The sequence below is a fragment of the Harpia harpyja genome, chromosome 8 (genome assembly GCF_026419915.1).
Source record: "Harpia harpyja isolate bHarHar1 chromosome 8, bHarHar1 primary haplotype, whole genome shotgun sequence".
Taxonomy (NCBI): domain Eukaryota; kingdom Metazoa; phylum Chordata; class Aves; order Accipitriformes; family Accipitridae; genus Harpia; species Harpia harpyja.
Window position 1 is genome coordinate 2,419,162 of NC_068947.1, and position 144,179 is coordinate 2,563,340.

The window sequence follows — 144,179 nt, forward strand, 5'->3', positions numbered from 1 at the left end:
TCCTGTTGAGCAGGGGGAAGGAGTGAGCGGCTGGGTGGGCATCCGGCTGCTGGCCAAGGCATTATAACCCACCACACTCGGAGTGGAGGAACCAAAGAACACCTCTTGCTGCCACCTCCCAGCTTCCATCCTCTCCCACCACAGGTATGTTCTTACCCTGCTAATGCAGGTGAAGATAACAGCAAGAGCATAACCCACTCCTACGTCTGGACACCTCCGAGGAAAGAAAATTGCACTTTATTATCAAGAAACGGCTGCTTTTTAGTTCTGCACCATAAGTACTGTTGATGAGATGAACTTTCTGAAACCACACAAAGATCAGTACAGCAGGAGGTTAAGATTCAACGCTTGTTTTAACAAAGCTAGTGGGATACAGAAAAACTATTGTAATACAATAGAAGCAGCTTTTTCTACAAATTACTATAATTTGAAATTCTATAAAGCAGCAAATGGGGAAGATGAAGTCTACTACTTGCAGATATGTAAGCTAACCTTAGTAAACAGACAAAAGGGTACAATTTAATTTGGGTCTAAAATGTGTGTACGTGCTACTACTACGTAGTAGTAGTAAATTAAAAATAAAAATACTTCAAAAACCTTTATAACCCACAGTCCTTTTAAGTTACTTTACATACATTGGGGGACCCCTAAGCTTTAACAGCAGAAAGCACATCCAAATTGATTGAAACATGAACAGAAACTGTACAAGGTCAGCAAGGCAACGTGGAAGGGAGATCTCAATTATTGGGAAAGGAAATGTATTTTCTTAAAGAGAGGTTCTGTTTATATCTAGGTTATTTTATCCCAGTCCTTTCACCCTTCTTCACCTGAAAACATGTTTTTATTTCTCTTTTTCAGTTTGTTTAATCCAATTTCATCTTGAAACAGTTTCTATTTATTGCTGAGGCATACAGTTTGCTACATAGTCTCCCCTTATTTGGACACAAATGCTCCACTGCAAGGGCCTGTCTACTAGTTTCCACGTCTACTTGTCAACCTCATGGTATGTGACCTCACGTCTTTGAAGCAACTAGTCTTAAACCACGGAGAGGTATCAATCTATAGCATTCCTTCAGTATATTTCATCCCACTGTGAGATGCCCTCTTAGCCTCAATTTATCTATGCTGTCTAATATACTACAGCCTGTAGCTAGGTCTGTCTAATCTGTCTTCATAACTCATATCCTCACAGTCCTAAGCACTTATGCAGTTCTTTGCTGCAGCCTCTTCAATCTTGACAGCAGGTTTTGCAATATGGGAAAGGAATTGCTCGCAGCATTTAGAAGCTGGGTGAAGCTCAAATTACATGATTATAGGTTTTATCATAAACTAGAGACTCATTGGAAATAGTTTGAATGACTCCTCTTTTTACATATTCTTACAGAATTTAATAAAGATAAAACTATTAGAGTTCAGTTGATAGTATCTTTTGAACATTTTAAAGGAAAGTAAGGAACTTAACTTAAAATTATTGCGGATGACAATTTCTTCAGTAAGCACCATCAGCTTTTCAAGTGGATTTGAGTCTACGTGGCATAAATTTGGAAATTTGCACCAAAAAGTCTTGCAAAATATACATATATTCAATGTCAGTATGAAACTCTTAGAAAATGGGTTCATTTAGATTTCCAAGGACAGTAGTGTCAGTTTTCCCAACAATTATAACCATTGAAGTATTTCATACAAGCATATACTTGTAAGGACAGACCTGGACAAGTTCCCTTTTTGTTTGTGAGGATTAAACAGCACTGAAAGTTACACTTTGCATCTGAATAGGTAGCAAAGCAGTGAACTGGTACTGGTATGGCATTCACCATGTGGGGGGATCCAGTGAGGCAGAATCCCAGCCCCAGGAGCTGACTGCTCTACAGGAATCCAATACCACTTGCTCTGAAGTCATTAAAAGAAACACCTGCTCTACCAGATTCATCTTGGAAGATTTCTGGAGACTGAGAAGTCTGAGTTGTGGGTAAAGGGAAGTAATTTTATCTTGCATTCTTCAACTAGTATCTCATTTGCATTGACAGAGAATCACATTTCAGCCCTATTACCACACCAAAACCAGACCCTCCCATCCTTCCATTTGTCTCACCGAATAAGTGCTTCTACTCAGGTGGAAAAAAACTCTAGCACCATCCCCTTGTAATACCTATTTCCAGCATCACTTTCAGCCATTTTTGCACATACTATTACACACGCACACACACACACACACACACAAAGGCACAATCACCTTTCAAAGATTCATGTGCAAGAAAATAATGCAGAATGCCAAAGCAAATCAGAAGACCCCAAACTGCATTTTATAGGTCACAAAAATACTTTGGGGTAAAAAAATCTGTGGTCATCCTCCTTTGGTACTTTGGAGCCCATAACACTGAGATAGAAAAAAGACTAGGAATTTCTGCAAAAGGTAGTAACTGCAAAGCAAGTTTATAAAAACACATAATTAAAATAAAATATTTTTAATATTTAATCATATTTCATCACCAGTGAAGTTATTCTTTTATAGAAAGTTCCAGAAGAATGGGACCTGAACTGATTCCTTGACTGGATTCTCAGCAAGGATGAAAGCATAACCAGAAAGAGATTAGTTAATGGAGGAAAATCAAAAATGGAAAGAAATGGAGTGAGGAAGATTTTGAGCCTCGGTTGCACACGTAAAACTGATGTTACCTGAGGCACCACTGGACAGCCCAACGTATCACAGAAATCTTACATCTATTTCAGACAGTGGGCTATTATTCCTACAGAACAGAATGCTGTCTTGTCTGTGCTTCGCAGGCTTGCGGATGTTAGTTTCAGTGACAATGAAATTACATGTAATCTCTTCTGATTACACCAAAATTGCTAGGATTTGCAAAGAACATATTTGAATTCATACATCCAAAAAGTAAATCAAGCTTATAATTTAGGCACCATAACTTTTGCAGATCTGACATCAGACCATTCTGACTGAAAGGTTTAGGGAGGCTATTTTTGGATACATTAATAAAAGACAGTTTCCCAAGGAACTGTGATATTTATGTGGAGGAAGAAAATCAGTTCTGCCTGCATAGATAGGAATGTTCACTCTTTATCTGCAAATGTGACATTTTCTACTATACATTTTGAAATAAAGATTGTTCCCTTATGCTAATGTTATTCACCAGTGTCAGATTTCTATAGCCACGATGTGTTGTATGAAAGTAATTAAGCAAGGGACCCTATGCACTTCAGTCACAGCTTCATTAAACTACACCAGTACAGCACAGCGATAATTTCCCAATAGTTCAGAAAGAGACCTAAATAGCTATCATCTACCATAATCACTGAAAGGGAAGCAGATACTGAAGAGAGTACAGTGGCAAATTTACTACTTGTGTTTTTAACATAATGCTATTTTTCAATGCTGAATTGTCACCTGAGAAAATGGAGAACTGCCTTGCTTGCTTTCTGTGTAGGGTCTGCTTCTACAATGCTTCGGTTTGACTTCAAAGGTGATTCAATAGGATTTCCAGACCTGAATGGTTGAACAATCCAAACAATCCCTTGTTTTTTTTCATTCAATATTATTTAATAAAACATTAATTTAATTACATTTCTTGGGAGATATAAAATCAAATAGCAATTAGAATACCTTTAATTCCCTCTTTGCTGATCCACAGTGTTAAATGAAATGAGAGAACGGCTTTTGTTTCCAATACTACTACAGCACAACGGTTGTTTCTTTGCCTGGTTTTACATAGGTTTTGAACACCTGGTTAGGCAGCTTTCTTCAAACAAAAATTCAGATCTAGCCTTGCAGTGACGGGAGGAGAAGGGGCTTTTAGGATTCAGATAGAAATATAAATTCACATGGAAGACAATGAGATTTGTATTCCTAGTTCCCCGTGACAGCGTTTGAAGTTAAATTTATGCCTTCTCATCAGCAGGACATCCTTTTAAATTCCTACCCTTTAACCAAAAGGTGAGGTCAGTGGCAGTAAGTAAAAACAACTAATATCCAGCCAGAGAGAATCAAACAAACAAGGCCAGAAATCAATTTGCAGAATCTTGGCTGACAGCAAAATAACCGTACATCTCTCCTGAGGTTTCTGGTTTAAACTCTATATCAATGTATCACACGCAAAGTCCTGCAGCAGCTGACTTCAGTAGTCTCCCTGGCTTCCCCCGAGCACTAGGGACCAAAACCCACAAGCAATAACATGGTTGTCTTCACATTCAAAAGGCCTCACACGTTAGTCTGTACTCATTGGAGTCTACACCCAGGGGAGAGGAACAGACAGACCCCTTCCTTCCTTTCTGGACATGAACTGGATTTCGGCAGCAGGGCTGAACTGTGTGTAGGGCTATAGGAGTCAGGGAGATGAGGGGCTCGGGCTCTGTCCCGCTGTTTCCTTCTCCACAATACTCACCTAGAAGCAAGTGAGGACTAGAGTGGAAGCAAGGCATGAGAGACAGGTACTGTCATCGATTTGAGCCGCTCCTCCTCAGCTCGGTGAGACAGGAGCACAATGGTTTGGCAATGTATTTCCCTTGTGTTTGTCCTCCCCTACTTTCCCATTCATTTGCCTGTTGCTGGTTCAGTCACATCAACGACACAAACTTTTAAAAGAGAAATTCCACATTCTCTGTTATCTTCTGCACCATCCTTTTCAGTATCATGCTCAAACTTGAAGCCTGAGATTTTCTACATAATCAATCCACTTGTTAGCAAGATCTTAATCACTGCACACGATTAAGATCTGGGCTTAGGTTTCACCCCAAAACTAGCACAGCAGTAGGAGAAAGCCTCCTCATACCAATGCTCCGCTTACATTCCATCTCCTGGATCATCTTCTCATCCTAGAATAACACAGATCTTAGTGCTCTTCATCACAAAAGAAAGAAGCGAAGAAATGAATGAAACAATTATACTAGCTTCTTAACCTTTAATGCAGTTTAAGCATCACCTACTTTGTGAGTTACTGCATGGTCTCTTTGATCTTTAATGTATAAATCTTAAAAACTTACATATTGTTATTTTAAATTTTTTATTCTTTCAGGGGTTTTTGCTGTCTTTCTTTCTGCCATGCCTTTTTCCTTTCCAACAATATTTTCCTTTAAATAGTCTTGCAAGTTTTTTCTGATGCTTACTGTGTATTTATATTATCTAGGACAAAGACCCACAAACGTACCTCCCATTGAAATCAGTGGGCAACAGGCACTGAAATCCCCTTATGACTGTAGCCCCAAGGCTTAGAAGCTCCACCTACAAACTGAGTTCTGAACACATTTTTTTTTTTTAAGTGACAGTCTTGTTCCCAGAGCTTATCATCTGAATAGATAAGACAGCAGGGGGATAAGGTAAGGTTTATTCCCATCAGCAGATAGGAGTAGAGACATAGAGAGTTTCATTATCCAAGGTGATCCAAAAAGTCTGTGTTAGGAGCAAAAGTCAAGGTCATTTCTTCAGACCCAACATCTAAGCAATGTCCAGCCTTCACACAAGATGTTTTTCTCCTTAGCTGCAGTAACTCCTACTCTGTAGCTCAGGTTTTGTTTATCTAAATAGGCACACTGAAGCAAGTCATACTGATTACTTGAATCCAGTTAGAACCACTTCTAACCTGGACCAATGCATGCAAATAGGGAGCAAGGAGAGGGGCACCAGCCCTTCTCCTGGACATAGCCTCTCTCCTTGCAGTGGGCCACACAAGGTCAGCAGGACAAACATCCACTACGCATGAAAAGATGACTCTTAATGCCCATGGTTGGAGCTGTTCATTACAGTCCACATGTCCAGCAGATGTTTATGAGCTCCACGAAACTGTTTCACAAGTCCTGTGTGAAGGAGCTACAAGTTGGCATTTTCTGCCTTAATGGCTGCTAAGGTCCTAAAAGATCCTCCTAGCATGACAGTTTCATGCTGAAACAGGAGTTATTTCTGGAAGCTCTTACCACTTCTTGGCTCCTCTTTCCTGCCTCCCTTTGCACAGAAGATTTTGCAAGTGTCATTACCCCACATTTGGACAGAGATTCAATAGGAAGGAGCTGAGCTCCAGAAAGTTCTTTATTAGGGTTTTTTTTAATGAACTGTAATGAATACTGTGTCTGCTATGACCTGCAACTGCCATTTCTTTGTGAGCCAGGCTGTGAAAAGATGTGTCACCTGGCCAATACTGTGGCAGTAGAAGCACCTGGGATATAGTTACATATAGCAACTCTTTTACCAACGTAAATTATTTTTGTTTTGAGAGAAGGGTATTTTATACTAATTTACAGTATAGTTTTGCCACTGAATCTGAATTGGGAGCATTGCAGTTACAGTATATTAACATTCTTACACTAGCGTATGCATGACAAATAATTCTGGAAGCATTAATTACTTCTAAACAATCAGCTAGGAACCTTGCTTCTTCAGCACACCAGCAAGCTTCCAATGACAGAACAGTGCAACCAGCACATTTACGAAAGGATTGCTTCCTCCCAGAAGATGTAAAACATGGTTTTGACCAGACAAAAGTGTTATTGTTCTGCAATATGCACAGAATCTTATTAACCTGCCTGGAAAGATAAAAGGAAAGGTGATACCACCTTAATTTTAATAAAGTCTATACATACTTATTCTTTTAAAAATGAAGGAAAAGGGAAAGATTTTTTTTCCGTGATTAGCCAAAAGACAATTAGAGGAGTTGTTCCAAAACCAGATACATTTTTCTCACCTGAGTGTCACATTTTGGGCTGCTGATAGACCCTTACTTCACTATTTCTGCTTAGACACAGTGAATCAGCTTATGACTTCACTATTTCTGCCTAGACGCAATGAATCAGCTTATGACTGATTCAAGTGAAGCGACAACCATCAGAAACCTCACTACTACATAGTCATTTTGTCCTCTGTACTGAGACCACAACCTGCATTCCTATGTCAGCAGCTTCCCCAAATCCCATTTAAAATATCCTGTTAACACAGAGGTGTTTCTTCTTTCTCCTCTATGTTTTCTCTGCTCTTCCTTAAACAGTATTTGTCTGATCTTGGTTGAACAAGACTATTCTACTGAAGGTAAGAGAAGTCAAAGCCCACGTATGTTGACATGACTTTGTGTAAGAGTATATACTGAAAACAAAGAGGGAGAGTAATTGTTATCACCAAGAGATAGCATGTTAAAAAATCTGTCCTACGAGGAGCTCAGTATCAGCACATTACTATTTGGGAAGAGGGGACAAGAAACACCATCTTTCAGGTCATAATTGTAAGAAAAGAGGACCCTGTGCTTATTCCATCAATAAACATATGGTCCCAAAACACGTTGAATATTGCCTCATTTGCAGCCTTACTTCATATTTTGTCACTTTGAACTGATGTGAGCATTCACTTTAGTCCTTTTGCATTTACTTGTAGTTCAATTTGTAGTGCTGACATAAACCTCTCACTTTCTTTTGCCCCTTCAGATTGCACTCATCTCCTTTTGTTCTTCTCATGCCATACCCTTAAGAGCTTATGATTCATAGGATGTTTCTCCTACAACCTTCTAGGCAACTCTTTTCCTATGAAGTATTAATACAACCTGACTGAACATGGGAACAATCATGGTGGCACTTCCCCCAGTGTCTCCTCTTCATTACTGGGGGTAATGGCCTAATTTTCCTTCCAGTAAGAAACCGATATCACTTATAAGCAACCTATTTCAGAAGGCAAAAATTCTAACATATTTGGGTTCACTTACAGAAAAGTATGTACCTGTAGCACAGTAGTTAATCAAATGAGGATTTACAGTAATTTAAGCAACGTTTTAGAGCAGAAATTTCATTTGTGTTTGTTACAATACTTAATCAGTTCTCAGAAATACAAACTTCATCCCAGCTTTCTGAATCTTCAGGTTGATGAACTCCAACCTGAAATAAATAGTATCTGATGATTAGAAAAAGAAAGCCCAATAACAGAGAAGCCTGGCCTTGAAAACTATTCATGCCATGCCAGGAGGTGTTATATCCTCTGTATGAAAAACAAACGTAACACCAAGATGCTAGAACAGTGAGAGAGTAGAAATGTTTCAGTTGCAGTGAAATGTTAGGCAGGCCAAGGTAACCGATACTCAAAACAACACTCCCAAAAAGTGATTCAAGCACCCCTCAGGTTTAGTTTGTATTTAACACAAGTATTAAATAAAGTTTCCTGGAGAGTAAACAAAAAGTTTCAGAACTTGAGAACTAAATCAAGAGGCTGCCTGTTTCTTACCAGAGCTCTGGGACCTGAAGCAAGCACCCTTAGATCTGCAGTGGACTGGCTGTGCTACACGCTTCAGGGCAGGGCAGGCTTTGAACCTGCTAGCAGAAAGGAAGGCTGGAGAAGGGGGCTGGTGATCTATTTCTGAGAGACCATAAAAAAGGGAACCTGAAACAGTAATGTGCGGCCGTATTACTCCTACATTGCTGTCACACAGCAATCCTGACATAATTAAACGAACGGTATGTGCCAAATATTAAATCAGGACCTCCTCTTTTCTTATAATGAGGTAATCATTTCTTATTTCTCACCACAAACATAAAGAAAATGCAAAGAGGTAAAGCCACATCAGACACCTTCTCTCAAAATCTCCTAAGGAGACATACAGAGAGAAAAGTGTCATCTGAAGTAGGTAAGATCTAACCCAAGAGAGACCCTTGGAGAGGGGTATATAATCACCCACCAACGATGCCGAGCATTTCTTCAGAGATGAAAAATGAAAAGCAACCCTACTCCTGCCTTAGGCCCACAATTACCACAAGCATCATGATAATATAAAGCAGTGACAGAAAATACTAACTGGGAAAAGAATGAACAAGGACAACTAATGCTCTGCTGAGGCCTGAAATGAGACTGCAGAGTGATCGGAGAGATCGCTGTTGCAGCTCCTGTTGGGAAATGGCCTTCCACGGCCAGGCACTTTTCTGGGCAAGGTGCAAATAGCCTTCAGACAAAAACAGAACAGCTTTTGGGAAACCTGAGTTTTCATAAGAGAGGCAGGAGATGTAATATTAATGTCAGCGAGCAATAAAAAACAGATGGAACTGAGCACCTTCTCCTTGAGCAGGGGTGGAGAGATGGTGCAGGAAATCCCCTGAGGAGCACCCTGGGGCCATCGTCACACCGGCTTCCCAGAGAGAAGGGAATGTGCTGAGCAATTCACCCCAAATCCTCACATTGGGAGGTAGCAACTAGGTAATCCTCCCTACAGTTACAACACGCTCTAACATTGAAAGGGGCACAGTACCAGCGCTGGCTCTGGGTCGTGAGGAACGTCGATGCTGTTCTGTAGCTGTAAGCTGACGGCCCTGTCAAAGGATTCGTGAAGGCATTTTAGCATCTGCTGCATCCATTGATCTTAGCTGGACTTTTGGCTAAAGAACTGAGAAAACGAGGCCAAAGGACAATTTGTGAACAACATAGATACACCTCCAAATTAAGGAGATAGATGTCTTGCGCAGTCTGATGACTTCTACCTTGTAAAATTTCCTTTTACAGTGCACTCTGTCTTTACTGGTAGCAAAGGCTCTGAGACTTTTTCTGTTGATTTTTCTTATTTGTTTGTTTTGAGGGGGTGTTAAATTACAATTTCATAGATCAATAAGAAGTCATTTTGTTACGTGTCACTCCATGTGAAGGGTCGGTACAAAAAAGAAACAGATAAAAAAAAAATATGTGACTTAAAGATACCTTCTTAAAGTAATGAAGTTGAGAGGCTGCTGCAGTTACCAGTTGACAGATGTGTAGCTCTGAAGAAGAGCTAATTAATAGTCAAATAGCTGTACCTTCTGTTCCTTATTATATCCAGTTGTGGACAACACTTCTAGGAATATCTCATTTCCTTTGTCATCCTAGCTGAAGGGGGAAAATGAGCTCTGATTTAAGATCCTATTTCCAACAGCTACTTCACAAGCTAGCTACTATACTTAATCAACAATGAGGCTATAAATACGCACACCTTGTTATTTCAATGTTTCACTTGATGAAACGTAAGAGGCCACTAGTGGACAGCTAGAATAAGAATGAAGGATTACTGCAGTAGCTCCTGGATGACCTGATATAATGCAAACTTGATGACAGAGTCAAAACTGGGGGGAGGGCAATATTTCACTCTGCCAGGTTTCAGTGACATAGACCACATCAGGGCCATTATCCGTGATGGAAATGTAGATATGTTGCAATTTATTAGGTAAAGACAGGCTGTTTAATAAGGAAACAAAAGAAATGATAGATTGAAACAGCAGGGTCCACCACTTCTGACTAGGCGGACTACCCAGAAAAGAACGGCTGATAGACTTATGAAAGATGCGACACCACTTTTCCTCAGCCAAGTGTGACGTATTCCAATCTGAAGGGACCTTTTGCACCTGAAATATTAATAAGAAGCATCTGAAAAGAGAAGATGAGAGCTGGCTGCACATGAATGAAAATATTATGATAAATATGCCACCTATAGGTAAGATATACAGATAAAATACAACTTCAGGAGTAGGTTCCAAAAGTATCCACAGGTAACAATCCATTTTCCACAGGAAATGAAGATGGACTGAACCAAAGTTAATGTCCAGAACATCTCTTCAACATGCTATGGCATCAACACTCAGGACCGTTGCTACAGCAGAAGAGAGGGTGACAACAAAATAAAAAGAGACAAAAAGATCAGTGCAAATGATCCGCCTCCTCCCACATGTCTTTATTATGGGATTTCGCTTCAGAATGTGGCTGCCTTTCTGTATATATTCACATGAATTGAGGAGACAGGGTTTCAAGGGACAGAGCAAATAATCAGGCTCTATGAAAACAACTTGCACAGCCTTAAATTTGTTTTAGCTAGAACGGGCTGGAATTTCTTCTATGAAAAAAATGGCAACTGCTTAAAAAGCCCCACCTTTAACAGGGAAACATCAGGTTCAATGAGGTGGTTTTTTCCCAAATAATACATTCTTTTCTTGTAAACCTAAAGGAAGGGAGAAAAAGATTTCACAGTAGCCAGTGGCACAGCAACGTGATTCAGAGTAGGGACTGGAACACAGACCTCTCCAAACACTCCCGAGTGTACTAACCACTGAGTTTCAGGCAGCTCTCTTCTGATCCATGCTGTGAAGAAAATACATTCTGAACTATTTCAAAAATTCAGGCTATTTCAAAGAACAGCAGTGCTATCATCTAGCAAAACCCACTCACCAGTCCCAGAGATACAGCAAAAGGTCCAAAGCTATTCCAAAATCCATTGTTGGCTGTGTAGCAACACATCATATAGTTGCAACACTTGCATGGACATTTGCTAGAAAATCAGCAGTAACCCCTTTGGAAATCAATTATTTTCTCTTTGTACCACAAAAGAGCACAACACATTTTAATCCCTTTCTGGTGTATGAAAATCCTTCCCTGTTGGGATTTGAAAAAGAAATTAATCCCAAAACAGTGATTCCAGTACAATTCACATCCCTCCCATAAATTCCCCAGCACTGTTTCAGGAGTAATTGACAATGCAGTTACATTGTTGGTGATATAAAAAGGGCTCTACTGCAGTATTTCTTAAGTGTCTTATGACTTAAGTGCAGCAGGTATTTGCTGAAGGAAATAGAACTATCCAGTAAATCCTCTGTAACATTTTGGGGTGGGGAAAAGAGGTAATACTTTCAAATGGCTGCTAGTGTAGAGCTGTTTTCATGACCCACCTCGAAAAAAAAGGTCATAGCTAAACCGGATAAGACAACTTCACTTAGTTTCCCTGCAATAAAGATGAAATCATCACTGGGCAACAACACACTGAATTTTTAACTCAAGTGCATGGAAAGGATATTTTGAGAGTCAAGCACTCCATCATCAGAGTTCATGATCATAAATGTAAAGTGATTTAAACCCCAGAATTCACAAGAAGTCACAGGAAATTTTGCTTCCTTGCCATTACATTTTTAACAGGTTGGCAGTGTGGTGAAGCCTCAATGCTGAATTGCAAACACCACATTTAAAAATTCCTGCCTGTGCAGCACAGAAGCACGATGCAGAGAAGCTGGGCAGGGGCTGCTATGCAGTGATCTGGTGTCTGGGCCAATACCTAGTTCATCTGCAGACTTTTGCGTCTATTAAGAATAATAAATATTTAAAAGCCCCACCACCAGCTCCAATGGGAAAGAACACAGAGATCTGATGTTCTGATCTGGCTTCTTATATAGCCAATCTTGAGTAACACCATGGCAGTTGCTGCCAACTGCACTGATATTACCAGTCGTTGAATTAGCAGATAATGTTCTTTCTGATGATCATTACCAAAAGATGCATAACGCTGCATGGGTACTCCTATTGAGCATAAGGCTAAAATGCTGACTTTAATGGATGCAGTAGTATTGTCTTCAATGGGATCAGGATATCCTTAAATTTTTTTTTTTTTTAATTTAGCTATGAAGAGTCCTGCAAATGTGTGTCCTACTGAACCTGCCCTTAACACATTCAATATGAAAAGCCTTCTTATTTGTTGTGCTTCTTCTGGTGTTTAAAATAGAAGCAAAAAAAGAAACCCTTTATCCAAGCTTGGCCATACCTAATTTAATTTTGCTTGCATCCTGCTGAGACCATCCCACACCCTTGCAGACAGGATGCAGTTAACTATTAGCATCTGCCAGAGTGAATCAGCAGGATCTGTACAACTTCTCACTGCAGATTTCTAAGCACTGCAAATCAAGGAAGGCAAGTGAAAAATCCTTGGTTATATCCCTAATTTAGACAAAGTCTAAGTGCCTAACAAGAAGCTGGGTCAGTTTTTCTGAAAAAAAACAGGGTAATTAGCATATGCCAGAGATTGCAAAAGTATATTGCTTCCTTCTAATACGTCACAGGAACACTAGCAAAGCCCAGCAACAACGAACATTTCAAAACTGTTAGGTTATATAGTTGCTTTTTCCTCTCAAGTCCATAATTACGATTATTAATAATTTAATTCAGTAAGTGTGTTATACACAAAAGAATTGATTTTTAGTTAGGAATAAACATTTCTCCTATAAACCCTTTGGAAGGTGGGGGGGGGGGTGTTTAGTTGGTTTGTGTGTGTGTTTTTCTACTGGAATTTTTTATAAGCACAGAACTATAGATGACTCAGAATTTTTATGAAGAGAATTGGGATAAATATTTGTGATAAGACAGAAGGGACAAGTTTATTGCAGAGTCCCACAGTTTTATAAAAAACACTAATGCTCGAGCTTGTGGAACTCCGGACGTTGTATTAGCAGGCAGACGCTGGGAATACTAATCACAGAAAACTTGCAGTAAATCTGAGAGATAAACAACAGGGTCAGGGACTGAAAATTGCTGGCAGATAAGCTTTGTGCCAGAAATGTTCTAAAGATGGTAAAAAACTGTTGCAAAACTGCCATGAAATAATGGAAAAGGGCATCACTTTCTTCCCTGAGAAATCTGTTCTCATTTGGGCATGAATCACCGCATACTCGAATGCGAGACCCTCTTCTCCCAAGCTGTAAATTACACAAGTACAGTATCACTCACGCAAAGCACGTGGATCCAACAGCAGCAACAGCTGCCAACAAGTCCTTCATGGAATTGCTTCCTATCCTGTTCATACAGCAAAAGGTGGCAACACGCTGAACCTATATACGCCCTTAATCGGTAAAAAGGAGAAGCTGTCGCACAGCTTCCCTAAGATTTACTTTTAAAAGAGTATCCCCACCACGTTGTTGGAAAGCCATAGCAGAATACAAAGAGGCAAGGAAACAACATGAAGGTTATAGTGCATCTGAGCAGTTTGAAAATAGAAATGCCATGGCAATTACACTTACAAGGAAAACCATTGCAATTAAATCACTTTGGTGAACACAAATTAATTATTACAATTTTCTGCACAGAGTAGCTATGTTGAAAACAAATTAGAAAAGTTTAGATTTGTAATCAACAGAGAAAAAGAAAGGATATAACTGTATTAGCTTTAAATTACTTCTGGGTTTGGACAGACAATTTATGTACTAGTACAAGATACCTGAATAAATGATTTGCATAATTTCCAAAAAAGCATGTGAAATTATCACAAATCAAGAAAAGTGTATGACTTTTTTACATCATTTCAAGGTAATGGACAGGAAAATAGGAACTGCAGGCTTTACTCTTAGAGCCTTGGGGAAAACAAAAAACAACATCAGAATGAGAACTGTTGGATGATTTCATAATTAAAGCTGAAGTCCTGAAGTCTTTACTATGAAAATGAATAATTTTTTTAAAGGACCAATAAGTTGTTACTCCAGCTGACACCCCCACTGCTAGAAACTTGCACTTCAGTCTGCAATTCCCCAGCTTCAGCTTCCAGTCCTCCATTCCCAATGTATCTCCTAAATTCATCAGACTTTTAGTGTAAGACAGCTTCTTGCTACACAGGCACTATGTCTACTTTTAAATGTCCCCTGCAGTGAACTAGATTCCTTTTTTTCCCTCTCCTTGCAAGACAGACTATGATGAAGTGGCAGAAAAGAGCTTTGCAGTTTTCTTCTGAACTCTTCTCAGCTAGCCAACATACTTGCTAAAGTATGCGGACAATACAAATGCACAGAGTATTCTGTCAGTACTTTCATTAATGCCAAACAGGAACAGCATTGCTATATTTACATTCAATATGTAAGTTCAAGTGCTGCTCACTGGTGGGTGTCCCTGCTTTCTGGCTGTGGTTCACATGTCATTTTGGGGAGCCCAGCTTCTCCTGTGATGACCCTGGTACTTCTAAATAACTCTTCTGCCTTTGCTTAACTCTTCATTAACGTTCTCCAAAACTTCGCCAGCAATTATTTTGTTCAATGCTGGCAAAAACTAAAAAAAAAAAATAAATTTGCAGACAAGAATGTGGGCTTCCTCACCCTACCTTCTTCATCTCCCACCCTCGCTAAGGACAAGCATAGCCATTTCAAACTGAGCATCAGAACTTGCTCATTGAAACTTCTTAATTATTATATTTTAATTCATTTCATATAAGCTATATTGATTTCACTCAGCAGTAATTATTTTTCTAATCAGAATGTTGTTCTGCCAAAAGTCAGATGTTTTACTGGAGTCCATGACAACAGCATTGCCTTTATCAAACAGATCTGTAATTTAATTAAAACTGATATCAAAGAAATAAATGAACTGTTTATTATAAACCCATGTTGAATAGCATTCATTAGAATAAAGGGATTAGGGCTTACATTGATTGTTATCATTCATTTCATGATTTGTTGAGAACTGACAAAGGGCTAACCAATTTAAAGCTACCTAGCGCAGCCTATTAATTTATAAACTTACAGGCAGAACATTAGCTTTTATTGTGTCCCCCATATCTTCTGTAACACTCCCAGAGCTGCTGAACTCAAGTGGTTTGGAGAGCTCCTCAGCCAGCTCTTTCAGCACTCCTGGCTGCATTGCAAAATTGCGGTGTTCAATCTGAGCAGCGGCTGCTTACCAACAATGCTGCTCACATACACCGCCACGTTTCCAGGCACTTGCTCTTCCCTCTGGGTACTGACATTTGAATTTCTGCATTTGCTGACTAGGTGAAGGAATGAGAGAACGATGCAACACTTCTGCTCTTATGAGGGAAAGAAGACACAACATATTTCAAATTTTTCCAGCGGAACTCAACTACCAAAATTCAAATCAGTAAACATTTTCTTTCCTTTCTTGAAAGTACTTGAAGAGCAGTGAGTAGTTTTGAAAAGACAACAAAAAACAGAGCAGCAAAGAAACCCAAACCCCACAGCAAACACAAGAGGAGAGAGCAAGTAGCATAGGAGGAGGGAGGACGGTAACAAACAGCAGCTGAGCAGCCCCCCAGGAAAGCCCCCAGATTGAATTGGCACGGCTATTGACCTCCCCGTCAGGGCTGAGGCACGCGGCAAGGCAGCGCATCCTCTGGGAAACAGAAGCCTTTGCTGTGTTGCCAGCCTGAAACCTTTCTGATCACTCTCTTAGACCTCTGCAGCAGCTATATACAGCTCCATATTTCAGCCTCACGGAGGAGCGTGACACTTGTCTAAAAACTTTCCAAGAATGACGACATGCACATACACACCTCGGAGCACAAAAACCACACTGAAGAGGAAATGCAGTAAATATGCCTCCTCTGATCTTGGGATTATGGATCCCGGCCAAGAACTGGAGTTCCCGTCAGCACTGATGAAAGATGCACATTTTACAGCATGAGCAGGACAGGAGGTGAGGAGATGCCAAATAAATCACGATATTCACCCGCAAAGATCAAAGAAACCAAAAATCTAGTAAGAAACCAGCAAATAAATGACCTGAGTATCTTCACTGAATCAATAGAGACTTAGGCTTACAGCATGTTGTTATACCGTACCATTTTAAGGACCCTGACTGATTACCATCTCTCCAGATTGAGTGAGAACAGTAACACCTGAGAATGCTAACGCAACTTTCAGAAGAAGGCTCCAAGGTACTCTAAACAAAATATTTAGAGATAATGCTCCAAATCTAAAGCCTAAAACTGAATCATGGTAGACAGACACTACAAAATACACATCACTGTGATCTATATGCATATCTTTTCTAAAATTCATGTCAAAGTAATACATGTATAGACAGAGAGAGCTAACCATAGCTTTTGATGTGCAAACAGAAACACATAGCCTATTTTGCCAGCTAGTCTAAGATGTTCCAGAGCAGAAACTACCGGCATATGCAGTATGGATATCACGTACTTTCATCTGATTGCCACCCTGAAAGTGATAGTACCATGCAGCTTCAATATCCAGAATATTCTCAGACCTTTATCCAGATTAAAGCAGAGTTATTACATTTGCCAAACGTCAAGATAGCAAGAAAATAGCTATCTATGTCCAAAATGTCTGGATGCAGGCACAGACTCTCTCTCAGTCAGGTGAGAGTTATTACGGATCATCCCATTTCTTCCAAGGTCCAGGAACAGAAATGTGTTCCTCATGTCCCCAAGGTTTTGAGTCACTTTCACAATCACATGGCAAATAAATGTTCTCAGCTGAGGGGCCAGTCCCAGTTTCTACCGAGTAATGACTCGGACTGCTGTGGTGGCAGCACAAGAGAAAGACAGCTTTCTCCGTGTCCTCACAATCACAGTCTCATGTTTCAAACCTTCACATTGTAGTTGGTCGTGCACATAACAGGTCCTTTACCATTGGCACACCTGTGGCTTCACCTACGTACCACACACCGTCAAAACAGTGCAGTCAGGCTGAAGCTGTGAACAAGGACACTGGAGGATAAATCTATTGAGACATGAAGACAAAAATGTCTCCCTGTGTTACTGAGAGCTTAATTCTGCCATCTGATCAGTGTTCCCCTCAGCATTCCCTGAAAACAAACAAGCTTCACTTGCTTTCAAAAGGATCACCTAAATAGGCTTTCTGTCCCAAAACAAGAGTTATTTCCTCTGCTGGAAGTAGGAAAAGGGCTGACCAGCACACCACTCTTTGCCCAGCTCCAGCCTCCGAAGGAATCCCACATGGCCACCTGCGTGAGCACCCAGGGGAGTCCTGCGCTTGTCACACCAGCCATGAAACTCTGAGCTAAACAAAGCATGGTCAAACTTTTTCTGTACAGACACCGAAGTCACCTTTTCACAATAATCAGTCTTGTCACCATTTTTTCTGTGGTCCTCCCTTGCAATGATGCTATATTTCAACTATTAGAAGATAAAAAACCCCAACCTGCAGGCTGGACCAGAGTTACAGTTGAATTACAGTTACCTGTCTCACTGGAGATAGGTGTGCGCACACTAAACTAAGCCCTTCTCCTCCCGCTCAGCCAGCACTGAGGAGAGCACAGTCCCCAGGAATGATGTCCTGTTTTACATCACACACAACCTCTGCGACCAAAACCAAGGCAGGAGTGGTTCAAGAGCTCACGGGGGTGTTGTGGATCAGCGCCATGCCAAAGCAGGAGCAGCACTGCAAGGAGGTGAGAGAGAAGGTAGAAATGTAAACCTGCAGTCAAGACCAGCAAGGATAGGTGGGATTCCAGTTAGTTATTCCCACTCGTGGGGGACTGCATCTGCAAATGAAAGAGATGATGAAAAGCCTACCGAAGCTTAGTGAAGGTACCATTATAAGAGAGGAATAATAGAAAAACAGTCTGATTTGTGCCCTTCACATTCCCTGATACCGTCCTTCCAGCTTTCATGCTAGACAACAGCGTTTCTTTCTCTTTATTCCCAACACCTAGACACTGGACTGAACTCACCTGCAGCTTTGTACAAACTAGTGCCTATATTATTAATCCAGATTGGAACCTGCAATTATCAACATTACTGCTGCTTTTGAGTAGTGTGGATGTTTTGCTCACCAAATGTCTCCTTTGCATCTTCCAAGCTAGCTATGAATATTTAAAATACATTCCTTTCTCTCTCCTCTGCCCATATTACTTTTAAAAAACAAACAAGCAATCAAGTGCTATAAAAACAGCTTTGAAAAACTAGTTTTCACTTTATTCTTCCAAGAAATACTCCTGTCAATGTTGATTAATACTGAATAGTTAATACTACATCATTTTAAGAGCTATTGTAGAAATTACTGAGCATAGAGAAAAAAAGAAAACTTCAGCTTCTCACTATTTCTGATTGCAGAGGTTATTGGTTGCTGTTCTCTCTTGAGGAGGACTTCAAAAACAACCTGTAGTCACATGTATATTTACTGATGATTCAGATAAAACCTTGAGCAGATTATCCACTGTATTACACTAAAGTGGATATTGTCTCCAGAATATTCAGATGGGTTTTCCCTGTTGTACAGATATTATTGTGTTAAAACCTTTATGAAGTAATTCCATGATAAAACATGAAAATAGGGGGAAAAGGATATGACTTATTTATCTGTAAGGTAATTATCTGCAGAAAGACAGTTAGTTAGTAGCAGACTACATTTTTCTTTTTAATCCATAAATCAGATCTCAGGTCCGGTATTCTGCTCCCTTCTAAAAACACTACAGATTATCAAGGGTACAGTGCAGATCCAAGGGCTCTGCAGAAATGCATTCAGTGAAATATTGCTGGACCACGGAGAGAACGAGAAGGGAAGCATAAGCAAGCAAAACCCAGTCTTGCTCCCAAAGCCATATGCAATTCAACACAGCATCTTTGCCATGATTTTCTTCCAGTTTCATGTACAATGGAGCGAAAAGGAGTTACCCCCTTGTGTGGCAAAACCATGCAAGAGGAAGAAATCTTGTATCTGTTCAAACTCTATTTTCATATTTCCGTATTTATTATGGTAATTCATTGTGTTTCATAAGCTTACCACCATATGATGAATTTTATTGCATTTAAGCTTCATGATAAATATATCGCCTAGCAGACCTAATGATTACAGCCTGTATTCATTACCATAGGAAGCTACATTCCAAAATTGTTCAAGGTAGACAACTCCCCCAGTCCCAGGTCCTTCCTGATTAAGCCACAATTAGTATGATAAATGGGGATGGTTATTTGGTTCCGGGCAATAATGGCAACGCTTGCTCATCACTAAATGGGGAGAAATAATTAAATATTACAAGAAATGGTTTAATAATTAATAATAATACCTCAATCACCTGCAAATAAAGCAGAACTCCATCCAGGTGTTCATTAATGGCTGCAGTTCAAAGCCAATGTGGCCTTAACCTCAAAATAGCTATCTGCATTAATGTAGTAGGCAGAAGGATGAAATCATGCTTGTCCTTGACAGGAGTGCTGCAAGGTGCTTGGGACTGAGGATGTACAGTCAAGCTGAAGGTGGAGTTGGTAATCATTCTGACTAAAGCAGCTGCAGCCTGAGGAGCCTGCGAGTGCATCCTCAATGGCTCCCTAATTCTTAAGTACCATCCAGGCCAGGACCTCCCTGCCCACAGAGCAACCTAAACAGCACTTGAGGCTCCAATTTTCCAACATACATTGAATTAAGGAAGACTATTCTGAGATGCGTGGTCAGTGCTAGGTCAAATGAAAAAAGATTCCCTTTTCTGTCAACTTAATTACAAATACAGCATTATATAATCTCATTTAATTGCACCTTTCACCTCTTTAACATCCTCAGCCTTCCGTCTCAAGCCTCAGAAAACACCTCCCGCTGCCTGAAACTGCCTTCTGATAATTAAGCTTGGTATCCTCTTTGCTCCCAGGGGTACACAAGACCATGTCAGTGTCATAGAAATCAAAGGCAACAGGGCTCAGCAGCACCTCAAGAGGGTCATCTAATTCGCCGCTTCATCCCAAAGGCAGGATCAACTTCTTCTAAATTGTTCTTGACAGAAGTTCATTTAATCTGCTCTTAAATCCTCCAGCGGCTCCACAGCCTACCTCAGCAATCCAGTCCGTGATCAGCCTCCTTTACCATTAGAAAACTTCTCCAAATGCTCAGGCTCCATTTCCCTTACTGCAATTTAGCCCATCACTTCTTGTACCAGTCTGTCGAAGGTAAAGCAGCATCGAGTTGGGGAATTTTACTTGAGTTAATTTACTGCCAACCAACACAAACCTACAATCACTGATTCGGGTAGTCAGGAAAAAAAAAGACAGAAATCACTGTGCAAAAACCTACTTAAATACCTGTCCTTCCCCTTCCTGCTCTTGAGTACTCTTATTTTTGCCTTTTTTTAATCTCAGTGCACCAAAATTCCTCCAGTGAGGCAATGGGCGCATAGGAGGCTGAATTAGCGTGAATTACAGTTTCTTTCTAACACTCTACAATTAATGGCTTCCTGCCATGTTGCTCCATAGTTTCCCTTTCCCAACGTGGGTCGCCCATGAGCCACAGTCCCTCAGGGATGTCCCTGTCCCATCGTGGGTCAACCACGGCCACAGTCCCTCAGGTGTGTCCTTGCTCCAGCCTGGGTCACCCACCACCATGATCCCTCAGGCATGTTCAGGCATGCAGGTTTGTTGACTTCTCCAAGCAAACTGGTGCCAACGTGTAGACCTGACATTCCCCCTGTAGCCTCGGAGCGCTGAGCCGCTTGCAAGCAGGCAGCCACACGCTTCGAATGTGAGAGTCACAGGCGATTCGGGGAGGAGGGGTTGGCAAGAGTGCAATGCAACGTGGTCAGCTTCCCTCACCTCTAGGGCTCCTCAGGCAGCCGCCCTGCAGCTGGTGGTCAATACCTGCAGACAGGTCCCTGCCTCCTCCCGTAGTGTTTTTGGCCTCTTTGTCTTTCCCTCTGTTCCCAGTGCTGCTCCTTCAGAACAAGCGAAGTGTGGTACTGGTCTCGGGCTGCACAGGCGGGATGTGACTTTTGCACAGGTATTTCTGGAGATAGCTACATACAGCTCGTCTCCATCCCCACCGGAGCCTTGATCTGATCGGCTGCTCAGAACTGCTCTTCTTATCAGCTCTGTTACTTTTGAAGCCATGCTTTCTTCTTTCATATTTCAGTTTCATTGCTCCACCTCTGAAAGGTACTTACACATGCACTTAAGTACTTTCCTTTGCTTAATCAAAGCCTGTGTACTTGTATGCAAACACACTAATTGCAGGCAAAATTGCTCTTATGTAAGCCACTACCCGATGTTTTTCATGGAGTTGGAAATGCACAACAAAGACCTTTTTGCCCATTAAACATTTTAAGAAAAGGTTTTAACTTTAGGTGAGGAAATGTGTTGTGGGAAATTTGAGTACATTATCATCAGTATCATCAGAAGAGAAGAATAATTTATTCCTGACAGTTGTCTTTTACAGCATGTCATTAGAACGATCCCTTTATAGCACCCATTCATATATGTGACATCTTAAGTCATACCCATCCATCTTCCTCAACAGATAAAAGACTATCATCCTTCTAATATCTCATTTTTTCATTTCAAAGGCTGTGTCAAAAATCATTTCACAAGCATTAACAAGTCCAGCCTACCAATTTCCTGGAATCTTCAAGCACTTTCTAGGGCCACCTTTTCTTCACTCCTTTCTGCCCTCACCCCGCTCCCCACCTCCTGATCTTGTAAAAAAATAAATAACTGCAAGTATGCAAGACACTTCCTGAAGGAAGGACTAAGGGAAATAGACCATTTTTTACTAACCCAGATCACTGATAAGCACGATTTTGTCATCAAGAAGCTTGTCTGAGCAGATGGAATATACACCTCATCTGTTTGGTTTTCAAAACCCCCACACAAAAATAATCTCTGAGTTAGAGAAGACTAACAGCCCATATGAGGACAGCTGTCTCTCTGAGATGCTTGGAACAGGCCACAACAAACCAGTTGTGAGTTGGTGACCAGCCTAGCAGAGGCTGTTTGCTCTGGTGCTATATTAAATTCTCATCATAGGTAATATCTGATCTCACATTCTCCTCAGTCCAATCTGAGATCACTACAGTTCATTTTCTGCTCATATCATATTTATCTCTCACTAAAGATCATATTTATCTCTCACTAGAGAGATAAATCTCTCACTAGAGAGATAAATATGCACTCTCTCACTAGAGAGAAATCTCTCTCACTAGAGGGATAAATATGCGCATCCCACGTCTTGCTTTCCTCACTTAAAGCAGCCAGGGAAACCCAGGGCACTTCCACCCAGATTTACATCTTTATAACCTGGAACCACCTTCCTGCAGGTGACCAGCTTGTTCCAAATTCAACTCCTTGTACATTTCTGTGGGACTGCTGGCTTAACAGATGTGCTTCCCCTCCTTTGAAAGAAAGTATTTTTACATACATTGGCTCTTCACACAAGTCTCACTGATTCATCATCTTCGCATGTATAATACACCTGCCTTCTTCAAGGACCATAACAGTGAGACTTACAGTTCCACACATTGCATATAGGTAGTCAGGGTCCAATCTAACATCAACTGAAAATAATGGTGTGGTATTAAATCAGACTTGCAGGATGCGTTCCCTTCATATGAAGACTATTTCATACAGTAATTGTCTTCAGTCTATGAAAACCTCCAGGTACTGACTCACAAAGTGCTTCTTTACATATTGTAAGGCTCAGTATCCCAGCCTGATGTAAATTGTTTGCATTGCTGGCACTGGATGTCAGCATGCTGTCACTGAAGGAGCACATTATTATGATAGGGCTTTTTAGTACAAAGATTACTTACCAACGGAAGACAAAAAAAGTAAGAGAACCCATTCAAGATCTTGTAATACAATTAGCACAGTGTAATAGATAAGAGTTTTAATGCAGAAATCACCTCCTTGATGGTGGAGGAAAACATTAACATTTTTCTATTCTGCTGCAATATTAAAGAACTGAAGTTTATTCCTCATGCAGCTGAAGGGTTCTTTTCATAGCCGAGTAGGTATCACCCAGCCAAGAGAAAAAGAAGTAAGACCTGTATGCTTCAGTAAAAGCAAACCATCAGATTGGTAGCTTGTTAGACAATAATGAAATGCACGTTTATTTCTCGCTACCTCCTGCTCCAGTAGGAAAACTGCAGTGCAACCCACAATCTTCTCAGTCAGAACTTACAAACAATAAAACAAATATACGCAGAACTCACCTCAGTGTGTCTAGTACATGGCATTGAATGTAAATTTTCAGTCATCCCAAAAGCAATGGAAATCCTTTCCCTGAATACACGGGAAAATCCTCTCCCTGTATTTTCTGTATACAGAAGTCAGATTTTCTAGTAGGCCACCATATATATTTCTGAAGTCCATTCAGCGGTGAGTTGGACTTCAAATATTTAAAACTAGGTAGAACTCCTTGGAGTTATATGGTATGGAGGAGGTTTTCTCCGTTTTTAATGGCTCCATACAGTAGTGCCGCAGAGTTGGAAATGTCCATTTTTCATGCTGGATACATTTAAGGGAGTGAGGCTGGTAAATAAACAGAACCAAGAGGTACAGGACTCTGGGTATCTGAAAGTTATCCAACACATATAATAATTATGCATTTTTTATCAAAAAACACAATAAAAGATTGAGAGCTCATCCAAAGCAGAGACATTTTCTCTTGTTACTCACATCAGTAGTTGGAGCAAGTAAACCCATCTGTTTCAGCAAATCTATGTCCAAGTAACGCACGGAGTACAATTTGCTGCTGAAGTTTCAGTCTCTCTGAAAAGGTAAAAATACAGTCCTTTAACTAATCAAACACCCTGGGTCATTATACATTTTTTACAAGAAGACCCCTCTCGCCACCCTTCCTATTTCAGCCAAATTTCACTTTGAGTAGATACATTTTCCAGTCTGCATGCTCTCTAGTTTTAATGAGATGCTTTGAGCGGGACTCAGCTAGAGATTAAAACATAAGAATCTAGGTGTGGTGGCTATCTATGCTCCTGCTGTACTCGGTAAAGTCTACAGAGGGTCTCAGCTCACTGCCCCATAGACTTCTACTCTAGGGAGACCTGAATCACTCTTGAAGTGCTACCAGGTGACCCTGTTGACTATAAGTTGACCATGCTGACCAGAGTTTAGACTTCTTCCTCACATATACACGTAGGGTTCTTAATCTGAAACTAAATCTCACTATACATGGCTGAGCAAATTCTCTCCTTTCTAAAACCTGGCAAACAATGTTGCTGACATTGAACTTCCACACTACAAACACACGTTTCCAAATTTCAGTTTGAAGTGGGAAAAAAACAACAAAGCCTTTTTTTTTTTTTTTTAAGGTTACAGAACCACAGAATCACAGAATGGTTGAGATAATAGGAAGGGGCCTCTGGATGTTACTTTGCCCAACCCTCTCTGCTCAAGCAGGGCCACCCAGAGCCAGCTGCCAAGGAACTTGTCCAGACAGCTTTTGATTATGTTCAGGGATGGAGACTCAACAACCTCCCGGGGCAACCTGTGCCAGTGCTTGGTCACCCTCACAGTGAAAAAGTTTTTTCCTGTGGCTCCACATGAAAAAGACTGAAGCAGGCTACTTTCAATGGGAACTTTTAAAGGCAATAAAATTCCTTGACCGAGTATGTGTCAGTGAGCACAACACTGCCATTTGTGACTTAAGATTAAGAACTACAGACCGGTACTGCACCGCTACTCTTGTCCTTTGTGACTTCAAGAATAAGGCTGACCGCACTCATAAATACCCTCACATCTGTGAAGAGATGATCTTCACAGATCTTTATAAATCTATGAAGAGAATTGAGCAAACCACAAGAAAGGCTAGTGGCTGTAGGATAAAAGCAGTACTGGCTTATATAACCAGCTTCATGTGTATTTTAGTATTATTTCTTTTAAACCTAGCAGCCAATAGATTAAGTTTGAACTTGAAAAGTAATTTAGAAAAACTAGAAAAAAAATGCCATCTTCTGAGCTTCATATTTTTACATAGAAAAAAACTGAAAACAAGACTAAGCTTCTTCCTCCAGATTTACACCTGTGGTAGATGAGCATAGCTATATTCACTTCAGTAAGACTCAGCAGAAAATAATAGTTCAAAATCTAGCCTGTGTTTTTAAGCTGTGTAGCTTTCAAATAATATATATATATGTGTTTTAATTCTATTATATGGTGAGAAGATAGAAGACCAGTAATTTAAAAACCAAACAAAAAAACTCCAAACAAACAACAAACAATCATTCAGAGGGCTGACAGAGTGCCTTTAATGGCCTTATAACGTCTGCTAAAGCAATTTAGATATTCAAATGGCAATACCTGTTCCTGGTGCCTAACAGGTACTGCAACAACTATTCTGGGCAGCCCCAGATATTTACATTTTGATTGTTTAAGGCCTTTGATTCTTTCCAACCTACTTTAATTAGCTTGCAGAGACAGGGACAGCTCAAGTCACATGACTTCCATTTGATGTACCATTTCACAAAACCCTTAATCAGCGAAAATCAAGCCAGAAAAGGATATGCTGCGATAAATATTGTACTCTATTGCAAAGCAAATCTTGTAACTTTATACAGAAAAGATGCTGTACATGTTGCATATTTATCACTATAGTGAGAGAAGGATACACCTGAAAGCAGGTGCCATATTTCTCAGCCAAAACAACACTAGGGCACATCTTTGGCACTGTTTTCATGCTCTTATGTTATTACTAAGCAACTGACTATGGCCCTGTCACATACACCAAGAAAACAAGAAGTTTTGCCAGCACATTTCTAATTCAATGGATCGTAACTTTTATCTCCCAGCAAGGATTCGATCTTTGCATGTCCTTTTTCATGGCTACTATTTAAGGCACTGAGTCATGGCAGTATCTCACATGAACCTCAATGTATTTCCTAGATCACAAAAAATTGTTTAAAAATGCAAGAGAGGGTACCAGTGGCTTTTGCAGTAATTGAGGAGTGTGGTTGAGGGGTACACAACATGACCCATGACATCCATGAAGACTGGACCTTACAACATTTCTACATCACTGGTGCTTGACTCTCAGTTTTGTTTTGACATTCGTGGTACTTCAGTGCCATGCTTGAAATTGAGCTGTTGCTTGCCAGTGTATCATCTTAATATACTGTTATAGAAATAAAAAGAATGGTAAAAGAGAGCCATTTTTACTTTCTGATCCCCCCTGCTCTCCAGTCCCCCCTCACACACCACGTGGAGGAAAGGAATACACACATAGAGCTCTTGTGACCAGAAGCTACGGGTTTCCTGGGAGGGTGAGTAAGAGATGTATCTTCCAAACATCTCGTGGACAAGTAGGTAGCAACCTTTTACATAGTGCCTGCATGCCTAAAGAAGCAAGTAAGTTCTGGTGGGTACGTACTCATCTAATGCCCTGCTGTTCCCCAGGAGAACTTGTCAGGGTCTGCTGACTTGCAAAAACTCAGGTGAGAAAAGAGCCAACAGCATCTCTGTGTTGGTCTCAACAACTAAGTATGTAAGTGGCATCAAATCACTTAAGAGAGAAACAAAGCCAGAAGTCTTGCAAAGGCAACAGCTCCTGTAGCCTGTGCGTCAGTGCCACCAGAATTCACAAATAGAGTATTATTCTAGCATCCCAGAATATTACCCAGATCAAAGAGTACTGCATGATAACAGCATTAGAACAGATTAATTCAGTGAGATCAAAGCTTAGTAGTCTGTTTCCAACACTGGATGGTCCATGATGAATGGTCCGTGATGGCTGAACAGGGAAAGCATTTAAGAAACCACACAAGTGCAGAATCACCTTTCTTTCCCCTGTTACCCTTTTCCACCTCTACTACTCCTTGATTTCCTGAGGTGGGCCTATGGATCTTTATTTTTGTAACCTTTTTGAAGCTATTTATATTTTTGGTTTCCAGAGCACCCTGCGACAAAGACTTCCAAATGCAGTTTTGAAAAGCAGTCACTGAAGGACCAGCCAGTAATGGAAGCCAGCAAGCAAAAATCAAGACTGCCTGAGCAACCCAGGAGTAAAGTAACTTTTTTGTTTGGTCTTTGCAATGTTTTTGGAAGGACGAGGTCTCTGATTTTCCTCCTCTGTTTTTCAGCCTCAAAAATAGCACTATCAATGAGCTGCTCTCGGAGGATGTGAATTCTGGTATCTGTCAGTCTCACTCACGGGGTTTTGGAGGAAAGCGTTTCCATAATTGTGTCCTATCTGGATATGCTATGGTGCTCTCTGGTCCTGCACGTCAGGAAGCAGCAAGAGTGAGCTGCTCCACGCAGAAAAGGGAGTTGGGAGCCAAGCATGGTAACAAGGCCAGCAAAGGCAATGGTATCACCAGCAAAAGCCCAGTCTCACCATACTGTGTGAGGTGAGATCCCAGACCACCAGGCAAGTCTGTAATGAGACATCAAGCCTGAGGTCAAGAAATCAGTTCACAAGTCAGGGCCGGGATCTAGTGTGTGGCCAGACACAAGCACACCTGCGACACTGCTATGGTGTGTCTCAGGAGGGATCCAATCTCATTCCCAAGCAGCAGTGGGAAGCCTCTGCAGAACCTTCTTCCAGCTTTTGCTCAAAGAGCCCCAAGACCAGCCAAGGCTTCTCAAATATCTCTTTTTGACCAGAGACCTGCCCTTGAGTGCAGAGGGCCAAACCCCTGGGAGGGGTGTGGGATCACGCTCCAGGCTCTGCCACTGCCATCCCAGAGGCAAGGGAGGCTTTCCTCGATGTCTGTGTTGCTGTATATATTGCAGTTGGTTCTGTGGAAAATCCTTTACAACCTGGGCGACTGACACTTCCTTGTTTAAGTCTCTCCTCTCTGACTTGGCCCTTCATTTGCTCTTTAAAAAAGCTATTGAGCGGATTCAAATTTAGATTATTTGAAATAGCAAGAAGATTCTAAAAGCAGTCCAAGTACAGGAAATCACTGTTGAAGGCCGTAGCTGAACTAGCAATTTCATCTTTAAAATGGATTTATATTCCATCCTCTCAAGACTCCCATCAAAAAAAAAAAATGCCTCAATGCACAAGAGCTGACATCAGGTCAACAGTATAATGTCTTCTTAAGCATCACATTGATGGCACAAGTGTGTTTCCAATGACAGTTTAGCCAACAAAAAATCTCCCTGTTCATGTATTGCCGTAATTCAAAACCTAACCGAAAGTTACACAAATATCTCAACACTCCTCATCACTTAGAATAGTATCTTTGCGAGTTAAGGGCATGTAATTTCAAGACAAAATATGTGCATCAAAGCTAGCTTAAGGGACTAGTACAGGCAATAATGAACTCAAAATGACTACTCATAGGATTAAACACTGTATCCAGGAACCAGCAATTTTAACCTCAGTAACTGTAGAGTAACCCCAGTTTGCTAAGTCAGTTACTTAAATAATTTGCACAAACAAACAGCCACTATTCCTTAATTACTAGCACAGTTTTAATAGCAAAGGTGTAAAACTGTGGAGACTTCATTAATCTTAAAAAAAAAGTTGCTACAGAATATTTACTAGGTTCTCCTCCAGTACTATAAATTCATTCTGCCTGCAAATTGAGCTTGGAAGAACACTGACTATTAAAGCTATGATCATTCCAAATTTGCCTGTTGCTTTGAAAGAATTTAAGATGCAAGCTGTGAAAATGGAGAGAGATGTAATAAACTCTAGGTCTGATATAGGGAGGTCAGCTTCATGATGGCTTTTCGTTGGCAGTCTTGCATACAAATTTAAGAGGGATGGGAAGAGGCTCTGGATCAGTTTTTCACTTTGATTAATGCAGGTGGTATGGTGGTGGTGTTCACAACGATCATTTAAGCAAGCAGTAGAAAAGCTTGTAGAGAGACAAGTGAACTGTCTTGAACTTGACAGCCACTGATGAGAATCAGAGATGATGCAAAAAGCTTGGAAAGAAGGAGACAAGACTGCAGTAGAGAGAGACATTTACAAGTTTTTGCGGTAAGGATCATTGTTAAATTATCGTCTTAGGAATTAGTTCATTGAGAATGGAAAAAACAAAGGGATAGAGAAGGAAGTTCCAGGACATCTCTTGGACACTTAGCAGGGAGGGAATGAATGGAGAGAGGGAAGGAGAAAGGATTCCTCTGAAGGACACATTGAAGAAGCAATCAATCACAGAGTGAAGAAGCAAAGAAACACAGTCACGGGTGAAAGCAACATGGGAGTCAAGCAGATCCTTTATTTCCCCGTAGCTTTGAAGGAAACTGGCCTCTCAAGAAATCTGAAGTCAAATGCTGATTTTGAGCTTAGGTGCATAAGTGAGGCTTTGAGAACGCTTTTAATAGAGCAGACTGAGTGTGGCGGTGTGCTCCCCACCTCCACTGGATCTGTATTTCATGTAATCCTGATCAAGAGATAACCACCAGTGGCGATCGTAATGGATGTGTCTGGTTGTGATGGCTGCATCCATCTCAAAGTGGATTCGGGGAACACAGATAACAATACACTAGCCAAGGGCTAATTTGAACAATGCGCCCACCTAACCACAGCGCTGGTCAATGTCTGACTCAAACCAAATTTGGAAGAAGATAATATCTGTAGTCGGTTTGCAAATATGACTTTGAGTCAATTATCTTACTCCATAAATAGCGGACAGCCCAGGGCCTGTTGAGCTCTCCTGCACGGCAGCGGGCTGCATGCCAGGATCTCCCCTTGAGTAGGGACGCCTCTCAAGGCAACTCCTCAAGGTGGAGAGATTCCTTGCCACAGCATATTCTCGGTAAGTGATTAATAGCATGCTAAACTTTGAAATCTTAGCTAAGTGATATAAAGGATTGATTGCGCACATATAATCCTGTACACATAAACCATTAACCAAGTCTTGGACTAAGTCTGGATCCAGCCGCACATAGATTCCTCTCTGAGAAGGAGTGTAGAACTCAAGGGGGTCTTTTCTGAACCTTGTGACTCAGCGGGAGGGTCTCCCTGACAGTTTTGCCTGACCCTGTCCTCTAGGCAGTAAATATCAAGTGAACCTTGCCATCAAATCTTGTTAAAGCACTGTCGCATTTACTATCAAACTTTGTTAAATCGCTGTTTTACATCAATAAGCATACTGCTACCTCTCTCTTGCGAGTGAAGTGCGTCACTCCATCCTCAACACTGAGACACAGAACTCGCTTCAGTTTTAGTGCAAAAACCAAAGTTTGCCTGAATTGGTTCATTATGATTCTTTCATATGTTGCTTTTCTCCTTCCTTCTACAGCTGTGTAATGTATGGTAGTAAGAAAACTGTCCCCATTAGATCTATTCACTCCACAACAACAAGACATACAGTTAACATGAATGAGCTACAAAATAATGAACTTGTAAAATCTATGGAAGCAAGAAGTCAATTTTTTTAATTTGCTGAGGAATAGACTACAGAAGCATTTAACCAGTTTCCTGTAGATTCTGTCCTTTTCTCAGCATGTCTGGAAGCACAGGCTCTTCCCTGACACCTCAGGAGAGAGAAGCTGCCAAGCATGACTCTGCCTCCGCTGCTGCAGCTACACCCACTCCTGTGATCTGTGGCAGCATCAGGGAGCAGCAGTCTCCCTCTTTTCTCCCTCTGAACCCGTGTGTATGTCCACCAGTCCATGTTGCTGCCAGGGGCTAACCTGAGCTCCATCACCCTGAAATCTGGAGGGGACACAATGAATTCCTCCTTAAGGCATGTCCACCTTTGTTGATAGCCCCAGTTGTGGGGTCTCCTTTTAATACAATGCACTTAAGAAACTGTCACTGTTGTTTCCATCAGATATGTGTACATGTACGTAACTTTTATGAACTACCTTCCTTTCTAGAGATGGTAAGTTATCTGCCTCTGGTGTCTTTCAGTCTGGTGTTTTGGATCCTTAATGGTGTTCCCATACAGGAGCTCTGTTCACGTCCCCATAAGTGCCAGTCTGGACTGATTTCCTTTCCTCAGCAAATTCCAGTCACTCCCTCTAGAATGATCTCCAAATCTTCCCATGATCTCTCTCTGGCAGTTGGCTGCAGTCCAGATCCTTCTGGAAGCTGATGTCTCATTAAGGACACTTCCTTAAGCGCAGGTTTGTGACTAAGCTATGGCAAAAGGGGAAATAATTTTACTTTCTGTTTTCACCCTTTACTTAACAAGATGCTGTATATATAGATTTCTGTCTCTATACCAACTCCTGCAATATTTTAGTGCTCTTTCACATTTAGCAGTAATATAAAATAGCAGCTGCTCAGTTCAGTGCTCCAGCAGTATTTCTATTACTCCCAGTGTCTGATCCAGCTATTCTAAAGTTAGTTTGTGTATCTCAACGTTGTGCCTCTGCCTGCCTTTAGACTATAGGCTTCTCAGTGCTGGCTGCATTTGTCCAGTCCCCGGCCAAAGATCCTCCCTCACCCACCACAACTGTTCTGAGACCCAGCGGTAACTTCTGCACTAAATCTAAATGTGGGTTTTCTCCTGTGTCACCCGGAGTGTCTCAGGCTTAGAAATGTTTATTATACTGTCCTAGGAGAGAAATTTAATGTGTCTAGCTACTCCTGAGTTTTGCAGGATCATTTTCCAAATCCAGGGAGGCATATGCACAACACAGCGACTCAAACAGAAGCAGCAACCAGTGCTCCAAATTTTGGCTTCACTTCATCTCATTACAAAAAGCAGCTCATGTCCTGCTGTGGAGGAGGTGCAGGATTATGCAGGAGGTCAGACTCCATCATTCTGCTGATCCCTTCTGTCCTTTACTGTCTAAAAATAAGTTTTCAAAGCTCTTCTTAGGTCTAATGGAGACTTCATAAGAAATTCTTAAACTGAGATCCATTGCTGGATTCAAGCGAGCAGCTGAATGGACCCATCTGCAAGTCAAGGCTCTGATCCAGTAGAGATATACATTCTTGTTCACTTTACTAGCAGGTTTTTAAATTGTAAATATTGATGCTTGAATCTGCACTTCCCGCAATTTCTTTTAAGTGCCTTTCACAAAGGATGACTAATACTCAGTACTCAGCTTTCTACAGGAGTTGGTGGTCACAAAAGGTGCAAAGCAATATTTCAGCAAATTTCCTTGTCCTCCTGCACTTCAGTGGGGTTGTTGGCTGTTGCTTTTGAACATTTGATATCCATCAGCAGCACAGGCGATACTACCAGTTTCTTCTTAAATCCTTAAGCTAATAATTCATCACATAATAGGAAGCTAGCATAAGAAGATGCAAAATGGCAAAAAAAACATTTTGGGAAATATCTAATTCCTGAGATGACAGAGGATGGATTAACTTTTTTTTCTAACCAAAAATCACATATTTCTATTTTCACATTATTTTCATAGCTGCTGCTGAACATGCTTATGGCAATTTCCACTTAAAAGAATAACCATGATTTTTGGGGACCTGTCCTGTATTAAAATGCTTGGGCCTAGCAATATCTGGTATCTGAGCAATACAATATTACATAAAATTCTTGGATTTTAATAACTTTTCTGGATATGGATCAGTTAATAAACTTTGCTTCACCAACCACCTAACAGATATCCAGCTACGACTGCTTAATGAATGTTTCCCTGAAATGAAATCTGGAACATTTCAGACTATCAGACTGAGGGAAAAAAATAATTCTCTGTGAGAAAAATCCCATGTTGTGGACTCGGTTCTACATAGCTGAAGTTCACTTTATTTCCACTGGCAGCATTTTCACCTTTGAAAATTTTCTTATACAGCATTGTGCTAGTCTTTTATGTTCACAGTGATCACTGCAGCATCTGCCAAAATGGGTTGATAGAAGTCGAAGGCCAACCGTTCCCACGCAGTCCAACTTCCATAAGTGCTGCATCCCTTCTGGCCCTATAGGTTCTGCAGGGAGCGGTAGGCATGCAGCCTTTCCCAGGGGAAGGCTTGAAATGCTTCAAAATTATCAGTTAGGACTAAAAGACTGCACACTTTGAAGTGTGCAAAGATGAGTGGGCCCAACTGAAAATGTTAAGCCCTCTCCCTGCTATAGGGTGCAAAGCACGGAGCTGCACCCTTGCGATGAAAGCCGTACAGTCTGTGCCAGGCAGCTGCCGCTCACTGCCCTCAGGTGCAGCGTATTTACTGTGTCAGGTGCATGAAGCCACCAACCGTAGGAACTATGCATCAGCTGGAAGGTGTGCAAGATGCTCTGGAGAAGACCGTGACACCTTGGGCTGCCACGCTCCCATCTTTGCTTCCAGGAGGGTGGCTTCTGGGAAGACTGGAGACTGAAGGCCCGTAGCCCACAGCTGTGCTCCACTGGCATCCCGCCCAGGGGAGCAAGCCCCAGGGCTTGAGCTTACATTACAAACCTGACACAGAGAGATGCCAGCCAGTCCTAGTAGGAAGCCAAGCTGGACCAGCACGGGCTTGCTTTGCAGTCCCATTGTACAGCCCTCAGCTCAAGCCAATAAATCATCTTCCTCTTTCCCATCTTAACACTTTTATAGCCCCTGCTACAGACACCGCCTCATAAGATTATCACAAAAAATAATATTTGTGATGATAGTGGAGTTGAATCAGCAGTGAGTGCAACTCTGGGACTGAGCTGATGAACAGTGCATCACTGACTGCGGAGAGGCAGCCACAGCTACAGCAATGTGACGTCGGGGATGGTGGTTCCTATGATAAACAACATACCACTTCCTTGCTGCTTCCACCGAAGCGTCGTGTAAGAGCACTACTGATCAACTGCAAGTAAATGGCATAATAGTTGCCATCCTGCTAATTTATTGGGGTTTATCAAGAAAATAGCAGCAGTGGATGTGGAAGAACTATTAGCAAATGTGCAAATGGATTTTGCTTTATTATTGCCAGGACATCCTAATGCATTGGTAATGGGACGGTGGCAGACAGCCCCACTGTTTTTCCAAAATGATAAATCTGAACAGTTCGGCCAAGCCAATAGTATACATTTCTCTTGAGTTCACGAACTGGCTTTTGATGGAAGAACACACAGACAGGCAAAGGAGGAAAAAAACACAAATACATACACAAAGTTGAAGCTAAGACATCCTATTTAGGGATTGGCTTCATTTTTATGGCACAAGTGAAAAGATACCAAAAATGACCTTTTCAGTAAGCAGATACCTTTCAATCTTGTCAGTTCAACATGACTGTGGATATTGCAGCTGCTGGACTGAACTACAAAATGTCAAAAACATCAGCCACAGATGAACCCTCACTGGTATATATGCTTGGGTTGCAGTGTCATTTTTGCAAAAGAAACAAAACAGAACAAAACTTGCTATTTTATCACAGAATCACATACCAGCTGAGGCAGGAAGGCAGCTCGGGAGATCGTCTAGTCCAGCCCCCTGCTCAGAGCAGGGTCAGTGAGAGCAGGCTGCCCAGGGCCATGTCCAGTTGCATTTTGAGTATCTCCAAGGATAGAGACTCCACAACCTCTCTGGGCAACCTGTGCCAGTGTTTGATCAGCCTTAGAGTAAATGTTTAAGCGCAATTTCCTGTATTTCAAATTGTGCCCACCTGCCTCTTGCCCCGTCACTGGGCACTACAGTCTGGCTCTATCGTCTTTACTCCCCTCCATCCCAACCCAATCAAGTATTTATGCAACTGGGTAAGATTCCCCTGAGTCTTCTCCAGGCTGAACAGTCCCAATTTTCTCAACCTCTTCTCATATGACAAATGCTCCAGTCCCTTAATCTTCTTTGTGGCCCTTCACTGGACTTGCTCCAGTACATTCATGTCTCTCTTGTGCTGGGCGGCCCACCACTGGACCCAGCACTCCCGATGTGTCTCACCAGTGCTAAGTGGAGGGGAAGGATCACCTCCCTCCATCTGGTGACACCCCGCCTGCCACAGCCCAGGGTGCTGTTGGCCACCTTTGCTGCAAGGATTCATTGCTCACTCATGTTCAACTTTGTGTTCACCAGAAGCCCAGGTTTTTCTGCACAGCTGCTTTCCAGTTGGTCTGCCCCAGCCTGTACTGGTGCAAGAGGTTATTCCTCCTCAGGTGCAGGACTTAGCATTTACCTTTGCTGAATTGCAGGAGATTCTTCTAGGCCCATTTCTCCAGCCTGTCAAGGTCCCCCTAAATGGTGGTACACCCACCTGGTGTTATCAGCCACTCCACTCCATATTGTGTCATCCGGAACCTTGTTGAGGGTGCACTCTGTCCCATCCTCCAGGTTGTTAATGAGGACGTTAAACAATACCAACCCTTGGGTCATACAATTAGTGATTGGCCTCCAGCTGGACCTCATGCCACTAACCACAACCCTTCAAATCTGCCAGTTCAGCCAGTTTTTATTCCACCTCGCTGTCCATTTATGTAGTCCGTATTTCACCAGTTTTGTCTATGAAGATGTTACGGGAGACAGTGCCAAAAGCCTCGCTCAGGTCAAGATAAACTTCATCCGCTGCTCTCCACTCATCCACCAAGCCAGCCATCTCATCATAGATGCTTATCAGATGGGTCAGGAATGATGTCCCATGGATTCGTAAATCTTATAAATCCATGCTGACTACTCCCAATCACCTTGTCCTTAACATGTTTGGAAATAGTTTCCAGGTTTATTTGTTCCATCACCTTCCCAACCATCAAGATGATGGTGACAAGGCTGAAGTTCTTGGACCTTCTTTCTTGAAAATAGGGTGGCATTTGCTTTCTTCCAGTCCTCAGGAACCTCCCCTGCTTGCCATGACCTTTCAAAGACAACCAAGAGCAGCCTCACAATGACATCAGTCAGCTCCCTCAGCACTCATGGGCACAACCCCTCAGGTCCCATGTGCCAAAAGAGAATGCAAAACTTGTCATTCCTTGATGAAAACTTGATTAAGTTCAGGAAGGCCTCTAGCAGGAAAAACTGTTCTTAAATGGGAAACAACACATGAAAACCCAGTCTGGAGGAGAAACTTCATACTGGGCTGCCCATGGTTGTCTTTATCTTCAGGATGAGGTTTGTCTCATCACTTTTGGTCACTACTCACCACAACAATATCCATGTACAAAAATATAGTATGTAGGAGAGGGAGAAAGTTTTTCTTCCTTAATGGCCAGCATTTCTAGAAGTTGGAAACTACTCAGCCACCCAGCTAGGAGTGTGAAGGCAGCATCAGAAAGATGGTTGGGGGAGGAGAGCTTTTTCAAATATTCTGGGGCACTATGCTGAGGGCTTTCTTTTATTCCTATACCTAATCTTTTGTCATTCTCAGATAAGACTAGCAAACTTTTATATTAGCAAACTATTCAGATGGAAGCCATGTGTGGAAGCCATTCTCAAGCCATTCTCACTGTGCAGAGACTATTGCTCTTAAATGTTGACTTTTTTTTTCGCATGTTTAAGAGACAAGCACTGTATAGAACAATTTCACAAATCTATTTAGTTTAACTTTACCAGTCTTTTTAGTTTAGCTTTGGGATTGAAACACTTCAAGCACCTCAAACAAGTATCACATGGCTTTCTGAAGCCTGCTGCAGAAACCACAATAAAATGCCTATTGTAGAAGCATAATTAAACACACAAGGAAACCATGATTCATTGGGACTGGGACAATTCAATGCCTTCTGAAGACAAGTACTTACTTCTCCCTGATTCACCATTACCTGAAGTATTTCTCTAAGCAGCAGCAAAGTGTCAAAGTCAAGAAGAATTTTAACAGCTCAGCATATGAATTATAGACTTATAGTGAGACACAGCTAACTGAAGCTGCTGGAAGGAAGACGGGACAGACAGGTTTGCTCAGGGATTGAATGCTATAAGCAACTCAGTAGTGTTCGCTGCAGACATACCTGTGCACGCATACAGGAGAGAGGCAACGAAAGCCCATCAAAATGTCTGCGGGGGAAATGTAATTAGTGAGATCTTAAGTTTAAGATGAGAGAAACTTTTACAGATGTAGTGCAGGCTGGAAAGAGGTGTGGAACTATGAGCAAAACTAGACTCCTACTCTGTTCAGAGAAATGGGATTTTGTAGGTGTTTGAAATAACAGATTTGTAGTGAAGAAAAAGCAGGCTCCGTATCAATTTCTTCTCCTAATGAAAAAGCTTGTAAGACCCTGAATAACGATTAAATCCTCAGGTCAGGGGTACACCTATCTGGACAGGAGAGAAATTGAAATGTTATTCTTGCTCAGCCAAGGTGGAAAGAAGATATTCATTGAGCTTAATCAAAAAGTTAATCGAAAGTATTTAAACAAAACCTGGCACAAGAGCTAGAGGCCTTACTGGAGGAGTCTGGGAAACCTGAGGATTGATGAAACCAAAGGACTGAATACCCACAGCTGCAATTTTTGCTGGGGAAAAATATTTGAGGTAAGGTTGAAACCTGGTCTCTGAATTGCTTTTGGTGGTTTTAGGAGGTTTGATTGTGTATTTGCTATTTATAAGAAAGGGACCAGAGTAAATGCTTACATTTTCTGGACAATCTCTAACTTTCTGTCAAGAGCCAAGAAAGGTCACTTCTAAATATCCACTTTAAGTACCAACTAGGTGCCCACGAGGAAGGAGTTCAACTACCTATTTACACAACAGATTTTTGTTCTGTGGCAAAATCCTTGTTATTTAGCACAAAATGCCCCTCAGACGGTATGGATTAGCTTCATTTTTCTTTGGAAGCCTCTCAATGCCTCAGATTTCATGGGTGGTGGATAGCTGTCTATAGTCCAGAGGAAGAGCTACCATGCAGGAAGCACCTTTCAGACAAGAATCACAGAATAGCTGTTTGTGACAGTGGTTCACAGCACACTTGCAGCACATATGAAGTCTCTTCAGAACCAAAAGTTAATTTTTACAAATAAGATAAAACCAGAACTGAATTTTGGGATAATCAGGCAAGAACTCCATTTGATTTTGGAAGAGTCACAAATCAGGCAAAGGTCTGCCCAGCAGCAGAAGCCACTTGCCAGCAGAGTTATCTGCAACGTTTAAGTCTCTGGCAGCAATTTTAACTAATGAATCCATTGTAATTAACTCATTAGCAGTTGTTCCAATGACTTTACCACCCTAAGCCTCTGAGGCTCCAGAAAGCTAGCTATTTTAGAGGCTGTAAATTTTGCTAAAGTGTGGGAGACATTTGCACAAGGCTTTCCTCAGTCAACAGAAGTGTGTTCAACTGTCTTCCACTTCTTGTAAAAACATAACCTTTGTGGCAACCCTTCCTGGCAGAACAACATCCTACAGTGCTATTCCATGGCTACTCAGACTATGTAGCAAGGCCAGCAATAAACACACATCCATTTATGCTTAACAGTCAGGTCTTCCTTTACTTTGGGGGCTAAAACAAAACCTCCTACAGCTACAGTTGCGTTAGGGACTATAGCAGCTGGCAGTGCTGACTTTGCGCAGCAAAGAACAATAGATGTATAACACACAAAGGTCATTACTGTGACAGAGCGGGACCTGCTCTAACAAGTTATGAATATGTAATACAAAATGGAGTTTGACAGGTGTTTTCGGTTCTCCAGGTTGTAGTCCTACAGGATGTGGAAAGTCGTACTCTTAACTGGGTCTCGCAAAAGCTACCTAAACCCACTGCTGTGCCACACCAAGCCCCGCGTCGGTCGATGCTGCTCCTTGGCCAGGAGTGCTGGAGCCCACGGCTCCCCTGCGGAGGGTGGCAGGCAGGAGCACCTCGTCCAAGTCCACACTGCACACCTTCGGGCACTGAGTCGGGACCGGCCACTGTGTGGCCAACTATACAGCACCCACTGTCACCCTCACTTAGACCTCACCCAAATTCTCTGTATATGCCATGTACAACCCCAAAATGCTGGACAGACGACACTAGCCTCGATGTACAAGTGAGACTCTCGGGTGGGACCAGAGGAAGTCCTTCCAACCTGGGCAGCCCTCAGAGCTCCCTGCCCCTCTTCATCAGGTGGACATCCTTAACAGTAAAAACATTGTGGGAAAAGACGGGGAAAAGCCACTCCACACCGGGAACCAGCTCTGCTTTCCATCCTTATCTGTTCAGAAAACATTCTTGCCAGTATGCCCCAAGTACAACACGTGCAATTCCTAGCCCTCCCAAGGCTGGGCTCCCTGCAGATCCCCATTCCCATGGGGTGTGCTCTGTTGCGAGTCTCTCTAGCACACACGTGTGTGTTATGCCACCATCCCTGTCGACTCTGCTTCTACCGGTTGTGCCACAGTCCTCAGCATGGAGGAGCAGGGGGTCACAGAGACACTGTGACATGTTTTCCTGTGTGATTGATTCTAACCCATACAACAGTTCCCTCAGTACATATGCCTAGTACAATCCTTTGCACTCTAAGGCAGAGGATCTGGACAGACTTGTTGCTTTGAGAATAACAACACATGTTTGAGCACTTAATAAGTTTTCTTGTCTCAGATGCTCGATGCAGAATAATCTGCATTTTATTTTAAAATATTGAGAGAAACAGAACACATTTTATGAATGATCTGTCATCATCTTCCAGTTTGGCAGATTGCACATGTAGCTGGGTCATGGTTTCAAGAGTTTCATCACAGTTCAGTAGTAGTTAATCATTTTCCAATGAAGGCTAGGATTCTTAGACACTCACAACACACCAGGCATCAGAACTGCGGGGGGTAGAAAAACACAAAACCAACTAATTCTGAAAGACTTCAGTGAGGATCATGAGAACTTGCAGTCCAGCCAGTGCCTGCCCAAGTCTGGCTACAGCTAAAAACAAGCACCCTGGGGTGCTGCTCCATTTCTTTTAAATCTGAACCCTGGTGACCCTAAAAGAGACATGGGGGAGGAAAGGCCAGCTCTGTTACACAGGCTGGGAGGAACGGGACAGCCCAGTCAGGACACACCTGGGGTGCTGGTCTGCCTTTGTTTAGCTCTGCCTACGGCCACATTTTGGCTGCAGTAGGGATTACAACGCCTAGTGCACCAAAAACATGGCTCCTCCATGCTGAGAGAATGTAAGATCTCTCAGGCCAAACACCCTCCCAGACAGCGTCGAGGACAGCAGGCAGCTCAGCCGCAGCCCAAATGCACTTGGAAGAGCTCGAGGTGCCAAATCTCCCGTGATCTGCCGGCAGAGCAGCAGCTCTGTGTTGGCAGATATGAGCCCTTCAGAAAGATAACCTTCCACCACTCGCGTGGCCCTAGCACTAGCTGGCTGCCCACATCGTGGGAGACAGGACAGACGACCCCAGAAGAGAGTAAAAAGCAGCAGCAAGTGACAAGTAAGACACGACCTCACCGCAGCTCTGTCAGAGTGTGCCAGACAGGTAAGGATACGGCTCTCAAACAGCTACCTCGAACCTCTGGTGTAGCTGATAGCTGAGGTAGTTGTCCTCACATCCTCAGCTTATTTTCATACGCAAATCTGGCCTCATCTTGTGTGTTCGATTAATAACCCTTGCTACTGCTACTGATGTCCTCTTCAGCAGATAAGGACTATGCACTTGCCACGACCAACTGGTACAAACCTAGTCTTTCTCCAACTGCCACATTCTGGTTTTAAAAGGAGAGAAAGACTAAATTTGAAGCTTAATTATTTAAAATAAAATTGTTTCCTTGCTTAAGAGTTAGCAATGTGATTTAAAAGTTGGGGACTGACATTTAAAAGTGTAGCGGTGAGTCAGATTTAAATCCAGGCTGTGCCAAAAGGGTGCAGTTGAGAACAGAGTGAAACGCGAATGTAAACTCTCTGGAGCTTTAATCCTGATTGCAATATTACTGACAAAACTCAGCCCCGAACTGACCCAGATTCATCTTGCCTAGCTTTTTAAACATAGATGTGACACCCCATTTAGAAGCTGTTGTCCTACACACCATCTGTAGTTTATGGAGAAAAATCAGGACCTCTGGGGGAAATCAGACTGATCTGAACCCCAGATCTCAACTGCCTGCTGGCACTTCACGGCTCCAGTATTCCCTTCCCTTTTAAAAGAAACCTCCTGACTGCATCACCCCTTACATCTGTGAGCTGTAGGAGTCAGGCTGCTCACGAAAATCTGCTTCAGGCACCAAAACAACTAGAACTTACCCCCTCTACTCAACTTTCATAGCTTGCTGTCTTGCCTGCTCTGTTATTCTTCTATAATGACCGCTAAGGATTCCTGTGGGTTTATGAGCATGGCCCAGCAGGTGCCGTTCTGCACACAAGACAGGTATTGCTCATATCTATGCTGCTGCATTAGGGTGTGGAGTTTATAGAGCTACCTGGAACACACCTCCTGGTATGAGGTGGTTTTGAGCACCCACGGTCACAGGACTCCAAATGAAGCCTCATGAGCCTTGTACTAACACCCTAATAACTCCCAGTTTGTGGTGGCCTCCATGGCCACCAGGGACACTGCTGTGCTGCCCGTGAGGACCCACGCTCCTCTTCTGAAAAGCTGCCCCAGCCTGTACTGCCGTATGGGGTGATCCCATCCCGGGTGCTGGACTTTGCCATTTTGGCCAGCCTGCTGGGGTGCCTCTGAGCAGCAGCCCTGTCCTCCAGCCTGTCAACCACTCCCCCAGCCTGGTGTCATCCAGGGAGGGCTCTGGCTCCCTTTACCATCCTCTAATACATCCTTCCAGGCATTTCAAAAGGAAAAAAAGTCCCACCTCTTCTTCTTTTTGTCTCTTCCTGAAGCCTGAATGATCCCATACAAGGGGGATCGTTACAGTGAAATAACAAAGTATGTGTGACAGAGACAGATTATTGTGAGACTGCATTGATGAAGCTCAGAAAAAGGAATTGAAGAGAAAAACTTTCAGTATTCTTGTGTTTTAAGCACACACAGACAATGCAAGATTCCTATCTGCCTTTAACGTACATAAATTTTTACTGGTTTTATTTGCTGAAAACAAAGCATAATGTTCAGTACCACAGCACAATGCTAGGGATCTGCAAGTTCTATAGTGACTGGATAGATTAATAAAATAAAAAATGCAGTTTAAAATCAACCAAATAATATAAAATAACTTCTCTGAGGGCAAAGAACCAGAACAGTCTACAAGGCTGATGGACTGTTGAAGAAAAAGACTCAAGAGTTCTTTCGGTAAAGTTATCTAATCCTTCAAGCTGTAATAAGTTGGTATTTAAAAATACACGTTGTACTATGCTTAGCCTGGAAATCAAGAGAAATGATACCACTAATGTAACAAAATAAATAAACAATTTGATTCTACTATCAAAAAGCTCTGCTCATTTTACAATCTTTTCAATAGGAAAAAATATCATTTCCTGGAGTGAACTCAAGGTGAAGAGGGATTAAAGTGATAACATTCAAAAGAAGTGGCATTTGTTTATATCATCTAAGATAGGTTGGGATTAATGAGACAGAAGAAAATATCAAGATGACTTAATGCAAGCTGTGGAAAATTTTAAGGTGCCCTTTCATGCTGAAGAGCAATGCTAAAATAGCACTTTCTAGTTCCATATTTCTCACCTTTCACTAATTTTCCCTCAAAATTCTCCAAGTTTATAAGTCGTTACTGTTTCAAAATGACCAGGCTTGCAAAGCAGCTTATTTTTTTAAAAGGGGTACTGTCTAGTTCCAGTATCCCAACAGGAAATTAAGATTCTGCAATCACAGTTTGCATCTAGAGCTAAGAAAGCATTAGCTGTCCCCATCCGATAAACCAGCTTCCCAGCTGGGGGAAACTGAGACGCTCAGAAGGTCTTCAAGGACTGTTTGGTTTTGATTTTTCCCCACAAAAGACAGTAGGCCAATCAACAAAACACACCCACATTACATATAGGAAATCTAATTGCAGGCACCTCATTGGTATTGAGAATAGCAGGGATTTGAACACAGGTGTCACAGGGCAGTGCCCTAAGTGCAATGACATACTGATATTAGGAGCAATTTGTAAGAAGTGGCCTGTGTGCTGGGAACAGCCGCAGCGTACCCCCATATTGCACAGATGCTTCGGCAGGACCTGCTGCAGCCACCTGCCTGCAGTTCACGGGGTTAGAAGCGCAGCAGGGTTGGGAACAGGAGACCAGGGTCAGGCTCCAGATTTTGAGGATAGAGCTGCACAGGAAGAGATTGGTTTCCTTAGAGTAAAGAGAAGAAAGTCAGAGGGATGCTGGTTGGAAGGCAACTCTGGTGGTCACCCAGACCAGCCTCCTCCTGCCCAAAGCAGGAGTGCTACCAGCACCAGATCAGCTCTGCCGAGGCTTTGCCTAGCTCAGTCTTGAACACCCTGAAGGGCAGAGAGTGCACCACTGCTCTGGGAAACCTGTCCCCAGTGCTGCACCACCCTCCCAGTGACATGGCTTCACCTCACATCCAGTCTGAGCCCTCCAAGCCCCAGTGTGGCCATTTATCACTTGCCATATTATTTGCCTAGACCAAGAAGACTTTGGCTCTGCCATCTCTATAACTGTTCTTTAAGTAGCTATACACTACTATATACTATACCTGCCCTTCGACTTCTTCACTGATTCCCTCAGCCTCTCGCTGTAGTTCAGGTGCTTTTGGCCCCTGAGCATCTTGATGACCCACCGCTGGACCCTCTTCTGTATCTAAAGGGCTGCTACTGCTAGTGTGAGGGATATCCAAACTGGGAAACATGACATTAAGTCACTTCAAGATTTTGCTCCTTTTCTTTCCCTTCCCTGAACTTCTTTTGCAAAACAAGTATATTACTGCAAAGAGCTGCAATGATACAAATTAACCTTTTCTTATAAAAATTAACATGACCTGAAAGCTGGTCCATTGATTCATGACAAAATATGGGTTTATCCTCTTTACTTCAGGTGCCTAACAAAGAAAAATAAAGAAACAAAGAAACATCTAAGCCTAGGCTAGTCCTTTTCCTGATAATCGAAAAAAGCACCTGTAAAGAGCAATTAATCTCCCTTATCTGAGCTGACTTAGCGTGAGAGGCAGCACCTTCTGGAGTTGTCTATTCACTTCACAGCCTACAAATGGAGGGCGACTGACTTAGGCTTAGACATCAAACTTACATTGCTAGTAATGTTTGTTAATAATATGCAAGCTAAACAGACAAGCTAAGTTCCTCTCCTAAATTTGAACTGGTTCTATAAAGCAAGCAGGAGTAAAAATGCAGTTATGTTTTGATAGAACAGTTACAAATCTAAATGCAAAGATGGCATTTAATGGTGCAATTTGCATCACTCTCCAAAGCTAATGTGTAGCCATTACACTTTTTTTAGCACAGTGTAAAATGTACAGTATATGCTTAATTCAAGAGTTTAAAACCTGCAGACTCTGGGAAGTTTAACTACTTTCTTATGACAGTCGACGCCTTAACTCTATCTGCTTACTTCATGCATATCCCCTATGAAATCCCTATATATGATTATAAAAGGAACACATGACATCTCCTAATTTTATTCTCAGTTGCACATTGTTATTTTATAGGGTTTGTCAAAATTATACTCATGAAATGTAGAAATGTAAGCCCTTCTCTACTAGAAAACCACTCCAAAGCCCAAGCTCTAGTGTTGTTCATACCACAGCATCATCACAGCAGTTTTCAGTTATCAGCGTCGCTGTCTTTTTCAAAGTGGACAGCAAGGAGTAAGGGCATTGTGAGGGGTCATGCACATTTCATGAATGTTTTGGCTGGGAGAGGTAGATCAAAAAGCCTTTTGGCAAGGAAAAAGAGGACCCCTAGGAACAGAAACTGTAAGAAAAGGACCTTAGTTAAGAATTTATCCGCCTCCTCTCTCCTGAGTAGAAGCAGGCAGAAAGTGAACTGAAACCTTGGCTTGCCCTCAAGCAGCCAGGAGGTGTGATAGACTGGACCAGACCAAGACAACCAGGAACACACAGACTGAGTGGGCCTGGAAGGGAAGAGGAAGAGGAAGAGGAAGAGGAAGAGCAGTACCTTCATTCCTGTGCAGAAGCAGTCCTTCCTGAAGACATAGCTGTAAGATGCAGTGTCATCTGAAAGCCTTTATGCAAAAGGTCTGATTTCTAGATGAGATGTTTTTCAAAACCTTTCAATCGTGCAGATCGGAGTGCTGCTACAGCATTGGATGACTGATATTGCCGTTCTGTCAAAGAGAAATGAATGGGATCAGTGAAAAAATTTAAATCTTAACTGTGACAGGTTTTTTCCTTCTATAAATGCATCATTTCTTTAAGCTGCTTCTGTTCTCTGTGAAGCTGTTTTTATTTAATTACAGAGTAGAAAATCCAATTGTGCAAAAACCAAAAGATGTTTCCACTCTAAAATAAATTTCAGTTTCAGAAACTAGTCCATACAGTCAGTGCTTCCACGTTTCTCTAGGGGCTGTGCACTCTGGCTGCAATATGTCTTCCAAGATGTATTCCACTTTTTAGCCTGTTGGTAAAGATAGGGGAACGCATTATAGGAATCTTTCACAGTTCATCTCAGATGTGTTCCTTGCATGCTTTAACCAGAGAAGGGAGAACTGTGCTGGTTTGGGCTGGGATAGAGTTAATTTTCTTCATAGCAGCTAGTATGAGGCTCTGGTTTGGATTTGTGCTGGAAACAGTGTTGATAACACCGGGATGTTTTCGTTACTGCTGAGCAGTGCTTACACACAGTCCAGACCTTTTCTGCTCCTCAGCCCACCCCACCAGCGAGGAGGCTGGGGGGGCACAAGGAGTCGGGAGGGGACACAGCCGGGACAGCTGACCCCAACTGACCCGAGGGATATCCCAGACCATGGGACATCATGCTCGGCACATAAAGCTGGGGGAAGAAGAGGGAAGGGGGGGACGATGGGAGCGATTGCGTTTGTCTTCCCAAGTCCCCGTTAGGCGTGCTGGAGCCCTGCTGTCCTGGAGATGGCCGAACACCTGCCTGCCCATGGGAACTGGTGAACGAATTCCCTGTTTTGCTTTGCTTGCGTGCACGGCTTTTGCTTTCCCTATTAAACTGTCTTTATCTCAACCCACAAGTTTTCTCACTTTTACTCTTCCGATTCTCTCCCCCATCCTGCTGGGGGGGAGTGAGCGAGTGGCTGCGTGGGGCTGAGCTGCCGGCTGGGATTTAACCACGACAAGAACATATCCCGAACAGGAACACCTACAAAACAAAGCGGACCGTATGGAATTGCAATTCTATGCTTTTTAACAGAAACACAGTAGTTCTGCCTAAGCCAAAAATGTTCAAAGGAGAAACATATTGATGGGATGAGAAATTCAGGTGTGGCCAAGATCTTACTCAGCCTTGATAAAGTCTGAGCAAGAAAGAGAGGGAAAGAGAGACAAATTCACATTAGCATTGGCACTGAAGATACAGAGGTAAGCTTTGGGAAGAGGAGGCAGGGAGAGATGTACCTATCCTTTAATAACAAAATTTTGGCAAAGATTCATATCCTATAATTTTAGCTATCAACAGACCATCCTCAAGAGAGTGGCGCAAAGCAAGAATTCAAATTTCTTCCACTATGAGAAGCAAAGATTGGTAACACAGGGACCTATATTTGTTGCCTGGAGTTAAAGAGAGGTATTCATCATCTTCTCTCAAAATTAATGGGAGATTTATATTTGGCCTACCAAAGGTATTCTGGTACATAACAGTGAAAAAAATCCAGCAGAGAATTAGTAGTAAAAGTAAAATACCACAAACCTAAGCCCAAGATGTAGAACCTCCCTGTGACATACCCGGCAGTCACGACCTTCAGCTCCAGCACGCTTTGCTTCTACAGCTCCCTTATCTATGTTTCTATATAACGAGTCCAGCTCACAGAAATCTAGTTCACTGAGCACACTTTCAGATCAAAAACCTTATTAAAGGAACAGAATGTGAGGAAGATAGGACCTGGTGATTGACAGTGATTGTATTGGAAATGGGAAAGGCTGCACAGCCCTTTCTGAAATGCAGATTTCCCAGGACTGTGAGAGGTTGGGATCCGATGCTGTGTTTGGCCCATTAAACAGCTTTTTAGGCCAGAAGGTATATCTTCAGAGTCTCACTTCACAGGCCGTAACATTTCACTGTTTAATTCCTTCATTAAAGCAATAAGAGTTCATTGTGCTGTATCGTATCTAGATTAAAAAGGATTTTCACGGAAAAGAAGAATCTATAAAACTCCTAGATAAAGTTATTCCAGCAGTTATTTAGCCTTGCTGTAAAAAATACGCTCCTTTTTGTAGCCTGAATTAATCTGGTTTTACTTTAGAGATGGAGTAGCATCGCACTTTCATTCACTAGATTAAATTGTCATCCCGTATCAGAAATGTCGCTGTGTAGCAACTCTTAAACCACGATAAAGTCATGTGCTAACCTTCTCTTTGGCAAAATAAAAAGATTGAGCTTCTCCACTGTTACTGACAGGCAGCGTGTCCAGACCTCTGACTGTGCTGGAAGGATTTCAGAGGCATTTAAAACATCAGCACCACAACTGGACTCAGACTCCAGCAGCAGTTTCACCAGTACAGAAGTCATATCATACCTACTTACAGACAGTTACTCCTACTGGCTATTTCTTCACCATACATATATAGGTATCCCCTGGTTTCCTTAGTCCCACACTGCACACGGGATGGTTTCCAGAGTCTCCTGACGGCACGATGGCTTTGTTACCTGATACCCAGTTAGGGATGGCAGCTGTGGAAAACAAGGGCCTGAAACACCTGAGTTATCTGATATCTCAGGTGAACACTGTCTTATGGAAAACTACATTGTAGAGTCAGAAATACCTGAGCTAGCTTTTAAAAACTCCGCTCTGACAGCACTGAGCTCTATACAGCTAAATTTATCTTGTTTCTTGGCAGTCTGCAGCATAGACATACTGGGTAAGATTCATCTGGCCAAGTGTAGACATATACATCTGAGCCAGACACCCTTGGCTCCTATATGGACATCTTATCTGAGAGTAGGTGTTTGAAATAGATTACATGAGTCACGCCTTAAAAGAGCCTACTTTTCTCTGCGGATCACACAGGGAACCTAGAATAGCTCAGAGGTAGGCACCTCCAGGCTGTAGTAAAGTTTGCCAAAATGAATCCCACCCACTCTGAGGAGAGAGTAGAGACTCTTGAAAAAACACGGCAGAAATTTTCAGAAGTCCTGTTTTTGCCTTTTCCCTCTTCCTCCTTCCATCAGGCTTGGTATGGAAACACTGAGAGTTTGAGGGAAAATTAAAAAGAAGTTTGGGCGAACTTTTTCACTCAAGATGAACCTTTCTGAGTACTGTATGAGACTATTGGTACTGCTTCACTTCAAACCTTCACATATTTAGAACTTCAAATGAATTTGTTTTATTTAGAAAATCTCTACTGGAAAGTTACACTTTTGCAAATAACTTTCCTTCTTGTTTAAAACTACAGCCTTTTTTATTTCAATATTTTAGTAGTTTCTTCCCTTTTTTCTGTATAATTTAGAGATAGGTCTGGAAAAATCTGAGTGATCACTTCAGTGTTTGCATTATGACACTAATGTAAGTCAGGGGTGATATCATATGAAAGCTGTTGGAAATGTATTTCTTTTTTATTATTCTTAGAGTTGTTACCATGAAAGTCTTACACACCAAAAAAAAAATTATTTAAATGCTCTTTTCATTTGTTTATATAAGGGTCAAGGTATAGAAAGTAACTTACTATTTTCCATTGCGACAACATTTGCACAAGACTTAAATCACATCCACCTTTATGTTCACTAGACGAAGCAGCCAAGAGGCCAATTTCTCCTCTATCAGAGATAGATCAGGAGTACTGTGACCAATTTCAATAGGAACAGCAGTAGAAGCATCTGTTCCTTGTTACTATCCCTACCAATTTCACCTTGGTTATTTCAGAGACTTTCCTGTTTCTCTTTTGATTTTGTCAAGCAATAATAGTTATGCCCAAACTGTGCTTGGGGACTACATACTAGATACTGCATGAACTCAATAACTATTACTGCAGTTGATCTTCATTTCTCTGAAGACATTAATAATTACAGTACATATTGTCATTAGGATTTGGGAAAAAAGCTAACAACTTAAAAACATACGAATCCAGGTAACAAAACACTTCTTTCTGCTACAGCCTGTCCAGTGTCATACTGATGGAATGGGCACAGTGTGTAAATGGTGCTCACAGCCTGAGATCCCAAATGGTCCATGCATCTTCTTCAGTTCAGTGATTTATGCCATGAGAACAAAGCAATTGGGCAGGTAGAGACCACAGTGCCTGGAGGTAAGGTATTTCAAGATTTAGATAAGAGATCTCAAATCAGGTCCTCTGCTACATGCTGCTTCAATAAAAATAGAGGAAACGAAGTCCTCATTTGTATTTTTTTCTTCTTTTTAGATAGTGAAATGAGTATTTTATATAAAAACCTGGTTATTCTAACTCCTTCCTGTGTTGTTCTCCTAGCCCTCCTGGGAGGCAATAGTTGGAGAGAATCAGGAAGACGTAGGCACAGAAATGCCATTCACTTGCCAATGCCTATTACCCAACCTGCTACTGGTCTTAAAGTTGGACTAGATGAATGAGTTGGCAGGGACTCAGAGATACAACGTTGCTGTTGTGCTCCTTTTGGTTCTTCAGATCCATTCGTTTTTCATGTGCAGTGTTTTCTCTTAGTGGCCTATATAGCATCTACACCTGAGAGAAGTAATCTTTTATCCTGTACTACAACACTATTTCTCTTTTGTCCTCTTTGAAGAAGACAACCAAAGATGTTCCTGCTTTAAATGGTGACCAAAAATACAACAAATTCTCAATACTGCTCTAAAGGAAGTTAAACTAAAGTTTTGCCTTTGAACTGGGACGGAACATTATTGGTCAAATTTTCATTTACTTTGGAGTATATTTAAGCTGAAGTTTTGGGCGTTTTTTTTGGTCTTTCTCAGCAGGTTTTTCAAGTTTCAGCAATGGAAAAGGTTAGCATGCAAAAGCTTAAAAGTGCAGTATTTCTGAGTACACTAAATGAAATGCTACTTTCGCCTCTTGCCATAAAATTAATTATGCCAGAGAGAAAGGAAGCTTGTGTATACAAGCTCTCAAAGATTTTTCCATGAAGAAATTCATCCCCACAGTCAATAGAGACATTATATGAAAGCACATTGTTACAAAGGTTTTCTCCTCAGAATTTCTGATGAATGTAAATTTGAATTCCACACTGTAAGATAATGCTGAAAGCCTAAAACATAAATTATGGTGAGGTAGATTTCAAATAGAAGTACCTACGAAGTATTTAAGAAACAAGACTCCACAAATAATGCCATATTATAAGCATCCAACTTGTGTGGTAGAGTGCATTTTTATTTAATAACAGCATGATGCAGGATCGTTTACAGAGAAAAGAGCAAGAATCCCATTTTCAGACACAAACCAAACAGATCTTTGAGTGAGACATGTATCCTCATGTATTTACATGAGCTAAAAAAGACATAAAATCTTATCTAAGAAACTATTGGGGGATTATGAAGCATCACTGATATCTTTTACTTATCAAGTTGTCAAACTTTTTATGAGTTATGTCTGAGTTTCCTCAGTCATTTTGCGATTCTGTGATTAGTATATAAGCATAGAGCAGTATTTAACTTTGTGACTGTCGTGGTTTAACCCCAGCCAGCAACTGAGCACCAGGCAGCCGCTTGCTCACTCTCCCCCAACCCAGTGGGATTGGGGAGAGAATTGGGGAAAAAAAAGTAAAACTTGTGAGTTGAGATAAGAACAGTTTAATAGAACATAAAGGAAGAAAATAATAAATAGAACATAAAGGAAGAAAATAATAATGACAATAATAACAATAATAAAATGACAATAATAAATAATAAAAGAACTAGAATATACAAACCAAGTGATGCACAATGCAATTGCTCACCAGTCACCAACCAACACCCAGTTAGCGCCCGAGCAGCGATCCCCTCTGGCCAACTCCCCCCAGTTTATATACTGGACATGACATCACACGGTATGGAATACCCCTTTGGCCAGTTTGGGTCAGCTGCCCTGGCTGTGTCCCCTCCTGACTTCTTGTGCCCCTCCAGCCTTCTTGCTGGCTGGGCATGAGAAGCTGAAAAATCCTTGACTTTTAGTCTAAACACAACTTGGCAACAACTGAAAACATCAGTGTGTTATCAACATTCTTCTCATACTGAACCCAAACCATAACACTATAGCAGCTACTAGGAAGAAAATATTAACTCTACCCCAGCTGAAACCAGGACAGTGACCATGTAACTGCATTTGCTGGCTGACGTTATGGTTATTTCTCTGGTGGGATAGGTAAAATTCCATGGCACTGAGCTTTGTTAAGATACAATGACTGTGTAAACCCTATTCTTTTCTTCATTTAACTCTTATTTTTCAATAGGCTCATACTGTAGCTATATTAATTATAATGAAAATGATTAATGATACTAATAATACTCATTATGTTGTGCATATATTAACAGCACAAGCAGCACTTGTTTCCTGCCATACAGCACACTGGAAATTCAGCTTGATTTTTGTGGGTTTTACTGCATCACAGCACTCCTCTTCCCCGCAGACGAGGTCCTAGCATTACAGCACAAGTTTGTTTCAGAATCGGCACTAACTTGCATATTGGTTTTATAAATTACAAAGCTTAAGCATTTTCTCTTCACTTCCAGATTTTCACTCCCCTTGACATTGGACAACTCATCAAAGTACTGCCTGACGAAGGGACGGAACAACAGGCTGAACAGAGGCATCCTGCTGGGAAACAGCAGCAAGCCCCATGACATACATCTGCCCCAAGTTTCTTCTAGCACATCATTATGAAAGAAGGAGACCAGTAGTTGTAGACCAAGATTGTTATAAAAAGTCTAATTTGATTTTACATAACAAACTTCCAGCTATTGCACGCATTCAGAAGGCCTAGTGCCATGATTTGGGAGCGTGCTTTTACAATGTACACAGAAAATATTTTCCCAGGGTGTGAATTATGCCATTTCTTTTATGCTTCAACATCCAGAAGTCAGCCTCCAGAAGCCAAGAAAGCATTCCAGGATATTATGTTCCCATCCTGGAAAAAAAAAACGGTTGAATATTTGCATCGTCTGTGAAGATTTTCCTCACAAGATCAAGTTTGAGAGCTTGTTCTGGTGATGCAGAACAGCCTACTGCCATGTGTACTGTCATACATGTTCTGCCCCTCCCCGGGCACGGTTCTGCAGCTCAGAGCCTGCGGAGAGGGTTAGGCAGGCAAGTGGGCAACAGGAGTTGCTGCAAAAACTGAAAGAAAAACAAACCAGCAGGACAAGGCATCGAGCTGAGCAGAGGAAAGCTTCACGTAACGGACTCTTCTAGTCATCAAAAATGCTTCTTTGTAAAGTCATAGTTTCCCCAAACTACCGATAGTTCTGTGTAACAAAAAGAAACAACACCAAAATGTATATGTGGAAAAAGAAAAACCTGGTATCAGCCTTTCATCTGATGATCCTGAATGTTCAGTAGCTCATATGAGCAGCGGCTCTAAGTGGACTGATTAAAACCCCTAAATAATGAATAAATGACCATTATATGAGCACCGATCTGCCTCACATGTGTTACCTGGTATATATGAACATATTTCCATACGGAAATTCATAAGGATTCACTTTTGTCTCAACAGGGCCAGGGCAAAGGAAGGGATGAGATGAGGTTTTAATAATGCGAGAAGTTAGGACTGACTGTTTAGAGCAGCCCTGCTATTTCGTTTGCTCCCAACCACAGCTGAAGCATACAGCTATTGTACACACAGGGCAGAGGGAGCTATGCAGGGTGCTTACTGCTGTGCGGCTGTCAAGGACCTTCGCTAAGCTGCAGCATTTGGCATAGTTGTTGCAGCAATCCTGCACAATGCCTGTGTGTTTCTCAAAGTCCTTTTCCAAGTCTCTGCGTGATTTAACTGAGAGCCAATATTCTATTTCCACAATATTTTAAGTTAACGGCAAAACATTCTGGACATATCTTATTACTCTGCTCGTTTCTTCCCCCAGGGCTTCTCTGCTGCCTCTGACAGCTTTCTGATTGCAGCCTCTCCTCGCCCAGCAATGCCTCAAGTTTCATCATCCAAATTACTGTACTTTAAGTCCCCTGCAGTAACTGCGTTTATTTCCAATATCCCAACAGGAAGACCCCCATCAAGATGAGTCATTCTTATTTCCAAGGGTGTTGTGCTGAGGCCACTCAGAGGAAGATGCAGCAGCAGCAGCTTTGTATTAGCCTAGTGGGGGGAAAAAAAGCACAGGGCCCGGCTTTCAGCTAGATTCCTTTCCAGCAATACAGGTATTTCTTTTCCAGAAATGATGAAAATTACACTTACTCTAACAAAAACCCTGTTGGAAGCACCAGAGTGCTGAAAACCTCGGGACTTGTGCCATGATGTGTGGAAATGGGAACTGGCTACTTTGAACTTGGTACCGTCTGGACAGAAAGCGATGCTTTGCTGTGAACTGCTGGGCCTCTGAACTGTTCATTCATGCGTTATTTTTTGGCAGCCTTCACCATTTCCACAGAATCATTGGCAGCAGCCTCAGTAGAGAGCAGGTAAGCCTGACCCTGCAACTTATCTACCACTATTAATCACAAACTGTTTTTTAACCACTTCGTAATAGTGATTATTCAGAGGTGGTTTAGGATGGTATAACTCTGCCGTGGAATCTCACACATACAGATTCTCAGAAGATTCAGGGTAATCCTTGCTTTCCACTCAGAGGTCCACAAGAAAAGCCTTTCACCACGTTACTGCTGTGGCACAGCTAGAGCCAGCTCATGCAGGCCTTCAAACAATAGAGCTAGAATTGGGTCAAGATGTAGTGGAAGTCTGAAGAGTTTTCGTTTTAAATCAAAGATGGCTTTCCAGCTCTAATTCTGCTATCTTTGAACAAAATCCTTGCATATTACACACAGATAACACAGGCTAGTCACTGGACTGTAGTATCAAGCATTATTCACTCTTTGGCTCCGTAGAGGTAGTCAAAAATAAACAAAAACGCCTGTGTGTCTCACCCTATGAACCCCATGTTCCCAAAATTTTGAACATCAGTACAAAATTCGTCACTATATGCATGCATGCTTAGGTATGATATGATGTGGCTTTCTGGAGCCGCTGCAGTTTGACAGTGATGTATGAAATGAGGAATCACAGTCCAGCGCACAGAAAATGCAAGCACCACCACCCAGCAAGTAGGCTGAATTTTCAAAAAGTGCCGCTTCAACTCTTGTACAGTCGGTCCTACGAACAGTGGGGACAGCCAAAGTAAGAGAGCACAGGACACAATTTCAGAGATGGGGGGGAAACATCATCTGTCAGAGTCCATCTCACATATATAACTTTGAAAGCTGTCCTTTTAATTGCAGACAGTTGTTCTTCCTAGCTACTTTTCCCCATTGGAATGAAAGTGGTGCCTGACAGGCTGTTTGGAAGATTAGGGATTTCTTTGTTTTTTTGCTCTTAATGTTCTCGCTGAATTTATTTATATCTTGGCTGGTTATTAGAACTTGTTCCATATGGTAATCTGGCAATGCCAAGCCAAGGATTTAAAATTAAAAAATAGATTCTTTCAGCAAGAATGCATACTTCCGTGACTTGGAAATTCACTCAAAAGTATTAGGACACAATTTAACCCAGCTTTTCAGGGGATAAGTGGGGAGGAAAGTAGCCAGAGGGTAAATAGGACACTATATGAAAGACCGAAGTAGAATTTTTTTCATATTGTTGGAAGGTGGCCCAAAAGCTCATTGTGTTGAAGACCTTTCATTAAAATCCTACTTCAACAAGAGAAAAGAAGACAGCTTTTCTGGATTAGAGGGTTTTCCAGTCTTCTGCTTGTGTAGGAAATGCAGCTATGAACCCCTGGGAGGAGAGCAAAAAGAAAACAGTCCAGGAAGCAAACAACTTGGACCCAAACTAGAAGATAGATACACGCCTGTAAAATTGGAACAGAAAATACAAATAAATTACATGTTTTGTTTTTTAAGCAGAAGTAGACAAAAGGCTGTTCTGCAGTGCCAAGGGGACAGTGAGAAATGAGAAATCATATACATCTAGGCTACCTTGAAAACTATGCTTTAATATGCCAAAGGAGGTAGGGATTCCACAATACAGATTTTTGACCCATGCTTCAAAGGTGTCTAGATTAGAGCTGACCAAAAGTCTCAGATTCCCACTGGATGAGGGGGCTTTGGCTAGAAAAGAGAATTTCCTGCTTTGTAACTGGTTTGGATACAGAGTTTGGTTTGCATCCCACCTTCAGCATAGATTTAAAAAGAGGAAATACACAAACAAAACATCACAAAACAGAGAACAGATTTGCAAGTCCCACAGGCTTCTGAACAAGTATGTCACAATTCCCCCACAGTATTCAGAACAGGACAGCGGCAGCACTGTAAAAGTATATCGCATAGACAGCATCTGCAAGGGAAAATTGCATTTTTATTTCCAATAAAGTAAGAAGTCTGAATTCACAGGAAAAGTACTTTTTCCACAGAGAAATGATTAAAAAACTTATTTCAGTGAAGACCATGTTCTCTATTGCTCCAATTCCAAACAGTGGAGACATATGTAGAAGAACAGAAAAGACTAATCAGTACAATCTTTGCCAAATTCTGACCAAAATTGTGCATGACTCAATACTATCACTAACAGTGAGGTCAATACAACATTCAGGCAAGACCGATTTCAGCCAATAGGTTTGCTTTTTTGATTTCAAGGTCTTTTGTAAATCCAAATAAAAAAACATAGAAATCAGGTGTGCTGCTGATTTGATGCACCTTGGCCATTGTGCAAAATACAGCCAGTACCATCAGCCAAAAAGTACAGGTATTAGCGTACTGATAAATCAAACTTTGGTTCTCTTTTCCTCCCCTTACGAACAACAGACAAATGAACAAAGGAGGAGTTTGTTACAAAACGAGTCTTAACAGGAGAGCTGACACACATTGCCCTCAGTTTCAAGACTTTTAAAAGACATTCAGCTATTGTTTTAGACTGAGTTTTGAACAAAGGCCGATATTTGTGATCTTTTACAGAAGTCTGTGAGAGCTGGTCGGCTTTTAGAGGCCAGGAAGCAACCAGAACTGTTCCAGGGAAGGGGGCCTGACACACAGCAATGGGACATCATCTGGCTTGGCTATTGGGTTGCTGCTATCAATGAGACCCAGCGAAGTGTCCCCAGCTCCAGCAGAGAGGTGGGGATCTGCCCCAGCCCCTGGGGACCCCCTCTGAGCCATGCAGCAATGGGGTGCTGGTCTTCCCTGCCCAGCACGCAGAGGAAGTGTTGCACCATGCACTGAGGAACAACAGCGTTATGGTGGGTCAGATCATCATGTCCCACCACTTGTCTGCACCTACACAATGACAGAGCCCTGAGGCATATTTCCCCAGCAGCCAGTCAACCCGGCGCACGTCCATCAGTCTCCAGTGAACCAAAGAGATGACTGCGGAGAGGTGCAGAAGAGGTACGCTGTTCTCAGACAGCGAGAAGCCCTGCTGTGGGAAATGGCACAATCTCAAGTGGTGGTTTAAAACCAGCTCAATACACCTGAAGAAGCAGAAAATACATCACTAAAACCGTACTGGACAAGGCCAGCACAGTGACATTTCCCTGACTGCTCGGACTGGTCTCTTACCAGTGCTCAGGCAAATTTGACACTCCATATCTGACAGGAGAAGTCCTCCGCTCTTCCCCTGCTCCAGCAAAACCCATGTGATTTTCATGCCATACTAACTCGTTCAATAGTTTGTTCTTCAATGCATCTTAACTGCTATTAATGTTACACCAATAGAAGAAAAATCCCTTACTTGTATGAAAACATATCTTTATGTTTACAATAGTTTCCACTTTAAGATGGCACTGAAAACCAAAACACAATGAGTTTAACAATTACGGGTTTGTTTTTTGCAGCAAATGAAGGTGAATGATCTTTTCCTGTGCAGTCTTTCAGGCTGAGGCCAAACTGAGAAGAGCTCAAGGCAGGTGGGACCACAAACGCACAGATAAGATTCCTCTTTTCTCTGCCCTAATCAATGGGAAGGTCAGGGCCAAAGACTATTGCAGCATGGAAGGGACTGCAAACTAACTTCTACTGTTTCCTTTTTTTCCCCCACATGAAATTTCTTTCTGAGACATACTTTCTGACAAAAGTTTTATAAAAATGTAATGGTAAAAGACATTACGCTGTCAGGTCATGACAGGGAATAATAACACAACTGTGAAAACTCAATTTTTGTGTAAGTATATGCTGCATCCACTGTAGAAGTTAGTATCTAGTGCTTGCCGTCTCATGTACTGATCAGCTTCCCATTTCCACATCCCGTTACAGTGAATGCAATACTAATAGTGCCCTTATCCTTTCCAATAGACCTCATTGCAGCAGTAAGAACACTTCAGGCAAAATAGGATTTTCATAGCCTACATACACAGCATAGGACATGTAAGGTCAAGTTTCCCCTGATTATGGATATCCCAGCTGAGATACCACCCAACTCATTTTTTGAGACTACTTAGCATTCTCTCTGCTATTGCACTGACAGCAAAGACTTTATGCACTGCAGTTATGGCCACAAGCACTCTGTATTTTCTAAAATCCGATCCCAAGAACATTAAGTTAGTCTAACAAAAAATGAATGACCAGCTTGAACTGATGACAGCGTGGTTAGTGGGTGTACTAGGATTATACGAGAACTCAGAAACATCAGCGGAGATTGCCCAGCTCTTCTCAAGGGTGCTCATCTCTCCCCAGAAGGAAACCACTCCTCGCCTCCTCCTCCAGTCCCCTGTCTCAGTAACACTACCCAGATCCCCAAAAAGATACACTTTGGTGTCAGGGCCACCACTCCAGCTAACCATTCCTCAACATAATTCACATATAAGAATGGGTTACCTACTGACTGTGCTGCCAGGCTGCCTAGTTGCGCATTGCTGAAGGTGGATTTACGTATTTCTATTTCCACCACTGAACAGGGAGGTCTCCTGCCAGCAACAGACACGATACCAGGATGAGATCTGTAGTACGTATTGCGGAGCTCGGTCAAGTGCCTGTGTGATTCTCCCACCAGCTGAGAGAGGATGATGAAGAGGGAATGAGAGCAGCTCCTTCCAACTCCTCTGCACACAGCCAGAAAAAAAGCCATGAGCAAGTGCGTCCGTGGGACAGCAGTGCTTTCCTTCCTGCCACAGAAAAACAGGCAGGACCTTTGAACTTCATGGAGGATCACTGAAGAAAAAGGGAAGAGGCTCAGTGTAACCCAGCGTATGAAGTGAAAAGTATTCAGGATGAGAAGTGTGGGACACAAAGCAATCACTGCCTGTAGCTGTGTGCTATCTGGGGAAAAGGACTGAGAGGAATTCATTTAATTACCCCATGACTTATATGAGCCCCAGGCAAGACAGAGACGCTTCTGACATCGACTTCATTTCCAGTGCAACTGCACAGCTCCTACCGCGGTGTGTTCGCAGCACATCCCTGACACACACAACTCTGCATCTCCACAGCCTGCATATGAATGAATTACAGGAAAAATTATATGCTGTTCAGCCTTGTTCACTACTCCACAGGTACTAAAACCTTGCTGCCTGGCTTGGAAAGAGAGCTGTGGTGCAGCACTCCTCAGTGCCTGCCCCACCTCCCCTCATGCCTCTGTGGGAAAAACCCTGCCAGCGAGGCATCCAGCCTTCCCAGAAGCCCAGAGGAAACACCTTCAAAAACACCAGCAGAAAGCATCTAGATGCCAGTTACAACCTGCAGCCTGACTACTACAGCTTTTGTCATGACTCTCCTGCTCTGGAAGGGCTTAGCCTTCCCACGCTGCAGAAACTGGGTGGTAAGGGAGGAGGATACAGAGAAAGTGGCAAATCAGTGGACAAGATGGACACATCAACTGCTAAAAGCTGTAGCTTCCATATGCTAAAAAAGAAAAAAAAAAAAAAGAAAAAGGGAAAGCTATCAAGGCAATATCAGCACGTAATCCTGATGACAGAGCATTACACTGGATGCTGCACACAATTCCTTCCAGGGAGAGAAATAAAGGTTACAGGAGTAGCAAATCCCTGCGGCAGGACTGCAGAAAAACCTCAAAGAGTATTTCATTATTCATGGAAGGGTTTAAAAGACAGTGCCTATAGGCCCTGGCACAGCTAGTATATGCACACAAGCACATGCAGCAGACCCAGGCCTTCTGTGCTGTAGTATCAAAACAACGTCTGCGTAAGCCTAGAAAACCCTCGGATCTTGTCCCACAGGGGACACTCAGACAAACCATAAAACTGTCTGAACATATTTCTGGCTTCCCACATTTCTATGCTGCTCAGCATTCTTCTGGAGTCTACCCCAGATCTGCAAGTCCATACATACATTCTTTGGAGGCCTGCAAAACACTTTGCCCTCTCAGAGCAAACATAAAAACCCTTGGTTTTAAACTTCTGAAACTATTACAACTTAAAATGTTGGAGCAAAAAAAAAGGAAAAGGGGCCACTGTCTGGACGGCCTGAACCCCAGGCATGCAAAGGTCACAGCAATGAAAGGGGGGTCTCAATGCAAAATGAAACTCAGTCCCCACCTCATCTTTCAGTTCATTCAAAACCTTCACCGCTTCTCCATCAGTAAAGTTTCAAAAAGCCACTCTGTATGTAAACCACAGTGGCTGTTTCAGACACAGATACACACGTGTGGGAGAACGCGTTGCAGCACAGGGGGGCTGCAATCACGGTGAACATGAGTAACATTCACAGGGGTCATGGAGCTGTAGCATGAAGCAGTTCAGCAGCGACCTCACAGGTCTCAATAATACCTAAAGAGCTGCTGCTTCTCCAGTGAGCACCACTTGGAGAAGTCTGGAGCCAGTCACGGTCTTCAAGGAAAAAAATTTCCTGCATATCATGTCTTGTCTCCAGTGAAAACACCATATATCACCATTAGCCTGAAGGATTTGGAAAGAATTCCCATAGTAAGAAATATTTTAGGTTTATAACATAGGTGTGACCAGGCCTATCTATTGACAAATTTATTTCTGAAATATTTTCTCCTGGTTCCTAGAAGATGCTCAAGGTGTTTGGGAGCGTGCTACTTGGCACAAGTCACAGCTGTGCTGGGTACCATGTTAACAAGTGAAGAATACACATGGTCACGGTGCAGTGCACATTTTTTGGTCAGCCTAGAGAAATCACATGAGTGATAGATAAGTTGCAAGCGCTGCCTGTGACACTGATCAATACCAACAGCCTAGCCACTCTTAATGCTTTGTAGGTGTCCTGGGGCAGGTCTCAAGTCTCCATTTTCTACTCAACAAGGCTCCCATCTTCAACCCAGAACTGTCTTCCAGCGCTGTTGTCACACTTTCTCCCTCAGCACAGATGAGTCCGCTACTCCCTTGATGAGTCTGTACTAGTATTCTTTCCCAAAATATAGACTAATTTAGATTGGAAAGGAGGTCATTTGGTCCACACACCACACCACCATCACCCCCCACTTAACTACTGTCAGTGGGAAAGAACTGCAAGTAGAGACTGTCAATTTAAGACAAAAATGAAGAAAGAGGTGTGGAAACTATCAACTCTTTAAAAATTAACTACCTACCTCTCAGGTTGGGAGAACCAGGAGATGAGGTACTTGCCATAACAGCAGCAGGACACAGTCCCCAGAAAGAAAAGTTGAGTTTGACACCAAGCCCTGTGTGACTGATCCTTGGCTGCACATGATCCCACAGGACCCCTGCCGTTCCCTGCGATGCCTTGGGGCATTCCTGTACCCTGCTCTGCAAAGGGAAGCAGCAGTTGCTCCTCCCCAGGACTGCTTGGTGTTGAAAATCCTACAGGAATCCTCTTAGCTGCAACTTCGTGTTCTCACAATCAGGCATTCTGTCGAAACATTGTCTTGTGGTTTATTTTGTTGGTTTATTTATAAAAGATAAACACCTCGTGGGAAAGACAGGCAGGCAAAACACAAATCTGTGTCCTTTCTCCATTTATTAAGAATAATGAAAAGCAAATAAATGCTTTGCTGGGAAAAGTAAATGTTCCAGCAGTCAAATATGATCTTATTCTGGTACTGTTTGTATGCTAGTTGAGTCTCACAATGCGGTTTCAGACACCTGCACATTGTGTGCATCTGTATTTCTCTCTTCTTCCATATTTATGCATAACATATTTAAGATAGGGACAATGCAGTCACAGGAGAAAGCAGAAATTGCTCTTGTAAACACATCAGTAGTCATGGAATTTCAGACCCTAAAGAGAGAGTTGATCATTTCAATACCATAAACCAGTACATTCCCCAGTGGCAATGTATTTCTAGCATCACTAAGATGCTACATGTTCTTCCCACAGTTATTTTCTTCTGCATCTGTACACCTTGTTTTCTGTAGCCGTTTCATTGTGAATGGGAAGACAGTCAGATATCAGCTGTACATTGAGAGGGAAACAATCTGTGAAAGCCTTGTGTCACTTTCCAATCTTGTTGCTGCAATTTTAGGAAGAGGAGATGGCCAGTTTGCTTTATAACACTCAGGAAAAGACTACAACTATGAGCTACAGCCTGCTAGATTTTCTACAACATCCCAAGGTTGGGAGTGTGAATAATGCAAAGAAATATATAGAATATCTTCTTCATTATAGACGGGAGGTGTGCTGAGGACTATTTGCTGGTCAGTAATCAATAACCTGAAGAAGTGCTTGACTAAGACATTTATTTGCAAATATCACAGAAGTGCCAGGGCTTGTCAGAGCACTGCAATGGAGAGTTTGATCAGCTCTGGCGTTAGAGGAAAATGCTGCCCATTGTTTGCAAATGTATGACCAAAAGTGCATTCAAGTTGCTGTAATATCTGGTGCAGTTCTGATATTGCATTCTAGGTAGCTGATAATCACATTGCTTCAAAAGTGATTACCAGGAGTTATCTGTACAGCTAGAGAGGGAAAACTTCTATTATGTGTCTTCAGAGAACAGTTACAACAACCTGATGCAAAGCTTGCCCTTCTTTCTTTCCCTTTACAAGACCACCCTCTGTAACACTCCTTTTTCTACCCCTATCATCTTCCAGTGAAAGACATCCCTAAAGGCTCTTTTGTTTGTTCCAATGTCAGAAGCATCTTTATCTTGATCTGAGGGCTGCCTCTCTTGGCGAACTGTTCCAGTTGAACATCCCATTAAACTAGTCCATTAGTCCTTGTTGAAGCACGTACCCTCTGTACACACAATTTCGTCATAGCTGCGCAAAGAGGCCGCAGCCTCAGCCCGGCAGCTGAGGGAAGCTGGCTGACTTTCTTCGTCACCATAAGCATGTGTTGGCAACACCACTAAACTCTTCACATCATCCATAATATGCATGGTATTAGGGGGTTCTCAGCATAATTTCTCAGTGCAGCTTCTCACAGTACCAGCCTGTCTCTTGAAGATGACTAACGACTGCACTATTTGCTTTCTGGATAGGAAATAAACCTACTTGAATCACAAGGAGAAAGAATTAAAATACATCTAAGAAAATTTTTTTTGTTTAAGGAAGTAGCACCAGTTGGGTAAGTTTCCATGCATAAGTCCAGTCTAATACACACACACAGGGGGAAGCTTTAGTAAGTAGAAGAAAAGAATGTCACTGTTCCAGAAGCTGCAGTGAAGTCCTAAAAAGTACAGAATTCCACTGTTGTTTTTCTCTCCCGATTTCAGTCACAGGTCCTATAATACTGATTTTGTCCCTATACTTCCAGTTGCTGTAGATGGTGGGTGACTAAGATTTAATTCACAACCATTTATGCTAGCGTGTGTTGAGACAAATCTGTAAAGGTAAATTGAGTGCATTCATTTAATTCTCAGACATCAAAGAAACTAAGATGAACCTTAAGCATATTGCTTTTCAAAAACTAATTTTAAAGCCAGTCTCATATTTTTGATCATTCCAAGCTCGAGGTAACTCAAATCATTCTCTCTTCATCTAGCCTTCAGCCTTGCTCACTATCCTTCCCATGTGCTGAATGAGAAAGGAGACCGGCAGATCGATTACTTAAAGTCTGTTGTAAAAAGGCTGCATGCATTTTATAAGATTCATATTTGTTATGGAGGATGATCAGTACAGATATATATCGCGTAGTGGGGATGTAGCAGAAAGATTAATTCTTGGAAGTAATTCAGCCTGACGAATAAGGTATGAATGTACATACTGCCAATATATCAAACAGTATCCTGCAGAGTAAGATAGACAAGGCCATTTGCACACCCATGAGCAATACCTAGACCCGACCTGGCTGAAGAAGTGAAGAGGACACCATATCGAAATAATGCTGTAATTGCTGTCTGCAGTCCCACCTTTCTTCAAAGAGATAAGCAAAGCACAGTTCAAAGACTGTCTGAGGTCTGAACAGGGTTTTGACCCCTTCCAGCTCAACTGTTGCCAGCTTCTCTTTGTCAAAGATCTCTCTTCAAAATGTGCAATTCTATACTGATACAGTACAGCTCCCATGCTCCCTATAAACCAGGCAAGTTTGAGAATCCTTTCAAATTTAGAAATCCCACAGTGCAAATGCCACTTCAACCAATTGTTTGAAGCCTTATTGGTTTTTTCCTTTGCATTCTTAGTGTCTTTGCCCTGCCATGCATTTCATGCTGTCCTAACAGACAGGTAGTTAAAACAAAGGCCAACTGTTTTTTTGGTTGGTTGGTTGGTTGGTTTTTTTTTCAAAAAGAAGGGGGAGGGGGGGCTAAAAACCATACAACAAAGTAACTACAAATGGGGCACCACTGTAGAATTCAGTTTTCGAGACACGGGAGCAAAGGAATAAATCAAATAACTCAGACTGTCCAAGGCAATATGACGGAGTGTGGAATTTTTGGCACGTAACACTCTCATGATGAATGAAAACACAAACAAAAATCAATGGCTGAGTTGCTCAAAGAACAAATTTTCCCTAGCAGTAAAAAGACTTGAATACTGGCTGCCAGCCTAATTTCATTAGGAAATGCATTCCAATTAATGGAAGCTCTGCAAACAAGAGATAATTACTAAGGCGAGACAGAGGAAAGGCCTTACAGCCTTCCAGCTTCTCTTCTTTGGTTGCAGCTTGCCCTCCTCTCCTTCCAAATCATTTAAGGTGTGGGTTGTTGTGCTTCTGCAAGTGTATTTCCCAACCCTCCCCACCATTCCTGCTGCACAGGACTCTCCTTGCCTGCTCCTGACGTTGGCCTCGTCCCCCCCCACACTATACGCTGTGAAGTTTCCCATGCTGGGGAGGGATGTGTTTGTTCTCACATCTCAGTGTCTGAATGCCAGTTGTGCCATTATTCCTGTGCTACTTGTTTGTATTCGTTTTGATGCTACGTTTCCTGTGCCAAATTAAATACTGGCACAGACAGGTGCCTGAAATCAAAGTTGAGCCTGCTTATGCTCTGGTGGATTTAGTTTTTCATTTCCATGATTTCATTTCCCAGGAAAACAGCAATTATGTAACCTTGGTAGAAACAGACGCCAACAATATTAAACCCTCGCAACTGCACTCCTTTCACCCCAAGGGCTTCTTTCAATGGGAGGATGGAAAGTTTCTTAAAACCAAACAAGCAACACGGACCTTTTGTTTTAACAGACGTACTTCCTTAATTTGTCTGCACGTAGGCAGAAACTGGAGACATTTTGCCTCCCTCACTTCGTCCCCTCGAACGCCATGTGCTTACAAAGTGCCACATCTCTCTCACAATCAATATTGGCCTTGACCCAGAGGACATCGGGCAACCCATCCTGATGGCTTGCAAAGTGGCACCTTCTGCAGAGCCCAGCGGCAAGGATGTGTCATCCCTGAAGTCCCACCGCTGCACACCAGAGGATGCTGCTGCCAGGGACAAGGACACTTTGCAGGAGCTGCACCCCGCTTGGGCTTTTTCGCCCTGCAGCTCTGCGGAAAAAGGTTCAGTTACAGCCGTCCACACAACAAATAAATCCCAAGCAACTGAAATTCCATTCTGTCACTCTCTCTTTGATGGGCAGCACAAGATGAGTGTCTGCAGTCCCAGCAACCGAGATGCCAGCTCACACGGGCTAGCATCAGGGCCACCACCTAGCTCCGATGTCCAGCCACGGTAGCCGAGGGCTCAGCACTAACAGTCCTATCCAGTGAGGGTGCTGCCAGCGCCGGGCTCCCTGCCATCTTCTGGGCTGCTGCGAGCTAGCTTGGGTAGGGAAACATATGAGCAAAGTCTATATAAACCAAACCAACAGCAACAAAAGCATAGAGGCAACCCTACTGCTTCTGGAGACCTAAATCTCAGTGGGTCACCCACTTAATCGTCTGTTTACATTTAACCTACTTCTTTGAAACCTTCGAGTGTCTGTCAGCAGCCACCACACGGCATTACATACTTACAATAGCTTCACTAAGAAGCAAAAAAGAAAGAGTAAGCAGAGAAAAAGCACCGGGTTTGTGGCAAAGGATAAAAGCCTAATTTACCAATGCTAATAGCTTGAGTCACTGATTAAAAAAAAAAAAAACATAAAAAAATTAGACTGTATCACAGAAAGCAGTAGTACTACGTTAACTATTGTGAAGCCAGACGATGCCCATTTCCAGAGGCTGATCAACTCACTACGTGCGTTTTAGACATGGCCATGGTACTTTCAGCTCTGTAGTTCTGAAGCGTTGGGTCAGATGTGTAATGTACCTTTCTCTCCCATTGCGGCGATACGAGATCATCATTTTAAAGGTCTTCCCTGGCATGGTTGCCAGGCTGTTTGTCTGAGCTGCAGTGGTATTTTTGGAGACAAAGACTTGGATGCGGTGCGGGACAGGTGGCCTGGCAGCAGTGGTAGGAAGCTATCAAACCGCGCAGCGTACATTTCAAAACACAAACCAGAGGGAGAGGAGATAAATCATTTACTGTATTTAACTTAGCATATTGCTACTTTTTGTGACTCATATAGTCTTGCGGAAGACTCCCCAGCCAGGATAAGCCATCTTTGAAGGAAAGACAATGTAAAGAAGTTTACAGACTGCCATGCACTTATGAAGTTAGTGTGCATAAATGCGTAGAGGCAGCAGTGAAATCAACAAAATTAAAGATGGGGGAGAACCTGTATTGCCCCAACTCCCTTCACTCTCCCTGGGTTTTCAAGGACCTTCCCATGCTTCATTGGTCAAAAATAAACCTGAACCATCCTCTGAAGGCCAGCGCAAAGAGGCAGCAGCCAGCAAAAAGATCAGTACTTTGCACTCCACATGAAGTGTCTGTCCATAGCGCTGGCCCTCCCGGGCCAAGCAAGCCCCCACCTGCTTGCAGTGGCAGGGCAGGACACTTGCCATCGTGTCACCAGAGCTCGTGCATACCCACAGCGCAGTCCAGCTGCAGGTGGCCCTGACCGGCAGCCAGGCGTGCAGAAGAACCACTGTACCTTCACGGCAGGACCAAGACTGCGAGAAAGCCGGGACTCAGTAGAAAATGTCTCGCATGGCACCTCTGACCATTCCTTGCCCAGGCCCTGAGCAACGCTACCACAGCAACTTGTACGTCCCACACCTGGCCACCCTCTTACGGAAGGTTGTCTCAGCAGCAGATGGGGAAAAGGCTTCTGACCGGATTAAAAATGTGGCCATGACTGCCCTGCAAAAGGGATCCTTCTGTTTCTGGGATACTTACAGTCTCCGACTCAGCACGTCACTAGGTATGTACTTGTCGCGTGCCGAGGGCTCTCAGGCACATCGGGCTGGACCACGTGTGGTGTGAGCTTTGCAAATCGCAGGCACAATGCACCTGGCTTTCCCTCCTGCCCCAATACAAGTTGAAAAATTCCCAAATAGGGGCCTCCCTGGGAAGATCGCACTGCGTGGCAATTCTTTTCAAGGGAGTTACCGGCTACCAAGAGCTACACTAATTCTGTGCTCTTCATTTTAAGCTGGATTCCTTGAGAAACAGGATTGTCCGAACACTGGCACTTTTGTCCCCACACTTTTAAACATGCAGGTGGTTTCAGCTAAATTCTACAAAGGGGCAGGCATCACCAGGCTACCGAAATCCAGCAAGCTCCACGACAGAGGTAGCCAGGCAGACAAAGGGAGGCCCAAATCGGTGCCCCTGTACAAGAAAAAATAATCCCTTTAAAACAACCACAATATCAGATATTGGAGTGCTCAGAGGGTGGAGAGATTTTATTGCAGCTCAGCAGTGCGTAAAGCTTCAGGCAGACCTCATCACTAGTTAGTCACAGGGTAATGCAAATACAAGACACAACACTATGAAAACAATCTTGTGCAAAACTGCCCCCATCTCACAGAGCAATTTACGAAAAAAATTAGGATGTCACACAATACTGCATGCCCTACAGCAACTGAAATGATCTTTACCAGCCAGACTTATAAAAGATGTCATCAGCTATACTTGGTTAGACATTTTCCCCACATCCTTCACTAATTTATATTTTATTCGTACATTTACCCTTTGTGCTTTCCCTCCCTCTCCCCCACCCATCACGACCTGGCCCAGAACGGACACCAGAATAACCTGCTATCATTTCCAGGGTCATCACAACAAGTGTGCCCCTGCATCTCTCATTCTTTTATTGCAAAAATACACTGTTCCCATGCCTGGTTCTCTCTGTTATCCGAGTCAGGAGAATGAATCATCAAAAATGCTATTGTCAAATGCTTTCTATGAATTATGTTCTGCACTGCAGTGGCTTGCTTTGCTCAGGATTCTCTATTTAGATTACTGGTATTTCTCCTCGGGATTGCTCTGAAATACCATTGAAACAAAGTCTGATTGTCTCCAAAAGGGGGCAGCCCATTTTAAGCCATTTTAAGGCTTGTTTTTAATGGGCACGAAAATGAAAGTATAAGCCAGTGTGTTAGAAGACCAATGTGGAAAACTAACATTACTGTAGGTGAGAACGCATTCTGTCCAGAAAACCTTATGATAAGAATGGGAGATAAATTTTATGTAGATATTATATAAGTCAGCAACATCTAATCAGTGGGATACCAGTAAGCTCCAGGAACACACATGTACCAACATACAATTTTAAGAAATACCATTCCTATCAGCTATACATCTGTTGCTGTATTTCTCAGAGTCTAGCTTCATTTCAAGGGCAATAAGGACACAATCTTTAGAATTTGCTATCATCAGGTGCCTGAGGTACAGAAGAGAAGCAAGTGTTGCTGATCTTTGGTGTACAACTTTATCCTATTAATATTCTTTAGCAATTACAGGCAATTAAGAATTCTGTGTGGGTTTTAATCCCTTCAACCCTGACTGGGGTGGGAACTGAAGGTGCCGAGTGACCGAACTGAACCAAATCTGTGCTTCCTGCAAACCATACAGACACCAAAAATAGACATCCCTGCTAATTATTTTGATGTCGAATAATATAAAAGAGAAAAAGATTGTAAAAAATGCATAATCTAGAAACTAAAACTAGATAGTTTCAGCCTAGAAGTAAGGCATATGGTTTGAACAGTAAGAGCTTATGAAATGAGAAGTCCAGCACAGCAGAAGCCAGAGGATATCTGTCAATTAATTCCTCTTCGAAGCTAGTATCCCTTTCTAAAGATTTAAACTTTTTAAAAGATTTTTTTAAGGTTGCATGCCTGTGACAGACAATTCATCCCACACATAGAAAGTTATTCCAGTTATTTTCAATTTCATTGGTTTTCACCAGAATAAGTAGTCATCGGATTGCTCTCCAAAGGCTTGTATTAGATCTTCCATCATTTGCCCCTGGCAGATCAAAGCTAGATGACTTTCTAGCAATATAAAGAGTCAGACGCAAGAACCCCTGGATCTCTTTCGTGCTGGAAGTCCGACTAGAGCGATACAGCACTTTCCCTTCTTAGTGTCTACAGAAACTCCTCATCACCACTTTTTCTTATGCTTAACCAGCTATTAAAACTAGGTCTTAATGAAAATGGCTTCCTAAGATAATTAATTATTCCTTTAAACAATACCATCTTTAGCTTGTCAGGGTAGAATATAATTTCCTACCAAATGCCACCAATGCTAATTTTTTTATAAAGACACTGAAACAGAGAATATATTATAAGAAAATAATTATAGGAATGTAAAAATTGGAAAAATCAAAAGTGATAACATTTCCAGTGTAATGACTGTAAGGAGAACAGAAAATGGCATAAAGTATATCCATTTTCATGACAAAGGCTGTAATGAGAAAAAGAAAAGTGCAAAACTAATCTGCTCCAGAAGTCTGCACTATCTGTTCTTCCATCAATTATCTATTCCAATCATGTAGACAAGAGTTTCTGTCTACAGAGCAAATCCGCTCCGATAGTTAATCCTGTTGTCTTGTAGTTCTCCCTGGAGACTTGAGGATACAAAGTATTATGTCCCTGTGTAGCACTGCTCAGATATAGTCTAACAATTCCACTCATCAAATCCTTGCCATGTGTGTATCTCCTTGAAGAACACGGAGGACGAAAATCCTGTCTCATCCACGTATTGATTTCATTCCAAGCTGATGTAGCAGGAGCCCAACTTGCAGATCTGTCTTACTCTTTTGCAGCTACTTCTACCAACGCACTCCCTGCACAGCAAGAGGCTGAACCGGTAGCTTTAACTCTTCCTCATGCTATCAGCTGCTTAGTGAAATGTTCTAGGTCATGAACATTTGCAAATTAAACGTCATAATGGGTTGTCTGAATTACCAGATAATCAGATCACATCTCTTTTTCTGAAAACGACGTACCTCGACTGATATAGAAATTAAAATGCAACAAATAGGATACAATCTTTCCCACCTGTGCAGTACTGTTGGGACTACGGAATTCCCTCCGCTGTTTAAAGTACCTAGTTTCTAAAGGCCAGTAATTCTTCACCGCATTTTGGTTTTATTTGTAGTCTGGTAAAAGCCTCTTTTTTTTCTTGCAAAAATATCTCTTTTGTGATCTCACCTTTTCTTTCACCTGCCTCTTGTCACACAGACCTTTTGAGTGTGACAGTGGTTGCAATTTCTTTCCATCTTTTGTGGTTTCTTCTTCGAAATTAGCATTCCAGGTTGTAGAAACAAAAAGCACCTCATATACTAAATTCAGAGCGTCTATTTATTTATAGCTTGTGCACTTTATTCCTTCCCTGCTAGGCATCTTCTTCATCTGGGCTTTCAATTGCACAAAATTTCATCACAAGCAGAACTCTTCATTACATGGTGTTCAGATCAAACAGTAAGCCACAGAAGATCTTTATAGACAGAGTACACTGCATTTAATATACGTGGGATATAAAAGGTGTTGTATATAAACAGCTTTTTAGCCCTAAGTAATACATTTCCAGAAATATTTTTTTAGAGAACTAATATCTTCTCAATGTTCTACAGATCAATACATTATTTCCTTTAAAATTATATATAATTTAATATTATAATAATCTTTAAATGTAAAGCCTTTTCAATGCAATTAACTATTTAGCTTGTCATGTCTTATAAAGAAATTTATCTGACAACATGATTCCAAAATACAGATTTCAGACTGCAGTATTCCTTTGTGTAGAATAGATCTTCATATAGTCACAGAAACATCACTTGAAGAGTTTAGGAGACATTAGGAAACATTTTCTACCCAAAGGCAACTGCATTTAAAAGAAAGAAACAAAATGTTGTACTGGTTCTGATTCAGTTACGTGGAATTACAAAACAGCAGTAGATTTTTAGTTAGTTACAGATGGTAAAGGGCCTTTGTCGTATCAGGGTGTGCAGAATAGCTATTTCTTTCTCTCTGTAATTTGTAAGTAAGTGGGCAGTAAATTACAAGCAACTTCTCCCTTTATCAGTCTGTCCTCAATTACCACAATTAACAATCTCACCACTTCACTCTTTTATATCCTGATTCTCCCTTTCTGTATCTTCTCTTCATCTTTTAAGAAATAAGGTCTTGGCATCAAGAAAATTCACCCCTTTGTAAGCTTTTCTGCCCTTGGCCACATAAGACCTTCAGTCCTAGACAACTTCTCCAGGAATCATCTTTTCCTCAGTTAATTATACTCATGTTAATACAACATTTAGCTATAAACATATATATGAGCACACATATACATGGACCCATCTGTATTTACCCCTCTCTGAGCCAGCCTTGAGCTGGCAACATATGTCTCCCCAAACTAAGAGAGTGGGTTGCGGTTAAAGCTATGACAGCCAGCATGTTCTTAGTAAGATGTGAATTTGCATCATGGGAAGACACAGTTCAGCCTCTTTAAAAAAAGCATGCAAAATGCACTTTATTTAACACATTTCTCCAGATAAAGTGTTTGAGCAGCTGAGGAATAGCTGGAACTGAAGCTCAAACATACTGCAGCGTGACTGCCTGAGCTCCCGGGGCTGTGCCCTGACGTAGCCTACCTGCCACGCAAGACTTCATCAGCGCAGATACACTGACGGTGGGGCCCACCCATGTCCCATGGCTATCGCAGGCCTATTGTTTTCATTCAGCTGCTTACAATCACTCATAAGTCTGTCAAGATTCATGAGCACTTCTTAAATACAATTGTGGGAACAGAAGTTCAACTTCCAAGCCATTTTGCTCCATGACGAATAGTGCTGATCTTTAAAGCTTGGAAAAAAAAGAATATTTTTATGACCTCATTGCAGTTCTTTAGTGCTGTGACCCTGATGTTTGTGGAAAAGACAAAGTATAACACACTGTACATCTTGCTAAACCTTTCAGTGCTTGCGTTTAGGAGTCATCCATAAATAGCTACCGGTCATGCAAAACACTCATGCTACCGGTCATACAAAACACTATGGCTGGGTGCTAGACTGCATGTATTTCTTTTCCATCGAGGCTGGTCATTCAGCAGCCAGTATCTTTCATACAGATGCTTTAATAACCAGAATCTTCAGAGCAGAGATGTCAGGTGAAGAGAAGTCCTCTCAGATGAGTTTGCAATGTCTACCAGCAGGCAGGTCACGTGGAATATAGACACGTATAGCAGGAACCCTCTTGTCTTCTCAGTGAGGAAACTGATAGTCCTGGCTACGACTGAGACAGCCCTGTTCATTCTTTTGGCAAGACAGAGTAAGACAAAAAGAGATAAGGATGGTAATTTGTAGACTGTAACACTTAAAGACCTGGACACAAGACTAAGATACCATTACACTAAGTCCCATTTGAACAATAGACAGCCGTTTATCGGAGGCCCCTCCAATCCAGCTGTAAAACAGGAGGGCACAGCTCAGCACAAACTGGGGGCTGGCAGGGACAAAGAAAAAGCAACTGGATGTTGTTTTTAAGCCTGCTGGGAAATGATCAGCTCTTACAAGAAATTCAGTTTGTGCTAAAAATTGCACAGAAAGGATCATTTTAAGGCACAACTTCAAAGAGGAGAAAGATGTGCTTCTACTGATGTTATAAACAGCTCCTACATGTAAGTGTTGCTGCAACTGCTGGAGAATGTAGACGATGCATGCGGTAGGCTGCTACCACGGGTAAACTGAAGACAGGAATTGAACATGAACAAAGGGTAGGCTTTCAATGCAGTAACTGGAATAGGAAAAAAAATGCAAGTATTTTTATGGTCATAGGAAAAATTCTAAATTTGTTCTTGAGAACAAGCGTGGGGGGTCACATTTTCTGTTTATAGTTTTATAAATTAAAAAAAAAAACTATTTGAAAAAGAACTTACCACAGTTTTAAAAAACATTCTTAGTATATTCCTAAAGCAAGACCTGAAATTTGGTTATGCATTTGCACTTGGGCACTTCCCAAATTCTGTATTTAGTGGTGTCCTCAGCATGGTCCAGTGGATACAAAAGCAGCTTGGGATTCACAGATACTAGTCCTGGCTCTGTTTCTAGGTGATCTGGGCATGTCATTTCAAAGTCCTCTGCAAAGCAAGACAGCTTCATCATTTTACAGTTTTAGTAGGATAGAAGGACAAATTGTTCCAGTGGACAAAAGTGATAGACAAAAGGTACCTATAATTACTAACTTTACTAATTTTATATGAAATATGTGGATTCAACGGAATAGTATTTTTCATTGTTGTGTTTTAATTAGCAAAAAGGTGAAAGCCATGCAGGTGAACATTAACTGTTCCAGATGCAAGACTTTTTCATGCATTACTTCCAGAGCCCTGTCAGTAGTGAATAGCGTAAGCAGAAAATGGACAGATACTCAGGGCTGTACTTAAATGTGATGGACTTTCTAAAGATCAAACTTCTAAATTTTACTGCTTCTTGAGAACGTGGAGCAGAATCTGTTTCTGCACATCTGAGATCCCTTGGGCTAACCATGATGTCTAAGCTGTAATACTGAAGTTGCTTTTGCTTTCTGTCACACACCATTTCGACATTAAGAAATTTCAGTATAATCTTAAGCAAGCACAGCCCTGCAGAGTGCCACAAAATTCTTTCAAAGGGCAATAATATAAATACAGTCACAGGCAAACTCTCTACCGGGTTTTGGTGAAACCTCTGTCAAGAGCAGTATACAATCTCATCCAGCCCAAAGTAAAAAATTCATCTTAGCCCCTTACTGCATTTAGCCAATTCAGAAACGTTGCCTGAGTTGAGCACTGCATTCAGCTGCTCTAGATACAGGCGAAAACCAGCTGCATCAGAGAACAGAAGGAATACGTAAGTCAAATTCCCAGTCTCTTTGTCGTGACAATTTAGGAAGTCTCAAGTAACAGGGTAAGAGAGCAACAGGAGAGAGGAGTGTGGCATACAGGCATCTCCTAGGTTCTCAAATATACACAGGACTTTCCCTGCTTTTATTCCTGACAATAAAAACTTTAACATAAAGCAAATTCTTTAATATAAATTCTGAGCAGAGCAAGAGACTAAATTCATCCACGTTCAGAGGCCTGAGTAAAGCTTCAAAGTTCTCTAAACAACTAAACCCTTGAAGAAAGAGACCCATGCTCCTCTTGGAAATGGCCATATTATACACAAAAAAGACTAAATTTAGGTAATATTTTCTTAAGTGACAGGAGCCCTCTAAGAGTTCGGATCTGAAAAACACAAGTCTTCCCAGAATCACAGCCCTTTCTAACTAAAATTTCTTTTTAAATAACATCGGTACTGATATTAATATTCCAATGGTCAGTTTACCTCACTGTTACAAAGGCAAACCCTGCCTGGGTCCAGTTTCACTTTCGAGACACTGCACTGTCTTACGCCTTTGTTGGCTATGCTGAAGAACACCTTCCCATATGATGAACCAGAAATGGAGCAAGCGATAATGAGCCACCCCTCTTTGGTAAATCCAGCAGATAGCGACCTCGGGGTTCAATTTTTCCAAGTCCTTTATTGTCATGACACTACTGAACCCCTTTTCTCCTTCCTAAAATCGATATGATTTGCATATGCAAAATATTTCTCTACTCTGACGCAGTACTGCCAAGCACACATCCAAGGGCCACAGCAGCTCACTAAAACCTCATTCACGGTAACCACAGCTTGCACCCACCTTACTAACACTGACAGATCACTTCGCATCAGACAGCTATCCACTTTCTTAAATTTCCTGTAGAGCTGTGGAAAACTGATATTGTTATCATCTAGGTCATCAATAACGTGCTAAAAAGTCACTGCTAATAACCAGTTCTTATAGGATCCAACAGAAAGGCACGTATTCAGTGAGGATTCCCCGTTTACAGTCATGTTTCATAGCCTATCTATCTGCCAGCTTTTAGTCCATTTAAGAAGCATCAAATTGATTTCATTTCAGTCTAGTTACTTGATCAACAAATCATGCCTCACAAAAGCATATTATATATTGCTTCAACATGATGGCATTGATCAAACTGTATTTGTTATCTCTCAAATAAGAGAATAAAGGAAGGAATAAAGAGTCAGGTTGATAAAATCTATTTTCCAAAAATCACGGGTGACTAGTCTTAAAGAATGATAGGAAGTTTAAATGTAGTCCAGTCGGAGAATTTCTTTTACTTTTTCCAGGACCAGAGCCAAGTTGATAGGCTCGCAATTATCCAGAAGATTCCTTTTTAATCATTGGTGACATATTCCCAAGTTCTCTTTAATTTCTCTGAGTTTCAAAGCATATTGAAAACTTCATGCTTCATAACCCACCGAACTCTCCAGTGAATAGTTTAAAAACTTCAGGGTATCAGTTGTCAGGTCCAGATGTTTAAATAAGCCTAATAGTAACAGTTCACACAGTAGAACAGCAGCACAGCAAAGTTGGAGGGTGTTATATACTTCATGATCACCATCAGCAGAGGTGCAGCAGCCTGTCCTTTACTGACACGTGAAGAAGTAATTCAATGAATAATTTGTTCTAATTCTAATGGACATTTTTCACCCAGCAATAGCCCCTTCTTTTGTTCAGACTACTTTTGTTCTTACTATGCTTCTTTAAAATAAAAAAAAAAAAGGCAAGAAAAAGATATTTCATCTATAATTCTATTCACCATTGAGATTTTTGTGTGCCTTTATCAATATCCTGAAGTTCTTAACTTTTATTTTATAAAACCTTCACACCCCTACTTTCTCACTTGGGGATTTCCATAGTAATAATTTTTCTTTGTTGGGTTTTCTTTGTCTTTTTGGTCATCAAGTTTAACATTCTTAGACAGAAAAAAGAAAATGTTTTACCATTTTTTTAGTCTTGAAACTAGTTTCCAGCACTATGAAATTGGTCATTTTCATAAACCAGTGAGAATAGGGACTTGAATATATTTATTACAGGAAAACAGAATAAAATCATCATCACTTATGCCTAATTAGCTACTCATTAGTGATTTGCATGTCATACAGAGATACGCTGTAGGAGAGGAAAAGCTGCGGTATTGCTGACTACAGCTACCACGACACTCAATACAGAACTACACCGTCAAGGCAAATCTTTACATGCATCCCCCAGAGTCTCCTTCTCTGCTGTTGAAAAATTCACCTGCAAGACGCTGCTGACTGAAGGCTCATGGCACAGATGGGGGCTTCTTGCTGGCCATGCCACTCAGCTCCTCAAAGAGTGGCAGCACGGGCCACGTGGACTCCTGGCTCACCTTGCAGCACTCCTACACAGTGGGTTTCCATAGAACATGATTTTAATGGTCCTCCATATATACAGCAGAGGAATTCTGCCTGCGGCCCCCTGTCCAAGGAAAGTCAAGTAGATCCCTGCTAAATCTAGGCATATTTTCTTGGCTCTGGCCAGCTGAGATGATACACACTAGATAGATAGCAACTTGAATGGCATGTTCAAGTTAAGATCCCAAAACGTAAACTCAAGATCAGGACACAAAATTCAATGATTATCATATGCAGATCAAGTGAGGAAAAGAGATTCTTAACCAGTATGCGTAAGACTCTACAGTGGAAGGGCTATATTTATTAGTGGTAGTTTATTATTCATACTATGTCCCAGGACTATTCTTTCTGCCGTGCAAAGATCCAACAATCCTTTTTGCTTTAGCAAAGAAAAGAGTCATTTGCTAGATGTCAGTGGACTGTGTTTTCTGTTCTTCTGCAATAGCTATTCTCTGAAGGCTTAAACTGATTGTTCTTTAACCATAATGTTGTTAAAGAAATGCCAGGAAGTTTATTCGTGGTTTATTAATACTGCAGAGGCCCCAAAGCAGCAAGATAATGTCCAGACTTCCAAAAAACAGGCTTGCCAACAATCCCCTTGGCCAGCTTCCAATTAAAGGAAGAACATGACAGCCAAGCTGCAGCTGCAACGACTTCAGAAAGTGCTGAAAAAAAGTAGAATGATCCAAGCCACAGAGTCCTTCTCCAATTTTATACACACCAAAAAAAACCCCCAAAATGCCACTTGCATTTCATTTGTACCATCACACAAAGTCCAGACCGGGTCTCTAAGAATATTTCCTCCCCAAACGCTTTTTCAGAGTTCAGGTTAGTGTTCTGAGACCAAAAGGCAAAGCCACTAACCCACTGCAGTACAGTGCTTCATCCTACCATAAGCTTTTTTCCCTCCACAATATTGATAATTCTGTCATCTGGGTTCCTCTTATCTTTGTGATAAATGAGGCTACTGCCTTCCTAACTTATTAAGGCATTTATCCTCTCCTTTAAATTTGAAGCACTGGGAAACATGTATCTGATATACCTAAAAGTATTTCTGAAGCGGTTCACTATAAAACTATTTTGGCGAAGACCAGGTGCACTCAGGTTTGTAGTTTCTGAGATCTCCGAAGTTTGCTCTCTGACACAAGAATACCTGTGTTTCCCCTTTCAGGGCCGAACATCAAACAGTTTCCTTTTCAAGGTTAACATTTGCGTTAAGGTTAAGATTTAGGTTGATCCCTGGAATGTTACGGGATGAAAAAGGGGTTTTAAAGTGTTAGTTTTCCCATGAAAAGTAGCCCAGCTTCTTCTGAAGGCACATTCTATTACTGAGCAGTCACTTTGCTTTCTATGAAAATGAATGACCATACGATACATCAAAGTGCGCTACTGTATTTCTAAATAGATAGAGGCTCACGCCACAAAGCTCAGGCACAGGTTCCAAAGGCATTGCAAGGTTGTCCGTCACCGTGGTTTGGGGAGGTAGGGGACAGGGCACGGGACCTTCAACAGGACAGGCATGCCCACTTCTGAGCATTCAGGAGCAAGCCTCTGTGGCTGCTCTGGCCACCAGGCAATGCCCCTTCAGTGCTTACTCCTCCCTATTCCAGAGATGAAAGCAGAGACATTTCAGATGTGATTGCCTGTCCCAGCTGTCTCAGCACTTCGTAAAGGAAGGAAATTCCTTTAACATAAAAGTTGCCTATAAAAGGATGGCTGCACGGTATTTCTGTTGGATGTACACGTTTGTCACTATCTGACATTCAGGCAGCCTTTTTCCTTTTTCGTAATATATGCAATGTTAGGAATAATGAGTTGACCATGGCTGCAAGTCCTGTAAACACAAGGTATTGATTTTTTTAGAGCATTCTAAAATGTGGAATTGCTTCATTAATGTCATATGATTTAAATCTAAGAATTAGGTTATCAGTTCTACACCTGTAATCTTTTTTCTTCAAAGAAATAAAATTGACTCTATCAACTGCACCATCACAAGCAAAAATCTGGAAGCCTGACAGGCAGAAGACACTCACTTTTCATGGGGCACTGTTCCTCGCCGTCTTGGTGTCAGAACATTTCCGTAGAGCTGTCACAGGGGGACCTGAGGTGAAGATCCCTAAGATTTATATTAAGCAGGAGTATGGATGTCAGGAGACAGTTATTATTAGGTCTTCCTAATGAGGTCATGAAGAATTTTGTTTTCAAACACAATATTTCTGATTCCAAAATTATAACTGTGAAGAATCTGATTTTTTCTGGAGTCCGTTACCTTTGTAGATTTAAATCTAAAATACTCACCTACCAGTGTCTGAAGTTAGGCACTTAAAATCTATATTCAGTTATGTGAGACTTTAGGATGCCAAGTACTGGAAGATTTGTAGATATTTGCTATCACCCTGAAAAACTGGTTTGTTTATTTATTTAGAAGAGTATTTTAATATTTGGGTTTCACCCCTGCCACCTAGCATTTCACAAATCACATTTTAACACATTCTTCTAAATATTTTTAAGGTTCATTTAAGGTGGCATCTGCCTTTGAATATGCATCCAGTTCTCCTGGCATCCGAGATGAAACAATTGTTCAGTAAATTTTGTCATTTAGTTCACTGGAATTGGGATTTCACTTCAAGCTTTGGCATAACAAAACCAGGGATAACATCCTAAGAGTGGATCTAGCACTTAAAAAGTGGACAACAATCTGGAGAGTTAAGATCTGGTTTATTTATTCAGTGATGACCGAGGAGACAGCCACAGCAGTCTTTCCATATTTCTCCTATAATGCACAGGGACTTTTTTTTTTTTTAAAGTAGTAGTAAATAACAGTCCTAAACAATGGAATATTACTTCATAGAGCTAAACACCAATTCACGTGCTATGTATTGTGTTTTCTCCATTCTACTCTGGGCTGTTAGGAAAACATAAAACATTTGTTGCTGTGCCACGTATAGCTCTGCTCGGAGTCCTTTCCTCTTTTTCATTATTTCTATCTGGAACTGGGAAGCTTTTCTTGAAGCAGTATTGTTTCTCCCTTGGAAAAAAATTTTAAAAAGCAAGAGAAGATGAGGTATTTAAAAGCCTCGCATCCTACAGAGCACGCCTAGTTACAAATATGCTATAATCGGCACACCTGTCATTTTATGTAGAAAGAACCAGATGATGGTGGAATTCAATCCGTGCTAAGAAATCAGGAATAGGGCTTACAAGAATGCTTACATCTGTCCCTAATTTGCTTGCACATAAACCCACGGTAATCTGCTTTATTGCCAAAGTCATATAAAGAAATTGGGCACCAAGCAGCATAGGTAATCTCAAACTGGAGGCCCTCCAGCCTAATTAGACACAAACACCCAGAAGGCCCGAGACTGAAATATGGCATGTAGATTTTGAAATGTATGAAGAGACAGAACAGTCTCATTAGCAGCCATCCAAGTGTATGTTTAAGCCTCTGAAGTTCCTTTTCTTGACTGAGGGAAGGAGTAAGCCATGTCTATGCCTGAGGCTAAGCACAAGGAAAAGCATCCCGCTCCTTTTGAAACGGCCCCGATCTCCCAGCTCCCGCCCCAGCCTGCTCCTCCCAGGCTTTGCTCAGTTCCTGGCCACTCTCTTTGCAAAGACATCCCCACAGTCAGCAAGCTGATTTAATATCAGTAATGCTGAGAAAGCCAAAACATTATAAGTCAAAGACAAAATAAGACAAAGAAGCAATTCCGTGGAGAGCTTAAAGAGATATTGGTTCATTATTCATTATTTAGTAGATACATTTCTTCAGGAAGTTAGTCATGGAGTTTTGCCAGAAGCCATAAAAAGTGATAATTTCCCTTATTTCAAACCTCTGAACGTCTTTTATTTTTCTGGCATCAAACAACTATTGTTGGCTACTTTCTGATTACAAGCTTGTCTCTCCCTGATTACAAGCATGCAGCTACTTTGTCGAACGATGTAAAATTATGAGTGAATTAAAGAAACAGACAGAGGAAAAGTCCATGACAATTTTAAGGCAGAATGGCTGTGGCAGAGAAGGCTACGCATAACACGGAACTGACCTCCATGTTGCAGATTTCAGGCACACTCGGAGACTATCTATTTTTGGAAACATAACAACTACACTTAACTAACCAGAGGGTGTGATAGAAATGTTTTTATCAAGTTATCTCCCTCTAAGTTATTTGAGGGAACAATGCAAGGTAACACATTATTTCCTTTTTGAATTGAGTTTTTACATTATCAGGAAATATCACACTGGCCACAGAATTATAAACAACTTCTGGTTTTAATAAAATAAAGGGAGCTTTGTGCTCCTTTTCTTTTTCTGCAAACACAACACAAAGGGAACACAGGGACACACCAGAGTCCGGAGATCTTGCGTTCAATAAAAAATTGTGGATAAAGCCTTCTGTTAATTGACATTCAAGGTCAATTTGTATCTTTGTCTGTGATGCTGTGGCCTATTTGCTATTGTTATATTAGTGCCTGAGGTCACCAATCAGCCCCATTTTCTTGTTTTATGGGAAGACTATTTGACATTTAACTTCAGCAGCAAGCACTACCGAAGCATTACTGTTGCAAAACAAATACGCAAATTTTAAGTGGGGTTAATTTTTTTAAAGAACTTTTCTTAAATATGTTTTCTATGTGTTTAAGGGTTTTTTATAGGTTTTTGTGGGTTTTTTAAAGAATACGTACCAGGACATCCATTGCTCTCTTTTGCCCTTCCCTGTGCTTTAGGTCTGAGATTCAGGGCAAGAAGAAAATAAAGCGGCAGGAAAGGAGTTACTTGGCCGCAACATGGCAAGCCTTACCGTACTACTGCCCATCTCTGTCTGACCTCGGCCAGCAGCGAATATCGGCGGCGATGCCTGGCGCCGCGAGGCCGTTTCCTCTCGTGCGTCCCGGGGTGTGACCGAGGCATCTCCTCTGGTAGGGAACCCGCAACCTGCCGAGGGAACAGAGCTTTGGACCGCGGGCACGTCTGTCTACGGGGGGAACGCGCAGACAGACATGAGCTCACCGCCCACGCGGGAGCCAGCTCCCGTCCAGGAGCCACATAGCCTCATTAGAGCAAAACCGTGCCCAACCTGATGCGTCTGTGCCCAGCAGAAGAAGCCGAGATTAACCGGCAGGCATCCACGCGGACGTGCCCTGGACACGGGACAGAAAGCCTGGCGGGTGCTAAGATGGAGCGCGCAGACCTGGCACCCCGGCGGGCAGGGCGCCGAGCGCTCTCCCGTGTCGACGATGAGGGGAAAAGGCAGCGGGCGAGGCTTCGCTGAGGATAAATGTAAACGAGAAGGAAACGAACAGGGAAGCGGGCAAGCCTTTGCTGGCTGAAGCAGAGGAAAGGGCAGACGACGCCTCGCCTCGCCAGGCCCACGCAAAACCAACGCGGGCTCCGAGGGCGCGCGCAGGGGCGGGTGGCTGGGCGATGGCGGGAAGGCAGCGGGCGCAGGCGCCCGGTGGAAAAAGCCGCCCAGGCGTGAGGAAAAAGCCGCTCAGGTGTGAGGAAAAAGCCGCTCAGGTGTGAGGAAAAAGCCGCCCAGGTGTGAGGAGGCCGTCCGGGGTGGTGGAGGCTGTCGGGGGGAGAAGCCCCAGTCGGGCAAAGCAATGTGGCGGAGGCAGCGGGGCAGTGAAGGGGGGGTAAATCCTGTGAGCCCCGGGGAAACGGTGCTGAGGAGCTGCAGCCCAGCCGCCAGCCCTGGGGCCACAGGCAGGTGAGGCGTGTACCTGTACCTGACCCCGAGCGCTATCCCAGCTCCCCTCCATCGTCCCCGGCAAGGACGCCCTTACCTTCCCGCCGCGGGCGGGGGCCGTTCCTCGCCTGCTCCCGCCTCGCCCCAGCTCCTCCTGTGAGAGAGCGGCGAGCCCGGCCCCGGGGGGGGGGGGGGGGGGGTGCTGCCCAGCTGCCCGGCCGGCCCCCGGTCCTGACCCTGCCCCGGCCGGTGAGGCGTTCCCGGTGCCCGCCAACGGGGAAACCCCCGGCTCCCCCGGCCGCCGCGGCGGGCGCCGACCTGTTGCCAGGGAAACCCCCCTCCCCGCCCCTCAGGTGTCTCCTCAGCCGCGGCCTGGCCCCCGGTGGGCGGCAGCCCGGCCCGCTCCCTTCCCGCAGCCGCCGAGGGCGGGAGCGGCGGAGAGGAGGGCTGTGAGGGGTTCGCGGGGGTGGCCGTGCCTGCAGCTGCCGCGGCCGGGGCGGGGGTCTGTGTGTGTGTGGAAATTGAACACGCAGCTTTTTCTGTCAGGCGTTGAGGGGTGGGGGGGGTGTCTTTGGGTAGATTTCTGCCGGTTTTGGGGGGCACAATAAACCCCGCTCGTTTATTACGCTGGGGACTGTTTCAAAGAAGGGTAATTGTGATTTGGGTAGGAACTGTGCCGCACAGGGAGCTGAAGAGGACCGCTGTATCCACGCTTTGCTGTGCAGGACTCTGCGAAGCAGGTGGAAAAACGGTGAGCAGATTTTACCCAGAAAAAAATGGATAACACGGCCTCGCCTTCCGTAGGGATTTCCTTTGTTCGGTAATAAAGGCTTTCGGACAACAGAGCGCGGTGGCACTGTATTGACTAATTCGGCTGCGGTTCTCCTATCCGTAGCGTAAGGGCACGCCGGTGTCTGGGAGAGGTCGCAGGAGAAATTAGGACGCCGCTCAAAAACTGCCTCCGTTCCCTTTAGCTACACAACTCATTTCCTTGGAGTTAACAACTAATGGATTCCAGGAATTTGACGGAGGCTCTGTATTAAAGTGACTGTGCAGCTGGCTGGGCTTGCCAGCACCCACTCGCCTTAGTGCTGGTCCCCTTGTGCCAGTCCCAGCTGTCTTTGACTAAAGTTGTCTGGTTTGCAGCAGAGACGATGGGTCTCTCCGTCTGGGTCCTTGTGGAACTGCTTTATTTCACAAATTCTGTAGTACTCAGGCTGTAAACTAGTGTTTTATTATAAAAGTAAAAATCAATTTGACAATTTCTGACTATATCTTTGTTGCAGTGACTTTTAAACACTGGAAATTAACTTTTTCCACCCAAGGAGAAGTTTGAAGTTGTTTTGTATATTTCCTGCTTCAAAAAGCAAAAATGAGGAATGACTGTATATATTTTGAAGGTGTTAGTAAGCAAGAAATGTGTATGTTTTTATTCAATCTAATATATCAAGACCTGCTGACAATAATGACTTACAAACCATCATTCACACCACTTGCAACTAAAGCAGTTGGGAAATGTCAGAGCAGATATTTTTCTCCCTCAGAAAGGCCAGCTCTGCTAAACTGAAAGTTTCCACGGAAACACACCAGTTTCCAAGAGAATTTTCGTCAGAAGGACCCCTAAGACCTGGCTCTGGCTTTTGTTCGAGGGAGACAAACTGGCGTAGCCCCCGCATAGGCCACCATCCCGGCACTGGGGGCCCAGAAGGAAGCATCCCTATCGCATGCCCTTCTGCCAACAGTAGTGGGGAGCACCCGGCAGAGTCTGGGAGATAGTGGTTTCTGCCCCACAGACCTTTTAATCCAATAAATAATCAACAGACACTGGGTGGCACTCCTTTATCCCAGCAAAATCACTTCAGCAAAATCCCAGCAAAATCACTTCAGCATGTGTGCCCACTCCTGTATATCGCTGGGCTCTAGTCTCTTCTGAAATTCCAACCCAATCCTTTCTCGAGACAAAACCTACTTGTAGAGGACAACCATCGCTAGCTTGGAGGGGAAGAAATACAGTAAAATTAGAAGAGATAAGGACATTTTGTCTCCAGATATATCCTCCTGCAGCAGTTGCTATGGTTTTGCACATTCTGAGGTTGTTTTGCCTCATCAGCATTAAAAACTGTCATAAAACATCAAAGCCTTCAGCCGAAGAACAGGGAACTCGATACATGTGCTGTGTGCTTGCTCCAGGGTTTCTGTGTCAAGATATGCCACAGGTAGAATTTTTCAGAGTCTATTAGATCTTCAGGCCCCCTACACACTGACCTGCAAGGCAAGTTCTTATATCTTTCCCTTGTTTCAGCAGGACTAAAAGCTCTCTTGTGAGTGAGAAAGACATATGCTATGTGTTGCATGTGCACTGATAAATTATCAGTAATTCTTTTTCCCTCACTCTTTTGCATAATTATTTCACCTTTCTCACATACAGCGTGAGAGATGAATCTTCAATTTAATAAGTACCCCTGAGAAAGTGAAGTGTCTTTCACTGAGCTTGGGGGCAATTACAACCCGTCCTCTTCAAGCATTCAAGTTACTGTGCCAAAAAGGGGAGCTTTTTATATTGTTGTCACTATTATCTTTCCAGAACATAAGACTGCCTGTCTTCTCTCTTGTGATTTACTACCAGTTGTTGTTTCTTCACAGGGTAAAAAAAATGCACAGGGAAAAGAAAAAAAAGAGCTCAAAGATTTCTCTTAGTTCAGTGAAATTGCAATGGGTGCTGTCCGTTTGCAGAAATACCTGACATAGCTTAATTCTGAAGAATACAAAGGACACAAGACACTTGGGGGATTTTTTCTAAAACTTTTTGACCATGACTCTTGTAAAGTTCATGAAACTTGAGGTGTTCATGAAAAGCCAGAGAAATGGTGAATTTTTAAGGTCCCTGTTTGTCACCTTGCATGAACTCACAGTATAAGGCCAGGAGTAAAATGAAGATTAAGAGGGGTATGAAAAGAATTAATGGTAGTTTTTTAAGATGCTAATTTTTTTGCGGCTGGCGTTCAGATGACAGGTGACCTTATAAAATCTACCCAGGGATATAGATTTGTACCTGCCATTTTGGGCTCACGTACAACAAAAGCACCAAGTCTGAAGTATTTTTAATCAAGGTACCTGCAGAACGTCACAAGATTTAGATATTTTAGTCGTTTATCTCATGCACTTATTCATCTTTCTCCTACAAGAAGGATTCAGTTTACTGAGTCGCAGCAAAGAAACCCTGCAGAATCTTATCAGAAGGGCTATATGCAAAAACTACGTGCTACTTCACTAGAAACCAATGGCACTGGTCCAGTAACTAACATATGCGATGGCGATGGTAACACCACATGGGAGTGATGGGCTGGGCTGCGGGGTGAAAGGAAATGCTAGGCAAAGTACACGGTAGACAGAGAGCTATTCCAGGTTTATCTTCACAGTGCTATTTTTAAGTTTTTAGATGAAATTTGAACGGTTCACCTCGATACAGCCTTTCTTTCCATAGCTTTAGAAATCGGCACAGCACAAGCACATGGAAAATACATCCCAGCTACAGCGTGAACAAGCTAAGCAGGAGGGACTCACTGCAAGATTATCATCCAAATTGCCATCTGCCCAAGGGAAGGGACAGCATGTAGTTGCACTATTCCTGGAGCAAAGAAAGGACCAGGTAGTTACCAAGAGAAGGTACGATGAGATTCTATTTCCCCTTGTACACCTATGACATTGTCTTAACCTTCATCCTCTGAAGACAGTCACAGGCCAGCCCATCACATTTTGTATTGCTTACCATGAAGGCAGGTCCTTCAAGTAACAGGGTAGTTAGAATGAATGTCAGGCCTGAATTATGGTAAATAATATCTGAGTATCTGTTCTTTACATAAACAAAGACTTTTGTAAAAATTTTTTGGCCACTTAACAGTGGAACTACACGATCAGAGAAAAGTAAACTCCTATAGTCTCTTCTCGCAAATGAATGATCTATCTACAAAGAGCAGTTCACAGAGCAAACCCCTAAGATGGCAAAAGGGAAAGGCTGTTCAGTTACTCAGTGCAATCTCTACCATCAGCTCTATCCCAGACCACAGGTGTAAAATAACAGAGCACCTTGTTCAAAATGATCTGTAGAGCTGCTAAGCAATTTGTAAAAAGATAAAAAGCTAAATCTGTAATTAAAACTGCTGCCAATTGTTAGCTGTTGCCAGGGTAGGTGAAGGTGTAGGAAAAGTCAAGAAAAGGTCATTTCATTCCTCACTTTGCCTCCTTCAGGCTCTGAGCTGCTTTTATTCCAGAAGTGGTCAGAGCCTAGAGGTTATCCGGTTTCTTATCATGTTAAGAAGCTGGCCTAGCGGGCCTGGAAAGCTAAATTATTCCATTGAAGTCCCTTCCTCTCCATCATGTTCCTCACACTAGCTTGCTTTCATGGGGACAGAGAATTGCTCCTGCAGACCCATGTCAGCAGGATTCCACTTTGCCACGGAGCAGAAACTGGGAGGCAGCCAGTTACACAAGCATTAGTCTCGTTCTCTGCTGTCAGCGAGGCATGAAGATCTCCTGGGGAAGCTGAGCACTGGGTCTGACACTTACAAACTAAGACCAAGGCTAGCTGCAATGTCTACAAGCATAAAACTTTCATTCACAGTTTCTAAATGTTCTGCTTCACAGAAGTCAGAAGCTCCCAGTAGTCCCTCAGGAGCTTACCTGGGATCAGAAAATAATTTTATCTACCGCAGAAGACAGGTGGACGTTACCATGATCAGGTTCAGCAAGTTCCCAGAGATGGATAGCCCATTGGACAGTATTACCATTATGTTGTGTTTGCTTCTGTGCTATGTGGATGTATAATTTAAGACAGTGAGATGAAACTTAGCACACAGCATTCTAGTTACTTCATTCCTAGCTGAACAATTACAGTCAGTCAGTCATTTTATATCTGTGTATAGCACTTAATCCATATTGCAGTAATTCATGTACCATGTTATACTGCTGCACTGAGCCTCTGCCAGTTTCAGATCAATCACCTCTGTCAAGTCCCCTAAGATATGAGGGCCTGTAAGACCTATTTGAAATCATTTTCCACCCTGGATGGCCACATATGATGTAGCTTCCATCACCAGCCAGGTGCCAGGGGAAGAGCAAGTGATGTGGAGAAAGGCTGTTGGAAACGGTATTGCTCCCTGTGTCACACCAGCTGCTGAACTTATGCTCTATTGTTATCTGAATCTGCACTTGCAGTGGCTGCCTGGACAGCCTTTTATTTTAATTGCAATTACTTTCAATGACACTAAGCTGGGGGAGGGGACTTAGAGTTTAAGCAGCATATTTGATGTTTATAGAAATGATAATCATGTTCAAAGAGCAGATTAACAGGGCTCTCATAATGATGGCAGTGAAGGCAGAAGACAGAGCTTTCATTTCCATAAAGCATCAAGCAAACCCTTCTTTACTGCCATCACAATCTGCTGCTGGCTCTATTTATGTTTATTTTTATGTATTTATTATGAGTTTGTCCCCTGCTTTTAAGGAGACAGGCTTCTGCTCCTTACCTTTCAGGAATGCATTAATCCTGGTGATCAGTTAATGTATGGGGATGGAACAGAACAAGGGGAATACAAGCTGCAGCAACCTAGTGCAGCATAAATCCTGGGAACAAACTGAACCAGAGGAGCTGGATTCCAGGAACTGTTCTTAATCCTGACAATTACAAGCAATGAGAAAGCACATAACCCAAAATTACACTCCTAGGTAATAACAGACATTTTCTTTCTGCAAGTGGAAATTTAATTAATGCATCCAAAGTTGGGATTTTGAAATAACAAAATCCAAGTTGTTGCAGAGTTAATTCTCATTTCTGTTGCTGGCCCCAAAAAGCAGGTGTCGTCATGGGCTGTTGGCTGCCTCCTCTTGTGCACAAGGGACAATGATTAGAACAGCATGAAAAGCCCGGTGAAGCCACCAAGTGCTGGCACGTGGCAGTCTGCCTAACAGAAAAGCAGGGGGGGAAATAGTCTCTTGATGGGTGATATCACTGTAAATAAGCTTTAGATTAGCACAAAGAGAAATTCATCTGCTAAAACCTTACCTTTTTTTCCTATTTGCTTGGTTGCCAAATTTCCTGTAACTCCACTGGCTGTATGACTAATCATGCCCGTTGTTAGCATTTTTCCCCCCGGTGATGAACCTAAGTAAAGTTACGTTCAGCTCACTCGTTACAAACCCAAAAGCACTAAAGGAAAAGACAAAGGGAATCCTAAATTCTGAAATCTCCTATTCCTGGCCGATCTGACTTTTATCTTCTTCTAAGCCCTATGAATGCCTTAACTTTATAACAATTTTTAATGACGTGATAGATTAATCCTTGCCTTGCTGGTTTGTCATAGGGACATCAGTGATCAAATCAGCTGTTTTGGGAAGTGAATGGATCAGGTACACAAACGAGCTCTAGTAACTGCTATTGAAATATCTCCCCCACCCCATACCTCCTCTCCACAGCCTCCATAGCAACCATGTTTGCAAAGGTTCGCAAAAATTCAGTCTTCAGGGAAAAGTAAACCTCTAAAATCACACTAAAAATCCGAAACAAGAAAACCCCCGAATACCTGCACAAGGCACAAGAGGAAACATCGCAAAATCTGAACTTCCAAGTCACACATCAATTCCAATTTTACAGCTGATAGCCAGTTTTCAACATCAGTATAGCCTTGTGATGCCTTTAAAAACTAGGAGGGAGGGAGGGCTTTTCAGTGCAGCTCCACTGAAACCTGTGTCTAATGATAATTTAAAGTAATTTATAACCCATAAAGCACTCGCAGCAAGGCCAGTATCACAACATCTACTGATATTTATGAGTTTGCAGGGCCCAGTTCTATGAATAATATGTAGATTATTAATGAGATAAAAGAGTCTTTGTTGTTCATCTTTCATTAAAAATACTAAGGGAGCGATCTGCAACCTACTGACATCTGGAATTATGGTTTGTGTTATCTGCAGATTTTGCTTCGTTTGCACAGAATGGGTCAAATCATAAGTGGTTTACGGTGCTCTTTAACATACAGCTATGGCATAAATAGGCTGAAAAGCCAGATGCTAGGCAAGTCAGCACTTTACTGATTTGACATTCACTGCATTTGCAAGGTTAACACAACTTCTGTCCTGAACAAAAAGAAACTGGAGGCTTCTGTGTTCCCACTGAACCAGATGAGTGCTGGTGTTTGAAAGGAGAAAGGGCACTGCTGTCACACGAGAACCTGCATTATAACAGAGAAAAGGCCCAAAGGGTAAATATAAAATTCTCTGCTTTCTGAGGCAGTATTTATGCAAAATGTATGTATGTAGGAGTACTTCCTGAGCATTGTTTTGTTGCCTTTCATTTAAGAAAAAATATAGTGGTTACAGAAAAGCAAGCTTCAAACTTCCTTTAAAAATAAATTATAGTATCAAGCCTAAATTAGTAAATCTGCAAGTGCTCTGTAACGTCTTCCTGGACCTAAATGTGTGTTATTAAGAGGTCTTTTATACAGAAGGCACGACATGAATTAGCACAAGAAGTGAGAACCTGATTTGGAGTAAGGTCCTTAGACCACACAAAGAGGAGATGCATTTAAAACCAGGTCTATCTATACTAGGTCAATAATAACAAATACATCACTAAAGCATCAGGCAAAGCCAATGTGAAGGCACACTGCCTGCATTTATCTTCACCATTTTTAAAAGTACGGCAGCAACACTTTCACTGTGTCTTGCTAGATTGTCATTCCTAGTATTGTACATTGTCCAGTTCCTCTGCTGGCATTTTCGTTTGGATCTCTCTAGATCCACACCACAGTGGCAGCAGCATTACCCTCATGATATAGTGCTGCAATCCCTACAACTGTGTATCATTAGCGGGAAATCATTTTAATGCTCTTGTAAACACCATCAGAGAGCCAGGAGACTATTTGTATTTGTTTTACTGTCACAGACTAAACTGCCTTATTCCAACCCTGTCCATCAAATTAAATGTTGGACTGGGTTCAAAGTACTCTAAACCTGCCAACTCCAGGCTGGCTTGAACTTTAATAGAACCAGGCAACCACTTTCTAGTGCAGACACTGCAAGCATATCTGTTGCAAATAGGTGTATTGACAAGGTGCCCTTTCTCCATCATACAGAAGACTGCAATCCCTGTGTTGGAGGCACAGCACTTTGTTCCAAAGGCTTTGTCACAGGTTTTATACTTCACATTGGCAAAACATTTCAGGTAGCTCATTTTCGCCACACACAGAAAATGTAGGTGTATAAAATATTAGATAATCTTCTTACATAAAACATCTTACATTTTTATGTAAAAATACTGAATATATTTAGTCCCAAATCTTCCCCTCTGGGGTAGCTCTTGTTTTTGACCCAGGAAGAATGAGAAATCTTGGCAGAGTGTTGAAAGAGAGATTTTCTGACCCAATCGTTGGGAGAGACAGTATGATTTTTAGGAAAAAGTCATCCTTTTCTTTTGGAAAGACAGAATATTCAGTGCAGCCCACCACAGTTAGCTATAAAACACAAAACTGTCAACCAAAACATGGTTGCTGAGAGGGGATTTCAAGCCTTAGCTGGGTGGGAGGAACAGGAGGCGACCCGGGAGCACAACTAGCCAGGGAGAGGGAAACACCAGCCTACAGAGCCACCAGGCTGAAGGTTCTGCTGCAAAACGGGGTAGGACTAGTGGCCGCAGAGCAGCCGGGAGGGTGTACTGCAGTGGAGGTGTACCCCGATCTACACTTGTAGCTCTACCTTTAGGCACTGCTGCTGGAAGTTGAGAAGGAAGCTTCATCTGCCCAGTCGAAGGCCAGGTCTATATTACAAATATTTGCCGGCAAGAACTGCAGTTACAAGGAACAGGAAGGCACAGAGGTAATTAAGGCATTTTCTCAATGCTGAAAAAATGCCTGTGGGCAGTCTCCAGAAACAATGCCAGTAACAAGAGAAATTCTGAATGAGCACATTTCTTTTAGCCTTCACTCTTGATCTTTTGTGTTCGCTTTCTGTAAACAGCAAAGTGTTCAAAGCTGAGCTCCACTGCTCATGGAAAGCAAGATGTTAGCTTGCCTCTCAGCTGCAATCAAAATTGGAATTGTATGTTTAATAAATTGGGGTTGTGATGGTTAATTACAAAAGCTAACAAAAGTACCTCCTAGGATTTGCATAGCAATCCTATACAGGAGGAGCTTCAAAGTACAACCATCAAATATTCACAAGTGCTTGTAACCTATTCACTTGCGTCCAGATGCTCTCTCCCATACCATGCTGTGCAGGAACTGCCATTAAAATCAGCACGATTCCCCACAGAAAATGTTACTCAACTTGAGTAAAGGTGACAGAATCGAGGCCTTGGGGGAGGGGATGAGAAAACCCAGTATTAGTTTGAATAATGAATGTATCTGAGAATATCCTAATCTCCTTATGAAGAGAGAAGCAAAATCTAAATACATTATTCATGATGAATTATTCAGTCAGCTGTGTGTAAATTATCCTGGGAATACTTTGCTGGCTTTTAAAACTTCTCCCTTAAAACAGATAAATCTAGCTTGGGAAAAACATCCCCTTCAGTGGCCAACCACATTTTCAAACTAGTCTGTCAGCCAAAGATAAATTTAAAACATTTTTTTTTAGCATTTATTTCTATTGTATCAACATCTAGGAATCCAAACAATATATTTGCATTATTGTAGCAGCATGTAGGAATCCCGATAATAGCTTCTCATTATCCTCAGTGCCATACAGATAAAGATGTGACTATAGTGCTGTTAGACTCAAATTAAAGTATAAACGTATTGTAACAACATGAGATTTTATAAGCCTGAATCTAAAACTCTGGAAAGAAGAACTAATGGTTGACTAAGCATACAATTATATATGTACACCTTCAAGACCATCTCCATGAAAAGCAGTGTATTTTCAATGTTGCACCTGCCGCATGAAGTGAGACAGAATTGTTTCCTAGGACTCCTTCAGTAAGCCCTACTGCCAAAACCAGAGAAGCTCAAGGGAAGGCTGCATCTATGAATAAACAAGATAGCTGGATTTCACTTTCTGAGCTCTGAAATCCCTTGAGTGTAATATACTTACTAAAACTTTTTTTTTTCAGAGATTTGTACAGTTAAACTTATTGGGGTGGGAGAGGTTTAACACATGCATGCATAGAGAAACAAGCGCACTCCGAAGTCTTCACAGAAGACAGATATTGTCAGACTAGGCAACTTAAGTTTCTCCATTCTTTACTTCCCTTCACTTTTTGCTTTGTTATGACAGTTTACAGAAAATATTTGTGTCCCTCGCAGAACATTGAAGGGTAACACAGCAGATGTAGCAGCTTCTCCTTCACTTACTCTAATGCAACAAAAGGGCTATGAGATGGACTAGCGAGAATGGCAGGTGTTTAAAACTCTTACAAAAAATACCCAACAGCAAAACCTTAGTACCACACCACCACAAGAAAATAAAGGAAATGCACTATGTCTGAAGAAGACACAAACTGGAAAAATTTCTCTTAGCCTTGTAAGCCAAGACAGAAGAAGGAAGAAGTGTGGTTAAGAATTGCCATCACAGCTGGAAAATGGAAAACAGCTATGGCAGATCTTATGTCAAGCTTCAGTGAGAAACTCTTCTCTGTCTCTGCAGGGGGAACTTTTGAATCACATTTGTGATTCTTACTTCACTTATACAAGGTCTATTTTGCTTTAAATGCTGTGCTCATTCCTGGTTATTTTCTCTCTCTTAATTAAACCTTCATATCAGACTTTTATTAAGATAGAGGCAAAGCATATACCTTCTTCATTCTCTCAAGGTTATCTTCTGAAATAGAATTGAATTCTTTTAATGGAGAGAGAGGGTGGCGAGTACTGCTAAATCTATGGGAAGGTTGTAATTCCACAATTATTTCTAAGAATACAGAAGATTGATGTATCTTGTATCTGGACAATCCAATTAGCTCAATGTCTGGGAATTAAGCAGGCTGCTGATCGCGTTGGAGAACTGACCTATTTCAATGGAAAACTATTGTCTTTGCACAGCAGTCTCACTGCAGCTTGGTAGCCAAGCCTCCGGAATCAGCCTGAAATTAAGCATGGGCCCATCTCTGCTCAAATTAGGAATGGTAACTGGTTCTTGAAAAGCACAGCTGTAACAACTCTCAACACCGGGCTGGTCAGTGTGCCACGCAGAGCCTGCACAGGGCTTGTCAGCAGGGCATAGCTTTTAAGCAGGGACAAAAAGAACATTGGAATTAATATTTCACACACATTTAAGGTGTCAAAAAGTCAATATTTGAAGTTTTGAAACCAGCTGGCCCATGCAAATGTTTCCATCAGCAATGCGATGCACAGGGTTGGGGACCCAGGCATGTGCGGAGAGCACACCCGTGTTGAGACTGGGATACAGACACTGGCCCATCATGGATGGCCCTGGAAAGCCAGTCTAGATCAACTGAGAAGTAGGTCTGTGCCTCCTTACCGTTGGCTTTTGTTCCTGGGGAGACATAAGGGGAAAGGGGTGCAAATGGCTATGCAATACCTGTTCACTGACTGGTACACAACACGAAAGTCAATATGGCCGTATTTTCATATGGGTATTCCCAGTTGCTGAATTCACAGATTTCTTTTCTAAACAAGTAATTAGCTAAACAGAGACTGAGATCCATGAAATATTTAGAAAGTTTTTCTATTTCAGAGGTTGAAAAGAAGTCTCACTGGTTTGAAATTTTTCACTAAATACATATCTCAAAAGCAAATTTCCCTCCCCTTTCCCCCTCTTTTTTTCATCCTTGAATAACATTGAGTGACTGAGTGTTATCACAGCTTAGGGATCATGTTTTCGAGAGGGTTTTTTGTCCTGTAATTGGTTCACTTCCTTAGTCCTCTCCCCACTTTGAAGGGTTTCCAGCTGCAGAACAGCGCAGAGCTGCTTCCCCGCTGCCACCCACTGTGAGTGTCTTTCCTGCTAGGGACGGTGCCAGGGCTCTGGGCTCCCCGGGGTGCCACCTACCTCCATGGTCACCTGCCTCAGCCATCAAAACTTAGGGAAGGGAGGAAAAGCCAAAAAAATCCTCCTAGGAAAAGTTACTGGCTATGTTGGGAGGGCATAGGGGCTCTCCCACAGAGGCACATCGCTCTCTCCATCCATTCTTAGATGTGGTTTATGATGCTTAAAACATTAGCATTTGCCTCCACAAGCTCTCCTGATACTATTTTAATCAGTAACAACACAAGTGGAATTTACAGGGAAGTAAATCATCAGTCAACAAGAATTAGTTAAATGTTTGGTAAAGGGCAGATCCACAGTTTGAGAGTTGTGAATATTTTTGTGGCCTTCACATTTTATTTTCCTCAAATTTTCATTCTCAAACTTCGTGTTGATCTTCTTCTAAGCAAGGTAATTACCTTATTCTACAGAAGACCTTTTTAAGTCTCAGAGCGCTGCATACTTTAAAAGGAAAAAAAAGAAAAAAGGAGGAAAATGACAAAAATTCAGAAGAGAGCAACAAAAGTAAGAGATGTTTGGAAAACAAGTCCTACAGCAATATATTAAGAGGCCTAGTCATTCAATCTAAAGGTAATAAAAGAGATGTAACTGCCAGAAATACATAAAGAAAGTTAATAAATAAAAATCAATATCAGTTTCTTATGTGGCACTCCTCATAAATAGATCTTGAAGAGCTTTGTATAGGAGGTCACTCTCATTAGATGAGGACAAAGACCAGTTATTTTTAATAGTGTAAAAAATACCATTTAGAAGTTCAATCCAGAAGGTGATACATCTGCCCTAAAAGGACTTATTTTCTGAAATCTCCTCTACAGCACTGCAGAAAACTGTTATTAAAATAACAATTTTGTTAATTAAGAACTGTAATGGATATTTTTCTAGCAGTGTTTTCTGCCTTTCAAGCCCATATATACACATACACATGCGCACGCACACACACACACATATCTATATATAACCCTTACACTCATTTATTAGGAAGCAGCAGGGAAAAGTTGGATGAAAAACAGTTAGGCAAGGAAACAAATTGGCTACTGGCCTCATATGAGGTGCCACAACTATTCTCTTCCTTGACCATTCTAGGAGTTCTGAGCAGAAGGCAGCCTAATTGCTCATGTCTTTCATGGTGTTAAATATCTTAAGAGCATAAAAAGTGATCTCTCATTTCCTCCATAAAATAGTGGACTCTAACGTAGAGTTTTTGCAGGGACCAGTATACCAGAGGATTACTGGCCATTTGGATTCCTCATCAGGGCCTGATATTATAGTATGTTTAAAAGAACAATGAGGAATTAAAAAATACTGTCCAGATTCACTAGCGAGAGAAAAGGTTGGGACTGTAAAACGTGATGTTTCCCCGTAGCGTGCACTCACGAAAAGAACCCCAAACTCTTTCACTCATCCAGTGGAAACTGCTCAGCGCTTGAACCCTCTCGTGCAGTGGTAGGCAATAAAAGTCTCACAGGTGGAGAATTACCTCTGCCATTTAGACCTGTACACTTCTTATTCATGTCATTTGGCCCTATCTCTGCTTTGAACAGTTTACTTGATAGATAGTTCAGCAAATCAGCATGTTACCTCTTAAGTGATTTAATTCACATTAAGTCAGAACTATACTGCAGGATGAAAACAAACCCCAGGGAAGCCGCCTGACCCAGCCGGGCATGGCCGGCTCCCGCATTGTTCTGCTGCTGCCAGCCGTCGTTGCGGAGCTTGATGCGATCAATACCACATCCCACCAAATGCCAGCATTTGTCATCTTAATGAAAAGTGACACATTTCACAAATTATGGCTTTAGAAGGAAATTCGTACAGCAACGAAAGAATACTGGTCACTGAAAATAAAATGGTATTACAACTGGTGGCTAACTAGCCCAGTGCCCACACGCTCCCGGTTTGAAGGAAGCGTTAAAATTAGATGATCAGTATTTTTTGAGGTGGGCAGTAGCTTCAACAGGCTTCAGTCCTGAGCGTAGCCATGTCGTCCTGGATGCTGCATGAATATCTAGGAAGGTTTGAGCTCTTTGTAAGCTTATGATCATTTTTGAGTTTGTCATAGGCTGAACTTCCTGTCTCTGCCTTCTGTTTCGCTTTTCTCCTCAAGTTCTTTGATTAAACTGAGCCACTGTTGCTCCAGCTGAAGTCAATGGGAGCTTCACCTTTGATTTCATGAGGCCCTGGCCTTGCCAATATAAAGGAATTAGCCTTTTCTGATGAGGCTAGTTAGGTGTTAATGGGTATAAGACAAGGGAACGGCAAAGGTCCTGGAAAGGACTTGTATCTCCCGTACGAAGATTAGATAAAGCAGAACAGAAAGGGAGAACAAGTAGACACAGATAAGTGCCAACACTTCAAAGCCATCAGGTAAGGCTGGATGATGAGTGGGGAAAAGATAGGCTCCAAGTTCAAGCAAAAACATTTCAGGCCAGCACCATCACAAGAGGCGTTACACTGCTACGTGTTGATGGGCTCTGGTAGCGATGGAGGTGCTGCTGCCCAAACCTGGATCCCCTCAATCCCCTGGAAGGGGAGAGACTGCCTACATCTTTGAACCTGTTGCTTTTGTGCCACAATATCCATGGACGCTGTGTGCTTATACTACTGCCCTATGTACAGTATTTGTCACAACTACAAGCAGCTCTGTTTTCAAGTACTCGCAGGTCCAGCCCAGCTGCATAAAACATACAGTTTTCATCCTAGAGTTTGTGTTTGCCACTGGGGTCCACCCTGTTCATCTGATCATTTTGCGGATGTGTCCAAGAAGTGCACCCTCCTGTTAGCAGCCTGTCTGCATCCCCATTCTCTCACCACAACGCCTCGCACATTTTCTGACAAGGATTTCCAAAAAGAGAGAGATGATTTACAGAATGGAAAAGGATTTTTTATCGATAAACAATGAGTCATTCATATTCCCTCCGAGACGGAGGCAAATCTCAGCAGCAGTAGAAAGGAACATAAATGCCAATGGAGGGGGGAGTAGAGGGAACCATAAAATGCATGTTTGAGCCTCCAAACATGACCCTTTGGGGCAGTTACCCAGCTACCAAGGGTTTTAGGTCCCAACCCTTAAGCTCGTATTCAAACAGGATTAGGAAATAAGCAAGCACAGCTGTAAAAGCAAAAAACAGTGCAGCACAGAATACATTTTGTTTGTAGCAGTGAAGCTCAGTTTCATATTATATTGAGACTTTATTATTTTCCGGTAAGTGTTTTCTGATACATTTTGTAAGAAAATGATGATGCTGTTGCAAGTAGATAGCTCATGTTCTTGCTGTGCATTTGGACATTTATTGGGGAGTGAAGTCCCTTTTGGGAGGTATTAATTGTCACAGGTGGATACAGATCAGTGAGGTATAAGACCATTTATTTGTTTGATAGCTTGTAAAAGCATCAAGTCAATTTTTCCTAGTATTTTAATGCTGAGAGATACAAAATGCAGAAGACACAAGGAAAAGAGAGAGGGAGCAGTACAAGAAGAGTTTGAGACAGGGAATATACAGGGTATCTTCCCATCCTTAAACCAACCCAAGTTGGTGAGGACTACATACAAGTGCTTTGGTCCAGACGCTGTCTCTGTTTGGAATGCAAAACAAATCTGTGCGTGCCCGCACTTTAATCTGCAGCTCACAAAACAAACAAACAAAAAAAACCCAACCAAAGAACACTACGAAGTGGCAGAAGCATTTACTTAGTGGTTTCTCAGGCAAATCTTCACTTTGTGTGATGACAGATCCCCTTGTAACAACAGTCTAGAGATTTGCTTGGTTGACTTATTGATTATTGAAAACAGTGCTTTACTGCTGACTTTCCCAGCAGACTGTGCAGCATGTTTGATTTTAACTCTCCCTTGATATTAGTAAGTGCAAATATTCATTTTCAGAATTTAAGCTTATTAGGCACGTATCTACAAAAGAATAATCGTTCATGCAAGACTAAAGTAACTGGGGATTTTGTCAAATGAGATCCAATAAGAAAATTAATGTCATAAGCTGTTTGTCTCCATCTGCCATCAAGCAAAATGAGCTTAAAATATCTGCATAGATTAGCCTGGGACCATTTAGGCAATATATTCTCCATGGAACAAGGTCCACTTCCTGCAAAGATAGGCATATATATATATATATATATACGCACATATATATTTATATATATACACACACAGATATTCTTACATCCATGCAGTTGGATCACTTGTATGATGTGCAGGCATGTATTTACAAAATCAAGCCTTAAACGTACCACGAACCCATAGAACTGCTGCCATGCCAGTGAATAAACTAATGGTTACAAATATGTTTTTTTCTCTTGCTTTCTGACTGAGGATTATTTTTACAGTGAAAAAGGGAATAAAATGAATTGCAAGCTTTTTTTATGTTGTGAATACTTCTTCACGCTAGCAATGCCTTAGCTGTAGGGAGCAAGAGTCGGGGCTCAGCCCTGCCAGGGCAGGCAGCAGCAGGGCAGTTTGGGGCAGGAACCTCTCCCCACTGCCCCAGAAGCGGCGAGCAGAGCCGGGCTGGGGACTGTGACCACAGCCATGGGGATGGAGAAGCTCCAAGGCCAAGCTGGGGGTCAAGGATCGGTGAAAGACTTGGGCAGGCGTGGGCAGAGCTGCAGCGTAGCTCAGGCAGGGACCAGGGGCGAGGGCTGGAGCTGAAATGCAGCTCGAGCCCGTGGAGGTGTCCCTGCCCCGACAAGGTTTTCTGCAGCCTTTTCTCACACAGCTCTGCCCCTGAGCTCAGGCAGGGTTACTCCGCTGTGCCCTGTGGCGTCGGCCTTGGGCACGCATCTCAAAACCCTTTTGGGACCCTATCAGAAAATCACAACTTTTTATATATTTTAGAAGGCACTTTTTCCTGGGTGTTTTTTAAAAAAAAACAGTGATCGGGAACAATAGTTCGTGGTTTTGGTGATCATGAGCGATATTTTTCTTTCTGGTTTTTTCTGAACTGAGGAGGTGATTTCTGTTGTGCTTTTTGCCTGGTTTTTAGAAGAGGCCTTTAAAATCTTCAACTCTTGTATTTCTTTTAACTCCAAATAGTGAACGGTATTGAATTGCTGCCATAAAATACAAGTCCCCTAAGGAGACAGACATGATTTCAATATTAATATTCCATGTAGCAACAAATATATGAAGTGGTAACTCATTGCTCTGGGAAGAAATACACTCCGATGATTAAAGAAACACATCTGGGAGCAAGGCTGCTGTTCCCACCTCTGTGAGCAACTTGACGTATGGCATGCAACAAATCACTTGAGGGTGGGATTTGCAAAAGTTGTCTGAATGAGTGGAGACCACAAGTGTGAAATTAGGCAGCCCCCATCCTCCTAGTGTATTCAGTAATAAGAATGACCATAAATGTCCTTCATCTGATATTTGTATTCACACTGGGTATGAAAAGCATAACGTAATGCCTCAAGCAGAAATAAATTTTTAAAAATCTTTCTCCTTGAGAACAGACTTCATGAACAACCATACATCCCGTTTCATGAATGACGGGATTTTGTGGACAGATGTCTTCTCACATTTTGTCCTTCTTGGCTCTTTGCCCACAGCCTTGCATCTGTTCCTCCCATGCTTGGTACACTTTTACCCATCCTATATAAGCATTCAGCGATCCCTTATTGCAGTCTTAGAGCTATTTACTAACAGGGATTTTGATCTTGCTCTGCCAGGTTGCTGGTGTGCAGCCAGAGAAAGCCCGTCTCCCCTCTCTCAGCCCGCAGCAGTACTGCCTAAGCCCACCTTCCCACCCTGGCACTGCCTTTTTCCACTCCTGTCGGGCTCCCACAACCCACCCAGACATCAGACAAACCCCGAAGCATCCCCTCTCACACCCCACTGCTCTGAACCAAGCCTCTAACCTGCCGACAGTGCCATCGGTAAGCAGCGCGGCTGGCACGCTTGGCACAAAGGGAGCACCACTGAGGCACTCCTTACCTTGTAGTGATCTTCTAATGAGCATGTTTTAAAAGACTTTAGATTCACAAATCAGAGGCACTAAACAGCCGTAGCACCCCTCGACGGAGAGATGTTTGTGCGTGATGGCCCTCCATCTCCTATCTCAAGTAGTAGTCTACATGTAGCCAGGAATATCTCACATCAGGCTTCTAAATTTGGTGCCCACAAAGGGAATTGCTAAACTGAAATCCCTAGAAGCTATTACAGTGAAGGAACGATCCTTCTCTCTGTCTGTCCCTTGGCATAAATATATGAAATATATATGAAATGTTTTTCAAAATGGATATGAGCCAGCATCCAGGAAGCCTCTGATAAGACTTTGAGTTGTGTAGTCACACATTTTGCAGGAAGAAGGTCTATCTATGTGTTTTTACCAGCTACATTTCTAGAGTGACAATTTAAAACCCAAAAAGATTAAAGACCCTTGAAAAGGACCACCATCTCCCTACAAAGCAGCATCTTAGCTAGCAATCCTTACACTTTTCTTCTAGAGTTGGGAGTGTTATTCTGTTGACTTCAGAGCTTCCCACCACTGCTGCCATGCTAACTAGCAGTTTGCTTTGTTGCAAAGAGGGTGAATTCACCTGTTCTCCATGGTCATAGTGCCTAGGGAAAGGCACATAGACCCAAATTACAGGAAGAAAGATTTGAACTAGATAATAGTGGGAAAACTGTTTTCACAGTAGAGTTCCTAAGTCACTGCAGTGGTAATTCAGGAGGCTGTGGACCCTCTCATGCTGGAGATTTTGAAGAACTGGGTAAACATTTGTCAAGAATTGTGTAAATATGTCTGGGAGGGGACAGACTAAGGGCAGCTTCTCAAGGTTCTGGTTGCCTATGATTCTCTGAGACAAAATATGTCTTAAAGTATTAGGCCGAAATAGAAAGGCAGTTTTCCTTTTTGGCCAATCCCAGAGGAAAAGCAATATTCTTGTGGCATGCAGTACTGCACTGAACTCAGCTGTGAAAGCTGTCATAACAACATTCATCCAACTGTGCATACACAATGCACACTCGGTTACCGTAACCATCGTATGACTAAATGTGTGTTTACCTACAGCCATTACTTGCCTAGCCTTGCATTTTTCTGCAGGCATTGACTGATACGTGCAATTACGGTGGCTCCATGCATAATTCAACACAAAAAGACTGGGCTAGGTTCATAATTTTTTTTTCCAAGGAAGCATCAATCTTCCCCTTAGCAAGAGAAAAAGCAGGGAAAGACTGGTTAATAAAAATAGCAAGCAAGCAAGCTAGCACCACTGGTCCAAGTGTGTCAATTACAATCCATTCCATTTCAGCTGCAACATTCAAAACATATCATGAGCATCACACACCGATGTGTATATTCCTACACCAGATGAAAGTGGATCATACAACAATATACCATATACTACAGTCACTACCTGGATTTTGAGTCTCCATTCCTTCCTAAAGACATAACAATTTCACCAAATTCTGTGGAGTTTATCTAGATTTACTTTGGCAGAAAAGTAAAGGAATGTACTGCAGAGATGTCTCTTTCACTCAGAAGTCATTTAGTGAGAAGTTCTTAGAAAGGTTTGGATAAAAACAGCATAGAAATCTAAAGATTAAAAGTGTGTTGGAAAAAACTAGAGCAACCCATCATAACCAAGCAAGAGATTTTCAGTGACTAATGCCATAACTTGATGGTAGTCATGCTTTTACCGGGGAGCAGGGACTGTATCTGAACAAGAGGCTTGACTCACAAATAAACCTCTTAAAGCGATGTCATATTCATAGGCCAAGATGCATAGCCTGAATTTGTTCATGCTAAATGCCAGGCAGTTGGTGAGTTAAAAAAAGAATAGGCATTTCCTACTAAGCCATTAAAATCGGGTATGCTTAGTGCAAATGGAAACATCCGCTATTAATACTCGAATTACAAATTTTTCTAGGTTTTTTTAATTAGGCATCTGGATTGCCCAATCACGCCATATTGTGGAGTCTTGAATGGCTGTTTCACTGGCTTGCCCTTCCCACAATGCTTCTGAAAAAGTCATTTTTCTATCCTTATTTAAACGGAAAGCTTTCTAGAAAATGGGGAGCTTACTCTGAAACAATTGTTCCTGGATGGTTTTATTGACGTTACAGAATCTTAGCTGAAAGTTTTCATCAGTCTTCTCCAGAGATGATGCATAATCAGCTTAAAAGAAAGAGAACACAGATAAGACTAAATCACCCTTCCCAGTGTTATTGGATTTATCACTTAACGCAAAAGCAAACCATTTTTGTTCTCCTATTTCCCTAAATATGAACTCTTCAGAACTAGTCATAACTCTGCTGCTCTTTATATTTTATGTATATTTTAACTGTCTTTTTGGACTTAATCAAAATACTGATCTGTTGTGAACCAGGACAAATTTCACATTGTCCAGGAATATATCACTTCCCATCCTGTCTTAGAAACACTCGGGCTCTGATACTCTGATACTCGGGCTCTTTCTCTGAAAGAAAAAAGCAAGAAGCAGAAAGGGAGGCCCTCGGCAGAGGTGATTTGAGCTGAAGACAGAAAGGACCGACCTGAAATAGGCTCAGCCCCACCCAACACCTCACAGGATTTTTCCTTCCCGACGAAGCTGGGAGCAGCAAAGTAGGCTGATGGCAACAGGCTGGTGATAGACGGAGTGACACAGAAGGTTTCTGCTCACGTGCTCTGGATTTAGTGCTGGGTCCCTCAGCGTGTGGTATCACTTCTTGACCCTTGACAGAGTGAACAGCGATGATCCTACAGAGCACACTATTGAGAATCTCCTTGTTGTTGCTGCAAATGCCAACAGCAGCTCTGCTGCTTGTAGTTTGGTCCTGAGGCAGCCACGCTCTTAAACTCATCTTTAAAGGCTGTACTTGACAGGAGTGCTTGGCTGAATGCCTCAGGGTCTGTTATCTGGCCTTGTGACCCCTGCAGATCATCTCCATCAGCTGGTTTTACTTTCAGCCTTCATCTAGCTGCACTTGTTGACTCATTATTGGATGAATGCAGACTTGGGGAGATGGGCATTGCAACATTTGAGAGGCCTTCCATTCTACGTTTGAACTGGAAATTTTATTTTTCCCAAAGCAATGCTGTCTAATTTGGCACGACTGACTTCAACAACATGCATGCATTTTCCAGAGTTAGCAAAAATTAAGCTTCTGTGTACATATGCCAGAATAGGAACCATGTATGTGCACACTTGAGAGAAATGGTGAGAATCTGTGTGTGTGTGTGTAAGTACCCAATGTATTGAATTTATCAGCCATGTTACCCATACATAATCGACATATTGAATGCATCAGAATTCCCAGCCATATTGCAATTGGTTTTCACAGTTGATACTTTTGGGGCTAAATTCTCCTCTCCATAAAGACTTTCTAGAAGGACTCATGGATTGCAAAGTCTTTAGTACTGTGTTCAGCTCTCATTGTCATGTTGCAACACAAACATGAATTTTATTGGAGACTTTTGTTTTATCAGCTTTATCAAGAAGCAGCTTTGAAAATGGAAGAATTATTTTAAGGCATACTGGGGTTTTTAACTAGCATCCAGTGATGACAGCGCAACAAATACCTGTCAGAACGTGATATCCAGTGCCTGCTGATCCTCCACACAGCCTACCCTTTATCCCAGCCAAGAATCAAGTCATCATTTTTCAGCCCCCAGAGGCGAGAGAGGGCAGACCAGATCCCAGCAGCGGCTGGCTGAGGGATATTGAGGACTGAGGAAGCCCGGTGGCAAAAGCCCAGCAGGCTCACACTACGTATTTTCTCACAGCAGGGCTGGGAACTGCAAGTTGCCAATATGGTAGTGAAGGAGAATGTGTGAGGGAACAAATTTTGCATATGAAGAGTATCAAACGAAGGGAGCTACCACATGATTCTAAAGGGGCAAATTAAACCTGAGGGCCACCCTTTCTTAATGTACACCATGGCATCGCAATTCTTGCACAAACATACATGCACATATTTAAATGCTATATATGCTTGCAAATGTGCCCACACACATACACACAGCTAATCTCAACATCCATAATCAATTGCTAGTAGGGGAAAAGGAGAAAAAAAAAATTCCCAGGTATGACTAAAACTGTTTAAACCCTCAGGTAAAAACTCTCATTAGCATACAATGCTCCTCATATTCCACATAGCTCTGTTGAATACTTCAATTCAAAAATTATCCACATAATTTATTACATACATCCCCCACAGGTTGAGCCTGGGCCCACCGCACGAGGCACTTTTCCTGAAGCTTGAAAGCTGTTTAATCTTCTTTTCTGGTCCCTCTGAGATAACTTCTGAATAGACTCTCTAAGCTCCTTATACTAGAAGGTGATCATAGTGCAAGGCCAGAAGTTCCCAAGTTCCCTTCAGAGGGTGGACGCACGCTGGGCTTGACCAGTTATCGGTAAACACCGGTAGATTTCAACCTCTTGTACAAAAGGGTCTGTGTATACTGGAGCAAATATATATATATAGTAGAAATTTCCTCATGACAGTAAGAAATCACTAGGAAATTACCAGGAGGGAGAGAAAGACAAAGATTTTTAAACGAATGGTCTGAACCTTTCCCTTTGTGACTGATTGAAATGAGAGTTATGAGAGCTGGATTCAGCCTTTTATTATGAGACACTGAGGTTCTGCAGTATATTTTTTTCCTTTCTTTAATTTAGATCTGTGCAAAAAATTGGCATGAAATACAAACAAATGACAAAGCACTGAGAATTAGGCCATTTGTCTGTAAAACCAGATATAATCCCCAAAATAGCAAAACAGAGAAAAATGCATCAAAATGTATTAGAGATGACAGGCCATATATTACACAGGCTATTTATGCAACTGCAGATCACATATCAGTACCAGTGAGTCACAGAAGCCCAACATTAAATGTAAGAGGCATCGTACAGATTAATATTAATTAAAATAACAATTACTGTTAAGTACCCCATTCTGCTAGATACAGTGACAGACAAAAGACCAGTGAGGTGCTCACAACAATGAGCAAAATAAACATTTCCACCCTGACGTATGTACATATATGCCCATATATGTATATATTGCTAGTAGGAAAGAGCTGTGGAAATACATAAATCTCCATGAATACATCATTTTAAATGCTACAATAATCCCCCCCATTTCAAAATCTCGCTGCTGGGACTGTAAGTTTATTTTACGACCCCATAGCTGTCACCTTACACAGACACTACAGGTCTTAAGAGCCAGCGTTCAGCCTTTGGATTTACCCAGTTCATTTGGATTTTCATCCGCTGCGTTTCAACCTAATCCTGTTTGCCTTCAATGACCCCTAAAAACCTATTGCCAGGGCAGAGTAAGACGGGGGTGGGCAGCCGTGGGGCAGCGGGGGTGACCACCAGAGCCAGGCTGGGGATGGCCATGGGGACAGGGCACCTCTTGGGCCAGGTCAGGGACCCAAGGGTGGGATCAACCAGAGAGATTAACGGGGATGAGTAGAGCTCCAGTGTAGCTCAGGCAGGACCCAGCACGAGAGCTGGGGCTGACCAGAGGCCCCCAGTCCCGGGGATGAGTCTTCCCAAAGCTCCTTCTGGCCACGTCGCTGCTTTCCCAACAGTGAGAGCCCACATTGCAGGGTGGCCCGACACCAGAGGTGGTCTCGTGCACAGCAGCCAAACCACCAGGATCGGAGAGGACACGGCAGAGCCTGTCCATGCCATCTAACGTTTCCTGCAGAAAGTCTCCAGATTTCCAATTTTACCTGGACAATAGAAAACACGGAGTGCGGTAAGATCGCACTGATGAGTGTGGCCCCCAACCTCAATTTCAGAGGGCCACCAAAGGAATAAGCCATGCCACAAATTTAACCCAGTGACAGTTGTCTTTCCAGTGCCCCTCTGGCATCTTTTCATGAAGCACCGTTTGTTTTAGACAGAGATTTACAACGGTGCATCCTCTCCACCTTTCAATGCATATGTAGAATACTGGCATCCTCGCACTGATTCTGCACTGAGTTCCTACTAACGTACCTGAGCGTGAGAAGTGAGTCAGACCCACTCTGCTGATCACTTTCATCTGAAAAATGGTGAATGTGCTTCTGCGCAGGCCAAAATCTTAGGTCTTGCTGGCATAACTCTGCCGCAATGACTGGAAGCCTGCAGAAAAGCTATATAGATAGGAAATGAGGAAGTGCTGCATGTGCCACTTTCATTGGCGAGGATGTGAAACAAGGTATTTCCTAATGAGGGTTTGAGGGGATTTTTATATCCCTTGAGTTTTGTGATTAGATCACCAGAGTTCTCACCTGATGATACATGTGGGCATGGCCATAGGTCGGAGCACAGACCTGGCGGGGAACACACATGCAGCCCCTGTGCCACAAGGCATCTCAGGAAGGTCTGTGGAATCACCTGGACGGAGTCAAGAAGTTGCTTGCAAAAAAGCATCACCATCCCCTGTCACCCAAAGACAGGCCATCCACTTGACCTATGAAATTTCAGATCGATCTAGTAATTGTTTGAGTAATTATGGTATTGTTTGCTGAGGTGGCATTCATTTTCCCATTACAAGATTTCTGTCCTGATAGATTAGAGGTACTCTGGTCTATCTTGGAGCTGAAAGGGTTGTAGCCTTTCTGGATAGCATTTGTAGCTAGAAGAGAAAAAGGTCATTCGTAATTATTTTTCTGGTATATTGGCTTAGCTACTCATTTGATTTATCATGTGTCCTTTCTGACACAACGTGAAATAATAAGAGAGTTAGATTGTCTTTAGGGAAAACAGGCATCCAGCTCACAGAATACATCAGTTTCAATAACACACTTCAAAGGAATTCAGCTTCTTTCAATATATTTGGGGATTTGTTCACCAGTTTGGGTTGAGCTGCTTGCAAAATAGATAGAAGAAACCTCTTTGTGTGATATAACCAGATGCCATTTGCAGAGCCTGTGACATATGGTCCTTCAGACGTGGAGATAATCACAGAGGATAATTCTTGAGAGCCCGTTAGGATTCCAGAGTAGCTGTCTCTGCCATGTGGTGCTTGCTGATGTCTAAATATGATAAATTCACTCACTTTATTTTCAAAAACACAGCTGAAAGACTTTTAAAAGGAGTGGCATGAAAGCAAGAAAGTATCAACCCTAACTACTCAATCAAAGTGAGAAATATATTCCTGATTCTATCCAACTTCAAGGCAAATTAATGAACTAAATAGAAATCTGCAGCTGAAACTCACTGATATGAAAATAATCTAATTTTCCACAATGAACGCAATGAGGATTTCAAGGGAGCCTACACAAGCTTTTGTTCAATACAGGGCTTGGGCAGGCAGTGGGTACGTCTTGGTCTTTAACGCACACAAACCCCCAAAAAAAACCCAAATTCAACCCTTGTATTCAGGGTAAGAAGCAAAAACCATAAAGCTTATGTTGTTCTCACAAAAAGTATTTCAAAACTATCTCTTAACACAGAGGCTCTAAAGTACTGGCTTCCCCAGCTGTGCACGTGGGGTCCAGGCTGGTATTTGCTCACATGCCATTCCCACTCCGGTGTTGGCCCTCCGGCATTGACAAAGATAATTCTCTGGGAGGAGAAATCACAGTAGGCAGTTGGGAGCATCTGAAACGCCGCCGATGCCTACGCTGCACACCCTTACCCTTACAGAAGAGGACCAGAGCTTAAGCATTGAACCCCTCCTGGCTCGTGTGGATCTTTCCACTAGCTCCTACCACCAAGCCTGGGAAAGGTACACGTATGGGAAGGACTGGTCCCAAAGGGATTGGGGATAAGACTACGTCAGCGTTGGCTTGACGCGCTCTCAGCAGGCTTTGCACCCGCAGGGGCCACCGCGTGCCGTCACGCACCGTGCATGCCGCTGGATGCATACGGCCACGTTTTGCGCCATGAAACCACTGCTTGGCTGGCCTGCAGCGCAACCCTTACGGAGGAGATCAGGTCTCGGACATTTTGAAATGAAGCCTGTGGAATAACGCCAATATTTTAGGGCTACAGGCTCACCTGAAGGCCAGAGGCTGTGCAATGCAAATGCAGCCAGTCAGTTCTGGAGGGAACTTGCCTTCAATTGCATGGATGCAAGGCAGTTTGTGCCCCTAAATCCCGAGGCCAGACTTTGATTCCCTGCCATGTTAGCAGTATAGGCATAACCTGTAAATCCCTCCACCAGTCTGAGATACCTAATGCAAAAGGCAGGTCCATAGACTGGGATCCATGGAGCTAGAAGGTTCTTTGGACAGCAGTCTACTCCCAAAACAACCTAGGAGGGTATGAAGGGACACAGCGTTATCACTTGAAACACTGAAATAAAGATTTTAGCGGTTGTCACCACAGTGTCTGAAGGATGTGAAAGTCCTACAGACTTCCTACAAAGTCTGTAGGAAGACGTAACACCTTGTATTAAGTCAGCTGATGAATCCGTATTTCCCATAATATATTTGCTGTCCTGTTAGTTGGCATTTCTTCTGACACAAGGAATCTTTCCTGAGTTTTTTCTCAGTGCAATGCAAGACACACTGGATGAAACAGCCTCTTTTACTGTGCAGAGGGTGAAAGTACTTCCAGCCTTATACACCTGTGAAAGCAATATATGTGAAAGTGGTACCAGTGTCTCCCACATTTTTAGACTGGTACAGTTCGAAAACTGCTTAGTACCTTGATAATACCCCCCTTAGGTGGATAAAGGAGACCAAAGTACCCTTGCTGGAGCTAGAAGGGGGTCAGCTGTTGGCAAACATGCCTTACCTGTAGGGCACGCTCCATTTGTAGCGCGTGGCTACACATTTGCTATGGAGAGTAATTGCCCAGCCTAGCTGTGCGGATAGCGTCCGGCAGATCTCTTCGTGTCTTTTAGATCCAGCATATCAGAGACCTCTCTATCCACTCAAACAGAAGAGTCCAAGAAAATCAGTTGCATCTTCAATCTCTTATATACGGATTGCCTGAGAGGACAATCAGTTATTTTGTGTGGATTGTATAAAGCTTTGTGTGCAGGTTCTGGAAACCTGTGCTTCAAGACATCAGCAGGTAAATGGAGGAGAAAAGACTGTTTCTGATTCACTTGTAAAGATTTAACTGCTCCATAGCTCATCTATGACACAAGGCAGCAGCAAATTTGCATTATCAGCCTTGGGAATGTGAATTCTGTGCATCCCAGAGTAACAGAACATCTTCTGACTTGAGGAAGAAAATAATACGAGCTGTTAACTTTTCATATTTGTCATACCTTCCATTTGAAGAAATGAAAGTGCTTCAAGTGTTTTCATTAAACTCATTTAACAACACAGGAACTAGAACAAAGACATGGGATTTCCATGCTGCGGGAGATGCTGATCGCCCTGGATTTGTTTCCTACAAAAATGACACAAAGAAGTAGAATATGTGAATGGGGGGAACAGCAGTTTTGCATAACTGTGATTCAGGCATTTTGGAAATTTTGGATTAAAATAAAGCATTTCTTGGCATTCCAAAACCGAAGCTTTTCTCTTGGATTCACTGGCCTGAAATGAAACTTTTTGTTTTGATCTGAGTCAACATTAATCTCTGTGTCCATTCCAGCTGCCAAAAAGGCTTTTGGGAGTTGTGTCTCCTCATCCTCTTGTTCTCCCAGATGGGCACTGTTCCCCAGCCAGACTGTATTCCCGTGGCCTCTCCACACCGCAGATGCCTAGGAGCATCCCGTGATGTATCACACTGACTCAGCCACATGGAGAAAGAGCCATTGGTTTTCATTTTTCATGGGCCCAATTTCATCAAAGTCTGTTTTCCTGTGGCAAATTTCGATTTTGATGAAACCACTGTTTCTCCTAGAAAAAGATGTGAATTTTTTTCTATAAGCTATTAAACTTCCCTTAGAAAATAGATCTGAAGACTGAATGAATGAAGATCTATACCAGTGAAGGCAGATTTTTTCCCTGTGAAGAAAACAAAAAATAATATTTTAATTAATTTGGTAACTAATTCTTCTTCTAAAATGATGGAGGTTTATCATGCACTTATTTGTATGTGTAACACTCAAAGACAGAGTAACGTGGTCTGAATTTAATAAACGTGTGTGTTCACATAGCACCAATGACTTATTTGATTTTATATGACATGGCTTGTATTTCTTAGAATTGGTATATATTTATTAAGGTAGTGGTTTAGGTAAAATGTACAGTATCAATATCAAACTTTGGAATCAGTTCTGTTGTGCTTCTGGTTTCTAAGGGGCAAATTCAATTCAATTCATATATTTTCCCACTTACTTAGACATATGGGAAGAAAAACACTTTTAATACCCATGGCAAAATAAATTATTTAAAACTTCACATTCCTCACAAATTCCGATCCTGTTTTTGTCTAGTAATTATACGCTCGTGAATCTCATTTATCATAAAATATTGTGTTATTGATAATTTGCTGTCCAAAAAGCCAACAACAATATTCACAGCTTCTCTTAATTTGCTCATTTCCCCTAGTTATTGATAATCCTCGTGGATCTTAACTGGCCATCTGAGTCGGATGAGATTGATTTTGTTACCCGGTTGGATGACATCCAATTTGAATGAGAAGAAGAACAGGTAACAAATGATGGAGAATTAGAAATGCCAAATATATTTATTTTTGATAGTCACAGACAATTGCAATGACTCCCTCCAGCCGTTCTGCTATGAGAACAGATCTGATAAAGTGACCTCAGAAGCGCAGCTGATTTTGTCAGGTCTATACACGGGCATTCCTGTCTTCAGGATGCTCCTGCACTTAGGCACTGTGTTAGAGGCTGGAAACTGGCACTCGTATTTCCCTGACACACTGTAGAAGGAAACCCTAGAGACAATATAGACTGGGGTATATGTGTAGCTGTAGGTATATATACTGTCCCAGACAAACAAGACTAATTTAGAAATTGAGATTTCCTTGGTGCCCTCCCAGAGGTGTCTGACGAAAAGAAGGACAGAGAAGATCAAGTCTCCTCCTTGGTAGCCACAGCGGTTCTCCAGCACTGCGCCGTCAAGGTGGGGAGAAGGAAGAGCTTCGTGCTGGATTTGGAGACACCGAGCTGCAAAGTAAAATAGCCGGGAGCTATTTATACAAAGAAAAAACGTACTTCAGCAGGCTGCAGCCAGCACCAGCACCCTCTCCTCGGCGCAGCGGGGGATCGCGGGAAGCCAAGGAGGAATCTCCTCCCTCCAGCTTTCGCAGCTGAATTCCCTCGCCGCCACGCTGGGAGCTGGCGCGGAGGACGGCCCGCACCAGGGCTGTCGTTACCGTTGTAAATTAAACAGTTACCACCACAGGGTGACTCTCTGCTCTTTTCCCTGAGCAGACAGCTGCTCCAGAAAACACATGCTCGGGCTGCTCAGGCTGAAGGGAAGAACCGCAGAGATTTTATTTATAGATGCAATAGGCAGGTGTTCAGCACTTGATGTCTGCCCAGTAAGAGCTGGAATTGTCTCTTTGCCCGCAACGTCTATGTACTTGATTACTTTCTGTGTACATAATGCATTATATATACTCGTATCTCTCTCCCTTCCCATTTGGATTCAGCGCGTAACCTCCATACAGCTGCGTTGCCCTCTCTCCTGCAGCAAAACATTTACTGATCTTATCAAGACAGCAAGAAAAAGTACCACAGACTGTGGAAAACTAAACTTTAACGGAGGAGTTCACGCTGCGGTGTGCCTGGTGTGTTTCTGGACTGCGGGAGAGTGTCGTGCAGTGAACTCGTGTCCATCACTTCAGTATGAAACATTTCATCAAGGTTTGGAAAGCCATGTATGAAATATTAATTAATTACTGCTGAGTCTCACTATACCGTTGTGAAACTGGCACAGTGCAGTTTTGTGCAGCTTATTTTCGGAAATTGTTGCCTTTTATTTCAGCTACATGATCATAGCACTCTGCATAATTTATACGTCTAAGAGCCTTTTGTAGGGCACGTTGGTAGAAAAGCTCATAAGTACCACAGAAGCTAGGATCTTGTCGAGATTAACAAGAATCTTTTGGGGCTGGCAAACAAACACAACAAAAGCAGTTCCTGTGTTTGTGCCATCCGTGATTTTGGTAGCGGCAGGTTTGCTACGATGACTTGTGACAAAGCAGTAAGAGAGCAAAACTAAGCTCTCCAAAATCCAAAATGAAACGAAAAGGACACCTTGCTCTTAATGCAAGATGCCAGCCGTACCATGGCACAAACGTACTTTGAAAGTATATGAAAATGAACTTTAAAATGGTTTTCATTTGAACCGAGGAAGAAGGCAGATCCTTTTGGGACTGCAGTGCTGTGCACCAGTCACCAGCAATGCAGAGCGCAGGAGCGCAGGCGACTCCCCTGCGGACTGCTGCTGACAAAACCGCGAAACGTTTCTTCCACATTTCTTGCTCGGAATAAATATCCTGGCATGCCATTTTTACATTAGTGAAACGCATCAGCAGAGTGAGGATAATTTAAAAACTCTTCCTCTCTTTGGAAATACCTCTTTTGTGTTTGGAAAAATATCCACGGGACAGAGTGGAGAGTGCTGGGGGGGTCCTCAGGGGCTACTTGAGAGGCCATTAGTGTCAATGAGACTTTAAGTCCACTGGCTGGGGAGCAGAGCTCAACGGAGCACCACGACAACGCACAAGCAGGTTAGCAGCAGTGATGCACAAGTCGGCCATGGCAGTGTTGCTCCAGACCGACGGGTGCAAGGGGGACATCAATCCCACCCGGTGCACCTACCCAAAAGCTCAGTGCCTATCCCAAGCCAGGTATCCAGACTCCCTTGACCTGCAGTGCAGAGGGCACCTGCCTCTCCTCCTGGAAGGAGCCTCAGTGACAAGCTTGGGTTGGACCCCCCCCTTTGCACAGCTACAGCCGGGTGAGGGGGATGCGAAGGACGTGCCAGGGCTAAGAATAAAGCTCACAACTCTTTGCTTTCCAGCTCTACAATTAAACTGCTAAAACATGTTGACAATATGTCTGAATCTTGTTGGAACATCTATGGCAGAAAAACAGCTTATGCCTGCGCCTGGAATTACTTATAATTAGAAAGTGTAATTAGGATGTGGACAAACAGCCAGGCTCAAATGCATACAGTGGCTTGTCCCTGCGATGGCAAAGTTTTCAGAACAATCAAACAACAATAATCACATTTTGTAGGCACTAATTTTCGTAGCTTGGTGAAGAAACACATACAATAACCAGCTAAAGAACTCTGGCCTCTTTACTGTTCTGCATCCCTAAGAGGCAGACTGTAATCAAGACATTTTGAGAAAGCCCCTGTGCTGTTTCACTTGCTCCACAAGGTCTATGCGGCATGGAGCTTCACCCTGGTCTGCAGTGTGCACAGGGCTACGCCGCTCCAATCCCCCATCCTTGAAAAAGTGATGGCAACCCAAGTAAGCAAAGACCTCCAGAGCCGTAGCACGGATCAAGCAAAAGGGGTTCTGGCCCCAGATATCTCGCTGGAGATGGGTGCAAAGAGGTGTGCTCAATGCGGTCTTCCACTGCTGTGGCTGCCTGGAGGAAAACAGAGCAAAACAAAGCAGGTGACACGAGAGGCAATTCTTTTGTCCTAACCCTTATGGCACAGTTGAAGGGCTGAAAAACTGGAGAGGGAAGGGGGTTAAAAATAAATAAATAAAAAAACTGTCACAATAGCCCTGAGGATGGAATTTAGTGGCTATTTCTGGCTGGTACATAATGAGGCTGCTTCTCTGTTCCTGATGGGTTTTGCTCTCCGCAGGTTCCCTACAGAAATGTAGGCAGGTACTAAGCCTGCTCAGCCTACAGGAAAAAAGAACTGATGTCCAGCAAGTACAGCCAAAGCTTCAGTCAAAAATAGGCTGGATCTCAGGATTCACTCCGCGGGAAGAGGAGGCACAGGTCTATCACTTGCAGGTGAGCTCCTAGGGAACTGGAAATCCATCTGAGAAAGTGCAGCTTACCTGAGAGGCAGCATTCAAGAGAGGGACCCCCTGATTTTCTCCATGCACTCTGCATCAAAAGCTTTGCAGGGAGGCTAAAGCAAGAGGATAGAAGGAGGCAAATTTTGGCCAGCAACATCCCCTGCTGCTCAGGAGACTTGAGGCTGCGCAAATATTTCCAATCGAAACCCTAAACTGCAACCCAAAGTCCAAATATGTTTTCAGAGACACATATTTCCCCCTGATTTTTACTTTTCAGAAGTAAATTTTCTGATGGAGACTAAAAATTATTTCAAATCCCTGAAGCCACACCGGCACCTTCATGCTGACAGGAACACGATGGATGGACTAATTGTTTAACTTCTACAGTTTTCGGTGGTGGCAGGCTATTAAGTCAGCTTGGAGCTGACTCGGCCCGATGCCCTCCAGTCGCAGAGCTGAGGATTTGTTCCTACTCTGCCCATTTACTTTGCTGTAATTAGTTTCTACATCACAACAGACTTGGCCTCTCACCTGCCAGTGCGGCATTTTATCAGTGGCTACTCCAAAGTTCACGTGTGCCATCTCGCCCTTACCTACCACGTCATCAATTCCCCAAAGTAATTTGGAAGAAGGCAGATTTTGCCTGTGGTGATCATTTAAGCATTGTACCATCCCTAATTATTTTCCTTACTAATTTAACTAGTAATGAGGTAAAGTTGCTTTTTTTTCTTTTTAATAAGGAAACTATAACTTTGGCAAAATTCCAGTCCTCCTTTTTGGTAGCTGGCTTTAATGATAGTTCATGTACTTTTGCTGACAGATGAACCACTCTTAAATTCTTTCAAAACCCCTGGATGAATACCATCTGGCCCTAGTGATTAATTGCATTTTTAAATTGTTCCTCATTTTTATTACCTACCAAAAAAGAAGCTCTAGAGCAGGTATTTCCCCCTTGTCCTCTGAGACGTAGATAAATGCAAGGAATTTGTTTCATTTTGCTGCAATTTCCATATTACCCCCAACTGCTCCTTTTCAAAACAGACAGTATCATCCTGTGGACACATTGGATGGAATGCATTTGCTTCTCTCATTGTATAATTTATGCAGTTAATACCTTTTTTTTCTTTTCCAACCAGCTCTGTGGTTGGCCAGCTATCTTTTGACTGCATAAGCAGCAAAGAGTATTACTGAACAAATCATTTGATTTTTCCCCCATTGATGCTTTTTTCAATTTTTCCAGCAAGTTGCGACTGCTAGTCTGTTGAAACTTCTGCCTCCTTCACAGACTCCTAATTCTGAGGTGCTTGGGAAGATTTTTGCTTTCTTTCCCCTCCCTCCTAATTATAGCCCTCCATACAGTGCATGTTCCTTCCCACTGACTTCACACAATCTTAGCATTTACTTTTTTCTTCCTTTGCTTGCTTAAGAATACCGATCACTCTTAAAAAACATACAGTCTAGCACCTTGCAAATGTTTTAGCACACCTTTATAGCAGGAAATTTAAAAAATTGCTATGCCAGGGAGTTCACGCACCACAAACCACTGTTGCTTCTTTTGACGTAAAAGCTAAGCCTGTGGGTCCCAGGCCATCCATGATATGCCAGAGAGACACAGACAAGAAAGATAGCCCCAGCCAGCAATGAAAAGGCAAGTATACACTATGCAGCGCCTTTTCAAGAATTAAACACTTACCAGACTCTATCATACTTCACGTAGCACAAGATAACCTGATTTATAATAATACTGTAACAAACTAAACTAATAAGTGTATCTTTAATCTCTGCGCAGCCACATTTGGAGAAATGTCACTGTGGGCACAGTAGGAGTAACGTGTAATAAATGTTTCATTGGCTCCCACAGGTAATATTTTTGCCAAGGCAGCTGGAGAAACTGTGCAAGTTTACTGGCCCTCATATTCAAGCTCAGCATCTATTTGGGGAAAACAGCTGAGGACTATGTACAAATTTACATCATAAAAAAAATAAAAAGCCTCAATCTCAGTGACATACTTAGCTCAGACAGTATTACTTTATTATTGTTGTTGTTGTTGTTATTACTAATAATAACACCAGTATTACAACATCCAAAGCATGGGAGATTTCAAAGTTTTGTATACAGAAAAAAAGCTATTGCCTAGAAGCATGACTGGGGGTAAGAATTGACCAGGGCTGGGAATCCCAGCTGTTGCATTCATTCAAAATTAATTCCAAAACTTTCTTTTACGACATACTTTTTTCCAAGTGCAGTAGGTCGGGATGTGCATAACACTGGAATGAAAGAAGGTGGTAAAAGATAGTACTTCCACTTAGAGTAGGCATCTAACCATAATGTTGGGTTCAGCATAAGTTGAACTGGCTTTTCAGTACCAAAAGTATTGAACAGCATTACTTTCAATGACTCCAAAGACTCCAGAAAGCCCAAGATTTCTGAAAAATCAGACTACTTAATTGCCACCCATTGCTCTCACCCATCTCTGTCACCATCCTCACCTACAAGGGATATCTGGTGGAGGGATAAGCGTCCATGACACCACCCTGTCCTTGACCTTGCATTTTCTAAAGTGCTCCCCACTCAGGAGAGAAGGGATTAGGCTTTTTCCTGGGCTGAGTGGACCAATCGAACATGCACTTGGGGGACACTCGTTGTTAATGCCAGCGTAGGCAGGAAAAAGTGCAGACATCAACTCTTCCAGGAGGCTAGAAACATTTCCAGGAGTCTGACGTTGTTGACATCTTTCATCCTCATCAAGAAATGGAAACCAGAGCTGGAGCTGAAACCCTGGTGTTCCTGCTGTGTGCTTTTGACAGAACCCAATGCCACGCTCATTCCCAGAGCATCACACCGTCTCCGATAGCACACACGGTGAAGATGCCTGAGGAGCCAGGAGACCATGGAGTATTCTCCCACTTGCTCTTCCACATGGAAGTTAGAAAGATATTTCAGCCCTTTCATTGTAGGCACCTAACTTCAGGCATTTGTCTTAGAAAATGCTGTCCATGGATCCCAGTAGCCATAGAAAGAAAACCTGTATTGAACAGCATTCACCCCTTTCATCTCCAATGCACATATAAACAAGAATGATACGTAACAAGATTGGACTATTTGTGTTTGTCTTGTTGTTGTATTAAAAATATTAATAAGGAAGATATTAAGTTATAGTGTTCCCTTTTCCTGCATTGGTAATTTTGATGGAAAACAATATGGACAGCTTATACTGTCCCTGGGCAAATATTAAATAAACAAAAGGCTCAAATACAATAAGCATTAATATTTCATGAAATTGGGAAGAGCATCAAGAAAGCTTTTCTTGGTCACTTTACCTAGCACTCTCCCTGTGGGACTGAAAAGAGCATTAATGAGAAGCAGAAAGAAATATCTCAAGCAGCAAAAGTACACACTGAGTATGAAAATGAACTCCTTTTTGGATTTCTCAGAGGAGCGGGGCTGTGCAAGAGACAATATTTCAGATGTCTTAGTAGGATATTTTGAAGTCAGGCAGCCAAGTTCTGTTTCGCTTGTTATTTTATTTGCTGTTGCCCACAGACCTTTCCAAAAGCCTGCTCAATCAAAAAAACTTTACAGATACTGTTTCAGGCTGGTGACAGCTACTCAAGGTGGGACAATTTGGGCCAGCAGATGGCTCGGAACATTGTGGCAACCCAAAAGCACTGTGCAGTAGCCACAGTGGTTTAACCATCACCTGCAGAGGTGCAGGAAGCCCCTTCCCCTTTCACCGCAGGTTGGAAGGGCTCCTGGGAACACCGCAGGAGCGGGCTGGACCTCCTCAAGCCAGCAATCTTGTGGGCATTGGTGCCCATGGGGTATTGCCTTTCAAACCTACAGTGGAAAGGGAGGAAATCTTGGCACCGGTGTTAGGGGAAGGGGAGTCCCAGCTGACTACGCAAGCTGCAGAGCTCGAGGCTTTTGGAAGCGTGCCGTGGCAAGGGTGCGCACGGTGTTAATTTGCGTCACCTCACATGGGACTCCTTTTGCTTGATCTTAGACAATTATAGCACGAAACATCGTCGCCTGAGCTAGTTGTCTAACTCCATAGTGAAGGAGAAATAGGTGGTCCCAGGGCGTAATTCATCTCCTCCTCAGATAGATGTCTGAAATAGAGCAGATGAATCATTCTCTAGATGCATCTCCAGACTCTCCATTGTCTCCACAGTCATAAAGGAGGCCAGACAACCAGTTCAGATGCAGACTTCTGCTTTGTGGACATATAAGATTGAGGTGAGTGTCACCTTTTGTGACTGAATTGCATTAGACTTGTATATGATTCAATGCGAATGCAGCGAAGAATACAATTACTGTCATGGAAAACGAAGGAACTAAACTATAGTTTTCATCAGCCTACTTTTTATTGAGCTGTGCCACACATAGTTCCAAGTCCATTTGCAAGGAAAATGCCAGATACCCACTCTTCCTGAACAAGTCACAGGATAATGTATAACTTCTTGGAGCACCCCTTTATGCATTCCCTGGCATTTGTGGTTTCCCAGAACATGCGTTGTTCCCTCTTTGTGGTTTCTCATGCCCCAGCTTGGACCTCTAATGTGCAGAGTGCATGTGCTCCATAGCCAGTTTGTTTCTTCTTTCTGAAAATAAGTCCTCTAACAGATGTGGAGCATCTATTCTGGCCGTGGCCATTTATAATTATAATAAAATCCCAGTTTTTACAGTGACCCTATCTTCTTTAATTATGTGTACTCCCTACAAATCTTTCTGATTTCTAGAACACAAAATGTGCTGCATGTGTCTAAACAGTGGTTGATGACTACTGCCCTATTCCAGTAGCATGCCACACCATAAAAATGTCTTCGGTCTGCAGCAGAAATTATATTCTGTAGTGCTCTTTTATTTTAATTCAGCTCGGCATTGCACAGTGATTCTGTTCCAGGAAAAGGAAGAGTTGGCAATCAATATGTTTAGACTATCTGTAGACTTTACCCTGAGTTAATTACCAGTTAACTCAATGTACTTAGCACATTTGTAAAGCCTACAATGGACATGCTACATATTTATTTCTGGTTACAAATTTCTGTTTCTTACCCAAAGCTGATCTTCTAATCTTTTGTGTAAATAACCATTTTTTTATAGTTTTGATGAAATGGAAGAGGGTGTCCATAGTAGCCTTTATGAAATGTGTTAAATCCTTGCTGCTAATTGTCTATTAATAACCTAGAGCATTAAAAATCTACACTAGATGTATCTGCTCTGATTTCTCTGGCAAAAGCATTTTTTCATTAATCATCAAAGAGTACTGTGGTTAGCTCCAGACACTGCTCTTCACACAAGATCATGGCATGGAAATAGAGAGCTCTTATTCTTGTACACCAGGGGATTTAAGTGGCAGAGACCAGAAGAAGTTCACTGTGCTCCAGTGACCGAAGATACCTGCAATAAGTCACATGAATTCCAGATATGTCCCAGCTTTCCTGCCTTTTCTGGGCCTCTCTTAAGCATTTGGAAACAAAGCACATTTGAAGACCACTGTGAAGCAAAATGGACAGATTTCAAAAAATGAAATGAAAGTTAAGATGCTGTGACATAACATAGCAATTCGTAAAACTTCCAGGTAATTCAGAAAGTGATTGCAAGGACATGTTTCCCGCATCGTACTCACATATATCAGCTCCCAGTGAAGACTTTTGTGTTCACCTTTCACCACAGAAACATCTTCAAATGAATTCAATTTCCTCTGTATTTTATACTAGAAATAGAGATTCACTTATAACTGAGTATCGAGTAAGCTTTAATATACTCATTATACCATAACTTGGCCTTTCCTTGATTTTAGCATTTTAAATTCACATTCTCCTGTAAGAACACCTTACCCGAGGAAAGAAAGACATTTTAGAGAGAGCATCTGAAAAGAAAAAAATGAGTTTAATTAAATAGCCATTTGCAGGTCTCTGTGGTTTATATTTGAGGAGCAGATTCTTTCCTAAGCACTAAAAGTGCACGTTGTTACATTCATTTAACTAATAGGCATTAGTTATGACAGTCTGCTTGGTAAAGGTTCTGAGCCAGTGTCATTCCTACAGATTTATACACTTGGAAATGTGCACTCTAAATGAGAATCTTGCCAGTGTCAAAATTAAATTAAACTGAATTAAATCATGTGCCCGATCACAAAGACCTGAGATTCTTTTCAGAATCAGGTCCAAATTACAATCGTAACTCTAGCCCGACTACTGAAGAAAATTAAAAGGCAGTTCCAACTTCATTACCCTCTACTGAAGTTGCCGGCTATACAAACGCGGGGCTAAATCCTTAGCTGAGCAAAGTGACTGGTACTGGAGCGCTTCCAAGACAACCCCTGCCACCCTCACAACCTGAAAAGCTCCCACAGCCATGACGCCCTGTGGAGAACGGCTCCTCCAGGGACCATGACCATCGTGGGGTCAAGTGCTCCCAACGAGATGAGCATCTAAGACCAAACTTCAGGTCCACCAAGTCCCCACTCCCAGGGGTCCAGCTCCAGACCCAGGAGGATCTAGTAGTGAAGTGCTCTCAGGATTCATCCGTCAACGTTGACATACAAATGTCTTGGCGGGTTGATGTCTACTATAGTCAACCATAGGCGGTCATGTCTTGCCTCAGAGGACACCAGTCAGAGCAGCCTTCCCAGAAAGTGGAGTAAGTGGTGGATCTGCCGGCTTTAACCCGGTAGCCCAGTGGTTTACAGCACTTCGGTGTGGCACAGTCGTGGTGAATATACAACGGGAGCTAGGAAGGGCTTTTCCTCAGAGGAAGATGCTACTGCTAACTCACTGATGGAGTAAGGCTTGGAGTAAGCCAGGATCCAACAGCCCTGCTGAATTCGGACTCCTGTAGGAATCAGGAGCCGGGAAATGGTGTCTCTGAAAGATTGTCCTTTTGCATTTATGTGGCTCCCACCTGTGCTGGCCAAGAGCAGCCTACCAGCTACTTTCCGATCCGTGCCAAGGGCCCTTCCTTACCCTACCTTAAGCAACCGAAAACAGCAAGGAATGAGCAAGCAAATGCAACATCTGTAAGACAATGTATACTGGGAGTTTTCCCAGCAAGCATCCTCTCTCAGCTGTGCCACACAGAACCGCAGACAAGCAAATGCCCCAAGAACTCTAAACATCTAGCACAAGTCACAGAAAACTTACTAGTCTCACAAAATCAAAAAGTTAACACCATTTCCTTATACACACTGCAAATGTAGGCTTAGGTCCCAGCTCTATCAGGCTCTTATCAGTCAGAAATGGGACCACAGCAAGAAAATTTTGGTTCTCATTATTGATCACAGTGGGTCTCAAGCCATCAATCAATATGGCATTTGTTAAGGGGGGATGGAAGGTCTGAAGAACATGAATGTCCAAGTTGCACCACGTTGCATCAATTCAGCCGTGTCCGTCTTTGCTGGCTGGACCAAACACAGCGCTGCAGCAACGTCAGACTTGTAAGAAATGGTGTTAGAAGTTAACATGAGTGAGATGAGGCCTTACACTTTGGTGAAAAGAAATCCTATCATGTGTATCTCTGCCTTAAAGAGACGTGGCTCATCTCAGGGTGAGATTTAGGGACTCTCTCCTCATACAGCTGGATCACAGCCATCACAACCAACCTACGAACCTGCCAAGTATCTGTCATTAATAGGCCTCAGGGATCAAGGGAACAGCCCTGACCTGCCCCTTTGGTGTCACAACATTAAAAACAAGAGGACACAAATGAGAGGAGACACAACGTACAACTCCCCAGATATCACGGAGCTAGCATACCCCATCCCCGTCCATCCACAGGGGTTGTTGGGACTGGGGATGGTAGACGTGCTGTGCCGGTGGCAGACCGCTCTCTACCAACCCACAGCTACCCTGGGAGTGGGAACGATGCTCTGCAGCCATTGCAGGGTGTGATTCTGAGAGATACCCGGAATGCACCAGACACCGACCTTGTCCCAAGCTTCCTCCGGCTTCCCAAACCCTGCGTAGCTCAGCGCTCTCCAGGGTCAGCCCACTGGTTCTCCACTCCTCTCTCTTGCCTGCACAGCAAGCAAAGTACCCGTTTCCAACAGATATCTGCTACAATCAGGAGCCAGCTTTGTTCAGCTACTGTGCCCAAAGGCGACCTCTCGTCAGCCAGTCTCAGAAGTCTCTTTGAAGGCTGGTTTATTGGCTGCCTATGAGAAGACCGAGGCAGAGCAAGTTTTTTTCCTTTTCTTCGAATTTTCTTTTAAAGAACTTTTCTTCCTAGGTGATGCTCGAAGGAATGCCTGCTCCTCCATGCAATATTCTCTATGGGAGTGGAAAATATTACAGTTCAGTGTACTGTAAAGAAACATCAATTATTTTAACAGAATGCAACTTGTACTACTGTGCTTCCCAAACACATGCAACAAATACCTGTACACATAGCACACCTTTATTTGGAAATGAAGTCTAATATCCCACTTTTCCCAGATGCTGAGGGTTTCCTCACCCATTTTACTGCAACCAACTTATGTCAGTCTAGTTATCCTGTCTCACTTTTAATTTTCCTGGCTAACTTTGAAAACTGTTTTCCCTGGGAATGCTTCCACATACATCTGCATTCAAAACAAGCTCATCTGTGCCCTTCTTCAGGGAAGGGACGGGGTGAAGGGAATGAGGGGTGATACAATAGCTGTCCTGCCAGCACTCAGCAGGGTAACACAAACAATATCAGCAGCCCACTTAATTCTCTGAAAAGAAAAAGCACATTCCTGTGGCAGAGCGCCTTACAAGTACTATCCAGCAGGGATCTCTCCCATCTGTGCACACTAAAGGGCCGCAGCTTGAATAACGGAAGAATTACAATGCTGATTGCATGGCATAAGCTCTCTACCTGTGCAGTACAAGGCAGGATTAAGCCACAGAAGAAGCTGCAGTGACTTACTAAAATGAGCTGGACTGCTTAGGCAACTCTTGATCATACAGTTGCATCGTCTGTGTAGAAAGTGGGAGCAGCCACGGGGGGTAGCCGTGGGCCTCACACCCTTGCCCCAAAATTCCTTACCTGAGATAACCCCCACATGGTCCAAAATAGTCTTACTATTCGCACCAGGACACTGGTGAAAAGGTAAACCTCTGCTACTTCTGCCAACAGTAACTGAACCATCCCGCAAGATTCCTTGGTCCCTAATGAGTGATCATTAATCACTGGGTATTTTCTAAGCAGAGTTTAGAGTTTTAATAAATGCCAAATAAAGAATTAACAAGGCCATAATCAAGAAAATGTGTTCCTTGATTTGAGATCACTGCAGCAGGAAGGCTCAGAGCCAGATAAACAGGGTGCTGTCGCTCACAGCCCTTCCCGTGTTCCTGCACGTTCCTCCGCTGGTTGCTTGTAAGGAGGAAGGCAGACTCACATTTTCCCAGCTGTGTTGTTATAGGAGGAATCTGACTTCTCACTGTTCCCCAAGAGGAAGAAGAGAAATGAGGGGGGACGGGCTCCTGATCCAATTTAAGATGGGGTGTGCAACACCCTCACCTCACCCACGTACAGTTGTGGGTGTCAGCAAGAGACCCCTTTAGCCCAAGGAAGCCGTAGGAGGGAGATGGCTAGATTAAAGCCACGAAGCACATACCTTTTTCAAAACTCAGATGAAACAGTCCCTTCTCCACCTCATCTTGCAGGTAGTTCCTCCTCTCCCAGTCACCTCCTGCCTGATCCAGCGTGAACGAGGGGTCCCTGCTTTCTGGGGAAAGGGCAGTACGGCAAATCCAGTACCAACGTGCTCCCTCTCCTGTCTCTCCCACCATGGCTACGCTTTATGGACAAACAGGCTGTGTAGGCAGAAATGGAGCACAATTCCAACGACCCATTACAAGTGCACGGGGAAAAACCCGAAGAAATGTATAATTTAACTTGAGACAAAACATAACCACCACTCATGCCAAGCAGAAGAAGGTAATGACAGTAACATTGCCCAGTCACAACATTTGGCTGCTGCACGGGCTGATGGCATTTTAAATGCACGCTAGGAAAAAATATCAAGCTGAGCTGAAACCATCTGGACCCAGTTAGGCGACAGCGGCTGGCTGGGGGGTGTGGAGCGCGGCTTGAAGGGGAATAATGCAATCACTGGTTTCTTGATGGCAATTCTCTAAACGACTGTACCCCCTCTTCCCACCAGGAGTCAGTGCCAGCCTATCATACCCAGGGCAAAGTGCAGTTGAAGAAGCAGTCTTTTGCTATGCAGCCTACGCCCTGCGTAGGAAATAAGACAATAATGACTACATCTAGCAAATCGATGGGAGAAGGGGAGCACAAGCAAGGGGATGACACAAAATGCTGATCCCGAAACCCCAGATGAGCTTTCTCCTCACTGTGGACCTCACTGACCCCAACACAGTTGAGTGGATACGAGCCTGGCCGGAGAGGAACTGGATTTGTCAGTGTCCGTTTCCATTGCAGAGTTTTGACACAGGATCAGGCAAGTCACTTAAACTGGATTGCGTTCTCCCTAACGGTGGTTTTTTTCACCCGTTGCTGGTGTGACACGACACCCCCAGGCCTGACACGTGCAAGTGTCACAGCCTGAGCCAGTGGCACCGATCCACAGAGCACGTGCTGGCAGCTATAGGTGTTCATACCAGTCATGCATTTGCCACACCGGATTCACGGAGATCTGTGATTTCTTTCCCCTGCCAGGCTCTGACTCCCTCCCTACATGTCAGCCTGCCCCATCACCAGTCCCAGCCTTACCAGGCTCCCATCGAATCTCAATCCCCCTTTCAGCTCTTTGCCTTCCTCTCCTGCCCCATCCCAGCTCGCCTTTCCCATCGGTTGCCGAACCCCCAGGCAGCCCAGGTCCCGGTGGGATTCCTCCCTCCTCCTTCCCCTGTCCCAGGCTCCGTCCCCTCCCGAGCCCCACCAGCGCCCCGTGCCCACCTGAAGCCTCACCGAAGCCACGTGCGGCTGAAGCCCCTCTCCTTGCCCGGTGGGTCTCTCTGCCTCCTCTTCCTCCGCGGACATTCCCAGTGCCTGCCCCCAGCTCAAGCTGCAGCTTTCCCGTCTCTGGATGTTGGGGTTTTAACCTTTTCTTTTTGCTGAGCTTCTTAGGTTTTTTTCCCTTCCCTTTTCTCCCTCCTTTTTCTGTCCCCAGTCCCTTTCCCTCCTTGCTAGCTTTTGTTGTGTTCAGACTCAAACCAAAGGGAGCTCCTCTTGCCTTCCCTGGACAGGACACTGGGAGATGCCTGTCCCCCCCAGAGCCTGCCTACACCCTCCTTTAGGAGCTGTGGCTTCAAACCAGCCTTACGTACTAACTCTGTATTCAGTTGCACAAAATTCCTTTGTTTACTGTAGGAAATCTTATCAACTGATGTGCATGTCCATTTACAAATTACTCAGTCCAGCCCTGCAATTAGTTGCAGTAGGAAACGGAGAAAAGCTTTAGAAGTGTAAAATTGCGTTAGCATTTTTTAAACAAAACTGTTTGCTTCAGAAAATTTCATGGTCAACCTGAAAGAGTTTCCTTTAATGCATGTTGCCAAAAAGAAAAATAAACGTATTTTGGGTCAGACCACAAGAACTTCTCTGTATCTTGGGGGCTGGTTATGAAAGCAAAAACTCCATTAGCATTGTTCTGATGAAGTGCACCTTTTCAAGTCAGACAGGTGTAACATTTATTTCAGATGCATGGGTAGAGATCTTATTTTTAAATATGACCTAATGTGTGAAAAGCTGCACCTACATTTTATTCCATGTAGTAGTTAAGATGAAATCAGTCCAAAATATATCACTTGTGTAGTATGTGTTTATGTATGACTCTCCCCCCACTGTATAGCACACCAAGACTGCAAAGTCTTTAAAATGGATTTTGAAAATGCAGAAGCCTCAGAAAAGAACTGCAAAAATTATTCCAGGGCTGGAGATAACACTGCACCACAAGGCATTTTAAAAGCTTGCCAGGAAGAAGACTCAGACGTCACTGGATTACAGAATCTAAGGACCTCGGGGGGAAGCTTTTCCAGGTGGGAGAGGACTGCTTAATCTACCAGAGAAAAGCATGTCAAGAAATAATGGTTGGAAGGTGAGGCTGATCAGGAATTAGGCACATGGTTTTAATAGTGAAGATATTAACCAGTGGGATAAGTGGGGGGGATGTGCCAGATTCTCTGTTTCTAAAGGTCTTTAAATCAAGACTGGATGCTTTTCTGGAGACACGATTTAGCCAAACATACGTTACTGGGATCGCTATAGGAGTTTCAAGGTGAGATACATAGACCTGTGGGTCCCAATTGTCTTGGCAGATTATGTCAAGGTCCCTTCTAAATACATAACATCCATGTATTTCTTCTTCCTCAGAACTGAAAACACTGTGGATGGATTTAGCTTCCCAGGATGTACATACGTATGTCGAAACATGGCAAGGATTACGAGATATCCCATGTTTTACAAAACGAGCCATGGGCTCTCTAATACCTACAGATGGTCTGAGCAGCAGCTTTACACCTTGTTCAGCAGCACTGCATCCTGATATCATGCTGAGGGACAAGTATTACACTGCCTCTGACCAGAATATCATCAACTGAATTCCTAATATCATTTACTGCAGCACCAGAGACTTTCATGGAATAATTTGATCCAGCAACATGCCACTTACATCGGGTGTCTGTCTAGCTCATGAGATCTTGATGGAGAGGTTGCTGTATCTTCTTTATTTTTCCACCCACATTTAGGAAAAGGAGATATTCCCCTCCCAAGTGGGGGGCAGAAAGAAAAGAAGTACTGAGAGGAAAAACCTTGGGACAGCACTGGATTTTTCATCATCACCCGCGGTATTGCAACATCTTCGTGCCCCGTGCAGTCAGCTGCAGACCTCACCAAGCACGTGGACGTGGCACTTCCACATCAGTGCTGTCATTAGATAAGGAGACCGGAGGCCACGCACCCCCCCGCCGTTTCGGTTTGGCTCTCCAGCCCGATGTTCAGGGCAAGAGAGCTGGCTGACGTCTCTGAGCTGGGTACGAGGAGAGACCCCCACCTCCAGGGGCGTTCTGCCCCAAAGAGCCCCTGTTCTAAGAAGTTAATAAAGGGGCTGACAAAGTTAAAAAATATTATTTGTATGCTTTATGCTGGCAGTTCTCCCTGACTGCTCCTGATGTGCAATTCATAAGTATTTACCCACTTTTTTTACTGGGCAGATGAGTTACCACCCAAGTTGGTGGTAGCGTTTATGTCAGCCATTTTATTTGAGGAAAACTGCTCATTGTTTTATTAAAGGGTCATTAATTTCTCTGAAAATACAGTTTTCTACAGGAGATAGTCTCTCCTGTGATTCAATAACACGGAAATAAACACTCTGTAATTGTCCAGAGACAAACTGCCTTCTAGAAATTAACTTCCCCACAACATTTCATTCAGGCAGTTGATAGTTTAATACTAAACCAATTAAAAGCAATATACAGCTACATGAATAGGATATTAATTTCCTCACCAGAAGTGGAAATGAGTGGGTGCTTTGATTCCCACAGGGAAGGCAAATCCACCAACCAGCAGCATAATCTACAAAGGCTGCAGCACCAAATGAGGGATTCACCGTGCACAACCGGATCGTTACGCTGTGTGGATATTAATGTTACAGCCAAAGCCTCATCCACTCTGCAATAGCCCCAGGTTATATTGAGAAAATAAAGCAAGGTGATCTCCTTACAAAAAAAAAAAAAAAACACCATACTTTTCCCCTTGTAGCTTATGAGATTGGTATGAATGTGAACATTACTGTGCAAAAATCTCTCTCGCTTAAATTGTCATTCCAAATCAATTCCAAATATAAAAGAAGCGCTTCCACTGAACTGATCTGTTCAAACCCCTATTTCCTATTGCAGCCGATAGCAAAAAAGAACATTTCATCCACTTTCAGCAACTTTTTTTGATTGAGGATTAGCCACAGGAAAGTGAAACAACAATATTAGTTATCTCTCTATGCTTCGGGACAGCACATGATGCTACCCATGTAGGGGTAAAAGCAAATCAACTGAAGCCAGCTGAAAAAGTTCCTGCAGTCTGAAGTGGGACTGGACCATCTATGGATGCAGGCTAGAAGCCATTTCCTACCCACCACTCGTCCCCCTGGTGTGGTGGCCCAGCCAAGAAGAGAAGGAGGGAGCAGAGTCATTGGCACATCAGCCTTCCAGCAGATATGCTAATAAATACTTCCACACGTGGAGAACTAAACCAACTTTAATTAACACGAGAAACAGATCTACAACAGATAAAGCACGAGGAACGATACAAAATACAAAGTAACAAAGTGAAGAAGCAATAATGCTGATGGGAAACTTTGCCAGAGTTTTATAATTTTAATTGGTTCTTTAAATGCTGCACATCCCAGGCAGCCAAGACTCCTATTTAGAGTGTTGTATATCAAAATTGAGCAGGACGCCCAGAGTGAGGCTTTAATTTATTTTTGAGTTGCAATCATCTAGCCCTCATAGAACAATTTGTCATATGTCGTCAAATAAATAACACTTCAGGACATTCAAGTTTCTTAAAACCACAGCAGCAGTTTTCCGAGGTGTTCCTAGATCTCTGCACGTTGTTACGGTGGTCTTCAACAGGTTCAAGGGTTCCCAATGAGTTTTCATGTAATTTTTACATTCATATAATATGAAATATTTTCAACTTCAATATGACAACAATTTACTCTAGCATTAGACGTTCCACCCAAGCGAGATCAGACCAGATGAGGAGTTCTGGAGATTGGTCAAGGGGAAAAAGAGAGAGAAATTCCACCCAGCCAAGGATCTCCAAACTTTCCCAGCCCCATCGCGTCCTGCTTTCCCCCAGAACTCACAACAAAACTCAGTTTTGCCAATGGCAGCAGTACATTACCTTGTCCCTCGCAGATTAAATACTAACTTCGATTTTTGCCTAGAACCACCTGGTGAAAGCTCATCACTGCGGGATGAAAGGAGGGGCACAATGGCTTTCGGTTCAGCTTTAAACCTAAAAAGTCTCTCCTGTGGCTTCTGGGAGGTTCCCAATCTTCATAGGTCTACCAGCTGTTTCTTTCAATACCCAGTCAAGCAAAAAGGATCATTTATATCACCCATGAGGCCAGCTAAACAGTTCATCACAAACATACCTGCTCTTTTCTGTTTTCAAATTGTCCAGCAGCATATCAGAGCATCTGCAGTGTAAGGTGGTCACAATAGCCTCTGTGGAGAAGTTTTATCTCTAGCTGATCAGCAAAATACATCTTGCAAGTTTTGAACATCTTCAAATAAAAGCTTTTTGGTTTACAGAATAATCAAACAATATGCTTTTGGTCTGTGACTGTGAATGTAATTCGTGGCTTTCCTTACAAGCCCTGCTGTGGATCTGAAAAAAGAAATCTATCATCATTTGCAATATTTGCTATGGTTTTCAATTTCCACGAACACTCTTGCCAACAAACCACTTTACAAAAACATTTGCATAAGCAAGACAGGGAGTAAGTGTGAGTACAGTCAAAGAGAAGTTCCTTAAAAATGTGAATGAATAGTCACCCCGTTCCCTTGTTGTTTCCAGGCTCCTATCGGTTTAGCACTCTGGTAAGTACTATCCTGAAAGCAGCTTGCTGGCTAGAGATGGGTATCGATTCAAACTAGTCCACTTTCACATTGTCATCTCGTTATATTAGCTGGTGAAATCTCACTTATAACAATGGGGGAGGAAAGGAGAGAAAATCCAAAGCAGATAGAAGCATCCTTAAAGGGTTTATCAGGAGGGATTTAACCTAACCCCTTCCCCCAACACACACACAGAGATTTTCTAGGTTCATTTTTCCCTCTAAGTTTCCACTCCATAGAGCAGATCCAGTCCCATCAAAAGCCAACATCTAACCATCTCAACGTAGCAGCCTCTGGAAGTGCCAAGTGCTTTTTAGCCCCCTCCACCATCCTGCCACAGTTCACGCTGTCACCCCTCTGCCTGCCGTTGGAAATACACCCAGCGTCATTTCTCACAACAAATCTGTGAAGACAGGGTCTTGCTCAACTACCTTAATTAATGAAAAGCTATTAGTTTGATTGCAGGTTGGTAATTGTTCTAGCCCTGCAGTAAATGCCATTAAAATCATTTTTACAGAACTCTTCTAATAACTAGCTATTCTTGTAGTGCAATTGCTTTTAAATCTCATGAGGCTAATGTGTAATACATGACTGTTCCAGTTCGCAGCTCTCAGCACTCAGAGGCTATATATCAGGTTTCAAGTTGTTAATTTGTTATGGTAATCAATACCTTATTCTTTTTAACCACAGAGACAAACTCATTTACTCTTTTCAGCTTGATATTGGATTATGAATGATTTACATCCATAACTACTGTAAATGCCACATGACACTTAGCGGCATCAGCTAGGGATTTATAACTTGCTTTTCAGTGGGTTTTCAACAGAATTTGTCTGCAAGTTGCCAGAGTACAGCGGTGGAGCACCAACAGTATTTGATGGTTTGGGACCATTGTTCAAAGGTGATCCCAATGATGACATATAGATGATGACATATTCATAAATATTCACATCTAAAAAAAAAAAAAAAAGCTGATATTCAGTCGGTCAGTCATTTACATTTTACCAGCTAGCATCCGTGCATGCTACAAGAGCAACGAGCAGCTGTTTGGAGCTTAGCAGCCGCATTACATCTATCAACAACTTTCAGTTGTGCGGGAACATAAGTAAATCTGATAAACGTGCCTGCTAAATAGATTTGTGTCAGCTATAAACAGGCTTTTCAGAGTATAATTTCTTGAAGCATTTCCCGGGTGTTATGCTAGGTTCTAAATGATATGTAATCCAAAGCGTAATCCAGAAGGAAAAAAGGATCTGGAAATTTCAGCGTTCTCCTCCCTGTGGTTGTTTCTTGATCTCACATCATCTCCTTGGTCCTCCTCAGGCCACCAGAGCGATGCTTTGCACGTTTGAAGAGCACCCTGAAGACAGACTTGAAGGCCCATGAATATAGATTTGTTTACAGGATGGGGTTTTGATGATATTTCAGGTATATTAATTTTTTAATATTTTAAAAGGTTAGAATGACATTTCTTCCTTCAATTATTTCCTTGAGTTTCTCTGTCATTCCTTGGAAGCTTAATTCCTTCTTGTGACTCCTCTTTTATATACAGTTTTTAATTGCTTTTTATTTCCTCAGCACCACAGGTTTCCCCACCCATTCTTTTAAAATGGTAGTTTATTACCGAGTGCCGTGGTCACACTTCAATATTTCATCTGGGTGACACTAAACTGAAGTGGCTTAGTTTATAGGCCATGAAATTTTGATGAGTCTTAGTTAATTTTGCATGAAGATCAAGAAGCCAGGGCAGCAAAAGTCATTCATGGAAAGTGCTTTCTCTGTGGAAGAACACTTGTAAGATGAACTTGTTCCTTGATTGAAACTCTTTCTAATTATATTAACCATATTCTCCCTCTAAGCTCCCACCATTACTAAGCTTGTTATTTCATTTCCTGAGGCCCATGCACTTTCTGACTGATGGATCCCATATGAAAATATTATGGCTATATCTAACTCCAGCATATTTCAGCCTGATGTCTTTAACAAGACCATAGATATTGAAACATATGAACCTTTTATTTTGCTAATAGTCCAGAAGAGAGTGCTTTGGCATAAGATCAGTCAGTACGTGTCTAATGTAAATGGCCCTCATAAAGCAGTGATTCAGTCATTTATTTTAAAAATTGTCATTGCTGTTTTGTTTGTGATAAGTGTGCACTCAGAGCATTTCCAGAACAACTCGACGTAGACCAAAATATGGAAAGCATTTGCGAGAGTTCAATCAGCCTACACTTGGAACATGAAAAACCTCAGGGGAGCAGACTTTGCCTTATGCCTTAAGAGTGAGGTATGAGCTCTGTCAGAGCACAGCACGAAGAACTTTCTACAGCAAGAGCTGTATACCACTGACACTTCAAACGCTGAATCCCAGCCTTCAAACCTGAGCTGAAATGTCCCTTATTTCATCTGTTAAATTGGGAAAAAGGGAGGGAGGCCTCCTCTACAAGCACCAATACTCTAATCATGTTCAGCATCAAATCACTACATTGAATTATGTCTTGAAGTTATCTGGAAGGTAGTTCTCTCTAAGCAGAATCAATGCAAAAAGTCCCTACCTGACTCTTATCACTGAACAGAGGTAGCTGGATTTAAAGAAAGACGATTCATAAATGTATTTGCACGCTTAGCCCTTGAGTTCAGCTAGCTACTCTTCCTAGGTCTTGCTAAACAGCAGCCTTCTCAAATCCAATAGAAATTCAAAACCCTTTGCAGCTTACTCCTTCCCTACTATCTCTGCATCAGTGACCATATCTTACTACAACCCAGTCCAAGTTTTATTTTCCACTTAGATTTTCAAGTGAGCACCTTCTGTGCTTTCTATTGCTGTTAGGAAAAAAGCCAACAAAAGGCAACCCTCATCTGCCTCCTTGACGCACTCCCTTGCCCGATGTCTCCAAAATACGTCAGCAGTTGCGCTCTCGGCGTGCTGAGATCGTTGCATCATGCTGAGCTACTTTGCCTCCCTGTTTCCCCGGGCTCCTCAATGCCCTATCGACATCAGTCGTCTCCCGTCTTAGCCTTGGATTGTAAACTCCTTCTTCCAACTGCACGTTCCTTCTTACAAGCTTGTGCAATACCTAGTGGAGTGGGTCTTGGCCTGTGAGTAAGTGTCAGCAGCAGTAACTGAAACTCTAGGGTTTTCACAGGCTTTGCTACAAATTAATATCTGACTGAAAAATCATACAGACAGTTCAGTGTTCACAGCAGAAAAACTATGCTTAGGAAAAGGAGCAAACACACTGCGCCAGTCTTACTCTGAAGGGCAGATCTTCAGATTACATAGAATAGCATAGCAACATCAGTGTCAGTGAAATTATGACAATTGATACCAAGGACAGATCTGTCAGTCTTTGAGTAAAACTTACACGATGCATAGGTCTTTTTCCTAAGGATTTATTATGCTCAATATGTTATTAACAGTTTTCACAGGGCTTATTTCATAGCTTGTAAACCAGCAAGATCTCAGTAATCCCATGAGGGAAATAAAACGTTGCCATATGACCTAAGCACCCAGTGCAATTTTTGAAAATGAAGCGTTCCTAAACAACCTCACAAGTCAAAGTTGTTTATCCCAACTAATCTATGAGGAAATACAGATGCCAAATCTGCGCTGAACCAATTTGAGCAGTACTCACATAAGTCTACCACCCACATCCTGCTTAGTCAAATCTTCTAAGCTTTCTTCAGCGCTAACGATGGTGCTGTCCAATTTTTTGGAAGATTACTGATGTATGGCTAAATATGGAAAAGACAGCCTAGGGAGAAAAAAACCCAACAGTTGTGAGTCTGTGTATCAATAGGGAGACTTGCAACTACCTCTGACTGTGCCTGGAAACAGCCAACAGTCCCACAGAGAAAGGGGGGCTCCAAACCACAACAGAAAGACCAGAAATCTTCTCTTTTCTATGTCCCTTACTGCTTCTGGGAATCTATCAACACCCCTAATGATTTGGTGAACTTCTACCCATTGCAGAGTGTCATACGGAAGCATCCCAAGGTCAGGAAAGGTGAGAAATACATCTGCCAGCCAGAGCACAGAGAATTTTGCCTTCTCTGACAGTCTTCAAATACACGGGAATGGCAAATAAAAAATTCAGGTCAAAAAACCATTTGCTTTAGATTATTTTTTGTGAAGTTTCAAGGAAGCAATGGAGTAACCAAAGCACAGAAATATCTAACCCTAGCAGAGGCACCAGGAACCCAGCATGGATTTGCGGTCCATCATATTTAATGTTGTTGAGTGATCCAAATGAATTAGTATTGATTTTTCTATATATTTGTCCCTCGCCAAGATGTAATCACTTATTAATAATAACAGAACTGTTATTCTAAGAGGTATTTTGTCTCAAAATTATTGTATTTTTTCTTTACTTTTCATATTTGACTCTTCTTTAACATGTTATTATCAGGATCAAAGTTCTGAGAGCACGTGTGTGCTAAAACTTGCTCAGTACTTTCTGCAGCAAGGAATTATATCCATGCCTACCTAATCAGATAACCTGACTGTCCACCATTTCCCAAATCATGGCTTCATTAGCCTATGTGTAGGATTATTTCTGACAGATAAGCAACAGCTAATTTGTACATAATGGTCTGCGTGGCACATCAGACTCTGTTTCTACCAACATTCATTTTTTGACCTCTAAGGACATACTATTTTTCCAGCACCTTCCCTCATACAACACTAGGTTTTTTTAAAATTAGTTATTTGTTAAGGAAAATACTACTACTATTGCAGAGATCTTGCAAAGTCTCATAACAGTAAGACAAAACGCGTAGCTTGTGCATTGACACCAGCTGTCAGCTCAGCATTTAGTGAAAATGTTAAGAGACAGAACCAAGGATGAATTTGAAAGCGTAATCTCATATATATCATGATGAATCATATCTTGAAACTTCTTACCTTAACTAGCCTGGAAGGGTGATTGTAAGTGAGTTGTAAGCGAGATGTCGCTCCCATTTTGGAAAGTAACTACATAGCATGTGGCAGATTTATGTGCTGGAAGAGTCACAATTTACTAGCAGCATTTAAAGATGGTGTGAATATACATTAATTAGCAAAGTTATAGTGGCATCATTGGTAAAATTTCTATTTACAGAACTCAGGATATAGTAGAGATATAGTACTGTAGGAAGCCATGTAGACATAGGCAAGAAAACGAGATAAAAGCTCTACTGGTGATCAGGATTTCTGGTTTAAGTTCAGAACAATATTTTTGCTTCCTAAAAGATCCAGAGTGAAATTCTAAAGATACTTTTTTGGCCATAAATGTCAGTAATGCTAGGATACCACTGTAAAGGTACGAGGATCCAGCACTGTCATAAAGCATGACTTACCTGCAAGCTTCAAACGGCATCAAGGTACGCATATATATGATTGGACCACTTTAGATTTGAATAAAATATATCCCCTAAAACTAACATCACTGGAGAGAGGTAATTGTTCCATGTCCCATACCCCTTTCATCTGTGTTATACCTAGTATTCATAAAAGGTTAGCAAAAAAAAAAAAAAAAGCAATCTAAACTTTTTTTCCCAAAAAACCCCTTTAGGACAAGCCTTCTGACAAATGTTACATTACAGCTGCATAGCCGCATTGCAATTGTGGAAGAAGCAAGTATGAAAAATAAACACTGCAAAGCTTCTCTCTATATCTTAAATGCAGACCAGATTAAGCTAAAAGGTAGGTCAGAAGGAAAAAAAAAAAAAATTGAGGGTGGATGAGGGTTAGAAGTTTTTTGAAGTCATTTGCCCCCTCACCTGTAGGCAGCAGCAGAGACCACAACCAGCTTCGCCTGCAGTGCAAAAGGGAAGGGACACAGAGAAGCCCCATCTGAGGTGCAGCTCTGAAACAGGGCTCAGGGACAGAAACGTCCCTTTGGCTTCCACAGAGAAATCCTGTGCGACAGATGGAGCAATCTGTAGCTGTGAGGTATATTTGAAGTTTGCGTTTATTTGTTTTTTCATATTTCTCTATTGTAACTCTGTTGCCAGTAAACAATCGAGAACTTAGCCCTTTGCTTTCCTAATTTTTCTCTGAAAGCACTTCTAGTGCTCAGAGTGACTCAGATGATTCTAAAAACAAAAAAGGGGTGTTTTTACTTCCATGGAGATAACACACCTAAGCAAAGCAGTCTTCCAGACAGCTCGGAGCCAAGACAACTTAGGGACTTCCAGGAGCTGGTCTCTTTCCAACCACCTTCCCTTTGCGAGTTGATATCGTGAAGTAGCAGGATGGAAGGAGCGATCTCCCTTGGGGATTATCAACCTGACCCCCCCCACACCTTGCAAAGAAGCAGGTGGTAAAAAGACAAGGCATGCTTTCAAGAAATTCCATATCATCGCTGAGTGTTATAACTATCTCCCGGTATTTCTGTGAGCGAGAGGCGTCCTGTCCTTATCACATCTTAGTCCATACGTCGCCTTTTCAAATCTTTTTAACTTCATGTCAACAAGCTCATTAACAATTCAGTGCCAAGCCTAAGTAATTCCAGGACTGGTTTATTCTTTAGATAAGAATGAAATAGCCAGCAACATCTCAGATTAGTGCTGCCAGACACTCTTTTCCTTCAGCCTCCCTTGCTTTGGATAGACCTGCAAGAGTCTGTACTCCCACCTCTGCTTTCTGATCCTTTTCGGAGGAGGGAGCGATGCCATAGGATCGGACGGCTCTGGGCCGGCAGCTCTACGCAGCAGCAGTAAAGCAGCATGTTTCGTTCACCACAGCAATTTGGGAGAAGTCAGTGAAGAGACTGTACCTGATTTATTAATAATGTATTTATGAGATACTGAGATAGAAAGCCTTAAAATCTACTGGGGGAAAAAAAAGCCAGCCGCATGGGCAGGTGCATTAAAGGCAGCAAGGATTCACCCTGTTAAACACTGAGCATCTACAACTCCCCCCTCTGCCCTACGAGCTTAGGACAATCGGCATTTTGCACAATCACGTTCTTAAAGGCTTGGTTGCTCCTGTTAGGTTGGGAAATCCAGCTCCTAGGCACAGCAGAAGTTGCGCAAGGACAAAGACTGACTTACGTGGGAAATGAAAGTTTCTTTCAGTTTGGCTTGACGTGCAAGTAGGAGCTCCGAGTCCTTTGACCCTTGCAGACCTCAGCAAGTTAGGGTCCTACTGCGAGGTGCAATTCTGCAGTCGTCATTTTTTCCTTTCCCTAAATAAACACCAAGTGACAGGTACATATAGAATAAAAGGGGGAAAAAACTACTGTAATTCAGAAACTGAACAGCTCAAACAATCCTCCCCGTGGGGAGGGAGGATAAAAGCAAGAACAAACTTCCAATAACAAGCGTTAGTTCAGTGTTAGTAAACAGAGTACGTTCAACATACTTCTGGAAAACACTCTGTTATTACATCCTGACACCAGGAAATAGGGTATGGTAGGGTAGGATAATTTCCTGTTGAGAAAGCAGGTAATTATCTTCTCTTCCAAAGTTTTAGATGATGAACATGATCTGAAACTTGGGAAAGTCTATTAGAAAGCTCACTGAAGTTCAAAAAATACAGGGTGAGTGATTTGTCTCAACTACACATATCTGAAAGATCTTCTTTGGGTTCACAGCTAAATCTAAGGTCATGTTCCTTTAAGAATATTAATTACACAGCACATCTGATAGCCATATTATAAAACTATATTCAAAATGGTGAGGATCTTAGTTCAATATTAATGGTTAAATGTACAGTTTTCACAACTGAAAGATAACCGTGAGGTTTGAATAAGAATACCAATGTAATATTATGTGTTTCTAATTAGAGAAAAGAATTATTTTTTAAAAACTGCTTAACAGTTGTTAAATGAACTGTTAAATTAACTAATAAAATTACAAAACTTAGCATAACTTTGAGATTTCTGATTTCAATGCTTTTTTCCATGGCTAAACCAATTCTTTCTACTTTGCCTCATCCATCTGGGCCCCTGCTGGGAAATGTCATTAATGTTTCAGACCCCACTGAGTAGCAATAGTGCTACTTGCTGAACGAAGATAATTGAAACAGGGACAGGTATTTCTAAAAGTGTTTTCAGAATTCCTTAGAGACACATGTACAAATCTGGTAAATATTATTTAGCTTCCTACAGAAACTGCTGCAGTAGGAGGGGAGATACAGGTGCTGCTGCTGCTTTGTCTCTGAAGTACGACGCAGTGCTTTGTTCTGTTTTCTGCCAGGTTTCCAGGGCTTAGTCAAAGGTCATAGCTTCTCTGGTTTGCACCCTGAAAGGCACTCAACCACCTGGAGAAGGAAAGCAATTTTATATAAAAGAAACACATTTCATTTACTCAGCTGCTCCATCTTTCCAAAGAGAGTGTCCTTGGTCCCGCCAATGCGTACGAGCTCTCTGGTGCAACAACCTCCCGGCCAGCATCTCTGAAAGCGGGAACTCAATAACCAGTGTCTAAAAGACGGAGATTTGGGAGAATGCTGACACGCAGTCATCGGAGCGGCTGGCACGGCCGGGCTCACCGCCCGTTTGCCACTGCAGGTTGATCACAGAGCCTCACCTCACCACGGCAAATGAACACCGACTGCTTCCAGGTAGGCTGCAGTGCGATTTTAGAGCATTTTGGGTGCTTTAGGGTAACTGGGAAGCAAACAGTCTTCCCCTGTGGTAACGGTGGGATGTGCCTCGGTGTCCAAAAGAGCTGAGTTAGTTCAGAAGGGTAAGAGCACACGTATTGCTTAGCACGTGGGGTCCTGCTCGCACGTCGATAGCACGAAGGTAACGGGAAGTCTATTGAAAGGCAGAGCGCAAATGGAAGAGCGGTCTGCGGAGAGGAGAGTATTTTCTGTCAAGTCTCTGTTTAGATAGTCAGCGCTTGCCATTCTCACAAGGCTCTGAAGAACCAGGAAAAGCAGGTGGAAGAGCCGTGAAGCTTTCCAGAGACCGAAGGAAGCCCCTATATACCCTGCAGCGTATAGACGACTTCTTGGGAGCCGGCTCCTGAGAGCAGCCAACACGTCCAGCTGCGGCCACGAGGCCTTTACGGCAGAGCCTCTTCAACAGGAGACCACTTCTGAGCTTCCCTCTGTCCGAGCCCTGTTTATCAGGGACTATATTCCTATTTTGCAGACATACAGCAGCATCCTCAGTCTGTAAGGCATTATAAGCTGCAAACGACTTGCAAAGTATGGGCATACGTGCACTCCAGCCATGTAGTAGTACAGCAGAGCACAAATAATTTTTAATTGACTGAAGTAGATGGTGGCTAAAGGGGTGAGAAAGTCTGCACTCCCACACAGAGGGGCTAGGGAACGGTGCTGCCTAACTCTGTCTCACGACAGCACCGGTGAGAGGTTTGCAGAGAAAGCCCCAGTAGAAAGGATGTTTTTTTTTTTTTTACACTGCAGGTGGTTTCCAAATGACTGACTCCAACAGGGGAAACAGCTCGGGCACGGCAGCGCAGGGCTGTGACGCCTGGTTTGTCCTGCTTCACGGCAGCTGCCTGCATAAACGGGCTCTTTCTTTCACACATCTTTTTACTCTTTCCAAATCCCACCGCATTGCAATGCAAAGCAGGCTGAGTTCTGGATATTTATTTTTACCAAAACTGTTCTCATTTCTCCTTAGGTATTTCCACTGAAAATATCCCAGCTGGGTGTAGTGACAGCATCTGAAATGTGATAAGACATCAGAGACATGAAAGAGATCAGCACTTAGCCTACTTGGAGGGGGTGGAGGGGGGGGGTTGGTTTTTTATCTCTTCTGACATCACGTTGCTAGGTGAAATGAGAAGCTTTCTGGGCCTGGGGGGGTCCTAGCTTTCAGCAGCCAGAACCGCCGGCTCTCCCTGCAGCCTTGGGCTGCTTGAGGCTGGGGCATCCCGCCGAGGGCTCTGCCCGGGGGCTGTGCACCCACGAGCACCTTCAGCCTTCCGAAAGCCGCGGCCAGCCCCAGCCCGTGGCACGGAGGCAGAGACTGGCAACGGCTCCCAAGACTTCCAGCTCCTCTCCTCCTGCCAGGAGCGTGAAATGCCACCGCTCCTCCCAGGCAAGTGACTCCATCCGTAATCGGTCCCTCGCTGGAGTGGTGCAGGGTCGAGCGGCTGGAGGGGTATCGGAGAGGGAAACGTCTTCAGCTGGGCAGTGGAGATGAGTGGGTGTCCTTTATACTTAATTGGGGGTCTTGGAGATGTCAAAGAATTGCAGTACTTAATTTGTCCACAGAAGGAACGTACAGCCCTTGGAAAACACAAAGCTACAGAAGTGCTTCGCTGGATTTCACTTGGATTTAACCCAAAGCTGACATTACTGTGACTAATTCCACTTCTTTCTCCCCTGCCCCCTTCATAGCCTTGACACAGCTAATTTTAGCAAGAAAGTCATGCTCCTTAGTCTCAGCAAGGCTCCCTGAAGTTTTTTTTAATGATTATTCTGTTCATGCACTCTGTCAGTTATCCCCAAAGAAAAGCATAGGTCTGCAGACCTAAATATGATATGACATGATATGCTCGTGGGTTTCTACTTAAAGCGAACGGCTATATCCCACAGCTGAACCGCAGTATTAGTTGACTCCATCACCCTCGGCAGCCTGAAGTTCACTTTACAACCTGAATGTGAGCTAACCTCACTTAACAGACACAGAAGTCAGGATACGTTTCTTGGCAACAAATAGGACAACTGCATTTCCACAATGAATTATTTTGGGATTGTCATGCCGTCACGGTAACTGCATTTTAAAAGAATCACCTTGCTATTATAGCAGCTTTAGTAATGGTACGGAGCTAAGTAAAAAGTGTATAGTCACCTATTGTGTGGGGGTTGGCTGGAAAAAGCCAGTCAAATCTTTGCTCAAAATAGATATGCCCTTTTCTTTGGCTGCATCAGTGATCTTTAAGCAAAACTGAGAAGTGTCTAGAACACAAAAACCTATCAAACTGTAAATTATCATACGGCTTTCCTATGTCTTTGAACTGCAGCTTCTAAATAGAGGCCAGCTTCTACAGAGTAAGCTTCACCAAAATTTCAGATTGCAGCATTTTCTGTTCAAAACAGGCATTGTTTTAAAATTGGTATTACGTAAAATATGTGCATTTTGATTTGTATTCCCATGCAACATTTTAAAATGAAACACTGTGATCACCAATTCACATTGAAAAGTTCATTATATGTTTTCAGTCTCATATAGCTACCCTTGTGATAAGTTATCCCTAGGCAAAAAGTAAAAACATTAGAATATTTCTACTATTATAGTGCAATAAATTAACATATTACTTCACTACCACTATTGGCAGGTCACAAAATAATGCAAATTATCAAAACAAAATACAAGTGAAAGTACAAAATAGAAAAAACACATTTCTGAGCTTTGAAATAAAAATTTTAGGAACATTTCCCCCCCCCCCCCGAATTTTTTTGAAAGGTGACATTTTGAAAATCCTGGATTTTGTTCTGAAGCCAAACAAAAATGAATTTCAAAATGTGCAAATTTTGAAAGTTGATAGCAAGGTTTTTTCCCTGAAAGCAGTAGCTTCTTCTGCATCGCCAGTGTGAACTGAAGTGAGATTCCCAGAGCAGAAGGTTTTATAGGCCAGTAGGAGAAAGGCAAGTTTTAATCAAGATGACTTCTCCAACTTAAAGGGAAATTGTGAGACTTTTTGGCAGACTTCAGACACTGTCAGGTGACAAAGGCAGGGGAATCCATATTCTCTTTTTCGGTTACTTGTCTTGCAAAACTAGGCTGAAGTGGCTTCACATCTTACAGGAGGCATTGCCCACACAGAGAAGCCAAAAAACTTATTATCTACAGGCAAAAGAATCTCAGAGAGCAAAAATAAAGAGAATAGGCTAGAGATTTCTGTAGTGTCCCTAGAGGAAGTGGATCCAAGGGCATCAAAGACCGTGCAGAACTTTTTGAAATTCATTTGAATAATGTCTTTGAAGTTGGAACAATGGGAAGACATGAAAAGCGATACGAGAACCGCTAATCTACATCGCTCTGCTCACTGCCTGTGCGGGTAGCACATCATCGCCCCAAAACTTTCAAGCCTTAGTGTCTGCCACCCGACTCTGAGAAGGCACCAGAATAACTGGCCCTGTTTTTAATGGCTCGTGACAGAGAGCAGCAGCTCAGTCACTCTCCAAATTGGGCCAGTTACTTGCAGGTTTCCCCTCCTACTCCAGTATGGCTGTAAGTGCTTCAGGTCCGGCGGATCTCCCGCCTTCAGATCTCATCATCGAGGAACGCTAGAGTCAAAGTTGACTGATCTGTACGAAAAGAGGAGAATGTAAAAATACTGGTGTCTTCTATTTACCAGCCGTGTCCAGGGACTTCATTCCCTTCCAGTGAAGGAAGGATCACCTTACCCATTACAGGTCAAGCTCCCGCAATAGTCCACATACCAACTCTTCCTTCACTGATGGCGGGTCTGTGTTTGCATCAACCTGGATTTCTGTTCCCAAGGCCGGGGGCCCAACAGTGCTGGTAAAGACAGAGGTGAAGAAAGCGTTGAGAACCTCTGCCTTTGCAGCATTGTTGGTGACTAATTCACCCCTCCTGTTTAACAATGGGACAGAATTTTCCTTCTGTTTCTGCTTGTTGTTTACATACCTGAAGAACCCTTTCTTGTAGTTTTTGACATCTCTGGCCAATTTCAGTTTGAGCTGAGCTTTTGCTTTTCTAACTGCATCTCTGCACAGCCTGGCAATGCCCTTGTAGTTCTCAACGGGTATTCATCTGTTTTTCCGTCTCTGCTATGCTTCTCTTTTGGTTTTGAGCAGACTCAGAAGTTGTTTTGGTTTAGATCAAATGACACATACACAGTTTTTGAACCATAGAATTTATGTGCTTTCTTAGTGATTAATATTTAAAAAGATTGTTTGGCACCGGACATTCAGTACATGTCTTGCAAGGACTTGGCAAGAGGTAAGTAATCAGAAATGTGCCAAAGACTTGTCAAGGAAAAACTTACGCTCAATACTAATCAAACTCAACTCTGTGCCAGTACTCCCACTCATCCTTTCATAGGAGAGCTAAGTCTTTCAGCATGAGTCTGCCCATGCTGCTTCAGAGACAACCAACACCTTTCACAGCCAGTTGACAAAAATGAAAGTTTGGGAGGCTGAAAACAGCAAAAAAACACAACTCACCTTCTGCTCTGCAGCAAGGATCGCTGCTGGGCGCAGAGTCCTGCCTGTTCTGCTCAGGGGATTTCCAAGAGTAAAAGACTTAATTTGCAAGCCGGTGGCACTAAGAGATAAATTTCATCGTGTGTGTCCCCCGCCCCGTCGTGTTTCAGTCCCCAGTGCCGGTGCTGTGGCAGCTCAACGGCAGCCACCGTGTTTTTCTGCTGTAGCAGAGACACCAAACTCATTAGCGTTGTCCCTGCGCGGGTGCGAGATGCAGCTGCAGAGCAAAAAGTCATCTCTTCCCTTGGCACCTCTCACGTGCAGCGTGCTGTAAAGGGCTCCCCGGGCATACAGCCCGTGCCCAGCAGCGGTGCGGGGCAGGGACTCACGGATGGGGTTTGTCTACCTCCCTGGGGTTAAGGTGGTGTGCCCAAGCTGTGTTTTCCTACTCTTTTTAGAGGAAAACCTCGCACGGGACAGCCGCGGCCACCGCCTCCCTCTCCTCCTGCCCGTCGCTCATGAATCGCGCTCATCGCCTCCCTTAATAGAGGAGAAATCAAGTGGCCGTCTGCTGTAAAAATATTTCATCTTCTCCTCCACCGTTCCTCCCAGGGGCTGAAGGTGCGTTGGCAATATTAACGAGCGCGGCTCACGAAAACCCTGCAGAGCCCAGCGCACGCGTGGTGGGATGGAGACGGGGAGGTTAACTAGCTTCCCGGGGGGGGTGGGAAGTCTTTGTCAGAGCCACCGGTGCTGTTGGTACTCCCCTCATTTATTTACACAGCAACAAGCATTTTCTGGATGATTTGAATCCAGGAATTAAAATGGGGAGGGCTATTCATTCTCACCACCCGACTTCTTGCACCTAAATTAGAAGACTAGTCTCCCAAAGTGCCTAAATTAAGTAAGTGCTCTGAATCATCTGTATCTCCAGTGACTATAGAGAGACCCTAGAGAACAAGTCTCTGACTGAATATAGGGGATTATAGTTGGCCGGTGTGTACCCCTGTTTCCTGTACAGTTTATGTAGCCTGCTTTCATTTAGGTTTAAAAATAGGACGGACAAAAAATCTTCTGAAGCTCAAAACCAATTTACCCAATTTGCAATTTCATGGGCACAGAAAGTTTCACTGACTTCAGCAGCATGGTCTGAAAATATTTTTAAAGATATCAAAATGCTTTTTAGTGTCACGTGCACTATACACACACAGGGTACACACGTGTTTAAACACCTGCAGGGTCAGAACCGCATTTGGCTGGGAATCCGAACCAAATCCACTTTTAAAATTTTGCCATTTAAAAAAATATTTAACACTACACTGAGATAAGAGCTTTTCAAAAAAAAAAAAAAAAGGAAAACAAAGCAGCAGGTGGGTTCCCCCAGAAGACATGTGCTCTCCTACCTGCCACAGTTAAATAGTATTCCAGAGTTGCACACATCACTCTTAATATTATCAAAGATGCTGCATGCACAGCGAATGCTAAGAAACTGGACTACACCAGCTCCTGTGCCACTGAAAGACAGGCATAACTTGTGTCACTCTGGCAAACCGCATTAGAAAAAGAAAATTAATCTCCCAGCTTCTAAAGCACATTGCAACCATTACAAGAGAAAATAGATATATTTTGAGGATAGTAATTTTCTTTTTTTTTTTTTCCTGTTGCAATCCCTTTTCTTTCTCTCTCTAGCCTACGTTTCAAAATGTTAAAAAAAAATAACAGTTCCACATCGTTTCTACAATGTTCATTTCCTGCTAGGGAAAGTCAATCAGCAAACACGATCGTCCCAGTGCCAATCATCAGCCCAAAGAAGTCGATTATTTTTCCAAACTGACTAGAGCAGGTCCCTCACCCCCGCAGTGGGAGGTAACCCACAGCTTTACAGCCAGGAGGCACCAAAGGGAGGTGGGTACGAAGGGACCGGTGCAGTGGACGTTACTGCAAGCCCTATTTGCTTTAGAGCGGCACAGCTCAGAAACAAAAGAAATCTTCTGGCTCTAATCCTCAGCTTGAAGAATATTAAGGTCGGAAAAAAACCCTAAAGGAGCAGCTAACATTTAAATATTGCAATTGTTCAGGGACATTAGGAGGAAAAGGAAATGTAGCCGCTGTTGCTGGCACATCT

At 42.6% G+C, this 144,179-nt stretch overlaps 1 long non-coding RNA gene across 1 annotated transcript; it reads right to left on the bottom strand.

The window, feature by feature from the left end:
* Positions 1-23,896: 23,896 nt before the first annotated feature.
* On the bottom strand, positions 23,897-81,810 carry LOC128145036 (uncharacterized). Its single transcript, XR_008236311.1, has 4 exons — positions 81,710-81,810; positions 80,725-80,858; positions 44,932-45,100; positions 23,897-23,975 (listed from the first exon to the last, which is right to left on the bottom strand). It is a non-coding gene; the product is annotated as an uncharacterized LOC128145036 (long non-coding RNA).
* Between the last annotated feature and the right edge of the window lie 62,369 nt (positions 81,811-144,179).